The 116,189-nt window shown below is 38.3% G+C and overlaps 1 long non-coding RNA gene across 1 annotated transcript; it reads right to left on the bottom strand.

Moving 5' to 3' along the window:
* Positions 1-54,086: 54,086 nt before the first annotated feature.
* LOC125079573 (uncharacterized) lies at positions 54,087-114,643 on the bottom strand. Its single transcript, XR_007121145.1, has 3 exons — positions 114,543-114,643; positions 62,393-62,519; positions 54,087-54,128 (listed from the first exon to the last, which is right to left on the bottom strand). It is a non-coding gene; the product is annotated as an uncharacterized LOC125079573 (long non-coding RNA).
* Between the last annotated feature and the right edge of the window lie 1,546 nt (positions 114,644-116,189).

The raw sequence follows: 116,189 nt of genomic DNA, 5'->3' as shown, positions 1-116,189 counted from the left end.
TTAAACTCACCAGAGAGGGTGGATGAAATGGGCAGATGTTGGTTAAAGGCTTACGAACTTCCACTTATATGATGAATAAGCTCTGGAAATGGAATATACAGCATAATGATTATAATTAACAATATTTTAATATAAACTTGTAAGTGCTGAAGAGAGTAGATCTTAAATGTTCTCACCACAAAAAAAGAAAGGATAACTGAGTGAGGTGATGGAGCAGTTAGCTAAGTGTAATGATAATCATGTCACAACAGCAAATGAGCATAATCAACACTTTAAGCTTACACAGTGTTATATGTCATTATATCTCAATAAAGCTGGAAAACGTTAACTAGAAGAATAAGAACATTACAATAAAGACTTAAAAAATCAAAAAGGAGAGGAACTTGCTTCAGATGGCGGGATTTGCTTTCAATGCTAACAACCCATAATCAGATACTTTTGTGAAATCCTTTTGTAGAATGATAGGATGCTATACAAATGTTGATTATGACATTGATCCCTATTATCTTGCAGGAGTTCTGTAAAAGCGGGCCAGGATCTGACTGTGTATGTTGCCTTACGAGGAAACAATACTGCAAGCTATCCTCAGGGGGCATAGCTATATGCCCTGTTATACAGGAACTCTCATTAATGAGGTTCTTTTCAATATCATTTTCTCTAGGCCAGATGGGTTAGTGCAAGGAGTTACTGTCTTTACCAAGACAGCAAAGCCTGTCCTTGAAAAGAATGAGGAAAGTCCTGTTGCTAGATCAGTATCCCAAAAATCATAATGAAAGAAACAAATTACATTCTTCACAGGGAAAAAAAAAAATCAAATGACAACAAATACCTTTGTTCTTGGTTTAAATAATAGGAAAATAGTACTGGCCACCCTATGCTGATTATAACCTGTTTGGCAGTTAGAGATGTTTTTGATCTGTTATCTATTACTTAATAAACACTGCCTAAGGTAGACAGCGTCCTTCAGAATACAAAACCCTTGGAGGAGAAAATTAATCAAAGTTTACCCCTTTGGCCTGCTTCAGTTCAGAGGCATGCCTTTGCCATTAAACTTTTTCTAGCTCCCCTCTCCTGCGTGCTCATATGCACGCATCCTGTAGTCCACGCACTCTTCAATGTGTTCACGATACTCTGTGCACGTGATCACTACAGCATTTTCCACATATTAATGTCATTGTATGTGTGTGTGTCTAACTCCCCTCATCAACCTCCTCAAAGACGAGGATCCTGTCTTAGTCAGTTTTTATTCCAGAGCTTAGGACAAAGATGAAAACATATCAGGAATGGGGCACCTGGGTGGCTCAGTCGGTTAAACATCTACCTCGGGCTCAGGTCATGATCCTGGGGTCCTAGGATGGAGCTGGTGTTGGGCTCCCTGCTCAGGGGGGAGCCCGCTTCTTCCTCTCCCCATTCATGCGCGCGCTCACGCGCTCTCTCTCTCTCTCTTTCTGTCTTGTCATCTCTTTTTCTCTCAAATAAATACATAAAATCTTAAAAAAAAAAAAAAACCAGAAACTTACAGAGTAAATACTAGTTAAGTATATTATCCTTGTTTCTGTGTTCCTCAAACTCCAGTTTATCAAGGGTAACTTTCTGATAATGTAAGAAAAGTTCCTGCTCAGCTTGAATGAACTGCTAGTAAGGACAGAGAGGTGAAGGGCCCTTTAAAATCTTAGCATCACCGACACCACAGATCATAAGATAAGCCGTGAGACAAGGGGGCACCTAAATTAATTTCCTGGGACTGCAGTAACAGGTTATCGCAATTTTGGTGGCTTAAAACAATAGAAATTTCTTTTCCTGCAGTTCTGGGAGCCAGAAGTCTGAAATCAGACCATTAGTTCAAAATCAAGGTGTCAACAGGGCCAAACCCCCCTCCTGAGATTCTCAGGGAGAATGTGTTCCTTGCCTTTTCCCCATCCTGGTGGCTCCTGCCACACCCTGCCTTGTGGCTGCCTCCTTCCACTCTCTACCTCCACGGTCACTTCTCCTCTGCTGTCAGTGCGTTTGTCCACTCACTCCCCACCTCTCTCTTCTAAGTGACACCTGTGATGGTATTTAGGGTCTGCCCCCACCCCCACAGGTCCCCATGTCAAGGTCCTTAACTGAAATCACATCTGTAAAACTCTTTCCCCCCCCCTTCTAAATAAAGTAACATTTACAGGTTCCCAGGATTAGAACCCGATATATTTGGGTGGTCAGTTTTCACCCTGCTACCCTACCAAAATTAACTTATTTGGTATTAATTTTATTTCTCTGGTTAACTATGCCAGACTTGGAGTAGGGTTTTTGAGGAAATTCATCTTAAGAAATAAAAGTTGAGGGATGCTTGAAGGGCTGCGGTTAAGCATCTGCCTTCAGCTCAGGTCATGATCTTAGGGCCCTGGAATCCAGTCTTGCGTCAGGTTCCTTGCTCAGCGGGGACCTTGCTTCTCTCTCTGCCTCTGCCTGCCGCTCCCCCTGCTTGTGCCATCTCTCTCTCTGACAGAAAGGAAAAAAAGAAGAAAAGGAAAGGAAAGGAAAGGAAAGGAAAGGAAAGGAAAGGAAAGGAAAGGAAAGGAAAGGAAAAAAGAAATAAAGCTTGAAAATCTTGGTTAACAAGGTATCAAAAAGTCAGACACCAAGTACCTTTGTGACTTGATTGGATTTACTATTTTTCTTTTCCCTTATCTGATTATCAGAAATGATAAGCATTAAACTCAAGATGAAAAGAGACTGTGTGTTTTTCTTACTAACAGAAAAGAGGAAAGTAAGGAAAACCATCCTAGGATGGGGTGTTACTGGCTGAGTAGACAGAGAATCCTAGAGGTGTAACTGACATTAAAGAGAAAGCAAACCACATTGTAAGCTTTATTTTCCAAAAAAAAAAAAAAAAAAAAAAAAAGGATCTTTGAGGGCATAAGAACCTCTCCAGCTTCTTCAGAATTTCTCAAAGAACTGACGTAGCTGTGCAGAGTGGACATTCCAAAATAACTGAATCAGATGACGGTCTACACTTGTTTTTGTGTAGAAATGAAAATGAGTCAACTGTCTGGAACTTGTCCCCAGACTTGTGAATTTCTCACTGGTTTCCTGAGGGGCTCTTCCTTGCCACGGGTCTCAGGGACGTGGTTTCATTGAATAAAACTGAATGATAATAAATTTTTGTTTGGAATTGCCCTACATACAACGCTTTTCCAAACTTCTGGATTTCACAGACCAACAAAATTTCAAACAGAAAAAAATAAATAAGACCAACACAGACTATCTAAATTTTGCTACATAGAAGGACTTCTAAAATGAGAAATACACAAAAATACCATACACGGCCATTTCATTAAAGAAAATTCTTTTCTACCAAAAAGAAATAATAATTGTAAGAAATTTTTAATACCTTCAGCTTCCACAGAAACTCATTATAGTTTTTCTTTCCCCCACCCCTCCTCTCTGTCCTCATTATTTTTCATTATCTGAGCCTCAAATCTCACCTATAAAATGGGTGGAGACATTCTTGTCTTCACCCTCATTTTATACCTGAGGGAATTGAGGCACAGGAACAGTAACTAACGTGCTCTAGGTCATTCTTTCAGGTTTCTGGACCCAATTCCAATGTGTGTGGAGAGTGGGAAGGAGGGGAGTTTCCCACACTAACAAACAATTCTCTGAATACCAGTGGCATGTCCTGCAATTCTACTCAATTCTGACAATATTCAGAGAGTGTCAGATTCCACAGGTTAAGGACTCAGTCCTATAAGACTGTCCCACTCTGTCCCCTGGGGTGGTCTCACTCCAGGTTGTTACCTGTACTTTGGACCAACTAGGTATAGACCAGAGGTTCCCACCACCTCCTCCTCAGGTTCAATTAATTAGCTAAAGCCGCTCACAGAACTCAGAGAAACATTTTATGCACTAGATCTAGTGGTGATCTAGTACATAAATAATTATTATAAAATGATATAACTCAGGAAAGGCAGATAGAAGGGATGCATAGGGCAAGGTGTGGGGAAAAGGTCCTGAGCTCCCATGCCCTCTCTAGACACCACACTTTCCTAGCATCCCCACATGCTCACCAATCCAGAAACTCTAAACTCTGTCCTTTTGAGTTTTTACATGCCTCATTACATATGCATGATTGATTGACCCAGTCACCATGATTGGCTACTGGTGATCCATTCAACCTCTAGCCCCTCTCCCCCTACTCCTCCTACCAGGGTAGGAGGGAGCTGGGAGGAGAGTTCCAATGTTCCAATCACATGGTTCCTCAGGCAACCAGCCCTCACCCTTGGGTACTTTCCAAAAGTCACCTCGTTAATTTAAAAAAAGACACCTTTATCTCTCTCATCCATCTCTTAGAAAATTCCAAGGGTTTTAGAGGTTCTGTGCCAGAAATGAGAACAAAGACCAAATATATATTTCTTAGCATAAATCACAATAGCACAATCATCAAGGCAGAAAGTAGTAGGTTCACAGCAAGCCAGTACCCCTGTTCCTTCCTCCACACTATGTTGGCACATCTGAACTAGGGCTTCCAAGAGATCTGTGCTAATACTTCACACTTCAAATGAAGCCACAGTTGCCAACGCCCCAGTCATCTGAGTGTATAGGGATTTACCAGTGGGCTTTTGTACTCCCAAGAAACAGTACACTTTCTCAAAAGATTGCCTAGTCTATTACTTATGACATTATTTGTCCTTTTTCTTGTACAACATTTCCTAAATACAGCCATTAACGGAATAATTCCTGGATGTTTGAGTTATTTTATTGTTCTTAAAGCTTTAAATAGAAGTGTCCCAGGGGGCCAAAAGATATCCTTAACACCTGCTTCCATATTCTGGTTACATCCTCAAACAGCTTTGAAATATTGAGGAAATAAGATTGGACTTCTTTCCTAGTTTCACGTCACTTTCTGAATGTACCGTAAAAATCTTAAGTCGTAACTATTCAAATCTATGTTAAATGATATGCGTGTCAGAGTCATAAAAATATCCGACTGGGAAAGGGCTTTGGAGAGCATCATCACTTCCATTTATCAAGAGGAAGCTGAAACCCTTCTTTCAGCCCCTTAAGTTCACCAACACCCCTCAATACCACTGAGCCTTTGCACAACCGGAAAGCCTGTATTTATATATTCATAATGAACTTACATTATTCATAGTCTGTCATTAAATGTAAACTACCCAAAAGTAAGCACATGCCTGTTTTTGCTCATTCTTATTTCCCAGAGCCAAGTATAGGACTTAGAACATGAGTAAGTGCTCAGTAATTATTTTGAGTTAAAGAAAGGAATGCCAGGAGGAGAATGGGTTTCCCAATTTCTCTTACAATAATATTTACACACAGATTGTTTCCTTTTCTACACTGACATGGTATTCTATACTTCTTCAGTTATTTCTCCTCCCCAAATATATCCTGTTTTCTATCTTCATCCATGTGTGCATGTTATTCTTGCTTTCAGAATTCTTGCACACCCTACCTCATGGTACCCAGTCTCCAAACTCACGACAAGTGTTCTTCTGCCTTAGGGCCCAAATGCCAAATGGATTCTTCCCAGCTGGATCACAAACCTCTACGATGTGAGTCTGTGACCACCATGTATAGACCTTTCCCCGAGCAGTTTGCAAGCTGCATATGTTGATCCATTTTCTTGGTTGTTCCTTCAACGAGACTGTGAGCACTTTGAACAGAAAAGTTTTCTTCATTACCTAAAGCCTCACACATAGTAATTGCTCAAAAATACTGAATGAGTGAATGAATGAATGAATGAAAGCCTAGCCTGCAATAACAGTTAAGGTTATTTTCAAAATGAAAACTCCAGCACTCACCAATCTTATTCTAATTTCCCAGAGTGTAGCTAAGGTTTAAGCCAGAAAAAAGTCCAGGAACATAAAAGAAAAGGAAAGAAATTGACTTCTCCTTGTCTACCACCTCCTCAACATTTTTTCATGGAATTTAACCATCAGGCAAACTTTTTTTTTTCCTATTCTCCCAAAATTTGGTACTCACAAAAGTATTGTTTTTATTGTCATTCTCACATACTAACTCACTTATACCAACACAGCAACTTAAATGTGTGTATGTACATATGTGATTATCTATAGCCTAGTTGATCTTGAAAAAATATTTTATAGGATCAAATGTTTTGGAAAAAAAAAAAAAAAAAGAACGATCCTACAACTTTGAGCTTCAGTTTCATATTCCACAATTGAAACTTTTGGTGAAGGTGAAAGTTTTGCTTTCTTACTTAGTCTTTCCCTTTTCTTCAAGTTCCATCAATTCTTTACTTGGAGCTCCTTTTGAATCTGATTCCTACCAAAGGAATAATCACTGTGCCTCCTCCGATCTTCCAAATTCCTTAGTTCAAATTTGCATATGCTCAACCTTTCTACTGTGATGTAATTATTGGCTACACAATTGTTTCCCTATCAGTGGGATTTCACTGGAGTGGCAGAGTCTGTGAATCTTCCACCGTTACCGTCTTCTTCATGTTAGTAACAAATCACTCTGATTTATTGACTATTATATACCCTGTCCTCTCTTGCAGTCAGGAGTAGGCATTGACTACGTTTCTATAAATGCCATGTGAGCAGAAGGGAGGTGTACATCCCTATCACAAAGGAAATTGCTTGCACTCCACTTTCTTTTTTATCCTTTTACACAGGCTGGAAATATGCTTGGAATGTGAAGTTAAAGACAATGAATGGTAATGAAGAAATAGTAGAGAGGACCATGCTGGGGATAAAGAGAGGTGCTCCTAGTTATGCTGCTTGGAAATATATGCTAACTTAGAAACAGACCACATTGCTACCAAGCCTGTAGCTTTGGAGAATCAGATAGAAAACAATGCCATATTTTTGATGTATGTTGGCTGCTACTTGAAATTTTTAGCAAAGTGTTATAAGAGACATGAGATAAAGTTAGACAAAAATGACCCATTTGCATATAGAGATGGAAGAGAATGTAGCACTAGTAGAATCTGTCTGTGAATGCAATTTAATGGATTAAAGTGCCATTAACTTGAGGCCCTGGAGGATTGGAAAAGTCAAGTGCTTTTGGTCCCCAAAGAACATGATATAACATTCGTCAGCGTCAGCCCAGGAGCAAAGACCAGTTTATGATTACCAGCTCCCCAGACAACTTCCCAAGACTTCGGTTTCGGATGGCATTAAGGTAGCTGGTATTACATTAAGGGGGAGAGAGATGAGGAGTGCAGAGAAAAGAATAAATTAAAGACGAGTGAATACAGGTTTCACAGAAATTTGTCCAAAAGAGGTCTTTAAATGAGATGGAACTGACTAGAAGCAAATAGACAAGAATCCCACTAAGGTTTTGAGGGAATTTGTTACCAAAGAAATCACAAGTCTAGCATACCAGAGGTTATAATTGTTAAATCTCTAACACAATACTCAGTTCCCTGAAGCTGCCCAGAGTAGAACATGCTCTTTCTTGCTCCTTCTGATATGGATAGTAGACAGGGGAAAACCTCCCAAACACACATAACAAAAGCCCCAGCGAAAAATGAATAAGGAAGATACTTCAGAGCAGAGGGGACCAAGAAGAAACTTACTGCATCAGGAGGAAGTTTTCACAGTTCCTGCCGGGAAGAACTTAACATTCACCATGGTCTGAAAACCATTCTTTACATTTCTCAAAGTGTATTTTCTCTTTCTTTCTTTTTTGAATTAAAAAAAAATTTTGTGGTAAAATATATATAATATAAAATTTACCATTTTAACAATTTTTAAGTACTCAGTTCAGTGGCAATCAGTCCATTCACATTAGTGTGCAAACATCACCAACCATCCACCTCCAGAACTTTCTCACCTTCCCAAACCAAAATTCTCTACTGATTAAACATCCCCCCTCCACCATCCTCCTTTTTTCCTTTCTTTATGAATTTGACTATTCTAGTTATTTCATGTAAGTGGAATCATATGATCTTAGTCCTTTTTGCATGTCTGACTTATTTCACTCAGCACTACGTCTTCAATGTTCATCCATGTTATTGTATAATGTCAGAATTTTGTTTTCTTTCTTTAATTCTTCAATTTTTTTTTTTTTTTTTGAGAGAGAGAGAGAGAAAGAGAGTGCAGGTGCATGAGCAGGGGGGAGGGGTCAGAGGAAGGAGAGAAGCAGACTCCCTGCTCAGCAGGGAACCTGATGTGGGGCTCCATCCCAGGATCATAAGCTTAGCTGAAGGCAGATGCTTAACCGAATGAGCCACCCCAGTGTCCCCAGAATTTTGTTTCTTTTTATGGCTGAATAATATTCCATTTATTTATCCTTGACTGAAGCCTTCCATAGGCAATTTGTCCTTTTCAAGATACCACAACTGGCGTAATGCCCTTTTCCTACTCTACCACTGTGTATTGGAATTGGAAAAAACTTACAACCTGTATTTAGTTGATGGGTTACCAGATTAGAAGAGCCACTTTCAGGTCTCATAGAGACGACTGTTCTACCCTGGTCCTGGATTTTCAGCTGCATTGGATATGATTACTAGATGGGGTTTTAGACAGCTCCCTTCTCCAAGGTGAATGTATTTATGAGGAAAGATGAGGATGCATGGATACTTAGGTGGCTAGAAGGGAAAACTGTGCCAGAGACTGCTAAGTGTTGCATAGAATATTCATTCTGCCCTAGTCCACTGATAATAGAACCTCCACAGATTATCCAAGCATAGAACTTCCTAGCAAGAAACTGCATTTCCCAAACTATCTTTAAGGTAAGACAGAGGTGACTAAATTCTGGACAATTAGATGTTAATAGAGGTAATGTGTTAAACCTTCTAGTCATATCCATTGTGCAGGAAATTGCTTACATATCACTTCCTCTCTCTTTTCCTTTTATAGAACCAGGACAAAGATGGGCCAAGGAACTGTTTTTCACCATGAGGACCACAGCCTACGGGATAGTTAAGCAACACACTAGGAGAAATTGTGTCCCTGAATGATTCCTTGAAGCAAAATTCCTGCTAGCTAATATTGAACAAATTCCCACATTGGAGAGAGAAAAACTTACCATCTTGATGAATTCACTGATGCTTTGATGTTTTTAATCTTACGGTAGCTTAGTCTATACCCTATGTATTATAATTAGATTATAAAAATTATAGATTGATTATGGAGAAATATTTCTGATATTCAGAAGCATATTAACATTCTAAATGTTTTCACTACATCTTAAATTATTGATAAGTAAGGGACTGTATCTTAATCTTCATATTCCTAGCATTTATCCTATTGTCTGACATGGTTATCAATGAATATTTCTTTCATTAATTAATCAAATAATAGTGACACTAGCAAAGTAAGAATGGCTATGTGATTCAAATAGCCTTTTAAATGAACATTAATCTGCTTCTTTTATCTATTAATTGTACTGGTTTCCCTAATGTCTAGCCTAGTGCCTTCTCATCAAGGTTTGATTGAATTATTATTCATCTTATCTATCCTATCTGAATGAAACATGCCCTTGATCCCCATTTATTTGTCCTAGAAAATTCCAATCATTTATTTTAGCAGTAAATTTAGAACAACAGAAGATAAAGTGCTTGTTAAGTGTGGAGATGTGCTTGTTAATAGAAGATTTAAAACTTCCTTTTCATATTTTTATAGTCCCACAGGCAAATTTTCAGTGGCAAATTCCAAACTACAGTAATCCAAAATATTATGAGGTCACACAGAAATAAGTCCTCAGATAACCTCTTCCACATGAACTTAATTTAAATAAGAAAAGCATCCAGTTCTAATTATGATAATTATCTAAGTGGCAATACTCATTACCATAGTCTCTAACAGAATAAATAAAGAATATGTGTGGAGAGCACAGGATTAATATAACTGGGCCACACTATTCAACACAATGGAAGGAGAAACTACTACTCATTTTCCTGTTGAGTATCAAATTTCATTTCCTCCTTCAAGCTCATCAGTACTGAATATAGTATTGTTTACCTCACGAGCAAAAAGTCAGACTATGAAACTGAAAATTGCTATGTTAGGGAGGCATTTTGATATATCGGACAGAACAATGAATTTGGATTTGGATTAGAAGTTCTAAGTGCCACTGAATCCTGGCTCTGCCATTAAATTTTTTTTTTCTACTATGGACAAGTAATCTAACCTTTCTAAGCTTCAAATTCTCAACTTATGAGATTAGTAGAATGAGCTAGATGATGACTAAGGTATTTTCTGGTTGTAGAGTTTTATGATTCTATAAATTTCTCAATCCATGCCATAACATTAAAAACTCATCTAACATATATTAGCTGAGCAATGCACTTTGTGTTAGACACCATGTTAGATCAAAGTTGAAGATAAATGATCAAACTAGGCATGATCTCTGTCCCTCTGGAGTTTCAGTCAACTTAAAAGACAGAGAAAAATAATAACACGAAATAATTAATTGCCATTTATGAGAAGTGCCACCAAGAATGGTAGACAATGATATAAGATATAAAATAAACAAAGCTAATCTAGTTTAGAGTGCTAGGGCATCTCTTCTAATTAAGAAATGTTTAAGGCAAAACCTGAAGCAGAGGGGACGTCCAGAGAGGGGAAATAGCATGAGCAAATTCCCTGTAGTGGAAGAGAGTTCTTGGACCAATTAAGTTGCTGAAACCAATCTAGTGTTCCTGGAGACCACAGAGTGAGGGAGAAAGTGGTACAAAATGAGACAGAATAGGTAGACAAAGCCAGTTCTTTTGGTCTTAAACACAAACATTTTGGACTCTGTACAAGATATATGGGAAAAGATAGGAGGGTTTTAAGTAGGGATGCAATGTGATTTTGCCTTTAAAACATCACTCTCCCTGAGAAATACTGTAGGTAGCTGTGAGGAAACCAGATCAGAGGCTGGTTAGAATGATAGATGAATGATGATAGGGACTTTATCAGGCAGGGTTATTACAGTTAAAATGGAAGTAAGTGGATAGATTTTTGATAGATCTACAAAAAAGATAGATCTACAAAAATTATGATTACTTTGGATCTTAGTGTTGAAAAAGTATGAGTTTTCAAAGGTCATTCCATACTCTCAGACTTCAGCCGATGTAGATAACATACACCAAGCCATATCACTTCCCCTTTGGAGAAGGGGGAATAAAGATTTCAACTTGAAATAATGAGTTGTGTTGCCCATCAAACACCCAAGGAAAATGTTGAGTAGCATTTGGATACATGGGTCTAAGTCTTCATAGAGATGTTTGGGATATATAATGTTATATATATTATTTTATATATATATATATATATATATTATATATATTATTAGGAAAGGAGCTATTATGCATATGGTATTTTAAATTATGAAAGTGGATTGAATTGTCAAGGTGGAAAGTGTAAAAAGAAAAGAAAGCAGAAAAGGAGAGAAGAGGGGGGAAAAGAAATGGGAAAATGCCCCAGACAGAGTGCTGAGAATATTCAACATCTAATGCTCACATCCAAGAGGAAGAAAAATCAAGAAAACTGATAAGTGATCAGAGAAGCAGCAGAGGTTGGTGCGGGTGCAGGTGGAAAGAACACTTAGTGTTAAGAAGTCAAGATAAGATGGTACTTTTAGAAATAGAACATGATCGACTGACTATATGGAAAGCTGCTGAAAAGTCAAATAATGTGAGGACTTAAAGTAGCTCTAATGTAATTGACACAGGAGTCATTGGAGAACTAAGCAGAAGTGGTTTTCATTGACCAAAGGCGTGTGGACTAAGACATTAATAGGAGATAAGAAATGGAGTCTGGTACTTTTCTAGTTGTTTGGATATAAGTGGATGAGGAAAAAATGGACAGTAGCTGAAAGAAAGGAGAAAATCCAGGATTGTTGTGTGTTTTGTTTTTTTTTTTAAATGACGGAAGAATGTATTTAAATGTTGATGTAAGGACAATAAAGAAGTAGATGATGAAGGATGAGTGGGGGTTAAGGGAGAGGGAAGGAGGAGAGCATGGAGAGGGAGGAGGGAGAGAAGAAGGAAATGGAGGAGGTGGAGAGGAGGAGAAGAAAGAGAAAATAATGATAATGATGATGATAATGATGATAGGACTAATTGGTAAGAAATGTTCTCAAGAAAGTAGAAAAGAATAAGCCCATAACACAAGCAGACTTTAGCTGGAGGAGGGACAAATCCTTTAACATTTAACAGAAAGGAAGAAGAAAAAATATAATAAAGATATAGGAAAATTTATAAATTTGGAAACAAGAAGCTGAAGTGATCTCCCTCTGATGGCTTCCATTTTTTTTTCCCCTGCAAAATAGACGTTTTATCTGCTGAAATTGCTAGAAGTGAAGCAAGAGATCAGAAATTTGAAGGGAATGGAGAAGGCTTAAAATAGTAGTTTTAGAAAGCAGGAAAGATAGCTAACTAGAGAAACACAGGAATACTGCCAGCTCCTGTTGAGACAGTTAAAACAGGCAGTCATGAATCATAGAACAACTTCTCTGCTTCATTGTGCCATTGTATTTAAGTGAATTTAATGAGCAAAGAGCCAGAACCCCAGAGAGAAGGCTGTATGCACTCAACTGTGAATACTTGGCTGGACAAAAGGGCTAGGAAATAGAGTTTCGAAATGCTTGCAGCCACAGACTACAGAACATATGGTAGATGGACAAGAAGTGAAGAGGAGGCTGATGGGTAAAGAGAAAAGAGATGGGACAATTAACTGGATGCCATATAATTCTGAGTGGCAGAAGAAATTTAATGTAAATAATTTGGAAGCCTTATCTCCAAACAAAGGAGGTTGTGGTCGGGGGATTACAAAATTAGAGCTTTTTTAAGTGAAGTAATTCTGAGTACTGTAAATGCCCAGTATGTGGCCAAAGCAAGGGTTGGTGGCAGTGAAGGTGATAAGAATGTTTCTGGTTGTGAGAAGAATCTTCTGTCTCTACCCTTGCCTTGGTCTCTCCTATCTTTAAATAAAAGTTAAACAAAATTTAAAGAACTTATTTTGAAGTGATGCCAAATCATTATGCCCAATATGACCATTTGCCTAGGGTCAGCCCTGACTGAGGTGGAGGGGACAGTAAACTACCTGCTAGGAGTACTGACAGTTGCTCACAGAATACTTTCTGAAGGAGGTGATGCCTGAGCCAAGTCTTACATGTTAAGTACTAGTAAGCAAAATAAAAGAGAGGTACAAGCAAAAGTTTCAATTAAAAAAAAAAAAAAGAAAGAAAAAGAAAAAGCACCGAAGAAATATTTATATTTTTAATTTTTTTAAAATTTTATTTATTTATTTTAGAGAGAGAAAGCACGAGAGGAAGGAAGAGACAGAGGGAAAGGGAGAAGCAGGATCTCTGCTGAGCAGGGAACCTGATGTGAGACTTGATCTCAAGATCCCAGGATCACTATCTGAGCTGAAGACAGATGCCTGACTGACTGAGCCACATAGGCGCTCCATGTTTAAATCAATTTATTCATAAATTGTTTGTTTCATTCGAGGAAACCTCTGCACTATCCACTTTGAAAACACAAAGATATTTCAGAAAAGTTCTCAAATGAGTAATATTGAATATAAATCCTCACTGCTATATCTGAACTGATATTTGTTAGATTGCAAGGTTAAGGATAGGAACCAAGGCTCTCTTGAATATTTTATTGACTTGATACCTACAATAATAATTTGGTATATAGTAGGTATTCATTACATAATTGTTGAATAAATGAATGAATAAATTCAATGACTAGTTTAAGTCCCAGTATAAATTATATTTCAGTATAAATTATATTTCAGAGTACTTGTGAATAAATTATGACATTTTGAACTAATAGAGAAATATATGAATTTATTCCTTCAAGTAATGGTCATACAGTCTTTGAGCAGCTCCAATTCCAGAAAATTTGCTGCATTTTAAAGATACTTGGTTTTTGGACAGTTCCACATGTTAGAAAGATCTTCCTGATACCATGTCAAAATTTCCTGACTTTAATTACCACCTAAATTCTCCTGTCTCACCTCTGAATTCTAATTCCTCTAATTCCTCCTTGACAAGGCACAGTTCAAACATGTCAAGGTAGCATATCACTTATCATCTTTCCTTCTGCCCTCACCTAGCTTCTACACCAGGCTTCTTTTCCCCAGGCTAGGTACAGGAATTTCTTTTTTCTTTACCCATCACTCTTTGTTAGCTGTTACTCACAGATTAACTACTACTTTAGTCTCAGAAAAGCCTAACACAGAAAGATTAGTTCTCCTCATTATAAACTCCTGTATCACCTTAATTTTTTTTCCTCATGGCACTTTTTGATTTTATGTCTTACCTGCTAAACACAAAGTACATTAAGAGAATTTGGCCCATGAGAGGGAAAGACAATCAAAATCACTATAAAGAGATTAAATTTAATGAGACAGATAATTATTAAATGAGTAAACAATATAAAATTAGAAACAGCATAAATCTTAAAAAAAAAAAAAAAAAAGCACTGCATAGAGAATAATATGGGAACAATGGAAAAGCCAAGGTCAGGAAGGGCCTTTCTTGTATTTAAGGTGAAACTCAGAGGAGTAGAATTTAGTTAGGTGAAAATTTGGGTACAGAATATTCCAGAAAGAACATCAGCGTGGAAAAGGTCTCTGAAGCTTAGCATGCTAATACACATAGAGTAGACTTAGTGAGAAGATAACTGGGTGGGGGGCAGGGTGGAATTCACTGAATAGAGTGAGTGTGCTATATTGTTTGATGGAAGTGTAATGTTAGGAAAACACAGAGATCTTGAAATTTTACTGGTGCAACAAAATTTGACTGATTTCATGTCTACAAAATAGGAATACTATTTATAATCAATATAAAAATATTAAAATACAATTAATTGGATTTTTGCTTCCAGCCAAAATGGTGAAACAGGGAGCAGTTAGTCTTTCTTCTGAATCAACTAAAAAACCAGACAAAATATATGAAACAATGGCTTTCAAGACATTGGACATGAGATGATGAAGCATAATGAACTCTAGAAATAGGAAGCAAAATCAGTTGAGTCCTACATTGCCATTGGTTATTCTTTTCCAAGAGTTTCTAGGTTGAGGTGTGGGGAATGGAGACACAGGTAGAGCCCAGTGGCCTCCCTGAATTGACAGGATGGAGCTGAGTGACTGGGAGACCAAGGAATTTCACATAGAAGAGAAAATACACAAAAAGAGAATTACAGAGATCTTCAGAGGACTCCCTTCAGTAGTTATCAATATGTGTATGTGAAAAAACTACATGAAAATGGATAAAGAGGGGCACCTGGGTGGCTCAGTGGGTTAAAGCCTCTGTCTTCGGTTCAGGTCATGATCCCAGGGTCCTGGGATCGAGCCCCACATCGGGCTCTCTGCTCAGCGGGGAGCTTGCTTCCTCCTCTCTCTCTGCCTGCCTCTCTGCCTACTTTGATTTCTGTCTGTCAAATAAATAAATAAAATCTTTAAAAAAAAAAAAAAAAGAAAAAAGAAAATGCTATCCAAAAGTTAAGAGGGAATAACACAATGTGGGCAAACAGGGCCAGGAATAGTGCCTCTTTTCACCATTCAGCCTGGAAAATATGCAATTCACAGGATATTAAGACATGTACTCAGGAGGATCTTATGTCTATTGTGGAGAAAAATTAGCCTTAAAGTCAATGCTGTCTTGGTCCACAAAATGAAACTTAAAATCAATATGCAAAGGAATCACTCTATTTATGTAACTTAACAGTGACCCAGAAGAAATTGTCAAGAATATTTAAGGAATACAGAACTATCTGACACCAAATAAGGTTAAATACAATGTCTAATATCAAACATAAAATACCCAGGCTTGCAAGTCGATGTCATGTAAATGCATCTTTCATAAATAAAGATGAAATAAATATGCCATATGAAAATATAAATCTATGCAAAAAAATCAACAATCACTGCAAATATGAACTATGATGGGTAAGTATATAAGATTTTTTCATATTATTTATATCTTAAAAGATAAATAGACAATTAGAACAAAAATATCAAAAATGCAATGTGGAATTTATAATATATGTAGAAGTGAAATATATGACAAAGTAGCTGAAGGTTGGAGATGGGGAGAGAAAGAACTATCCATTGTAGGATTCTTATACAATATGTTAGTGGTATAAAATCTCTTGAATGGAGATTATGAAAAGTGGGAGATACATATTGTAAACCCTAGGTAACCACTAAAATAACAAAACAAGGAATTATACTTAACAGATGAACAAAGGAGATAAAAATAAGCCATTAAAAATGCTCCATGTATCCAAAAAATGCACAAAAGGGTTAAAAATTGGACAAAGAAGGGATGGGACAGATACAAAACAAAATTAATCACATCAAATTAAGATGATCTAACTATACCAATTAATAATCTGAAATTATCTGACTGCATAAAATAATCCTTCCCCAAAAAGCAAGAACTAACCATACAAACTACTTAAAAACAAACATGCTTTATTTATTTATTTATTTAGTTAGTTAGTTAGTTATATCTCGAGATTTATTTATTTATTTTTAGAGGGAGAGAGCATGAGCACGAGTATGGGGAGGAACAGAGGGTGAGGGAGGGGAAAGAATCTCAAGCAGACTCTGCTCTGAGTGTGGGGCTCACCATGGGCTTGATCTCACAACCCTGAGATAATGACCTTGAGGTCCTGACCTGAGCCAAAACCGAGAGTCAGACTCTAAACTGACTGAGCCACCCAGGCACCCCTTTTTATGTACTTTAAAACTTCATTATGAGGAGTAAAATGTATAGGATTTTTCTGTCCTCTTGATGAAGTAACCTCTTTATCATTATTAAATGACCTCTTTTATCCATGTAACACAAAGTCTGTGCATAGTTAAAAATAAATACATTGACCACCATAAAAAATTAGGGCAGAAAAAATATAATCTCAATAATAAGTGTCAATCAGTAGTGATAATCTCAATATCAAATGCAGAAAAAACATTTAACAAAATCATACTTATGTACCTGATAAAAACTGAAGAAAACTAGGAATTAAAAGTAACTTCCTCAACTGGATAAAGAACATACTACAGAAATCTTACAACAGACCTCATACTTGATGGTAAAAGCCTGCTTTCATCCCAAGATCAGGAATAAGAAATTGGCATCCTCTCTCAACATTGCAACTCAATATTACAGTGATTCAAGAGACTCTAGCCAGTACAATAAGGAGGAAAATAAATTGGCCAGATTGGAAAGGAAGAAACAAAATAATCTTAATTCACAGAGGACACGTTCACCTGAGAAAATCCAATGGAATCTATAGGGAAAAAACTTCCACAATTAATAAAGAAGTAAGGCAAAGTTGCAGGAGGAAAGATCAAGGAATAAATCAATTGTATTATTTTGCATTAGCAACAGACAATATCAGAAATTGAAATCAGAATCTACAATGACATCAATAAAGTAAAAAATAAAATACTTAGTGATAAATCTGTCTAAATGCACTCATTAAAAACTACAAAACATATATGAGGAAAAGTATAACTCTGATTAAAGAAATGTAATAGCTAAATAAATGGAGAGATATTGTGAGTTCACAGGTGGGAAGACTCAATATTGTCAAAAAGCCAGTTCTTCCCAAACTGGTCTATAGACTCAATACAATCCCAGTCAAAATCCCAGTAAGTTATTTTGTGGATGTCTCCAAACTGCTTCTAAAGTTTATTTGGAGAGACAAAAGATCCAAAATAGCTGACATGGTATTAAAGGACAAGAACCAAGTTGGAGGACTAATCCTATCTGGCTTCAAGGCTTACAATAAAGCTACAGTAATTAGAACAGTGTAGTATCAGTGAAAGAATAGACATCTAGATCAATGAAACAAAATGGAGAACCCAGAAACAGACCCATGTATTATAGTCAAATCTTTGACAAAGGAGCAAAGACAACAAAATAGAATGAAGATAGTCTTTTCAACAAACAGTGCTGGAACAACTGTACTCCACATGCAAACAAGTGAATCTAAACACAGACCTTATACCCTTCACAAAAATTAATTCAAAATGGATCACAAGACTTAAAAGCAAAACACAAACTATAAAAATCTTAGAAGAAAACCTAGATGATCTTATGTATTATAAATACAACACCAAAGGCATAATTGATGAAAGAAATACTGACGAAGTTCATTAAAATTTAAAACTGCTGATCTGCAAAAAACAGTAACAAGAGAATGAGAAGACAAATCTTTCACAGGGAGAAAATAGTTGTAGAAGACACTTCTGATAAAGGATCATTACCCAAAATATGCAAAGAACTCTTAGAACACATCAAGAAAACAAACAACTTAAACAAAACATGCCCAAAACCTTTAACTGTCACCTCACCAAAGAAGATACATAGATGATAAAGAAGCATATGAACAAAAACTCCACATCATATGTCATTAAGAAAAAGCAAATTAAAATGAGATATCATTACATACCTATTAGAATGGCCAAATGCAGAACACTGACAACACCAAATGTTGGTGAAGATGTGGAGCAACAGAAACTCTCATTCATTGCTAGTGAGAATGCAAAATGGTGCAGCTACTTTGGAAGACAGGTGAGTTCTTATAAAATTAAACATAATCTTACCATACAATCCATCAATTAAGAAGGAAGGAAGGAAGGGAGGAAGGAAGGAAGGATGAGGAAGGGAAATTTCCATCTATATTTTCCACCATTTTGCAAATATTAATTCAAAATATATTAGAGACCTAAATTAAAATCTACAGTTACAACTCCTGGAAGTAAATATAGGAAAAAAGACTGTATAACCTTGGCTAGGCAAAAATTTTTAAAATATGACACTAATGGGGTGCCTGGGTGGCTCAGTGGGTTAAGCCGCTGCCTTCGGCTCAGGTCATGATCTCAGGGTCCTGGGATCGAGCCCCGCATCGGGCTCTCTGCTCAGCAGGGAGCCTGCTTCCTCCTCTCTCTCTGCCTGCCTCTCTGCCTGCTTGTGCTCTCTCTCTGTCAAATAAATAAATAAAAAATCTTTAAAAAAAAATGACACTAAAAGCATGATCTATAAAAGGAAAAAGTGATAAATTAGAGTCCATCAAGATAAAAATAAATCTGGTCTTCAAAAGACACTGTTAAGAGAATGAAATAAGCCACAGACTTGGAGAAAATTTATCTGAAGAGGACTTGTATCTGAAATATATAAAAGATGTTCAAAACTTAATGATAAGGAACAAAATATTTCAATGAAAAATACAGAGATGCTTAACCAAAGAATTTATATGGTTAGCAAATAAGCATAGGAAAACATATTAAACACTATTAGTCATTAAGAAAAAGTAAATTAGGGGGGAGGAGTCAAGATGGCGGAGAAGTAGCAGGCTGAGACTACTTCAGGTAGCGGGAGATCAGCTAGATAGCTTATCTAAAGATTACAAACACCTACAAATCCAATGGGAGATCGAAGAGAAGAAGAACAGCAACTCTAAAAATAGAAAATCAACCACTTTCTGCAAGGTAGGACTGGCAGAGAAGTGAATCCAAAGTGATGGGAAGATAGACCACGGGGGGAGGGGCCGGCTCCCGGCGAGCGGCGGAGCAATGGAGCACAAAATCGGGACTTTTAAAAGTCTGTTCCGCTGAGGGACATCGCTCCAGAGGCTTAACCAGGGTGAAGCCCAGGCAGGGTCAGCGTGGCCTCAGGTCCCGCAGGGTCACAGAAGGATCGGGGGTGGCTGAGTGTTGCAGAGCTCACAGGTATTAGAACTGGGAAGTCGGCTACAGAGACAGAGCCGAGGAGTGAGCTCTAAGCTCAGGGTTACCTTGAACCGGTCACAGGCTCGGTCAGCTCGGAGCGCGGCCAGAGGCCAGGGTGGCGGGAGTCATTGGGCGCTGTTCTCTGGGGGCGCACTGAGGAGTGGGGCCCCGGGCTCTCGGCTCCTCCGGGCCGGAGACCGGGAGGCCGCCATCTTCAATCCTGTCCTCCGGAACTCTACAGAAAGTGCTCAGGGAACAAAAGCTCCCAAAAGCAAACCCGAGCGGATTACTCAGCCCAGCCCTGGGTAAGGGCGGTGTAATTCCGCCTGAGGCAAAGACGCTTGAGAATCACTACAACAGGCCCCTCCCCCAGAAGATCAGCAAGAAACCCAGCCAGGACCAAGTTTATCTACCAAGGAGTGTAGTTTCAATACCAAGGAGAGCGGCAGAATTCCAGAGGAGGAGAAAGCAAAGCACGGAACTCATGGCTTTCTCCCAATGATTCTTTAGCCTTGCAGTTAATTTAATTTTTTTTTCTTTTCTTTTTCAATTTTTTTTCTTCTTCTGCTAAATTTTTTTAACTTTTACCCTTTTTCTTTTTTAACATTTTTTAACCAGTTTATCTAATATATATATATATATATATTTTTTCCTTTTTATACTTTTTCTTTGTTGGTTTTCTTTTTTTAATTTTTTTTTCTTTCTTTCTGAACCTCTTTTTATCCCCTTTCTCCCCCGCCACGACTTAGGATCTCTTCTGATTTGGCTAAAGCATATTTTCCTGGGGTTGTTGCCACCCTTTTAGTATTTTACTTGCTCCTTCATATACTCTTATCTGGACAAAATGACAAGGCAGAAAAATTCACCACAGAAAAAAGAACAAGAGGCAGTACCAAAGGCTAGAGACCTAATCAATACAGACATTGGTAATATGTCAGATCCAGAGTTCAGAATGACGATTCTCAAGGTTCTAGCTGGGCTCGAAAAAGGCATGGAAGATATTAGAGAAACCCTCTCGGGAGATATAAAAGCCCTTTCTGGAGAAATAAAAGAACTAAAATCTAACCAAGTTGAAATAAAAAAAGCTATTAATGAGGTGCAAACAAAAATGGAGGCACTGACTGCTGGATAAATGAGGCAGAAGAAAGAATTAGCGATATAGAAGACCAAATGACAGAGAATAAAGAAGCTGAGCAAAAGAGGGACAAACAGCTACTGGATCACGAGGGGAGAATTCGAGAGATAAGTGACACCATAAGATGAAACAACATTAGAATAATTGGGATTCCAGAAGAAGAGGAAACAGAGAGGGGAGCAGAAGGTATATTGGAGAGAATTTCCCCAATATGGCAAAGGGAGCAAGCATCAAAATCCAGGAGGTTCAGAGAACCCCCCTCAAGATCAATAAGAATAGGTCCACACCCGTCACCTAATAGTAAAATTGACAAGTCTTAGTGACAAAGAGAAGATCCTGAAAGCAGCCTGGGAAAAGAAGTCTGTAACGTACCATGGTAAAAATATTAGATTGGCAGCAGACTTATCCACAGAGACCTGGCAGGCCAGAAAGAGCTGGCATGATATATTCAGAGTACTAAATGAGAAAAACATGCAGCCAAGAATACTATATCCAGCTAGGCTATCATTGAAAATAGAAGGAGAGATTAAAAGCTTCCAGGACAAACAAAAACTGAAAGAATTTGCAAACACCAAACCAGCTCTACAGGAAATATTGAAAGGGGTCCTCTAAGCAAAGAGAGACCCTAAAAGAAGTAGATCAGAAAGAAACAGAGACAATATACAATAACAGTCACCATACAGGCAATACAATGGCACTAAATTCATATCTCTCAATACTTACCCTGAATGTTAATGGGCTAAATGCCCCAATCAAAAGACACAGGCTATCAGAATGGATAAAAAAACAAAACCCATCTATATGTTGCCTACAAGAAACTCATCTTAAACCTGAAGACACCTCCAGATTTAAAGTGAGGGGGTGGAAAAGAATTTACCATGCTAATGGACATCAGAAGAAAGCAGGAGTGGCAATCCTTATATCAGATCAATTAGATTTTAAGCCAAAGACTACAATAAGAGATGAGGAAGGACACTATATCATACTCAAAGGAACTATCCAACAAGAAGATCTAACAATTTTAAATATCTATGCCCCTAACGTGGGAGCAGCCAACTATATAAACCAATTAATAACAAAATCAAAGAAACATATCGACAATAATACAATAATAGTAGGGGACTTTAACACTCCCCTCACTGAAATGGACAGATCATCCAAGCAAAAGATCAACAAGGAAATCAAGGCCTTAAATGACACACTAGACCAGATGGACATCACAGATATATTCAGAACTTTTAATCCCAAAGCAACAGAATACACATTCTTCTCTAGTGCACATGGAACATTCTCCAGAATAGATCACATTCTTGGTCCTAAATCAGGTCTCAACCGTTATCAAAAGATTGGAATCATTCCCTGCATATTTTCAGACCACAATGCTCTGAAGCAAGAACTCAATCACATGAGGAAATTTGGAAAGAACCCAAATACATGGAGACTAAACAGCATCCTTCTAAAGAATGAATGGGTCAACCAGGAAATTAAAGAAGAATTGAAAAAATTCATGGAAACGAATGATAATGAAAACACAACAGTTGAAAATCTGTGGGACACAACAAAGGCAGTCCTGAGAGGAAAATATATAGCGGTACAAGCCTTTCCCAAGAAACAAGAAAGGTCTCAGGTACACAACCTAACCCTACACCTAAAGGATCTGGAGAAAGAACAAGAAAGAAACCCTAAACCCAGCAGGAGAAGAGAAATCATAAAGATCAGAGCAGAAATCAATGAAATAGAAACCAAAAAAACAATAGAACAAATCAACGAAACTAGGAGCTGGTTCTTTGAAAGAATTAATAAGATTGATAAACCCCTGGCCAGACTTATCAAAAAGAAAAGAGAGAGGACCCAAATAAATAAAATCATGAATGAAAGAGGAGAGATCACAACGAACACCAAAGAAATACAGAGAATTATAAGAACATACTATGAGCAACTCTACACCAACAAATTTGACAATCTGGAAGAAATGGATGCATTCCTAGAGACATATAAACTACCACAACTGAACCAGGAAGAAATAGAAAGCCTCAACAGACCCATAAGCAGTAAGGAGATTGAAACAGTCATCAAAAATCTCCAAACATACAAAAGCCTAGGGCCAGATGGCTTCCCGGGGGATTTCTACCAAACATTTAAAGAAGAACGAATTCCTATTCTCCTGAAACTGTTCCAAAAAATAGAAATGGAAGGAAAACTTCCAAACTCACTTTATGAGGCCAGCATCACCTTGATCCCAAAACCAGACAAGGATCTCATCAAAAAAGAGAACTACAGACCAATATCCTTGATGAACACAGATGCAAAAATACTCGCCAAAATACTAGCCAATGGGATTCAACAGTATATTAAAAGGATTATTCACCACGACCAAGTGGGATTTATTCCAGGGCTGCAAGGCTGGCTCAACATCCGCAAATCATCCAATGTGATACAACACATTAATAAAAGAAAGAACAAGAACCATATGATACTCTCCATAGATGCTGAAAAAGCATTTGACAAAGTACAGCATCCCTTCCTGATCAAAACTCTTCAAAGTGTAGGGATAGACGGCACATACCTCAATATTATCAAAGCCATCTATGAAAAACCCACCGCAAATACCATTATCAATGGAGAAAAACTGAAAGCTTTTCCGCTAAGGTCAGGAACACGGCAGGGATGTCCGTTATCACCACTGCTATTCAACATAGTACTAGAAGTCCTAGCCTCAGCAATCAGACAACAAAAGGAAATTAAAGGCATCCAGATCGGCAAAGAAGAAGTCAAACTATCACTCTTCGCAGATGATATGTTATACTATATGTGGAAAACCCAAAAGACTCCACTCCAAAACTGCTAGAACTTGTACAAGAATTCAGTAAAGTGTCAGGATATAAAATCAATGCACAGAAATCAGTTGCATTTCTCTACACCAACAACAAGACAGAAGAAAGAGAAATTAAGGAGTCAATCCCATTTACAATTGCACCCAAACTATAAGATACCTAGGAATAAACCTAACCAAAGAGACTAAGAATCTATACTCAGAAAACTATAAAGTACTCATGAAAGAAATTGAGGAAGACACAAAGAAATGGAAAAATGATCCATGCTCCTGGATTGGAAGAATAAATATTGTGAAAATGTCTATGCTACCTAAAGCAGTCTACACCTTTAATGCGATTCCTATCAAAGTATCATCCATTTTTTTCAAAGAAATGGAACAAATAATCCTAAAATTTATATGGAACCAGAAAAGACCTCGAATAGCCAAAGCAATATTGAAAAAGAAAGCCAAAGTTGGTGGCATCACAATTCCGGACTTCAAGCTCTATTACAAAGCTGTCATCATCAAGACAGCATGGTACTGGCACAAAAACAGACACATAGATCAATGGAACAGAATAGAGAGCCCAGAAATAGACCCTCAAGTCTATGGTCAACTCATCTTCAACAAAGCAGGAAAGAATGTCCAATGGAAAAAAGACAGCCTCTTCAATAAATGGTGTTGGGAAAATTGGACAGCCACATGCAGAAAAATGAAACTGGATCATTTCCTTACACCACACACGAAAATAGACTCAAAATGGATGAAGGATCTCAATGTGAGAAAGGAATCCATCAAAATCCTTGAGGAGAACACAGGCAGCAACCTCTTCGACCTCAGCCGCAGCAACATCTTCCTAGGAACATCGCCAAAGGCAAGGGAAGCAAGGGCAAAAATGAACTTTTGGGATTTTATCAAGATCAAAAGCTTTTGCACAGCAAAGGAAACAGTTAACAAAACCAAAAGACAACTGACAGAATGGGAGAAGATATTTGCAAATGACATATCAGATAAAGGGGTAGTGTCCAAAATCTATAAAGAACTTAGCAAACTCAACACCCAAAGAACAAATAATCCAATCAAGAAATGGGCAGAGGACATGAACAGACATTTCTGCAAAGAAGACATCCAGATGGCCAACAGACACATGAAAAAGTGCTCCACATCACTCGGCATCAGGGAAATACAAATCAAAACCACAATGAGATATCACCTCACACCAGTCAGAATGGCTAAAATTAACAAGTCAGGAAATGACAGATGCTGGCGAGGATGCGGAGAAAGGGGAACCCTCCTACACTGTTGGTGGGAATGCAAGCTGGTGCAACCACTCTGGAAAACAGCATGGAGGTTCCTCAAAATGTTGAAAATAGAACTACCCTATGACCCAGCAATTGCACTGCTGGGTATTTACCCTAAAGATACAAACGTAGTGATCCGAAGGGGCACGTGCACCCCAATGTTTATAGCAGCAATGTCTACAATAGCCAAACTATGGAAAGAACCTAGATGTCCATCAACAGACGAATGGATAAAGAAGATGTGGTATATATACACAATGGAATACTATGCAGCCATCAAAAGAAATGAAATCTTGCCATTTGCGATGACGTGGATGGAACCAGAGGGTATCATGCTTAGTGAAATAAGTCAATCGGAGAAAGACAACTATCATATGATCTCCCTGATATGAGGGAGAGGAGATGCAACATGGGGGGTTAAGGGGGTAGGAGAAGAGTAAGTGAAACAAGATGGAATTGGGAGGGAGACAAACCATAAGTGACTCTTAATCTCACAGAACAAACTGAGGGTTGATGGGGGGTGGGGGTTTGGGAGGGGGGTGGGATTATGGACATTGGTAACGGTATGTGCTATGGTGAGTTCTGTGAAGTGTGTAAACCTGGCGATTCACAGACCTGTACCCCTGGGGATAAAAATATATGTTTATAAAAAATAAAATTTAAAAATAAAATTTAAAAAAAAAGAAAAAAAAAGAATATATACACCCAGGAAGATCAAATAAACATTTTTTTTTTTAAATGGCAGAATGCAGTAAATATTGGTTTACTAATTAACCTTCTTAAAACCGTCAGGATCCTTTAGACATAACAATCTTAATACCACCCAGTGATAGGGGCCACCGATCCAAACCATTATTTAGAACAAATTGAGGCTCCGGAAGTGACTTACCCAATGTCCCACACTTAGTAGGTCTGTGTGGATGTGATGTGTCCTATAAATGAATGCTAACCCTTTAAAAAGTGCTGCTCTCTGTCTGCCCTGTGGGCAGACCGCCCAGATCACAAATGTACTCATTGTTGAGAGCTTACCAGTACACCTGATGGTAACAGTAATCATCATCATCTCTGACCCATTTTTAGTTTAGTCTAAGATGTCTCATGTTGAGAAAACAGAGGCAGTTATATTTTGGAAAAAAACAAAACAAAACAAAACAAAAACAAAAAACAAACCCAATCTTACCATGTTTGTAATATGCTCAGGACTGTGCCAGGTTCTAATCATTGAAATAAGACACAGTCATTTGACAAATGACATAGATTCCCATACTCTCAGAATTGACCAGAGATTGCCCATGTGAGACATTTCTTTGGAAAGAATGATGAGGGTGAAGTCACAGAGATAGTTCCTGAAACTAACATCAACAGTCTACCAGATACTATACCAGGCCTATTAAAGATGTTGTATTATATAATACCCCCAATATTCTCTAAGACAGCAATTAGAAACCCCATTTTACGGACTGAAAAACTGAAGCTATGCCTGGTTAAGCCACTTACCAAATTCACAAAGCAACAAAGTAACAGAGTTACTATTTAAACCCAGGGTTGAAGGATGGCATAGGATTTCCACTGTTCTACACAACCTCCCAGACAGAAAGATTCAGCAAAGGGGAAATACTAAGTGTTTTCACCTTATTCGGGAAGTATAATTCAGATCCAAATTCAGGTCATGTCACTGAGGACTTTCTGAAAATATGTCTTATACTGCTTTTACTTTTTGAAAATCATGAGTGCCATGTTTCTGTTCCTCAAGAAAAGAAATAGAATCAGAAACAATAAGTAGAATAGATTTATAAGAAATAAATCACTCTGGAAAAAAAAAAAAAGAAATAAATCACTCTGAGCAAATCTAATTACTTTCTTTCTTCCAACAGAATTACATAGCCAAAAGATAATGGAAGTACAAAAGACACAATATATCTTGATTACTAATATAACAGATAGTGTCTCTTAGACATTAACTCGCACAATTAATTGAAAATCGTCTCAATCTGGAATAAAAATTGACTTCATAGAAACAAAAGGGCAATCTCATAGACTGTCAGGGACCATTCTGCACTGCCTGCCTTGCCCTGCCCCAGTGGCCATTCGTCATGGTACTTGTAGGGGCAGCAATTGTCTGGAATGACAAAGCAGACAAATGCTTCTGTCTACTGCTGGCTCTGCCTAGCTAGGAGACCCAACTTGCATTAGATGAAAATAAAAATGGGGAGCCATGGAGAAGTATGCACCATGCAAATGAATAGCAACTGTAAAACAAATGCATAATGATTCAGGAAATGAAGTGCGCAAACCACCAGAAGGAGCCATCAGAACCTCCAGAATGTTGTAGTTGAATTTAAACTGAGGAAACAATGTATCAGTCAGAGTCAGCCTTGAAAACGTACAGAGAGGAGCCACCGGGACAGGAAGTGAACCATGACGGATTTAGCAAGTTCAGTCACCTGCCTAAGGGCACATCTGTCATTGAGGGTTTGGAGGGAGAGCTAAAGCACTAATGTGTCTGTATCTCTTAATTTTAACCACCTGAACTTCAAGGTCACTCCATGTAAAGATGGACACCATCAACTCACACTTCTCTACATCCTTGAAGCCGGGCACTTGAGGTTTCACAAGTCAATGAGATGACCTGGAGGGTGGTTAGTAGTAGAAAGAGGCACAACCTCCTGTAATGAAGATAGGTGGAGCCCACAGAGCGGTAAATAAAGAGACAGACCCCAGCTTTCCTCCTAGGAAGTGGATTCTTTTGAAGAAGTTAGATCTTGGTTTAGTGAGAAGGCATGGAAGGGGCACTGTGCTACGCACCTGTTGGGCCTTTGGCCAGGACAGAGATGGCCAGGTTTGCCAAAGTGATCACACCCTCAGACTTAGCCCAGGAGGTATCCTCATTCAGATTTTACACAGAGTGACAATTTGGGCCTCTTGTTAGGATGAAAACAAATTCCTTATGACTCATGCAGAGCAAAATCTATGTTTGCTATTTAGAGATTAAAAACTGTCCCAGGCCATATTCTTGTTGCCTAAAATGAAGATAGGCAAACTCACTCTAGGCCAAAAGAGGAAGCCCTCAAAATGTTTTTCCATATTCTGGAGATCACATTTTGCCTCACTGAGTGTGATAGAGTGAGACTACTACAGCTCCAGATCCATGCTTTTCCAAAATTATGCCAATGGGAAAGTGCCCCAAAGTGACAATATTTCTTACGCAGGAACACGAAAGATTATTTTAGCAATTACTAGCAAGCCATGTACTTTTGTACTAATCAGGTGTCATTTTATACTTGACTGTAATGTTGATGCATTAGAGCAGACAGCAGTGGTTTAAGAAAAATTCAGACAAAATGAAATAGACAAGAACTTTTCTATAAACCTAAAATGTTTGATAACTTTTTCTGAACAGGCATCATTTTTCCATCTTAGCAGTAAGGTGCATCTAGCTTACATGTTCCTTATGCATATTACTTGAGAAATCCTGGCTTGGATCCAGGAAATGCTGAATTTGTGAAAATTCGACTCCAGGATTTTGTCCATGCCCAAAACATATCTAAAAGTGATCACCTCCCTTTGGGTTTGTAGCCCACTCTCTTTAATATCTAAGATGAAGTCTCTCCTAATTTTAACACAATCCTGCTACTGCTACTTCAGCGGTTCCAGATAAACATTTTTAGACTATTTGACATTTTTTTCTAGAAATAATTATTTGTGTTATGTTAGTTTGCAGCAAGGCTGATATTTTCTTTCGGGGTTCCTATAGCTTTTTAATGCACAATATTGGGGAAGATTTTCCTGGTATAAATTTCACAAGTTAAGACGAGTCCTTTTTGGGCTATCTAGTTACAAACAGATACTCTGATGACAAAGATAGGATCCTGTTTACAAACACCTGTGTATCAGAAGACAGCCTAAGTGTTCTTTCAAATAATGCTGAATTTGGCCAACTTCTGAAACTGGAGTAGAACCTTCTGAAAAATTGATTCTTTGGAGTGCAGTTCAGGATTTAGAGCCACTTAGACTATTTTCCGGGTTACATGTTCTCCAAGGCTTGCACTTATCTGGGCAAAGTAAAGATTTCTAAAGAGAACTCATCAGATTTTTCATTCTGTCCATTATACTCCAGACTTTTTTTCAAACAGAGCCTACTCCTCCTAAGGTCATCACAATTTACTGAACTTACGAACATGTTAAAGGAACACCTTCTAACCAGGATTACTGTCTTCTCTGTCTGGAGATTGTAAATATAATTAGTAGGTGTTTGTACAGCTAAGCTTGATCCTGAGTTCAATAGAGCATTTTTTTTTTTCAATAGAGCACTTTTTAAGAAATGTTTTACTTGATATAAGAGTTCCTTAAATATGTCATTGTTCCCTCTTGTTTAAACTGATATGTTCATCTTCATCTCAGGTTAAACACCCTGTGATCAGTTAATTCTTCCCTAACTTGCCATTTGCTTCCAAATTGTCCTGGATTGGGGCATCTGGGTGGCTCAGTGGGTTAAAGCCTTTGTTTTCAGCTCAGGTCATGATCTCAGGGTCCTAGGATTGAGCCCCGAATCGGGCTCTCTGCTCAGTGGGGAGCCTGCTTCCCCTCCCCACCTCTCTGTGTGACTCTCTGCCTACTTGTGATCTCTGTCTGTCAAATAAATAAATAAAATCTTTAAAAAAAGATTGTCCTGGATTCCTTCCCATTCATCAGACTTGCAGTTACTGGTTTGTATATAAGCCCCATACACTACCACTCTGGATAATAAGCAAATGTCAGTGTACGATTCTGTCCTTTAATGCAGGACCAGTGTCTAGCAGAGTGCTTGGAACATACTCGGCATTGAAAATATGTTGAATAAGTGAATTATTTAATTGAAATCTTTGGAGGAACATTTGTGAAACTCTTTAAAACTCTTTGTTCTAATATTACTACACTCATAGAAAGAATTCCAACAGAATTGTGTCTTGACTCACTGGGTCCCATGAAAACCTTGACTTTAAATCTCACTGAAAAGCAAACATAAAACAAAAATTCAAAACAATGAGAAGCTCTCTAGCCAGTGACACTTTGTAATGACATGCCACAGACATGAAGAGATCTGTTTATAATACAATTTTTCAAGCATGAGCCAAGTAATTTTTGCAATGCAGTCAGTTTAATAAAAAAAAAAAGTTAGCCTGCAAAGAAATGTGGATATATATTTTTTTAGACATCAAAAAATCTCTGTTTAGGGAAACTATCCTCCTGCTGATCTGTAAACTTATTTATGTATAGGTTTAAGCACAAATGAGAAGAATTTAAATAAATTCTAAATAATAACAAATAAATTCTGCTCTAAATATATTTAGACCTTCCCAACCTGGACAAATTATTAATTAGAGAAAACAGAGGAAACCAGCAGATGAATTTGTTAAGTAATTGCCAACTGTCCTTAAAGAATCTTGGAGAATGAAAAATATGCCAAAAGATTAGAGAAGGGGAAAAGTATGGTCTTCACATGCATAAAGAGTATATTCTGTGAATTATCAATCTGTGCATTTAGTAGAGATGCAAGATAAAATTCTAGGGGATATTATTAAATAATAGTTTTAAGTACTTGGAAAATAAAGGAGAATGGGCAAAAAAAATCGTGTTCAGGTTTTGGATTATTACATATAAATGTGCCAATAGATTTAAGAATATGAAGTATAAATTTTGTCCAAATAAGGGCTATCTTTGGAGAAAATGATGCTCAAATTGCTTTATAAGAGAATTTTTTAACCTTTGGGGCATGGATTAGCTTCACAAAGTTCAAAGTTCATAAACTTCCTGAAATTGTGAGCAAATATTTCAACTATGTCTAAGTACCTTTTATTAGGAAGAGAGCTCATAGCTTCCTTATCTCAGCTTCTAACTCGGAAAAGTTAAGAACTGCTTCAGTAATGTCTAAGAATCCTAATGGCAAGTAATACTACTTAGGTGATATTGATTATTCACAGGTCACGTGGATCTCAGAAACTATAATGTTCAGAGTGTTATTTCAAGAGAACCTAAAAACCTTACAGTATTCCCTGCAATGAGTTCAAATGACTGACTCCAAAACATAGGATGGCATTTTAGTGATATATAAGGTATATGTGGTACCACATATTTATCATCGATAAAGATACCAGACAGGGCATGTCTCATTATCCAAAAAGCTGAAGGCTTTATAAATCCCCCAACATAAAGATTCATATTAGTGGTATTCAAACTTGGCTGTAAAGTTTCAGTATGACTGATTTCATTAAGAAATTCATTGGTCAGGGCACCTGGGTAGCTCAGATGGTTAAGCCTTCGGCTCAAGGTCCTGGGGTCCTGGGGTCTTGGGATTGAGTCCCAAATTGGGCTCTCTGGGGGGGTGGGGAGCAGGGCTACTTCTCCCTCTGCCTCTGTCTCTCTCTGTCTGTCTCTCATAAATAAATAAATAAAATCTTAAAAAAGAAATTCATTAATCAGGGTGCCTGCGTAGCCAGTAGGCTGAATGCCTGACTCTTGATTTTGGCTCAGGTCACTATCTCAGGGTCAGGAGATTGAGCTTCCCATTAGGCTCTTTGCTCAGCAGGGAGTCTGCTTCTCTCTCTCTCTCCCTCTTCCTTTGCCCCTCCCCCACATGTACTCTCTCTCTCTCTCTCTCTCTCCCCTAAAATAAATAAATAAATCTAAAAAAAAAAAAAAAAGGAAATTCATTACTGACCGCATATAGGGAATATACAATGTCTTCTTGGGAAGAATATCACTGCCAGGGCTTCTGGGTGGCTAAATTGGTTAAGCATGTGCCTTTGGCTCAGGTTATGATCCCAGGGTCCTGTGATTGAGCCCCACGTCTGGCTCCCTCCTCAGCAGGAAGTCTGCTTCTCACTCTCTCTCTGCCTCTCCCCCACCTCCTTCTTGTGTTCTCTCTCTCAAATGAATAAAATTTTTTAAAAGATTTTATTTATTTATTTGAGAGAGAGAGAGAGAGAGAATGAGAGAGAAAGAGAGCATGAGAGGGAAGAGGTCAGAGGGAGAAGTAGACTCCCTGCCAAGCCGGGAGCCCGATGTGGGACTCGATCCCAGGACTCCAGGATCATGACCTGAGCTGAAGGTAGTTGCTTAACCAACTGAGCCACCGAGGCGCCCCATCAAATTAATAAAATTTTTTAAAAAAGAGTATCACTGTGAAATTATGCTGAAGGCTTCAATACCTCAATTACATATTCTCTGAAGAATACTGGGTTTATGATGGCAGGTAGGAAAATTCCATATTTTCAGTCATTAAAGAAATTCATTATAAGTCAGAACCTCTGATTTTTTTACTGAGATATAGTTGACATGTAACATTATATTAGCTTCAGATGTACAAGGTAAAGATTCAATATTTGTGTATATGGCATTGCAGTAAATCTAGTTAACATCCATCGCTGTACATAAAATGTCTGATTAAAGATTTAATTTTTGCAATTACTTCGACATTAGTTAAAAATAAATTGTCCTTTTTACTAGAGGGGAGGTGGATGGGAGGATGGATTAAACTGGTGATGGGGGACGCCTGGGTGGCTCGGTGGGTTAAAGCCTCTGCCTTCAGCTCAGGTCATGATCCTAGGATTCTGGGATCGAGCCCCACATCAGGTTCTCTGCTCAGCAGGGAGCCTGCTTCCTCCTCTTTCTCTCTGCCTGCCTCTCTGCCTACTTGCGATCTCTGTCTGTCGAATAAATAAATAAAATCTTTAAAAAAAAATAACTAAACAGGTGATGAGCACTAAGGAGTGCAGTTGTTGTGATGAACCCTGGATATTGTATGGAAGTGTTAATCACTACTATATTGCACATCTGAATCTAATAATACATTGTATGTTAACTAGCCGTAATTTAAATAAATTCAAACAAACTTAAAAACAAAACAAAACAAAAAACAAAGAAGCATACTAAATAAATAAATAAATAACATTGTCCCGAAATAAAAATTGACATTCTTAGGGTGAAAAATACAAATTATAAGTCCCTCCTATTCGACATAAATAAGGCACTGTTGAAATTCGAATTTATTTAATCATCAAAACAAATCTATGATGGATATACTGTTACTCTCATTTTACAAGGAGAGAACAAGTCTAGTGTGAGTAACTAATCCACCCAAGAACACTGAATAAACCATGATAGAAATCCATATCCCTGTCAACTCTTCAACTTTTTTCCTGCTACTGATGACTTCTTAAACACTAAATTTATTGGGATATAATTTATGTTCAATAAACTGCATCCATTCTAATAATATGATTTAGTGAGTTCTGATAAATGTATACACCCCTCCAACAATCACCACAATTAGGATTCCAAGGTAATAGTTGTAGGATATTTATAGCACCTTCGTAAGTTTCCTCCCATCTCTTTGTAGTCAATCCTCTGTCTATTCTAGGAAATCATTAAATTTTTCTTTGCCCTTTTCAAATTTTACATCTTTATTGAATATGATTCACACACTATAAAATTCAGCTGTTACAGGTGTTCAGTTCAATGTCTTTAGCATGTTCAGAGTTGTGCCACTAATACCACATTCTAACTTTAGGACATTTGCATCACTTCAAAAAGAAACCCCTTATGCATTAGCAGTTACTGCCCATCTCCACTCTTTCCCCCTGGCATTCCCATCCCCAGCCCTCAATAAACACTAGTTTACTTTTTGCCCAGTCAGCACATTTCAGCTAAGCGGAATTGTATGATATATGTTTTTTTTGGGGGGGGGATAGTCTTCTTTCACTCAGCCTAATAAAAACTCATCCCCCCAATACTCCACTTCTAATTGTCAAATATTCCACTGCGCAGAGGTACCACATCTTATTGACCCATTCATTATTTGTCGGACATCGGAGTTGTTTCCACTTTTTTACTTTTATGGATAATAATGCTGCTGTAAACATTCATGCATACATTTTTGTGTAGACATGTTCTAGTTTCTCTTCACCTATACACCTGGAGTGGGACCTCCAGTTTCCTGTCCCCCACATAAGGAGTTTGGAAGCCATCACTTCCATCCACACAACAAGGAAAAAGCTGAACAAAATGAAAACCAACAATTCTTCTTGGCTGCATCACAGAACTGAGGTCACAGGGCAGAACACAGCCTCCACAGTTGGAGAGACAGGCAGGCAGATACAGAGAATCACAATTTAGTGAAGCAGAAACCCAAGCCTCACTGTGGGCAAGTTTGAAAGTTTAAAACTTCTGGAGGTCCTAGTCTTAAAGGAAGTGCCCTGAACTTTGTAAATTTTACCTCCAGAATCCTGCCAGCTTCTCATGGTGAAGACCATGGAAAACCACTCTCCTACTTCCAGCAGGGGGAGGGGCAAAGCAGCCTTTTTTAAATACCCCAGAGAATTCTGTTCTTAAGGAGACCTGTTCTCAAAAGAAATCATTTTACCAGAGCCTAACCAACTGGGATTTTACCAGAGCCAAAACAGCCTAGGATGGATAGGGAAGGGAAATACCCAACAGCCACCAGCTCCACACTTCTACTCAAGGAAGGAAAATAACCAGCTCTAGTCCTTTATAGTCTTCTAGTAGTAACTACGCATAACAGGGACTGAGAAGCACTTGTGAAAGTCACAGCCTGGGGCACAAGCTCTCTGAAAGACCAGATCACAGGCTGTGGAATGCTTACCCTCCCCCTACACCTTATCACAATATCAATAGGGTTGCAGTGTAACTACAACGGAGGGACAGAGCTGAAAGAAGTTCAGGCCTCAGCTTGTATTTAGGAAGTCGCTAGGGAAACCCCAAGATAATAAGGGGACAATAAGCTGGACATTTTGGCTTCAGACATATACAGCCAGAGCAAACAGTAAACAGCCTAATCCTTCGCTAGGACTAGACATGCGTAAACACTCATAGGAAAGGTTATTTCGCCCCATTCCTTTTACCCAGCATATCATGTCACATCAACAGACAAAAAACTCAGAGTGAAAAGACAGAGCAAGCATCAGAAGTACACTCAGATAAGGCACAGAGGGCTATTGGAATGACCAGATTGGAAATTTAAAACAACTGTGGTAGATTACTGAGCACGCTAATGAATAAAGTAGACAGCACGCAAGAACAGAAGGGCAGTGTAAGGAGAGAAATGAATAAATATCTGAGGATCAAGAGGAAATGCTGGAAATAAAAAACACTGTAGTAAAAAACAAGAATGCCTTTGGTGAACTGATTAATACACTGGACACGGTCAAAGGGAGAATCCATGAACTTGAAGAAATGTTGAAAGAGACTTCCAAAACTGAAATTCCAAGAGAAAAAGAAAGAAAGAAGGAAAGAAACAGAACACCATATTCACAATTTGTGGGACAATAACAAATGTATTAACGTTCATGTAAGGGGACTACCAGAAGGAGAAAAAAGTAAAGAACAGAAAAAAATATTTGGAACATTCATGGCTGTGAATTTCCCAAAACTTATGGCAGATATCTATAGTGGATTTGTTGGGTCATATATTTACCACATGTTTAACATTTGAGTAACTGTTAAAGTATTTTCCAAAGTGCACCACTTTGCATTTCCACCAGCAAGGTATGAAGGCTACAATTTCTCTATATCCTTGTCAACATATTGTTGTCTTTTGACTATTATAGTCATCTGTTGACTACTATAGTCATCCAGTTGAATGTGAAGTCATACCTCATTTGCTTTTCTCTAATGCATAATAATGGAGAGTGTCTCTGCATGGGACTCTTGGTCATTTGTGTATCTTCCTTGGAAAATATCTATTTTCTTTGCTCATTTTTAGCTGGGTTAGTTTTCTTCTTATTGAGTTATAAAATGTCTTTATATTTTCTGGATATCAGTCCTTTATCAGCCGTGATATCAGATGTATGACTTAGTAATATTTTCTGCAGACCTGACTTTTGATGTTCTTGATGAGATTATTTTTAGCACATTTACAAAAATTTACTGTAGTCCAATTTATGTGCATACATAGGTTTATGTATATATGTTCTTATCATTTTTGCCACTTGACAAATTTTGACACCAAACTTGTGTTTGGTATCATGCCCATGAAACCATTGTTTAATTCAAGATCAAGGAGATTTACTCCTGTTTCCTTAAGAGTTCTACAACCTTAACTATTAGAATTATGTCTGTGATCCATTCAAGTTAAATTTTTTATATGGTGTAAGCAAGAGGACCAACTTTATTCTTTTGCATGTGAATATTCAGCTGTCTTTACACCATTTGTTGAAAAGAATATTCTCTTCTTATTAATTTTTCTTGACATTCTTGTTGAAAATCATTTGCCCATAAATTTGTTTCTGGACTATCTGTTCTAGTCCATTTATCTATGCGTCTATCCTTATGACAGTCCACACCATCTTGATTTGAATTCAGGAAATGTTAGTACTCCAGTTTTGTTGTTTTACAAAATTTTCTGGTCTACTCTATGTCCCTTAAATTGTTATGTGAATTTTCTAATCAGCTTGTCATTTTTGGAAAAAAAATAAATAAACCCAACCAAAAAAACAAAAACAGCTGGGATTTGGTAGAGATCACATACAATTTGTAAATGAATTGGGGAGTACTGTCATCTTGATAATATTGTCTTTTGATGCATGAACATGGGATGTCTTTCCATTTATTTAGATTTCCTTTAATTTCTTTCAACAAAGTTTCATAATTTCCAGTACGTATAAGTGTTACACTTCCTTGTAAATCTTATCTGTATTTTATTTTTATGATGCTACTTTTATGATGCTACTTTTCCTGAACTCTAATAATTTTTTCGTGTGATCCTTAGGATTTTCTATATACCTCATCATGTATCTACAAAAAGTGATAATTTTCTTCTTCCTTTAGCATTTGTATGCATTTATTTCATTTTCTTGGTTACTTTACTTGACTAGAAACTCTAAAGCATAATAGCATAATGTTTATTAAAAATGGGAGGACAGGGGTGCCTGGGTGGCTCAGTTGGTTGAACGTCTGACTCTTGACTTTGGCTCCAGTTTTGATCTCAGGATCCTGAGATCGAGCACCACTTTGGGCTCTGCACTGAGCATGGGGTCTGGTAAGGATTTTTTTTCTCTCTCTCCCTCTGCCTTTCCCCTGCCCTCACTCTCTCTCTTAAAAAAAAAAAAGAAAAAAAGAAAGAAAAAAAAGTGGCAGGTTGGACAACTTTGTCATGGTTCTGATTTTAGGAAGAGAACATTCTATCTTTCATGTAATGTTAGTTGTAAGTTTGTTGTAGATGCCCTTAATTGGGTTAAGATAGTTCCCTTTATTCCAAAACTGTTGATGGATTGTTTTGATTTGTTTTGTGCTATGTTTATCATGATGAAATACTAGATTTTATCAAATGCTCTTTGTGTCTATTGTGGTGTATCATGTGCTTTTGATTTTTATCCTATTAATATGATGTATCACATTGACTGATTTTTGTATGATAAACCAAATTTTCATTTCTTAGATAAATCTATGTTTGTTTGTTTGTTTTAGAATTTCATATACATTTAATCACTTAGTATATATCACTTAATATATATAATATGTATCATATATACTTATGTATATATCATATACATTTAATCATTTTTTTTGTTCCTGTTCTTCAGACCAGCATAATATTTTTGAGATTCATCAATGCTCTTCCATGTATCAGTAGGTCATTTCTTTTTATTGTTAGTAGTATTCTGTGGTATGGATAGAACATGACATTTTTTCATCCATTACCTATTAATGGACATTTTGTTTGCTTTTAAATTTTGGCTAGAATGAATAAAAATGCTATAAATATTTGTGTACAAGTCTCTGTGTAAATATTCATCTTCATTTGCCTTGGGTAAATATCTAGGAGCACAATTTCTGGGTCATATCGTATATAGAAGTTTAACTCAAGAAGAAACTGATACATTTTATTCCAGTGTAGTTATGCCATTTTAAATCTTCAACAGCAGTGTATGAAGTTCAGTTGTTCTACAACTTTGCCAACACTTTTTATTGTCAGTCTTTTGTTTTTTAGTAGTCCTAATGGACATACATGTTCAATACCTTTCCATGTGCTTATTATCTACGTCACTCACATAACTTCTTTTTTTTTTTAAGATTTTATTTATTTATTTGACAGAGAGAGATCACAAGTAGACGGAGAGGCAGGCAGAGAGAGAGAGAGAGAGAGGGAAGCAGGCTCCCCGCTGAGCAGAGAGCCCGATGCGGGACTCGATCCCAGGACCCTGAGATCATGACCTGAGCCGAAGGCAGCGGCTTAACCCACTGAGCCACCCAGGTGCCCCCATAACATCTTTTCTAAAGTGTTCAAGTTGTGTTTCCTCTTTTATTTGTTTTTTTTGGATTCAAATTATTTTTGGATATATTTGGATCCAAAAATAATTTGGATTCAAATTATTTTTCACAAATTATTTTTCACATAAAAATAAATATATATTTTTCATTTTGCTCCTTCTGCAGATTCATTTTCTTAATGGTGTCTTTTTAAATGGTGTCTTTGTAACCAAATGCTTTAATTTTTATAAAGTTCAATTAATTATGGTTTATGATCTTCATAATTCTGATTAAGACACTTTTCCCTAGGGGTTTCTGGGTGGCTCAGTTGGTTGAGCATCTGACTCTTGACTTTGGCTCAAGAGCTGTGATCTCAGGGTCCTGGGATAGAGCATAGGGCTCCTGCTCAGTGGGGAGTCTGCTTCTCCCTCTCCCTAGGCCTGCCTCTCCCCTGGCTGTGCTTGCCTGTTCTCTCTCCCTCTTTCTCTCTCTCTGTCAAATAAATAAATAAAATCTTTTTAAAAAGAAAAGAAAAGAAAGAAAATTTTCCCGATTCTAGGCCTTTAAATTTTTTTCTATGTCTTTCTTTGGAAATTTTATAATTTTAGCATTTACATGTAGGTCTATTGTTTATGCCAAATTAATTTTGTGTGTGGCAGGAGATGATGGTAGATATTCATTTTTTTACATATGGAATCTATTGTTCTAGAATCACCTGCTTAAAAGACATTATTTGTTGAAAATCAATTGACCATGTGTACATGGGGCATTTCCTAGACTTACTATTCTATTGCAGAAAAATTAGCTGAAAATATCCCAGATATCTCGAAAGACATCATTTACCCCCATTATATCTTCTGTTTTCTCTATTTCACTGTTGAGCTCACATAGTAAACTTATGGTTTGATCTCAAGAATTTACATTAGCTTTTTTGTTTGTTTTGTTTTCATTCTTCTCATGATACCTTCTTTCTGTTTACTGTGTATTTACCTCATATATAACATCTTTGATGTTCTTTATTAATTTCTTGAGATCTGAGTTGCCATATGTTGTCATTTCTCTTCAGCATGAAAAAAATATCAGGACCTTTAATAGTACATTTCCACTTACTCCCTCATTCTGGTACTGTGTTGTTTTATGTATTTCATCTATATACATTATAAACTTCAGAATACACTGTTATAGTTTTAGCTTTAAATAACCATAGTCTTTTAAAGAATTTAAGAAAGGAAAAAAATCAGCAAAATTGAATATAGATCATTAGGAATTGCAGATGTAAGACACTCAGCAAACTAAACAGGGCGAACACAGAGAAAATGCTCTCTTAGCTATACTATAGTCAAACCATAGTTTCCTTGCTTCTAAATTCCTCTCTAATTTTCAGGTGCTCTGCCAACCTTAGGCTTTCCCTCTAATACCTCAAACAAAACAAAACACCAGCTTTCTGATCTACACAGAGTTGAGAATCCACTCAGCTTAAAAAGCAGCAAACACAGGTCTTACCTTATCTTTAGCCAAATCTTTAAAGTGTATATTATTCTCGGATCTCTGGCTACATTCTTTTTTTTTTTTTTTTTTTTTAAGATTTTATTTATTTATTTGACAGAGAGAGATCACAAGCAGGCAGAGAGGCAGGCAGAGAGAGAGGAGGAAGCAGGCTCCCTGCTGAGCAGAGAGCCCGATGCGGGGCTCGATCCCAGGACCCTGAGATCATGACCTGAGCCGAAGGCAGCGTCTTAACCCACTGAGCCACCCAGGCGCCCCTCTGGCTACATTCTTGCCAGCCCCGCCTAGGACCTCCCTCATAGGTGAGGTCTAGCTATCAACCTGGTATTTGGGCAATTTATAGTCAAAATTTGGAGGTTTACTCCTGAAATTCTCTCACTATCTGGTTATCTCCACCTGTTATTCTAGTTATAACCGCTATTGTTTGCTACCTTGAGCTAGTAAGCCTGCAATTTTCTGCTGCCCTTGTCTGCACCCATAGTAGGTGTTAGAGAGTGCCTCCTGCCAGAAAATTGCACCTCTTGCCCTTTTGGCTAGAGTTTTTTTAAGAAGTAAACTCAACAGGCTTCTGTTTTTGTAATGTCTTCTGGAAATTTATTTATTTATTTGATTTTTTTTTTAAGATTTTATTTATTTATTTGACAGACAGAGATCACAAGTAGGCAGAGAGGCAGGCAGAGAGGGAGAGAGGAGGAAGCAGGCTCCCTGCTGAGCAGAGGGCCCGATGCGGGACTCGATCCCAGGACTCTGAGATCATGACCTGAGGTGAAGGCAGAGGCTTTAAACCACTGAGTCACGTAGGTGCCCTATTTATTTTTTTTTTTTAAGATTTTTATTTATTTATTTGACAGAGAGAGAGCAAGAGAGAACACAAGCATGGCAGTGGGAGAGAGAAGGAAGCAGGCTTCCCACTGAGCCAGAGATGTGGGACTCGATTCCAGGACCCTGGGATTATGACCTGAGCTGAAAGCAGTCACTTAACAACTGAGCCACCCAGGCATCCCTCTCCTGGGAATTTGAACAATCATCTTTAATATTTGGTCCAGTTTGTAAACTCTATATATGTTTATGTAAGTTCCTAAGTGTAACTCCAGGTATTCATCAAGCTTTCATGTTATCTGGTTGAACATTATCAGTATACTGATATCTGGTTAAACATTACTTGCCCAAGTAATCTTTCCATGGTTTTTTTTGTGTGTGTGTGTGTGTGTTTCAAATGCACCTGTGCCCTTCCTTAATGCTTATCATTTTCAATATCACTTCAACATATATTGTTTTCCTGAGGATATAAGCACCAAAAAAGAAGCATTATGTTTGTTTTGTGCAACACTGTATGTATGTCCAGGACCCAGCATGGTGCTTAGAATGCAATGTCTGCTTAATGCATGTTGACTGAGTGAATAAAATAAAATCTCTGGTGAACTATGTGTAAAACCCAAAGCTCAAATGATCTTTAATCTCAATAAAGCAATTCCAACAAACATCAATGGTATAAAAATTTCTGACTTTAAATTACATTGGAAAGTAAACACACAAACAAAATCCCAAAAGAATAAAGATTAAATGAACTGGCTAAATAGAGTCAGAATTTTTTTTTAAACTTTGAAAAGAAAAATAAACACAGAAGTTGAGACATACTTAGGAATTTGCAATTAGGAATAAGTAAGGAATGGAAATAAGAAGATAAAACTAAACTTTTTGGGAAGAGACAAACATTTAATGAGAATGAAACTAAAATGAAATGGTTATTTAGAGATTCTATCTTATCTTAAAATAAAATTCTGTCTTATTTGTCTACAGCACCAACCTTGGTGTTCCTTACAAGAGTATGTCAAAGGCATTTTTGTGTGGGTTAACTCTATCCCTCTGACACTCTGGTAAGAGACATAAGTCCACAGAAGCCCTCACCCCCAGCCCCCTCCCACGCCCCCCCCACCAACACTCTTTATTGAGAGAAAAAAAAATCTGAAATCACTGCTCTGTACTTTTGCCAAATTAGATAATCCAATACTAAATGAAAAGCTGTATGGTATAATAGAAGGAACAATGGAAAAGGAAATGAGAAGATCTGTCCTTAATGAACTGTGTGACATGGAGTATTTCACTCAACTGTAAGGCATCAGTGCTCTCATTAGCTAACTAAGCAAGGAGACTCAACAAGGTGGCATCTAAGACATATTCTACTTTTTGTAATTTCCTAACTTGTTATTCAAATAATTTTCCACATCAAGATCCACCTGTCATCATGACCTAAAACTTTACCGAAAAGATAAGTATTGGAATTAATTTTACAAATTATCAGATGGTAAATAGTGTCTTGCGGTTCTTATGCAGGATTACACTGCATTGCATTTATTCATTAATACAACAAATATTTACTAAATCTTTATTATGTTCCTTTCTACTCTATTAGGCTATGGATATAAAATGGTCATCAACAAATTTCAAGTCCTCAATTAAGTCATAAAGAAATAAAGGAGACAGGTCAACGAAAAAATGTGCCATGATTTGATTAAATGCAAAGTATTCTGAGAGCACAAAAGAAAATTACCTCACCTGTTTTGTTTTGTTTTTTAAAGATTTATTTATTTATTTGTTTGACAGACAGACATCACAAGCAGGCAGAGAGGCAGGCAGAGAGAGAGGGGGAAGCAGGCTCTCTGCTGAGCAGAGAGCCTGAACGGGGCTGGATCACAACCCAAGCTGAAGGCAGAGGCTTTAACCCACTGAGCCACCCAGGCGCCCCTTCACCTGGTTTTTAGAAAGTTAGGGAAAGTGTTTCAAGGTAGATGATACATATGAAATTGTGCTATGTATTATAGAGAAATTTACAGATGTCACCAAACAACCCCTAGTTTCAAAGTGATGTGGTTTTGAACAGAAGACAAAACGTAGGTAAATTAGTATTGAATGAAAGGTAACAAGGGACATAAAAAGTTACCTATACAAATTTTCATCATTTAAAAAAGAAGTGGAAACTTCCTCCAACTAAAGAAATCAAGGACATCTTCAAGGAAACTGTGACATATCAGCTGGTATTAAAAAGACAAGGGAAAGCATTCCAGAAAGAAGAGATTAATTAAGTCCAAATTTCCAGAGCTAAGGAGTAGCCAACAATGTCACTTACCAAATCCTAGGGAAGTAGGGAATAGAACTATCAAGGCTTATTTGGGGGGTAGGGGTTGTTGAGCGTGTCCTTTAAATAACAGATGCATTCATATTTGGAGACTAATGATATCACCAAGGCTTGCTCACTCTCTCCCTTGACTCTAATGATCTCTGATCTATGAATGATGACCTGATGCTTTTTTTTTTATAGGCATCCCTGAGCTAACATCTTTAAACCTTAGCAATGCAGATACAAAATCATTTCTCTTTGTCTTTTAACATTCATATGTAAAATGTACTAAAGGACTCTTTTAACATTTCTTTGTTCATTACTTACAGGAATCACTAGGAAGTATAAAATGGGTTACAATGTTGGGCCAGTCCTGTCTGTAACCTTGTGGTCAGAGGATAGACAGTGCTCTGTGACTGATGGTCCCTTTAGGACTGGGAAGGACTGAGGAAAAGTAGCTCTCTAATGGGACAGGCATTCTGGGTAGACAAAAAGTTCCTGCCCTGAGGAGCTGAGAAAAAAAAGTATAAAAAGCCTTATTTTCCTCCTTGCTATATGTGAAAGTACATACTGTCATGTCAGTGCTTGATAAATATTTACTGGTTTTAAAAGAAACATACTAATGGCTCCCCTAAATGTCCAGCATTCAATAACATTTCAGTACGCAACCCCACCAAAACAAAATATTTAGGAATATTCCAAAATATATAATCCCTCACCCCATCAGTAAATACAAACACACATTCCAGAAGGAAAAGAATAGTTTAAATTCCATAAATAAAAGGGGAGATGATGTTGAAAATTATTAGAGCTTTTGAATGAGAACCATTCAAAATACCGAAGAACTCGATTCAAGGATTTTTAAAACGCTTTTCACAAAGTAAAACTAAACTCTTAAAATTCTTGAATCCAGCAATGGTATCTACTAAGGTAAATACAATCAATCCGCGGTAGTTTATCACAGGATATTTGTCAGCAAACGCTGTTATCCCGAAAAGAGAAAGAAAACAAAGTCCTTCAAGAAACTAAACAAGGTATCCCCAGAGCTCCTGCTCCTGGGTAACGGGAAGCCCTCACTGAGTTTCACATCCTTGTATCAGTGTCCTTTACAACAAGCTTAACTGGGTCACACTGTATGGATTCCTTCGAATAATAGATTAGGTCCATTAGATGAGAAAGCAGAGAACTCCCAGGTGGCGATGCATAATGATAACCCAGAGGAAGGACAAAAGAAAACCTAACAATGAGTGAAGAGACATAGGAGAATTGAAAAAAGCAAAGTAGTCTGAGGGTGGGGGATGGCACCCAAACAGAGGGTTAAGAGATGCTCTCTAAGTCACAACATTTGTCTGTGTAGAAGAGGCAGACCCAGGCTCAGTTATTTAACTGTAAATTCTTTAACATTTTCCATTGGCTTCCCTCCACAGAGCTCAGAATCAAGGAGCTTCTCCTCAGATATTCCACTCCTACTTATTCAACTGAGGGAAATGAAACATCTGTCCACACCAAAGACTGGCACGTGAGTATTATAGCAGCTTTATTCACAATAGCCCCAAATTAGAAACAACCTCAGTATCCATCAAGGAGTGAAGGGATAACCAAAATATGACACATCGATTCTAGAGGAACCTACTCATCAATTCAAAGGAATAAACCACCAGTAGATCCAAAAACTTGGATAAATCTCAAAATCATTGTACTGGACAAAAGAAATTTGACAAAAATGAATATACACATGGTGATATTAACATAAAAATTCAGATGCAAGTTAAAAATGCAAGTTGATCCAGGGTGATAAAAACCAGACCAGTAGTTGTCTAGGAACCAAGATGGTGGGAAGGTGAACTGCAAAGGGCCCAATGAAGCTCTCAGAGGTGATGCAAATATCCTGTGTTTGATGTCAGTGGTGGTTTAGACATGTATACCATCTGCCAAAAGTTTATCTAATTGTATACTTTAAATAGATGCTGGTTGTTCGTTGTCAATTCTCCCTCAATAAAATCACTAAAAAACAAGGTTTTTGAAAATTTTTCTGAAAAGTTTAAAAACTTTTAAAGCAGGGTCCTGTTTGATGCCTAGTTACTAGACATGTTAAGTACCTGGGGCTTTTTTGTTTTGTTTTGTTTTCCTGAACAGTATTTGAGAGGATTTTTTTTTTCTTTTTAGATTTTATTTATTTGACAGAGAGAGAGAGATCACAAGTAGGCGGAGAGGCAGGCAGAGAGAGAGAGAGAGAGAGGAGGAAGCAGGCTCCCCACTGAGCAGAGAGCTCGATACGGGGCTCGATCCCAGGACCCTGAGACCACAACCTGAGCCGAAGGCAGAGGCTTTAACCCACTGAGCCACCCAGGTGCCCATTGAGAGGATTATTTTAATTCAAGACTTTGTAAAGACCCAAAAGAGTGATAATTTTTAAATTTTTAAATTTTAAATTTTTAAGAGTGATAATTTTTAAAAACCTAAAGGGGAAAAAACAGATAAGTATCGATCACTTATTAAGTACAAACAGTTTGCTTATGCTGCATCATTTATTTCAATGTAATAAGTAGAATTTAATCCATATTGTAAGTGAAAAAAACGCAAGGCTCAGAAAGTTCATTGAATTTCCTCTGGCTTTCACATCGTTTCAGACCAGTGCTTCATACTCCTACGTAAGATTTGCTTACTTAACATAGTGAGGGAGACATTACATTCAGTAACATGTACCCATTTGAAGTGCACATTCCCGTAAGAGTTAATCCGTGTATCTAGTCATGCAATCACTATCACAAGCAACAAAATATTTTCATCACACCAACCATTTCTTCTGTGCATTCCCAGTTAATTGTTGCAGTTCTTGGTCCTAATCAATCAATTACCCGCTTTCTCTCATGATAATTTGCAATTTCTTATTTGCAAACTTTTATATTTCCATATCAAATATAAGCTTTTTTATTCAAAAACAATACGAGTAGGATCATATTCTTCTGCGCCTGACTTCTATAATTCAGTGTAATAGTTTCATGATTATTACATATTACTATGTGTATAAGCAACTTGTCCTTTTAAATTACTGAATAGTAATCCATCATAGAGATATACTGTATTTTTAATCTAGTCACCTGTTGGTTGATATTTAGATTAGTTTTAATTCCCACTTTAGGACTATTACAAAAAAAGCTTTTATGAACATTTGAGTATAAATCCCTATATGTACATGTTTTTTTATTCCCTTGGTTAAATGCCTAGCTCTGCAAGAGATACATACATAAACATATGGATGTATGTTTAACTTTATAAGAAATTGCCAAGAGGTTTTCCAAAGTGGTTGTATTATTTTACATTTGCACCAGCAATAGAGAAGAGCTTCAGTTGTTCTATATCCTGCAAATATTTGGTTTATTGACATTCAAACAACAACAAAACGTAGCCATTCTAATGAATATCTCATTTTGGTCCTAGTTTGCATTTCCCTGGAGTTGAGTACTCATACGCTTATTGGCGATTTGTTTAGCTTCTTTTAGCCCATTTTTGTACTGGCTTGTTTTTCTTCTTATTGTTTTGTGAGAGTTCCTCATGTATTGTAGGTAAAAGCCTTCTGCCAGATACACATTTTGTAAATAACTTCTCACAACATATACTTGCCTTTTCATTTTCTTCATGTTTTTTGGAGAGCAAAAGTTTTAAGTTTTGCTAAAGTTTGATTTATCAATTCTAAGGAATTATAATTTTTGTGTGTAAAATAAGAAATACTTGCCTACTCTTAGTTTTCAAGGATTTCTCATATATTTTCTTCTTTAGATTTTGTAGTTTAGATTTTACATTCATGTCTATCATCCATTTCAGTTTCATCTTTTCTGCATGGTATATTCATTTTTTACCCACATGTTCAGTTATTCTAGCACCATTATTTATTTATTTTTAGAGATGTATTTATTGATTGATTTGAGAGAGAGTGAACGAAGAGAGCGCTAGTAGAGGGAGGGGCAGTGGGAGAGGGAGAAGCAGGCTCCCTGCTGATCAGGGAGGATACAGGGTTGGATCCCAGGAGGCGGGGATCATGACCAGAGCCTAGGGCAGATGTTTAACTGACTGAGCCGCCCAGGTGCACCTCTAGCACCATTTTTAAAAAATACATTCCTATTCAATTATATTGGCATCTTTGTCCAAAATTTACCCTATATACATGAGTTTATCTTGGATATTATCTATTATTTTCCATGTATCTTTCTACCAATATTATGTGTCTTGACTAAAAGAGCTTTATAATAAGTCTTTAAAACAGGTTGTATAAGTTTTTTTTTCTTTTTTAAAATTGCTTTGACTAATGTGGGTTATTAGAATTTACATATAAATTTTAGACTCTGCTTGTCAATTTCACTACAAAATAAGCTTGTTACAATTTTGATTGTGATCTAGTTGAACCAGTAGATTGATTTGGGGAAAATTCATATTTCAGTAAGTCTTCAGCCTTCCAATTAGCAAATGTGCCCTATCTTTCCATTTTCTCAGGCCTCATTAAATTTATTTCAGCAATGTTTTTTAGTTCTCATTGCAGAGGTCTTGCACACTTCAAATTTATCCTTAAGATTTTGTGTTTTTGATGCTCTTAAAAACAAATTGTATTTTTTCTTTTGTGTTCCAATTTTCCATTATTTTATAGAAATGTTAGTGATTTTGGGGGCATCTGGGTGGCTCAGTGGGTTAAAGCCTCTGCCTTCGGCTCAGGTCATGATTCCAGGGTCCTGGGATCAAGCCCCACATCGGGATCTCTGCTCAGCGGGGAGCCTGCTTCCCCCTCTCTCTCTGCCTGCCTCTCTGCCTGCTTGTGATCTCTGTCAAATAAAATCTTAAAAAAAAAAAAGAAATGCTAGTCATTTTTTATATGTTGATTCATATAAGTTCACTTACTAGTTTTAGCTGTTTTCTTTTTTTTTTCCATACACCTCAGAAGTTTCTACATAGATGATCATGCCATCTGCGAATTAAACAGTTTCGTTTCTTGTCCATTTGGTATGCCTTTTTGTTTTTGTTTTGCCTTTTTCCATTGGTTTCTATTTATATAGTGTTTGATTCAGTTTGATAATATTGTTAAGGATTCATATGCTTTAAAAAACATGCAACAGTAAGTTAGATACACACTCACTTGAGACAACTTACTACATTCTTCCTTGTGATATCAATGTGGCATCAGGTGTTTTTAGATGTGACTAAGACAACAATTTGTTGAGGACTCATTTGATTTGAGTTTAATGGTAAATACTTTTGTAGCTCACTTTCATTTATAATTACTTTATTGTATGCTCTCCTGATGCAGAGATATCCCTCTGTCCGCGGCACCAATAAACTCAACTTTGTGACATGACTGAAGTGTCTATTATGTCTATCTTATTCTAACTTTGGTAGAAATGTGCATAAGGGAGGAAAAAAGTTTTGAAGTGTATGGAGCTGAAAACTTATATGTTAAAAAATCTTTCCAAATAGAAATATTTAGTACACAATGTGTTACTACTTCCTAATTATGTGCATTGAGCATGTTCCCATGAACTTTGATCTCCTTTATAAAATGGAGATAAAAATATAATACATATGTTATATATAAATAAGTTATATATAATATATATTATATATAAACTTGAGAGATTGATATTTTTATTGATATTGATAATTTTATCTCCATACCATTGGAAAAAAAATATATGGCATTTATCTTTGCACTTTGCATTATGCTGGCAATTGTTATGAGACAGGAGGAAAATACTAAACTATAAGTAACACAATCCCCTTCTCCCTCCTTTTCTATAAAGTGTGGTTTCTGATAAAAATAACTTGTGTTTTGTGAGCTGGTAGAAGAGGATACAGACTGGGGGAGCCAAATCCCAGAAAGTAGAGACTCAGAGGAAGAGTTAAAAAAAAAAAAAAGAAGAAGAAATGTGTGCACCTGTAAGGAGCCTGACATTTGAGGGATAATGATAATGGACTAGTGGGATTCTTAGAAAGTTCTGTGTTTGATGTACCATCTAATCCCTTTCTCAATGTCCTCAAAAGACCCTCAATAAAGATTTAGTACACTCTTCTTGAAGGGTTTTGGGGTAGATCTGTTTATTTTTAGTGTGACTTTGTGATGAGGCTGGCCTTACGGCAGAAACTGAAAAGTACAAATGTATTCATTTGCAGCCATAATCAATTTCACTAAAACAGAGTGTCATCACAAGTCTGATGGAAAGAAAGCATTGGAGAAATCAGGGAAAAGTCGCCTGGATACACAGGGCTTTAATAAGTCAGATAAACAATAATATTAGAAAATGTTTAAGCAGGTAGAACCCTGGGAACAGAACGTTGACAGTCCTGAAGCCAAGGGTGATTTGTTAAAAAGCCACAAATATGATGTTTGGAGACTTTATTTCCTTTTCATTCCAAGGTGTCTCCTGAGATGTTTAGAAACTCAAGATTCTTGAAGAAGCTATCAAAAGAACAGAAGACAAAAATACTAGCCACCAATCACTTAGAAAAAGATAAACTGTAACCAGAAGGAATTTACAAACTCCAAAGTCCTGTCTCCAGACAGTTTCATGCTTAAATTTTTTTCAGTGACACATTGGAAAGCTTTCACTGGTAAACCTATCCAAGACTGGAAAATAAATCAGGGTTGTTTACCAAATTAGACAAAATGTGAAAAGATTGGATGTGATAAAGAAACCTGTGTGGTTAATAGTCATAGCACAGTGGTTCCCATTTCACTGGATTTTGAAGTTTTTATAAAACCTGTATGTTTGGGATACCTGGGTGGCTCAGTTGGTTATGCATCTGCGTTTGGCTCAGGTCATGATCCTAGGGTCCTGGGATTGAGTCCTATATCCTGCATTGGAATCCCCGCAGAGCCCTACTTCTCCCTCTGCCTGCTGCTCCCCCTGTTTGTATTCTCTCTCTCTCTCTCTCTGTGTCAAATGAATAAATAAAATCTTAAAAAAAAAACCCTATATGATTTTGGAGGATGATGCTCACTTTCATATGGATAACAAATACAAAAGAAAGGAAAATTCAAGAAGAATTAATAATGGCAAATATCAGCTTTTAGCACCCACTGTGGGTGATTCATTTTACATACTTTATTGTTAAGCATTGTAGTAATCATGAAGACTAAGAGTTATAATGCCAATATTACCTATAAAAAGAAACCTGAGTTTATTTTAAATAGAACCAAAATGATTTATGCAAGTTTATAGGCACTGATGAAACACTATTCAGATCCAGATCTGCTTGACTCCAAATCCCATGTTCTTCTCAGCTACCAGCTGTAGGGATGGTCAATGTACTGGATTCCTTTGAAAGAACCCTAATTGTCTTCCCCTTGCAAGAGATACATTCTTAGTCGGTCCATATTAGTTCTTCTAGAAGTCTGGTTTTTTAGACTATGATTCGTTTTACTACTTCCTGCTCATTACTGGTTCTCATTCTGGCGAAGGTCTATTGGTCCATGGGTAGGCACCTGATAAAAGCTGACCTATTTATAGTCTTTCTCTGGCTTTGTAAAATTAATGACAAATAAGTAGAATTAAGAGCAACATGTATGGCTTTGTAAGTTGGGGGAGCAGAGTATACCAAACTGTAGAGAAAGAGAAGAAACATGTATAGAGAAACATCAAGGTGAGAGAAAGATTTCTGCCTGGGTTCTTAATAGTTTCTATTCCCAGAACTAAATTCTCAGTTCTTCCTGTGGCCCAGCCACATTCTTCCTGTTGAGCACCATGATTTTCCCTTGTTACATTATGATTTGTTGCCCTGTTTTGCTTTAGTTAGCTCCAGCTGGTTTTCTTTACTTGCAATCCAAGAGTTCTAACACCAAATATGCCAGAGTTGATTTTCTTTTTTTTTTTTTTTAAAGATTTTTATTTATTTGTCAGAGAGAGAGGGAGAGAGAGCAAGCACAGGCAGACAGAATGGCAGGCAGAGGCAGAGGGAGAAGCAGGCTCCTGCTGAGCAAGGAGTCCGATGCGGGACTTGATCCAAGGACGCTGGAATCATGACCTGAGCCGAAGGCAGCTGCTTAACCAACTGAGCCACCCAGGTGTCCCCAGAGTTGATTTTCATCAGAAGGATAAACAGATAAAATTTCACTGGCCTCAAAGAGCAAGTTGACCGAAGGTCTATGTCTTTCTTACACAGACCTGCGTAGATCTCTAACTATAGTTCTCTCCGTGAGACCTCTGAGACCACACCCTCCTGCTGAGCACAAGATCTCTTTCTAGGCAACAGGGATTTTAAAACACCTATCCCAGTCATGCAAATGAGTTACCATTAAGACCACCCAAACTTTGGATCAAACAGACCTGAACATAAATTCCAGGTGCTAGTTTCCTGAGCGATCTTGGGGAAAAAAATCACTTAGTGTCACTAAATCATAGAGTTTTTAAAAATGGAGGTAATGTATCTCAAATTGTCGTTGTCTGGCATATAGTAGGCACTCAATAAACTCTACTTGTAGATTGCCCCAATTCTGACCTTATTTTCCTACTGGTGATAAGTAACATTGCCATCCATGTGAATTCCCTACACTGGTTTTCTATATGATCTTCCTTTATAACTTTTGTGTAACAGCACAAACTAAAGATAGAGAGGCTGCCTCCCAGGTTTAACAGTCTAACTGAAGAAAATTCACAGCCATGCAACAGGCCAGGTTGGGTATAACGATACAGGAAAAACCCTGTGCTGAGGTCACACAACATGGAAACATTTAACTCAGACTGGAAGTTCAGAAGAAATTATCTGATGCCCCAGTTTCCTGCGTCACTGTTTCCTTCTCAGGAAAGCTGTTAGATCTGCTTCCAGCCCCACTGTGATTGAGAAATAAAGTGCTGTTCTGTTAAGTGGCTAAGATTTAGGAGTTCTTTGTTATAACTAATGTGAATTATATTAATGAACCTAGTTCCCAACCACCAGAGCCCCATTTCTGAGCACAAGCCCCCAGGTTATGGATACTTGCATGTAGACTCAGGAACCACCTTCCCGCACAGATTTCTATTGTTTGCTGCAAAGCTTGTTGATTCTACACAGCTTGTCTTAACTCCTTCCTTTTGACCCATCTGTTCCTTTTAATTCCCACTGACCACACCCTCACCCCAACACAAGCCCTCATGGTGACCTCTGACGGTATCATCTGACTCACCTCACAGTATCTGTCTTGTCTCCAGCTGCCCAAGGATGCTGGGAGGACAGATAGAACAAAGTTCTTACTGCACAAAGGGCAGCTTTAATTCCACATTCCCGCATTCTCCAGGTCTCAATTTCTATCTTTAACCTTTTCCTAAATCAGCAAAAATGCTTATTTCATGACACTGCATTGCGACTCAATTGAATAGGAAGAATGGCTTTTGTTTTGAGCTAGCAAAGACCTTACTTTTTTTTTTTTGAGTAAAAATTCTAGATTTTATTTTTATTTATGTATTTATTTTATTTTTTTAGTGTTCCAAGATTCATTGTTTGTGCACCATACCCAGTGCTCCATGCAATACGTGCCCTTCTTAATACCCACCACCAGGCTCACCCAACCCCCCACCCCTCTCCCTCCAAAACCCTCGGTTTGTTTCAGTGTTCACAGTCTCTCATGGTTTGTCTCCCCCTCCGATTTCTCCGAAAGATACAGATGTAGTGAAAAGAAGGGCCATCTGTGCCCCAGTGTTCATAGCAGCAATGCCACAGTCGCCAAACTGTGGAAAGAGCCAAGATGCCCTTCAACAGACAAATGGATAAAGAAGATGTGGTCCATATATACAATGGAGTATTATGCCTCCATCAGAAAGGATGAATACCCAACTTTGGTATCAACATGGACGGGACTGGAGGAGATTATGCTGAGTGAAATAAGTCAAGCAGAGAGAGTCAATTATATAGTTTCACTTATTTGGAGCAGAAGTGAGCTGGGGGGAAAGCAAAGACCTTATTTTTTTTTATTTAGTTTCCTAATTCCTCTCAACCTGAATTGGCACAATCTCCAGTGATCCTTTCTCTACTCTCCCTATCTTCCCTCTTCACCTTCCCTCCACTACACACACACACATACACACACACACACACCCCATCTCCACACCACACACACCATAGTCGATGTAGGTTCATGACCATAATAGAGCCTTGTTGTGTCTTATATCCGCCCCCTACAGCACTTGGTTCAGGTTTCTCCATAAGCTTTTTCTAGAGCCTTCACCCTGGGTTTGGATCCAAGCCTATGAATTAGTTAACATGTCAGAAAAGGGAATCAGCTTAGAATGGCCTCAGAGTTCTTCCAGATTCTGCTCCTCTGGATATTTTTGTTTGTTTGTTTGTTTGTTTGTTTGAAGTATGCTCCACACCAACGTGTGGCTTGAACTCACGACCCTGAGATAAAGAGATGCATACTCTACCAACTAAGTCAACCAGGCATCCTGTTTGTCTGAATATTTTTACCCATTTGCTTGAGTGCCCAGGAATCCTCCTTGAAGACCCACTTGAGCTAGATGAACATTTGGGACATGGTGCTTTGGCAAGGTTGGTTGTCCTTACTAGATTTTTATTTACACTATGTTTCTGTTCTTTTTGTTTTACCATCTAGTCTCAGTATATTCTGCACATTGGGCTATTTACATATGATAATACTCATAGGAGTGGATGATAACTATCAATTCTGTCAGAGAAGCTAAGGAAGTTCTTGGATTTTAACTCCTTCCTAACTTGAATGCTTTGACTCTGGAGTCCAATTTTATAAAACTGGCAAGTGTTTTAAAACAGAGCCTCTTTGCAAAGGCTTGATCTATCTTTGCAGTCTTAGAAATTTATTTTTCTTTTGTTACATTTTTTCTTTATCAAAGTAATATAAACACACTTCAGGGAAGAGACAAATGAAAAAATATTCAATCTCAGCCCTCAACAAGAAATGTTAGCATTTTTCTACTGTTTTCCTTCTCTAGCCATTTTTTATGAATATGGACATTACGAACAGAATTATGATCATAGCATTTTTTCTTCAATTTTATTGTAACTAATTATTCTACCCCACTTGTGGTTTTTAATTATTTGACTATCTGCTCTTCAACTGCCTTTGGTTAAATGCTTGAGTCAAGAGATACATAAGAGACTTTTCCGAGTGACTTTTCTTACTCACTTCAATGGCAGCCAAGACCAAGTAATTGTCTAATAAATACCATCAGTTTATCACTAAAACTGTAAGAAGTAGTATTTCTTTCTCCCTCAAAAAGGACCTGAATAACAACAAACCACCAAATGCTATTGCACAAACATTCATCAGATGCTTAATGAAATTTATTATCATGATCACTGTTTCCTTCTTTCTTCTTTTTTATCCTCTCTCATCTTCCAGCTGTTGGTACTGTGCCAATAATATCTGAGGATACAGAGATGAATAAGATAGAACTTTAAAAAAAGTTTTAACTAAGCAGCATATTTACTTATTTTTATTTTATTATGATATTTAAAGAGAACCTAAATTAACAAATTTTAATGAAAATTGTTGAGAAACTAGATGACAACCATAAAAATTTAATCTTAGCAATACTGTATCATAATATATTACAAATGTATTTTTTTCCAAAGACACCACTGAAAAATCAATATGAAAAAGATCGTATTTATTTCAGCTATGGAGGAAGATGAAAATTTCCAAAGATAGAAAACCTAAGTGAGAAGGAACAGCCCACAGTCTCTCAGTTCAGACCTGAACTTCCTCTTCTAGAAAACTTTACCAAATCCTGCCATCAAGCTGCTCCTGGGGCTCTTTCTAGGCATCTTAAGTCTCCTCTTTGTCACTGTCACTTCGCTCACTAACATCCAAAGTTCTCAGCGGTCTTTCGCGATCTGCTCCTTCTCTACCTGGGTCATGTCATAATAATATGCAATATCTTTCTCTTGCCTCCTTTGTCCACTTCCGCTCAGATCTAAAGATTTAGGGCTATAAGTTTGCTGCAAGGTTGTAATCGATTTAGATAGTCTACTACTTCAGATACTAGCTGATACATCAAAAGCAATTCAGTAAATGTTACTGTAAACATTATTCACAGGACTTCTACTTTCTATTAGTACTGTTACTGCTATTATCACTCCTTCCATAACTGCCACTGCCCTTCCTCCTCTCATTATTCTGATTACGACCAATTATGGTTATGACTATGATTTGCTAGATCCTATGGCTAACATAGGATGAGTATTACCATCCTTATTTTTCACTCAAAGAAACGAGATTAGAGAGCTCAAGTTAATTGCCCAAGATCTAAAAGTTAGGAAGTCAGAACTCAAATCTAGACTGCCTGACTTAAAACCTTGCTTCTTCTTCCATATTGTAATCATTTCTAACTAGAAGATTGTGTTATGTGAATCTTCATTTTGAAAATAGTGACATGGTTCTTGGAGAACTTAGAGAAGTACATCTGAACTACATAAGTGGGATTATGCCCATTTCTGAAATTAACAATCAAAAAGTCAGCTGAACTGGTGTCAAATATTTGACTGAAACTCACAAAAGCAAGGCATATCCAGAGCCAACAAGAGCAGCTTGGCTTCTCCTATTCTGAATTTTTGCCATTGTTTAAAAATATAAAAACAGAATGTAACATGTTGGAAGTAAAATGTCAGCCAATGTCCTTAGTCAAAACTGGGAATTGCTTTATTTTCATAATGTTCTAAAGATGTTATGCAAACATTATGACCTACTGAATATATTATTTGATTTTTTCATATGGGGCATTAAAATGTATAATAAGATGTTTTAATTTAAAAAGCATACTCATATTTGCAGGGAAAAAATATCCCCTGAATTATTATACAATGCTTATAAACACCCTTACATATATTCTTTTTAAGAAATTGTACTAGAAACATGTATGTTTCCTTTTTTTCTCTTCCGGTTTATCACAAGCAAATTGCATTGTAAGTGTAGAGTCCCCTTGAGACCAAACTGCCCATTTTTTAGATGCAATAATGTTACCTATAGATGTCTACATACACTTTCAAAATTGAAGAAAAAAATCTGTCATGCATAATGATTCTTCCATTTTAAGATTAGTTTTTGTCCAGGAAGTTGAGTGTGTGTCCAAGCACATAGGACATAGAAGAGGCCAGTTGTTTGTATTTTTCATCCCTAGCTCTGACCCAAATCTCTATTAAGTCTCCATCCTGTGGTAGCTTCCTTGGGCCAACTACTTTACAAATATTTTAACACTCCCCCCAAGCAGAAAAACAATATGTATTTCTGGCAGAGGTTTTGAGAAGGGAGAACAAATAAAATGACAGAATTATAAACATGCTAATATCTTCATCTTATGCAATAGGAAGTTGAGAAATACTGTCTCAAATTGCTAGGAAAAGGGGCACCTGGGTGGCTCAGTCGTTAAGGTGCCTGTCTTTGGCTCAGGTCATGGTCCCAGGGTCCTGGAATCTAGCCCTACATCAGGCTCCCTGCTCAGCAGGAAGCCTGCTTCTCCCTCTCCCACTCCCCCTGCTTGTGTTCCCTCTCTTGCTGTCTCTCTGTCTGTCAAATAAATAAATAAAATCTTTTAAATAAATAAAATTGATAGGAAAAGAAAGATAAAATTTAATAATATACTAGTAAACCAAATTCAACAGTGCATTAAAAGGATCAAATACTGTGACTATTAATCAGAGTTTCTTTTTAAGATTTTATTTATTTATTAGAGAACATGGTGGTGGGGGAGAGAGAGAGAGAGCACAATCATGGGAGAGTGCAGAGGGAGAAACATGCTCCCCTCTGAGCAGAGATCCTGATATGGGGTTTGATCTCACAACCCTGGGATCATGACCCGAGCTAAAGACAGATGCTTAACTGACTGAGACACCCAGGCACCCCTTAATCAGAGTTTTCCAGAGAAAGGAGCCAATATGACAAATATCTGTATGAGAGGAGATTATAGGAATTGGCACATGTAACTATAGGGACCAAGAGGACCCACAATTTGTTATTTGCAAGCTGGAGAATCAGGGAAGTTGTTATGTAATACAGTTCAAGTCTAAAGACCTGAGAACTAGGAGAGCTGGTGATGTGAATTCTAGATCAAGTCCAAAGGCCCCAAAACTAGGAGGGCCAATGTACCATAGCAGGATAAAAATGTATGTCCTAGCTCAAACAAAGGGAGCAAATTCACTCTTTCTCCACCTTTTTGTTCCACTAAGGCCTTCAACAAATTAAATGATGTCCATACACATAGTTGAGAGAGATCTTTACTCAGTCTACCAATTTAAATGCTAATCTCTTCCAGAAATGCCTTCATAGATGCACCCAAAAATAACATTTTACCAGCTGTCGGACATCTCTGAGACAAGTTAAGTTGACACATAAAGTTGACCACAATAATGACCAAGTAGAATTTTTCCTGGGAAGCAAGAATGGTTCAACATATGTCAATCAATTGATGTGATACACCACATCAACACAATGGAAGAAAAAAATGCCCACATGATTATAAGTGCCTAAAAAGCATTTGACAAAATTTAACATCTTTTCTTTACAAAAGCTCTTAACAAGGTAGCTGTAGAAGGAAATTACCTCACCACAATACAGGCCATATATGAAAAACTCAGAGTGAACATCATATTCAACTGTGAAAGACTGAAAGCTTTCCCTCTAAGATGTGGAATAAGGCAAAGATACCCAGTTCTGGAAGCCCTAACCAGAGCAACTAGACAAGAAACAGTAATAAAAGGCAACCATATCAGTATGAAGTAAAATTACCTCTGTTTGCAGATAATTGATCATTTGTATAAAAACTCTAAAGACTTAACCAAAAAAAACAAAAAAAACCCTAGAAATAAGAAACAGGGGTGCCTGGGTAGCTCAGTCTGTTAAATGTCTGCCTTTGGCACAGGTCATGATCCCAAGGTCCTGGAATGGAGCCTTGCATTGGGCTCCCTGCTCAGCAGGGAGTCTGCTTCTCCCTCTCTTTTAGTTGCTCACTCTCTTGTTCTCTCTCTCACTCAAATAGATAAATAATATCTTTTTTTTTTTAAAAAGGAGAAACGAATTCAGTAAAGTTGCAAAATCCAAAATCAATATACAAAAATCAGTCATTTTTTTAAAGATTTTATTTTTTTCATTTGACAGAGAGAGAGCGAGCACAAGCAGGGGGAGTGGGAAAGGGAGAAGCAGGCTCCAGCTGGGCAGGGAGCCCAATGTGGGGCTCAAGCCAGGACCCTGGGATCATTACCCAAACTGCAGGCAGACGCTTAACTGACTGAGCCACCCCTTAGTCATATTTCTATGCACAAACAACAAACTATCAAAAAAGGAAATTAAGAAAATAATCTCATTCACAGTAGCAACCAAAGGAATAAATACTTAGGAATAATCCAAAGAGGTGAAAGACTTGTATATTTGTATAATTTAAAATTATAAAACACTGATGAAGGAAATTAAAGCAGACATAGGTAATTAAAAAGACACCTGTATTCATGAATTGGAAGAATTAATATATTAAAATGTTCATACTGCTCAAAGTGATCTAGAGATTAAAGATCTAATACACAGCAATGCAACTATACTTAACAATACTGCTCTTAGATGTTGCAGGAGGGTCAGTAACATATCCTCCTACTGAGAAGGTACTTTAAGACCCAAAACAAAACAAGCACTCTATACCATTTATACAGCGTTTAATTCAGGGTAACTTACTGATGGGGGGAGATCGGGAAGAGTGGGGATCCAGGCTGTGAGCAGCCATTCTGTACCCAGTTCCAAACTTAATCGCCAGGTCTTATGGAGTGAGGGACATGGTGATGAGGTCATAGGGAAGTTATCTAAAGTGGTACAGCTGTGCGCCAGAAGATCTCTACGAGTTTCCTAAAGTGGAGCCTTCTGTGTGCCACTGTAACTAAGATCAGCCTTCCCACATTCCTATCCGGGCATACATTACCCTCCACGGGGCCTGGAACTCTAAGCCCTGGGAAGGTCACTGGGCAGACATGAACAAGATGGAGGGCCAAAGATGGAGTCCATGTTGTTTGTCTCCTTCAACTGTTATCACATGCATGAAATTTGCTAAGAGGGTAAATCTTAAGTGTTCTCACCACAGAAAGAAAGAAGGGAAAAAGAAGAAAAAAACAGAAGAAAAGATAAGAACATAATAGCCATGTATGGTGATGGATATGTTAATTAGTTTGATTGTGGTGATGATTTCACGATGTAAGTGTGTATCAAAACATTAGTCCACACACCTTAAATATGTACTATTTATATTTGTCAATCTTACCTCAATAAAGTTGGGAAAAAAAACTGAAAAAAAAGGTAGAGTTTGGTACACTTCATAAATTGACATAAATATTTAAGAAATGATATGTAGTAATAGAATCATCAAAAACTGTCAAATGTAGAATGGCAAATAGTGAATCAGTTAACATCTCATTTTTCATTATGGTAAGTAAATAGATGCTATCCGCATTTAATTGATCAAGCAATAAAATTATAAATATTTTGCTGATAATAATGGAGGTGACCACTAGGAGAAATAAAAGTAGAAAGGATTCAAAGTAATCACGTCCAGAAAGTGAAGCTGGCAAGGAGAAGAGGAACCTATTCCTTTCTATTTTGTAATTCTGTCCTTCATTTTCTAAATATATAAATTTATTATTTTGAAAATAAAAAAAATCTAGTAAGGGCCATTTTCCTTATACTGAAGACTCACATAATATTAAGGATTATGTTCCTAGAATTTCAGGCCCAGGTATGGGCAATGATTTGATTGAATTGATCTCAATGCATTTCAACAAATATTTGTCATTAGCTTAGTTTACATCTTCCTGATCTCTGGTTCCATTTTATGTATTTATCTATTGCCTGGTTTTGCCACCGGGACTATAAGCTGTGAGAGCAAAGACTAACACGTTTTGGCTTTTTCCTCCTCCACTGTAGAATTAAAGCAGTTCATTAAATGCAAAATCAGACAAATGCAGAACTAAAAACAGGTGGGTCAGTCAGAGGGTCAGAACACTTCAACAAAATGACCAAAGAGAAATTATAAAGTAGAAGGAGTATTCAACGGTAGGATAGGTAACTTTGCAAAGTACCATACTCAAAAAAATCAGAGTCTAGTTGGCCTTTTGTCTGGTATTCTTGCATTGAAGAAATGCATATTATTGGACAAGAAATTTAAGAAAAGATAATGCTCTACTTACACAGTCTTTCTTAATCCTTACAACAATGTGTCTAGCTATGTAAAAACTACCCCAATTTTGCAGTAAAGGCAACAGGGCTGAGGGTGGTTCAGTAACTTGCCTTCACGCATCCAGCTAGAAAGATGTAGAACCTGAATTTGAATTCATGCCTACTTTTTTTAAAAGTCACACTCTCCAAAGATATTTGCAAACAACATATCAGATAAAGGGCTAGTACCCAAAATCTATAAAGAAACTCAACACCCAAAGAACAACGAATCCAATCAAGAAATGGGCAGAGGACATGAACAGACATTTCTGCAAAGAAGACATCCAGATGGCCAACAGACACATGAAAAAGTGCTCCATATCACTCGGCATCAGGGAAATACAAATCAAAACCACAATGAGATATCACCTCACACCAGTCAGAATGGCTAAAATTAACAAATTAGGAAATGACAGATGTTGGTGAAGATGTGGAGAAAGAGGAACCCTCCTACACTGTTGGTGGGAATGCAAGCTGGTGCAACCATTCTGGATAACAGTATGGAGGTTCCTCAAAAAGTTGAACATAGAGCTAACCTATGACCCAGCAATTGTACTACTGGGTATTTACCCCAAAGATATAAATGTAGTGATCTGAAGGGGCATCTGCACCCTAATGTTTATAGCAGCAATGACCACAATAGCCAAACTATGGAAAGAGCCCAGATGTCCATCAATGGAGAGGTGAATGGATAATGATGTGTTACATATATATAATGGAATACTACACGCCATCAAAAAAAAAAAAAAAGAAATCTCGCCATTCAGAACAAGTGGATGGAACTGGAGGGTATTAAGCTGAGTGAAGTAAGTCAATCAGAGAAAGATAATTATCATATCTCACTGACAGGAGGAATTTAAAAAACAAGGCAGAGGATCATAGAGGAAGGGAGGGAAAAGCGAAACAAGACAAAACCAGAGAGGGAGACAAACCATAAGAGACTCTTAATCTTAGGAAACAAATTGAGAGTTGCTGGAGGGAGGGGGTGGTAGAATGAGGTAACTGGATGATGGACATTGGGGAGGGTATGTATTGTAATGTGCGCTGGGTATTATATAAGACTGATGAGTCAGAGACCTGTACCCCTGAAACAAATAATACCTTATACGTTAATTTTAAAAATATATAGTTTAAAAAAAAGCCACACTCTCCTTAAATTCTGTTTTAGCTCACAGCATTTTATGATGCTCTGAAACTTGCCAAAAAAGAAAATGTCCATTCTGTGACCCCACCCAATCACTCAATTTACTGAAATATCCAGATTTGGTAACAGCATCACCTTGTCCAAATGCCTGGTGTATTCTGAGTAACAAACAAAATTTAGCAAAGTCTCAGGAACTTATATATTTAGATTAGCTAGTAGTTTGTGTTCTTGCTATTATAGTCTCTAAGTTGAATAGAAGGAAACTGAAACAACTTTCATTTTGTCCTGCTTCTGTCTGTACATGACAGTTATTGCAGAACAAATGCTCTTCCAAAGATTGTTCGGCAAAATATCATCCATAGCAGGTGCTGGACATTTAGTACTGTGTATATCCTCTTGCTTGGACCAGTTTTGTGGAAGCAAGGCTGCTCTTTTCCAGTAGAAACCTTTGAAAAATTGTGTTCAGAGTCTAAATTTGGCATTCCATCTATTAAAGCACTAAAAATGATTTTTCTCATTTTAAATTTAAGAACCTCTTCTCAGTCCTAACTCCTAAATAAAAATCATTGGCCAATATACTTTCAGAGTCATGAAAAACAACAATTTCAGCCATTTGCCAATGATAAAACCTATATATATTCATTACAGAAAATTTAAAATATACAAATGTGTAAATAATTTTCTAGTGGCTTTTATATTATATATTTTATAATATAATATAACATTAAGTGTTAATAATCTCCAATATCAGTATTAATATTTTCATAATAGGGAAATTTACAGATGACGATAAGTCACCAGATTCACATGTTAAAACTCAATTATAAATATGATTGACGCATTGCTGCTCTTGCACTAAAAACAGTCTAATCAATACTGAAATTTGGAGAACAAAAATATTGTTTTAAAAGGGCTGTTCTCATTCTCATTTCATTTCTTCCCTGCACCATTACTCTGTTGTCATAATGAAAAGTAAGAGGCTCTGATTTAACCAATGTCTCATCCCTTCTCCTGCAAAACAGAGTCCTGAAAACGATCTTTTTAAAAAAGATTTATTTTTTTATTTGAGAGAGAGAGCGAGGTGGAGGAGGGGCAAAGAGAAAGAGAATCTCAGGCAGACTCCACGCTCCTGAACATAGAGCCTGACCTTGGGCTATCCCTTAACCCTGAGATCATGACCTGAGCTGAAATCAAGAGTTGGAAGCTTAACCAACTGAGCCACTAAGGCACCCCTGAAAACAATCCTTTGACCTGAAAATCAGAGCTTTACATCACATTTCCTAGTCTGCAGCCATCCTACCTGCCTGATCCAGAGGATGAGGCTTCCTGCATGGAATGATTTCCAACAGTGCTCATGGCTCATTACCCTCATTACTTCCTTTTTTGTCCTCCAGTGGTGTGTGATATATCCACCATTTGAGTGTATCCTTTGACTTAACAATATTAGAAAAGCCCTCTGAATTTCAAACATGTTGGCGTTAAAAGTAACATTAATTTATTTGCCTGGCAGAAATGTATTCATCTAGTGTTCTAATCCACTCCACCTCTAACCCCACTGCCACTGCCTTAGTTTAGGTGTTCATAATTTCTCTTTTACGTAATTCAAATAGTAGTCATTTAGTCCCTCAATAAATATCTACTATATTCCCCAAACTGTGTTAGGTATTGATAACCAAAAGAAAAATAAGACACATTCTCAGTTCTCAAACGATGTTGATAAACCCATGAGACTGTAACAACTCATAGGAGGAATCCTAATTGGTCTCCAAGCCTCCATTTTGCCCTGTCCAATCATGTGGTTGGGACAATCTCTCTGAAAATGGAAAAAAAAAAAAAAAGAGTATCTTTTTCCTGTGTTTAAAACTCATCTTTGACTCTCTATTCAAGCTTGTAGTATGGACTTGAGCATGGACTCAAGAGAGATAAAGACTTGGCTCTATCATGTATTAGCTACAGGACCTAAGTCAAGTAACAGTCTTTTCAATTCCTTATGGTTTCTAAGCCACTTCATAATATTTAAAAAAATTTTTTTTCAGTGCCTGCCTCTTGAGGAGTTTGTGGGAGAATTAAATGAAATAATGTATATAAAGCAGATAGCAAAGTGAGACAGTAGATGTGTAACAGATGTTCAAATTATCATTTAATGAAATGGCCCTCCTCTCTCCAGCCTCATGTCCGTCTCATCCCTTCCCTAAATGGCACCTCCAATCTGGTCATCCCAATCTCCTTGTAGAATTTGTCATACTGCTCTGTCTTCTCTCTTTTGTGTATGTGCTTTCATTCTGTCCTCTGGCTTCTTTATGTGACTAAATCATACTCAGTTTTATGGATTCTCCTCCTCTGAGGGGCTTCTTTGACCTACCAGGGTGGGTTTGAACCCACATTGTGCTTCCAAAGATGTCATCATGAGAAACAAAAAAAATTAAAAGCTCAGAAAGACCTCATTAGGATAAGTCAGCAGAGCTGAGACTAGAATCCAGTTTCCAAAGTCCTAATCCAGAACTGTACTAGATCTGTTCCTGTCTCTGTAGGACACACAAAAAGAGTTCCATAGCACCACAATGGACAATAAACACCACTAATTTATTCAACTGAAGTTAAAGATTTGGATCAGCTGTACTAAGCAGGTATAGTGAGTTGTAAATTTTCTGACATGGCAAGATGCTCTTTATTTTCTAATAGATATTTTTTAGGATCTAAAACCAGGGCTTGCTCACAGGATAGTAATAATTTTTCCCACTTGGAGCTTGAGTAGGAAGAGACATATTTCAGATGACAATTAAATGGTGAGATGTGATGAACTTTAAGCATTCTAGAACCTAGCTATTCAAAGTGTAGAACCAATAGTAGAACTAACAGTATTCACATCTCTTGGGGGCTTGCTATAAGACACAATCTCAGGTTCCACTGCATTTTTATAGAATCTACAGATGATTTACATGCCTTGGAAGATTAAGAAGTACTGTCTAGGGCAGTGGTCATCAAACTGGGCCATGCATTAGAATTACCAGAGCAACTTGAAAACAAAATAAACAGACAAGTGATACTCGTGACCCATGTTCAAGGGCTCTAATTTAATTGGTTTAAGATGGGTATAGGCATGGGTCTTGTTGCAAGCTTGCCAGGTAATTCTAAATACAGACATGGTTGAATATCATGGCTGGGAGGGTACACTCACAGGAGATAGCGAAAGATGCCCAGTATTTCTCCTCACCCCTTTATGTATGGGACCAGAATCTATCAGCCTTTCTTCAAGGGAGCAATGGACAAAGGGACGTGGATACACTTCTACAGAGCAAAAAGTAACTGAACAGAGAAAAAAAACCCTTGCAAATGTAACCTCTGAATTTGATAATTTTACAACACACTTGATGAGATATAGGGAGACTAAGTATTTTTGTAGGAAAGTGTGACTGGTTCTAGAAAAAATGGAAAGAGGTGGAATTCAGTAGAGGGTGGGAGATGAGGCCAAGAACTTGGTGTGTGAGGAGGGCATACTGGGAACCCCCCCAACCCCCAGTGAGGCCTTCCCTCTAGAGCAGTAAAAGGAGTGATGTATTAGACTTCCTCTCTTTTCACCTTCCCCCAATTCTCCTGCTTTTCCCCTCCATGCAACACCTTCCAGATGCTTGGGGACAATTATTTGAATACCTTAAGAACCTTAGCCCAAATCTTGTATTTTTATGAGAAAGTGGGTGAAAGGCTATCTGCACCCAAGAAGAGACTTTCTTTCTTCTATGAGATGAACTGGAAGCTACTGCTGTGTTCGTAGTCTGCAGACCTAGCAGGACAAACCATAAAGCTTATCTCCAGACTCACCGACCCCCAACTGGGAATGCATCCAAAGTATCATGGCCTATCAGACAGAGAACAAAACAAAACAAGGTCTCATAAAGTTTTCAGGCGTCCCAAGTCTCAAGCTTGTTTTTTTAACTAGATACTTTTCAAGACCAAGAAAACTATATCTATATCCATATCTATATTACCTATACCCATATATATATAGTGTAATTATTTTCTGCCTTTGAAGGGACAAACTTAAAGGAATGGATCTGTTATCCATTGTTTATTATAGTTTCTTTAAAAAAAAAAAAAGATTGTATTTGTTTGAGAGAGAGAGCGCACAAGCAGGGGGAGTGGCAGGCAGAGGGAGAAGCAGGCTCCCCACTGACTTCATCCCAGAGCCCTGGGATCATGACCTGAGCTGAAGGTAGATGCTTAACTGACTGAGCCACAGAGAGGCCCCTCATTGTTAATAGCTTCTATATAGAAATCATCTTGTCAATTTCTTTCCAGGTATAGCTTTCTTTTATATCCTTTATTATCATTTAGCATCATAAAACAATGTTACTGTGTATGTTGTTAATAATAAATATTTGCAGACTAAATCATGTTTTATAGGCCACATTTGATTTTCTACGATTAATTATTTCCAACACAATAATTTTCTCCCAAATTTCATCCTCTTTGTTTTCTGATGTATTGCACACTATCAATCAGCTCATCCTTGAAACTCTCCTATCTTGCCTTTGTGGCAAAACTTTGTGTTCTCCTCTTATGTGGTAATATCATGTGAAATGCTTTATGTGTATTATGTAATGCCACATTTTCAAATTTCTTATTAACACAATCTGTGACAATAAATGCCTTTGCATTCCAATACCTCCATTCTATATACACACATATGTACACACACACACACATACACACACACGCACACACACACATACACACACGTGCTGGAATTTACTGCCAGAATTTAAAAAAAAATACATTCACTGTAAGTTCTTCTCCATCATTTCCTGTTATTGTTATAAAACACTTCAAACAAGAAGTGATATTTGCAGAGAATTTTGCAAGATGAGGTGTTCTCCAGGTGTTTGGTGGAAATTCCCAAGTATAAGGAGCAGGATGAACAGAGGCAATTATGCAAGTACAGTGAAGCATCATATGGAACGTCTATGAGATTCTAGAAAATGCAGTTCTATAATTGTGGATCAAGACTCTTGTTTCTTCACTTTAGTGTGTGTGAATGAGGCTGTGTGTATCTGTGTGTGGGTGTAAGAAGAGAGACAGAGTTGATATTTGTTACACCGTATTCAATAGCCATTATAATCTGCATATTACCACACTGTCCCTGCACTGACACTTCCTAGTGTATTGATTCAAGCCTTTAGATCAACAAAAAAATGTTTAAATAATGTTGTGGGAACAAAAGTAAACTCATACTATTTGATAATCTGTGGGACTCAACAGATAGTTAGTACACTGCAAACCTTTGCAGGCAGGTCTGATGGAACCTTTGGTGGAAAGTAGCTGTCTAAGATATACAGACCATTTATTTTTTTTAAGATTTTTTTCTATTTTATTTGAGAGAGAGAGAGAGTAGGAGGTGGGGGAGGGTCAGAGAGTGAAGCAGACTCCCCGCTGAGCCAGGAGCCTGACTTAGGACTTGATCCTGGAACTCCGGGATCATGACCTAACTGGAAGGCAGACATCCAACTAACTGAGCCACCCAGGCACCCCAATACATAGACCATTTAATCAAGCACAGGATAGGCAGCAAAGGCATATTATATCTCTTACTAATTATTGCCCTTGTGTATCTGGGATCCAACACCTAGGCTACCATACGGTAAACATGCAATAAACATTTATCAATTGAGTAAATAAAATGATCAAGTGGATGTATTAATATGATCATGGCCCTAATCCCAAAGCAAACTAATGGAGGTCCTGGAAAGAAGTCATGGGGAAGGCGGGGTGGTAAACTGAACAGAAACTTACATCATCAAGAGTAATGGCAACATTACAAGTCCAGAGGGAGATATTTGAAGGAAGACATAGGAGTATGGGGGGAGGCAAAATAAAGAAACTAATTAAAACTATTCAGTAGAAAAAAAACATGGTTCAGGGGAAGAGTAAGACAGACCTATAGTCAGCTCTCCATTCACACATGGTGAGCTTTGAATACAGCTCAACTTCCTTCTGAGACAGATCAATAATAAATGCAACAAACCCTAGCAAGCTTGGTTCTGAAATAAGAAATCCCTCGGCACTATTATGGCACAATGGGGCTGGGGGAGAATGGAACCCAGTAACAATGCTCTGGGCAGGAGTTCATGCAAATATGCATGGTATTTTAATGAAAATGTGAGGCTGCCAATGCCTACTTCACACGTGCAGTCACATTACCATGACAACCAGCAGCTCTCTAGGGTTTAGATATGAAGTAATGACTTGCTTATGCTTGAACATTTAACAGTTTTTCATGCCGCTAACAAAGATTAAATTGAAAAAGAACCCTGAGCCAAATCTGACAGATAGGGGAAAAATTCATTTCTGGAAACAAATGTTGAAACTAATTGCTGGCTATGTTTGCTTCCTAATTCTGAGGATAAATCCCAAGGCATGTGGCAATACAAAAGCCTAACCTATGAATTTTTTCATGGCGAATGCTAGAATTCTAAGTGAAGATGACTTTGCAGCATGAACTTGAATAATAATTACAGCCAGGGCAGTGTTGACAGCACTTCACTGACAACTACTTCTCTGGGAAAGTAGAGACTCAAGCCAGGTCAATTAATTACATCTCTAAAGGAATCTTTTCTCCTGGAAGACTCCTTGTTTTTAATTCATGCCACATCACTGGCACATCGCTGAGTAGTAAATCACACCCCTTAAACACTGATCATGTCCCCTGGTCCCTTGCCTGCCTTCTGTTGACTCTTTCAACATAAACAACAGCCAGGTACTGACATAATATAAGGAACAAGGGAAAGCAGGTTTTACTCATTTGTTTTTTACAGCTGGGACTGACCAGGTTGATTGGCACATTAACAAGGGTGGCTGTATTTCATGCTCCTTGAACTTGGGCTCCCTCAGCATCTACCCAGGACACCCCTAAAAGGAAAGAACACTTTAGGAGTAATGGCACAGGTGTGTGTGTGGGGGGAGGTCCCCTTACATGAGAGCAGGGTATAGGATTCTTAGTTGTCCAGTTCCGGTTCTGAAGCGGAGACTCTTGTAGGAGCCAAAGGGGCCCATCTCTCTGTCTTTAAGGGTAAGGACATCCTACTTAATAATGGCCTGGGAGAAATAAAAGAGGGACGAAAGAGAGGAGAGATTTTTAGACATGGGAATTGACATTTATGAGCACTTTATGAGCACTTTCTGTTTCAGAGCTTGGGTTTTAATACGTGGCATTCTTCAATCTTGACATCAACACTGGGCCAAAACGAATGGTTGTGCAGTCTGCTTCCTGTACTTGAGGACAAGTAGTCTTGTCCCTGACTAGGACTGCCACAAGGAAGAGACACCTGTACACTGACACAAAAATGCTCTTCTTTGCCAAGCCACTAGTTGGAGGAACGGCAACAGCTCAGAGCAGGTGCCCTTTACTAATTCACACAGAACTTTCTTAAACATTAGCAGTGGCTCTGGTATCCCAGGAGGTTTCTCTTGTAACCCCCTTTGGGGGATAAGGAAACCAAAGTGCAGAGATCAAGTAGATTGTGGAAGGTCACTTAAGAAATGGAAGTTTGATTTTAATACCTTAGTGCTTCTCTTTCCATTCATTTTTTAAAGGGCTTTATTTATTTATTATTTTAGAGGGGGGAAGAGAGAGAGAGCGCATGTGTAGGGGGGAGGAGCAGAGGGAGAGGGACAAGCAGACTCTGCTCTGAGCACCACGGAGCCAGATGCAGGTCTCTATTCCACAACCCTGAGATCAGGATCTGAGCTGAAACCTAAGTCAGACACGTAACTGACCGAGCCACCTGGGGACCCCTTCTCTTTCCTTCTGCCATGCTTTCGAAGTCTGGGCCTTGGTAACTAAGTCTGGGGCTGGAATGGATTTCTCCCTAACTAAAGATTTTACTGCCAACATATAGATACTCAGTGGTAGCCTGGCAGTGAGCCATAATGCCTACCTCCTCTATTGTCCCGGCCTCATTACTAGGTTCAAGTACTCCAGAGCAACTCCGCTCTGTTGACCTATCTTTTCAGAGGCAGCATTTATTGTTCTAAAGCCTACAGTCAGCCCACTGTCATCTGATGCTGTTCCCAAGATCACCCGAAGACTCGTGGAACATGCAGCAAGGAGGTTGTAATGCCACAGGCAAGTTTTCCTTCCTGTATTCAGTTTCCAGATTCTATCATTAGAATCGATTTTCTACATTCTAGGAACTTCTCACATGGTGTCTCCATACACACAATTACAAAGTATCAGTCCTGTGAGGAATGGGACCAGGAAATAAGAGAGAGAGAGAATAATTGAAGGAAAGAGTTTAAGTGACTGCTACAGAGATCCAGTTTGTGGAAAGGAAGATGAGGCCCAGAAGAATAAGACTTTACCAGTGATACCTGGTAAGTATTTAACAACTAGTTATCCATGGAGAAACAAGCCCTGATTTGTAGTGTTGATGCCTTTCTGCGATATAAATACTCCCTCTGTGACTGGTTTCCAGCTACCAAGTTGATGTCACTGAACGGTAGACACAGGAAGAGATAAGAACAATGTTATTTTGTATTTCTCCTAGGCACATATAATAGAAGTAAGTAACCTAACAGACATAGATAGATAATTGTCAAATGTAGCAAACTGGACAGTTATCAGTTTTGAGAACGCATTACCTCTGTTTTAAGTTTAATTGTGAATTTATATGTTTTAATTTTTAATAATGGCTGTTTTGGGGAATGAGCTCCTGAAAATGTAACAAGTAGCTCTCATCAGCTGGGGCAAACTGGCCCCAGCACAACACTGGAACATGAGCTAGCAGTGGGCACAAAAGTAATGAAGACAAAGGAGAAAACCCATGGGAAGTCTCTGAATTGAGAAAGAGTTGGGTGTACTAAATCCAGAAAGAGCAATCCTGTCATGCTGATGCCCCCCATTTGTTATGGGTCCAATTGTGTCCCTCCCAAAGGTATGTTGAAGTCCCAATACCCCCCAACACCCCAATCTGTGAATCTGACCCTATCTGGTAAAAGGGTCTTTGCCTACAATTAAATTATGAAAAGGTCAATTAGAGCGGGCCCTGATTCAATATGAGTGGTGTCTTTGTGAGCTAAGGGAAACGTGGTTCCCACACACGGATATGATGGCCACATGAAGACAAAGACACACCAGGAGAAAGCAGAAATTACAGTGATGCAGCTACAAGCTAGGGAACCCCAAGGGCTGACGGCCAGTATCACATGCTGGGAGGAGACAAGGAAGGATTCTCTCCTACAGTTTCAGAGGGAGCACGGCCATCCCAGGATCTTTGATTTTAACACATTAGATTTCTATCCTCCAGAACTGGGAAGCAATAAATTTCTGCTTTTTAAAGCCACCCAGTCCATGGTGCTTTGTTATAGTCACCCTAGGAAACTAATACACTGCCTGTATATCAAAGTTTATCCTAGCCTACACTCAATTCCTCCTATGACCATTTCATAAAGGATTAAAATACATTTAAATGATAGGCAAAGATATATGGGATGCCTGGGTGGCTTGGTTAAGTGACTGACCCTTGATTTCAGCCAGGTTGTGATCTCAGGATCATGAGATGGAGCCCCGTGATGGGCTCTGTGCTCTGTGTTGTCTGCTTGAGATTCTCTCCTTCTCCCTCTCCCTCTGCCCTTCCCCCCAGCTCACACCCTAAAATAATTTAAAGATGACAGGCAAATATATAATAATGATATACTGCACTTGCTCAGCATGCAAGCATAAGGTGGATGAAAGCAAAGGGACACAGGCAGGCAGAGTGCAGACCAGCAGGTAAGTAACATGGAAGCAAGGATTCTGTCCAACTATAACAAACCACTACTTTGTCAGAAAGCTATTTTTCTACCCATTAGCTAAGGGACCTTAAGCAATCTATGTAATGTTCCAGGATATCCATTTTATGGCTTTGTGTGATGACTGGAGCTGACATAGATATCAAAACACAGGTTCTTAAAAACAGAACTAAAAGAATGATACAGATAATAAAATCATAATAATTGTTAATGTTATTTATGTTATATTCATTAAGTTGATTCATTTCTCTAGGCTTCAATTTCTTCCAATGGAACATTTTCCTCTATACTTTGTAGAACTATTCTTTGGAGACATACAGCAGCGAACAAAACAAAGTCCCTATCCGTGTGGAGCTTACATTCTAGCAGGAGAGGCTTAAAGGAATGAGCAAAGTAGATGTTTGAGGGAAGAACATTCCAGGCAGAGGGGAGAAGTACAAACGCTCTGAACTGAGGGCACACACTGCATCACTGTAATCTCTGCTTTCTCCTGGTGTGTCTTGTTTTGTTAGAGAAACAGCACCATGGTGAGTGTGGTTTGAGGTAAGAGTTACTTCCAAAAATCTCCAGGCATTAGGACACCTTTATCCAAGGATTAAAAGCACCTATATTCACATGATGCTTAATGTTAGACCAATTATAAATATTTTTCTTTATAAAGTCTGTTGAAAATAGTAGTAATGCAGATGTGAATCCATGTGAGACAAATAGATGAAAAATAAGAAAACAGATTTGTGGCTTGAGGGAAGTGAGAAAGAGTCAGTAGAACTCAAGGATAAACTTTCTTCTGCCTAAATTTCACAGACGCTCTCATGTAGGAAGTAAAATGCAAAATTCCATTGGCTGAGGCAGAGAACTGGGAAACTTGTCTCTGGGAACAGATCCTGGAACAATGAAAAGCTTTTGGAGGCAGTCTACCTCCTCCCCAGTGTTCTCTTTTTCTACCCACTCAAGCGTTGATGAATATCAACCAATAAATCCTAGTGAAATGCTTATATTCATTCATCTACCCTTCCCCCCTTCCCTCTTCTTTTTTCATGATCACTAGTCAAGTTCAGGAGCTTTTGATTTTACTGACCCCACACCTAAATCATTAAAATAGCCTCACAATAACTTCCCTCTCTCCAACCTCTCCCTGATTCCACACTGTCTACATTGTCCTAGGAATTCATCATTTGTAGAAAAGAGAAATGTAACATGATAGCATACAGGATATTTAGTCTCTTGACAGGAGCTGTGATGAAGGACTGTGTTCTTCTAGGGAAGCAGGAAGCTTCTGGAGCTCCTAGCTTCATAGGTGTCAAGGGACAATGGCAGTGGCATTTTGGTCAAAGAAAAACCTCAGTAAGATTAGGTGTTGTTTCCTTCTCTTCCACAAACATGCTCTATATTTGCTTGCATGGGCCATTTCTCAATGAATTCCCTTACCTAGGAAAAAGTAGCTAAGAAAAAAGATTGATGCAAGGAATCTTCATTTTGTTTTACTCCTTTGGGGCTAATAAAGATATCTCAAGACAGCAAGTAGAATTGAACAGTCTGCTGGCTTTGGTAGATTATTTCTTAATATTTAGTTAAGACTTTTTGGAAGTTCCTGATTATTTCAGCTGCTGTAAGCTAAGGGAAAGGATTTTTATCTGGGCTAAAAACTTGAAGACAGAAAAGCCAGTGTGGTGGTAGCAGGAGTTACTAAAGTAAGACAATTCCAAGTGGATGATTCTCAGGGAAACTGAGCCAAAGCTGATTCTGTATCTCGCTCTGAACTGCAGAGATTCTGGATTGCTTTCCATTACAGCTAACCAATCTCCTTATCTATAACCTGGGCTTCCTGTAATTCATCCCATCCATCAATGCCAACATGAATAACCTGCCCATATTTCTCTCCTCTGTTTAAAAATCCACTCAGGGTGCCTGGGTGGTTCAGTCAGTAAAGCGTCTGTTTTCAGCTCAAGCCATGATTCCCAGGGTCCTGGGATTGAGGCCCACGTTGGGCTCCCTGCTCATTGGGGAGCCTGCTTCTCTTTCTCCCTCTGCCTCTCCTCTGACTTGTACTCTCTTGCTCACTGTCACTCACTCCCTCTCTCAAATAAATACACTAAATCTTTTTTAAAAATCCACTGCTTTGGTGTGCCTCAGTGGCTCAGTTGGTTAGGCATCTGTTTGGGTCAGGTCGTGGTTTCAGGGTCCTGGGATCAGGCCTCTAGTCGGGGTTTGTACTTAACAAGTCATCTGCTTGTCCCTCTCCCTCTTCTTTTGCCCTTCCCCCCTGCTCACGCTCACTTTCTCTCTGATAAGTAAGTAAATAAATAAATAAAATCTTAAAAAAAATTAAAATTCACTCATTTATTCCAATTACTTCCAGTCTAAAATATTTAATATGGCTAATAAGATTCATCAAAACTTGGTCTCAGTTTTTTTTATCCTGTTTTTTACCCTCATGAGGTCTAAAAGCTAACCACATGGTTGGCTCCTTGTCATCTGTCAAGGCCCAAAGTGCAAAGGTAAATTCATTTATGAAGCCCTTCTGGGTATCCTGTGTAGAATGTACCACTCCTTAATGTATAATCTTATGGCATTAGTACTATTATGAAATTCCTCACTTATGTTTTATTTATTTGTGATTCTGCCTCTACCACTATCATAGTCTTCTCAGAAGAGTTCCCATGTTTTTGTTTTTCAATACTCCATTGTCAGCTAGGATGGTTCCTGGAATAGTATTGAACCTTAATATAGAATTTTTAAACAAGTTAGTGAATAAAAAAATTAGTCCAGAGTAATCTAAGTAAGACCTCAAATAAGTGTTGGTCTCAAATCAATCAAGTACAGGTTGGAATGCACTAGTGAGTTCTAGTCAAAGAAAAGAATGAAAGAAATGAATGAATACATCACTGGCAGTAACTTTGAGAAGAATCTACAGAAGGAAAGTCTTAGTAGTTGAGAAGAACCATTAAAATGAAGTGAAGTGAAAGAGCCAGAGTCTGAAGAATAATTATAATAGGGAGATAAATAGACCTCTGCTTTGTAGTAAAAATCATTGTGAGGAAACAAAGAAGATAATTTTGAATTTAGTGTACCTGTGTGTTACATTTCTGTTCTATCAGAGACATGAGATAAGCTCAGTAGATGTTAGCACGTGCTTGAACATTGGAGCTAAATCTCCAGAGCCATAAAGATAACTCCAAAGAAAAATTAACTCCTGGAAAAACAATGACCTTACTGGTGGCAAAAGTGTTGCATTGAGTTGATTATTCATTCTTTGTTCTGATTTAGAAGAACTGGCAACAGACTGTTCTTCTGGCTACCAGGTAATTAGATCTGTCTTTACCTATAACATACTTATGAATGCAGGAGGTTGTGCATGTTTAATCAAAATCGCAACATGGTAGTTCTGAAGTTTATACACTTTAGTTCACCTTCAGGTAGCCATAGATACTGTCATAGGGAGACTTGCTAAGCTAGAAGCTGGTGTGTTTGCTTTGACAGAAGTTGTCAATGTTCCCGTGCTGGGCTTCTCAGCAATATCCTCTAATAATCAACATGGATTTACACATCAGCACCACGTCTTCCGGTCCATTGCTTTTCATGAAGAAAAAAAAAAAGGTACAGGAAGTTCTATATTCAGCTCATTTTTGAGCAAACCCAGTTGAAAAATACACATTTATTTTAATGGAAAGAATGCTAGCCTAGTACTCAAAACCTAGGTGCCAATCTTAGATTGGTTACTGTTGTTCTGGGAATATTACAGGTTTCTCTGCTATTCAAAAGGAAAACATTCTTGTGAAAACTTTTGTAAGTCAAAAAGAATTATCATTAAATTACATGGTACAGCCAGACAATGGAATATTATTTGGTGCTAAAAAAGAAAGGAGCTATCAAGTCATGAAAAGACATAGAGGAAACTTAAATATATATTACTAAATAAAAGCAGCAAATCTGCAAAGGTTATATACTGTATGATTCCAACTATAGCTCAGGGACAGCAAGACAGAAAAGATGCATAAAGTCAGGTGTGGGGACAGAAATGGAGTTTCTGTGTCTTCTCCAGGTGTATCACTCTCCCCACATCTCCATATGTCCACCAACCCAAAACCTCTCCTTCCGGTTTTTATGGAAGCTTCATTACATAGGCATGATTGGTTGGACGACTGGCCATTGATGATTGATTCAACCTCCAGGCCTGCTCACCAGACTGAAAGTTTCCATCCTCTAATCATACAATTTGTTCTCATGGCAAGTGGCTCCCATCCTTGGGTTCAGTACAATGGTCACCTTGTTAAAATAACAAAGGAAAGTTTTGCCCCTCTCCTTGCTTAGGAAGTTCCATGGGCTTTAGGAACCCAGTGCCAGAAATAAGGATGAAGTTCAAATTTTTTTAAAATTATAAAGCACAATATCATAGTCCATCACTTGATCTTTGAACACAATCTCTTATAGTAAAACAATCATGAAGGTTAGAAGATGATGTCACACTACTAGAATTCCATCCAGTCATTAATAACTATCCAGTCCATCATCATATCACATGAAAATATCTCCTAGGACAGTTCGCTCAAGTTTGGAGATTTCCATCTGATCTCTCTGGGTTCTATCCATAACTATTATCTTTTATTCTATTGTACCCAAACTTTTCCACATTTGGAAGGGACATTAGTTCAGCCACTATGCAGGTCTAGATTGTGGGTAACAATAGTAATCTAGCAAGTTCATGTCTATGTCTATTCAGGTTACACATGTGGAGAACTAGAGGGCTATCTTTATCACCACGTGGTCTAGCTGCTTGCACTGTTAGCCCCAATTTTGTCACTTGGAGTGAAGGCACATTCTGCCCCATCAAACCCTGAGGAATTCAGACTTAAAGATTAAAACATAGTTATGGTTTCTTGTTTAGTAATTATCCTGCTTCCAGCCCTTGTAGGCACAACCCTAGAGCTGTGATCTCTCTGCCAAGAAGGAAACAAACAAAAAAAGTTGAGGTGATGTGAGGAAGAAAGCATACCAGCAACTTCCATGCCCCCACTTCCCCAGATCCACTGGAAAAACAGAGAAATCTATCCAGTGGGGCCGTAATGTACACACTGAGTGTCCACTCGTGACACACTGGTGGAGTTGTGTGAGCCTTCATGTTTTTATTTTTAGAAAACCTTTTTAGACAACCAATGTATCAGTTGCCCATTCCAATTTTCCATCAGACTAGTACTCTGAGAATGATGTTTCTCAGCCCAGTGTTGGAAACAATGGGCTATAAAGAGTGTTTCTTGTCTGAAGAAATGACAGTGGGCTCCCTGCCCCCAGGGCTACCAGCATCAATCTCACCAGCCGTGATTAGGCCCTTCCTTCCAAGTAACCCACCCCATGGCCATCTGCAGTCTCTGTCCCCTGTTGGCAGACAGAACAGGCATTCATGCCTCGGACGTTGGCTGCTGCAGCATCCCCTGCATCATGGAGCCAGGTGACCTCTCAAGGGGGTGCACGGGAGATTCGTTTGTGAATCCCAATCACCTTCCAAACCCAGAAGGGATTTCTTTTAATGGGGCTGGACATGTTCCGTTTTAATGCACCCCTCAAGTTTCCATATGCTGTGCCCTGCACAGGTATCCTTTTGATAGGGCTGGTTTCCGTTGCCTTCCTGCCTAACTGTATGCGCAAACCATTGGCTACTGCCCATAAGTCAGTAAAAAGCCAAACACAGGGGCATTTCCCACTGTTCAATACTTCCATCACTGCTAGGAAAACAGCATGCAGGTCAGTCCACATCAGTTCAAAGTTGGTTTGTGTGTACTTTCCCCAAATGCAGCAGCCCTCACACAGTTCTAGAGTCAATCCTAGGGGAAAAGAGGATTCTTGTCACATCTCCTTCTTGTACTCCCCACACAGCATGATCCTGTAGCTTCAGGGGATAATGTCATATAGCAAGGTAGTAAATGCTCCTCAAAAGGCAATCCTCTAGTCCAAAGGACCAGTAGTCATCACTGGGAGGTACTGAGAGTCTCTTGCCATAAACCCCAGTCTATGTCCCACATAGGGCTAGAGAATTTGTCCCTCTGGCACTCCAGCCTCTGTTCCACATGGTGTGGGCTCAGGCAGTCTTACTGGTTCTCATTTAGCATGCCCAATTAATATTGCTTGAAAGGCAGATTTATATGCCTTCTCTTTTCTATTAGTAGGAAGGGGAAACATTCTCCATCAGACACGATGTCCATTCCCATAATACAAGCAGGTAAAAGCGATGCAATCACTTCACATAAAGCCTGTTTAAACATACTTTAACTGGGACCAAAGGGTGCCAGAGCAACTGGTCCAGGAGTCCCAAGCAGATTGGGTTTGGCCACTGACAAAAATCCAAAGAGAGAAACAAGAGGTGGTGAAACTAGAAAAGAATTTATTTTAGTGACATCAACACTGGGAAGACAGTGGACTTACATCTCAAAGACTGTCTCCCAAGTGCTGAAACTATGTTTAGGTTTATATAAGAAAAATGTGGGCCAAAGGGTGGTGGGTATGTGCAGCTGGATAGTAAAGATCAAGTAGATTATTGTTCTGGGCTCCATTGCCAGGGTCTTGCCGGCATCAGGGCAATCTTACTGTTTGAGGGTAGTTTCACTTCCTATCCTGGGAAGCTTTGTCTCCAGATCTTTCACCTACGTGGAAAGATAAACTAGAGAGAAGAACTTAGTCAGTTAGAAAGCAGAGACTGGGGTCAAAATGGGAGGTAGTTAAGGTGACTAGGTCTTCTTTCAAATCCCCACTATCAATTCACCATTCCATTTCCATGGAAAGGAAAAGGGGTGATGGTCATTTCTTCTGTAACTACATCCTGCTGTCTGGGAACAACATAGGAATTTTGGAATGGAAGATTTTGACAGGGTGGGAAAATTATGGGGTTTGCATTCCAGCTGAAGATAACAGCAAGGGCATCTCTAAGCTATTGCAAATAGTGTGCACTACCATTTGATAAATCTAAAAAGCCAAACAACAACAGAAAAGAAAAAGGACAGGAAGTCTAACAATGCTTAGCAGGGCATATTTCCATTTAGCAGGTATTGGATTTAGCTAACTGCTTGAAAAATCCCAAAGCTAAGGCATCTATAGCAATGATGTGTTTAAATATTTCACAGCTTCAGACACATTTTTTGAGTAATTTGGAATAAAAATACAACCTTGAGCTGCAGTCTAGATATCAAGGGCCACTGGTTTTGGAGGGCTGCTTTTCATATTTATGTGGTTTTATCATTTGGGAGAGTGACTGCATGCCAGGTTTGGTTAAAGGTGGCTGCTGCATGTTTGGCCCAAGGCCTCTACCCATAGTTCTATAACAATAGAGGTAGCTTCTGAGTAAATACAGCTAAGGGGCTAAGAGATAGAACAAACAGAAAATTCGCTTTACCCAGGGTCTAGCTTTTGTGATATCCCAATTATGAGAAATTACTGGCAAGTTGGAAATGACTCGTGCCTGGAGATATGGGCATCCCCAAGTATATCATCTAACCCAATTTAAGGAAGGTAGGGTTACCCATTACTTCCACAAGTCCATAGCTAACTCCATGGAGAGGGGTATGCTCCAGCTTTTAAGGAGCAATTTTGTCATCTTATTCACATAGAATTGGTCAGAGTGATAGCTGAGTTATACAATGTCAGGAAGTCCATTCCATTAACTGGGAGGATTCCTGAATACTAACTACTTAACTTTTTAATACAGCGGGGGGCAATTCATTCACTTGGACTCACTCGGAAGTTAGCCACCAAATTCCATTGTGTATTGCATATCCTATATCTGGGGTGGGGTTTGTTCTTTCACCAAGGCAAACACATATTGATGACCTGCAGTTCCCCATCAGGAGAGCAAAGTATACTCTAAGAAAAGTTCACTCCATCTTGTATTTCCTCAGGGAGGTCCCACATGACCCCGGTGAAAAATTTGAGAGAACTAGTCCAATGGACCCCATCAGACTTACTGAGAGGGAGTGGTAAGAAAACCCAAGAGGCAAGTGCCTCCCATTGTCCAGCTGTTCAAATAATCATATGTTCATGGGGTTCTTTTATTATCCCCACAGAGTGATAGGCATGAAGACTGTCTATACATGAGCTATTTTGATAATTTCTTCGAAGTTAACCTTGAGTTGTCTAACTTAGGCAAACAACACATATTCAAGGACATTTACCAGAACTGGAATCCACAAAAGTGTATTATTAAAACATAACTTTTCTCTCTAAAATTACCCTCATTTCCATCAAAGATAACCAAATTAGGATTAATCTCTTAATCTCTTAAAACAAGTCTAGTTTTAACAAAGTTGGCCTAATTACTTACACAAGCTCAGCAAGAATAGTGATTGACCATATAGGTCTTTTAAAATCTGCTTTGCTGGAACTTTTTATAAGACATTTCAGACATGACTTTTAATAGCTTCTCAAGGCCAGAAGCCAAGTCAAATACTTGCCATCGGTTTTGCCTGTAACACTTGTTGATTTGAGTGATTTCCTTGTCTTGATGTGCCCCAAATATTCTGAGGTTCCCATACATGCCAGAAGTGACATTTCTTTTCTTTCTTTCTTTTTTTTATTCTGTTTAAGATTTATTTATTTATTTATTTATTTTAGAGAGAAGGAGAGAGTGAACGAGAATGTGTGACCGGGGGGAGGCGGAGAGGGAGAGAATCTCAATCAGACTCCAAGCTGAGCATGGAGCATGACATGGTTCTTGATTTCACAACACTGAGATCATGACCTGAGCCGAAATCAAGAGTCAGCTGATTAAGTTACTGAGCCACCCAGATGCCCCAGAAGTGACATTTCTTTACTCACCTGGTACAGCGGCTGGGAACTCTGTTAGGAAAGTACCAAGCCAACATTTCCAGGGGGTTCTATTGGCTCCATAAATTCAACCTGAGTTTCATAAGGCTGGTCATACCTGAGTTTATGTATGTCTTTCTCAAAATGTGATCCTTTAATCAAAACCTTGATAAATGACCATTTTCAATGGTGATCTTTTACAAGAAGAACAGATTCTTATTGAACTTATGCAAATAATTATAATAGCCATGAGACATAGAATATTCACAGAGAGTTCCTGAGTTCTGGTGGGTTCAAGTAGAAAGAAAAGATAAAAGTTTCAATTCGTTCACAAAGGAATATTTTCTCCTATTTCTGTTATTCATAGATACCTTAAGAAAAAAATTCCCTTAAATCTGGAAGCCCTGACAGTGCATAATATTCTTTTCCAAAGAATTCCCTCTCACAAACTTGCTGCAACTTTCTTTCCATATACAGATATTGTTCTAAACTTTCTCTCTAAATAACTCACTTCATTTTAAGACAAAATTATTTCCTTTTCCCTCAACAAAAATGTATTCTCATTCCTTATACCTTACTTATCAAACAACTAATTTCTTTGCCTACATAGAATTGCTTTCATCATTTTCAGCAGTCTTTAACAAAAAAACAACTTTTATTTATTCATTTGAGGGAGAGGGAGAGACAGAGAGAGAGCAAGCAGGGGAAGGGGCAGAGGGAGAAAGACGAACAGATTCGTAGCGGAGTGCAGAGCCTGACGTGGGGCTGGCTCGACACAGGCTTGATTCCAGGACCCAGAGATCATGACCTGAACTGAAGTCAGCCATTTAACCAACTGACCCACCAAGATACCCCATTTTCCAGCAGTCTTAATTACACTTATCAGAATTTTAACTTTTAGAAACCTTAGTCTCTAGCAAAAACTAATTAGTAACCAATTGTTAATTGTCTGTTACACCAGAATTCTTTAGATTGACAAATTTATGAATATACTTCATAATTTCTAGAAATATGATTTTTCATAGTACAACTTTCAATAAAGTATAAAACACGTTTACTAATAGACTTAAGTATCTTCAGTTTCTCTCCAGTAAGAAAAAAGTGGGTAAGCCTATGTTTAGTAAGTAATATTTCATTATTTTATCTTATTTGAAAAAGACTTAGATATCTGGGGTCCCTGCGTGGCTCAGTAGGTTAAGTGGCTGTCTTTGACTCAGGTCATGATCCCAGGGTCCTGGTATGGAGCCCCACATCACTCTCCCTGCTTAGTGGGGAGTCTCTTTCTCCCTCCCCCACTTCCCCTGTTGTGTTCCCTCTCTCACTGTCTCTCTCTGTCCAATAAATAAATAAAGTCTTTTAGAAAAAGAAAAACACTGGGGCGCCTGGGTGGCTCAGTGGGTTAAGCCGCTGCCTTCAGCTCAGGTCATGATCGCAGGGTCCTGGGATCGAGTCCCACATTGGGCTCTCTGCTCAGTGGGGAGCCTGCTTCCCTCTCTCTCTCTCTCTCTGCCTGCCTCTCTGTCTACTTGTGATCTCTCTCTGTGAAATAAATAAATAAAATCTTAAAAAAAAAAGAAAAGAAAAAGAAAAACACTTAGATATCCAATGAATTCAACCCAATTTATCATTTAACTTAGCAAAACTAAAAATTTTAGGTTACCAAAGATTTTAGAAGCTATTAACTTTTTTTATTTAACCTACTTGATCTTTTTGTTTTTTGTTTAAGAGACGAAGACAGGGACAGAAGGAGAGAGAGAGAATCTTAAGCAGGCTCCACTCCTGACTCAGAGCCTGATGCGGAGCCCAACTCAGGGGTCCATCTCCTGATCCTCTGATCATGACCTGAGCTGAAATCAAGAGTCAGATGCTTAACCAACTTGCTCTTGATAATTATCCATGAAAACTTTATTAACCATCATTTTAAGTCATCTTTTTGCTGACAAACTGCAACAGATACAACATGAACTTAACTAATATATTCAGGCAGAATAAATTATCTGTATTCTGTCAGATGTTGATAACTCCAAGACATGTCTATTTTAATTAAACCAATAACCTTGAATTAGCTTTAATACCTAGTATGTTGCACCTGTGTCCAGTAAAAACAAGGTCACTTTTTTCTCCAATTTCAGTTTTACTTGGGGCTCCTGTGGGGAAATCTGAAGCAGGTGGTTTAAGTCCCTTTCATGTTGATTTGGGAGATGTTTCAGTTTGAACCTCATAAGGAGGTGGCCCTACAGTTTGGGGTGCCTTTGGCTCCTCGATTGTGAGGGCAGGAGGAGCTGATGGTGTTGGAGGCACCGAGGATGGTATGGGAGCCCTCCATGAGCTTCAGCAATGTAGTACAGGAAGAGAAGGGGAAGGTAAAGGTGCGAGGGGTGCCACAGGCAAGGCGAGGTAAATTCAAAGTTTGGACAAACATTCATTAATCTCCACCTCCTGTCTCTCCTTCCTGAAAAACAGGCTTTTCCTCTGGTTGACTTTCAGCCCTCTGTACTGTTCATTCAAAATGCGTACTTAATGAACTTTCTTTGGGACCAGAAGCATTCCCCCATCTTCATAGACAAAGTTCAGAAAGAACACAGAAGAAACGAAACTAACTAAATGAAGCCCAGAACGACTCTGTTAGCATTTGTTTCTCCCTAAAAGTTGGGGGCTTCCCCCACTGAACCAATAGTTTCCCAGGCAACCTGAGAGAGCCAAACCAAACCCCTTGTTTGGGGGTAACTGAATGGGAGGAAGAAATGTAAGAGAGCCATTCAGTGGCCCCTTTCTTTTGAGCTGAACATAGACAAAGGCCAGGTGATATTGCCATAAAAAATCATCTTCTCTGTCATCAATTTATAACTAAAAATAGACCAATCAGGCAACATTCTCCCTGGGGGGGCTTTAGCGGGAATATATTGTTAGCACCCCCATCTTATACACACACACACTCACACACACCCTCACAAATTCCAGCAGAAATCTCTGAATACATATCCTCTTTCCTGTTTTACATATGTCCATTATTTTTTCCAATGGTATCTTACAAATTACAAATTGCAACAAACTCTGCCATAAATCATGCAAACAAGCAGCTCAAGCCTGAACAAATGGGTTATGAAAACACGAAACACATGGTTCATAGGATCCAAGTGGCAAGAAGCCAAAGAAGGATGGGGTCCAGTGTGCCCTGTGACAGGAACATACCAGCATCCAAATTTCTAGGGCCTGCTTATTCTTCAGTTGGTTTCTCTGCTTCACCAAATACAGTTCAGGGAGTGGTTGCTGGTCCAGGGTGAATAAAAGGAGTCTCCCTGAAACAAAACAAGTTTAGGGAACAGCAAAGGATTGTTCTCCCTCTCCCTGCCCAGGGTCGATTAGCCACAAATACCTAGGTCTAATCTGTCGTAGCCACTAACTTGGGAAATGAAGGGGTGAAGCGCCAACGCCCTACGGGGGATAGCTGCTCCATCCTGGGAAGTCCCAAGGGGGGTTAGACAAATCAGAAACACAGCTCCTGGCTGGCTTGCCAAAAATTGTAACTGGGGCCTAAAGGTGTAAGAACACCTATCTCCGGGCTCCCAAACAGACAAGATTTAGCCACTTGCCACTGACTAAGTCCAAAGGCAGAGAGATGGATGATGATGAAACAAGAAAGGAATTTGGGTCAGGGACGCCAGCACAGGAGAAACAGTGGACCCATGTTGCACGGGCTATCTTCAAAGCACTGAAAATACTTGTAGGCTTATACAAGGAAGATGTGGGACATAGGTCAGTGGGGATGAGGAGGTGGTCAGTAAAGATTAGGCCTGTCATTGTCTTCAGGTCAATCAAGTGGGGTCTTGCTGGCGTTGGGACAGTCGTCATTACTTGAGGGGATAATATTGGTTGCCATCGTAGGCTGCTTTGCCTGCTGAGTCTTTTGCCTGTGTTATAAGTAAGATAAGCAGGGAAGAAGAACTTAATCAGAAAATACCTGTAGAGGCTGCTTTTAGACAACAGGCTTGGGCAGTAGAAGGTAGAGCAAGGCAAAAGGGCCCACAATGACCCTGGCTAAATACAGACAGTCCCATCTAGTGACCCACCTCAAGATATCCATGGGCCCTAACGGACCAGTGGGCTACTTACCACCAAGCACAGTTACCAAAAGAGGCAGAATTCCCTGTCCCCATACCTCCTCCTCTTCCCCCTTTAAATAGAGCCCCCACCTGGGGCCTCTTTGCAGTCTCTGCTTTGTTGTCCTGCCCACTGCAGGACGCTTGGAGGTCCCCATCCAGTCGAAGAGACACCACAGTACAGACTGAGATCAGAACTGGAGGTCATTAAGATGACTCACGTACAGGGCGCCTGGGTGGCTCAGTGGGTTAAGCCGCTGCCTTCGGCTTAGGTCATGATCTCGGAGTCCTGGGATCGAGTCCTGCATTGGGCTCTCTGCTCAGCAGGGAGCCTGCTTCCTCCTGTCTCTCTGCCTGCCTCTCTGCCTGCTTGTGATCTCTCTCTGTCAAATAAATAAATAAAACCTTTAAAAAAAAATGACTCACGTACAAACTTTTACCTCAACTCCAGCAATGCTTATATCCCTACCTCTCGCCTCTATTAGATCTTCATCGATAGTTGTATAAAACAAGGTAGGGGAAATATTCCCTGGGACATCATCTTCATTCCCATAAAATATGCAGGTAGAGGAGACACAACTTCTCTTCATAAAGCCTGCTAGAACATTCTTATTTTCATAATCTTATCAACCCTTGCCCTTTTAAGTTCTCTCTGTAAAAAAACAAAAACAAACAAACAAAAAAAAAACAGCAGAGGCTTGAAATGACATCACTTGAGCCAAGTTGCCAAACTGGGACTTCATACCAAATCTAACGGCAGTTTCAGCATCCCCAAGAAAAATGTCTTAACTGGTCATTTGGGAATTCTCTAGTCTGTACTAATGAAGTAATTTGCCACAGGGACCTTCTCCATCTCCCAAAGGGGGATGAGGTAATCTGCATAAGAATCCCTGCAATCCCGCTAAGGGAAAGTGACCTTCCCAGAATAATCCTCTTCTTTAGCTCGAAACAGCTTGCCCCATCCTCTTTCCCATAAAAATCTTCCACTTTGTACAACTCCTCTGAGCTCCCCTCTACTCGCTGGTTGGGCTACCTGACTCACAAGTCATTTAATAAAGTCAATTCAATCTTCAAATTTGTCCAGTTGAATTTTGTTTTTCAGCATCTCAGTTTGGTTCTAACTCCAATCAGAACTTCCGTTGGCTTGCAAGCTGGCTCCCATACAAGGAGGTCAATGAGAGATGGAAGAAAGAGACAGCACACTCCAGATTGGTGGATGGCACCTGCTCACAGGGCTTATTTGGGTGGCTGCAAGATAAGTGGACCTCCGTACCTGCTGGCCAGAATCTTGCAAGTTTATATTGAGGCATTCACAGGGTTGAGTCACAGGGACTGTCCAGATGGTCTCAATGACACATTGCTCTCTCCAGGCTGTGTCCTAGAAAACAGCTCCAGCTGTGGGAACAGTGGGTGGAACATAGACTGCCAGGACTGTGATGGGGGCGAGGAGTCTCCATCACCTGGTGCCAGCTCGTGCGTCAGTCCGTGGTCACATCCTCTTGATGATCTCCTCGAGCAGCCTCACCAGTGAGTGTTGGTCCTGCAGTGTATGGGGCTTCGTAGCAAAGGTTCTTTCCCCTGAAGATTTTACTCACTCTTGTGCAAAAGTCTCTGGGTCTCCAGCAAGGGTTGAGCCAAGGGACCCTGCCCCTTAATCAAAGGTCTTTACCTTGATTAGTCAGCCTAATTCTTGCCCCCAACGGATTGCTGGTCATGTTTCTCATTGTGATCTCTGCCTCTGGGCTTTTCAACTTTCTCCAAATTTGGGTAAATAGAGAAGACTTGTTTGGATCTCTTTAAAGATGGGGGACTCATGGGGGGGGGTCCCTGTGGCCCCCCAAAGCTTTGATACTGCTATATTACTATCTTTGTTTTAACCCCATCAATGTCTATTTTATTCATCTTTTTTCTTAATAACCACCTAAAGATTTGCACTGTGGGGACAAATTTCATGACTTACCCCTTTCTGTTTCCTCTTCATTTCATTCCTATCAAAATTTACCTTTTCAGCTTATATCTTAACAACTGTTTAAAAATTTCCACATTCTTGGGAAGATTTTCTTAACTCTCCACTCCACTTCTCCCCATTCTTTTATTCTTTAATCTAGAGTTTTTATTAGCATCTGTAAGACTCGAGAGGGGAAGCTGAGACATCAAATTTGATAAGGCTTCCACAACCGTGTTTTGGTTTTGCAGTTACAAAGGTGGTCAGGTGAAAGGGGTCCTTTTAACCACAGCACTCACCATGCTGAGTTACTGGCCATAGTCAGTGGGGGAAGATCATGGTAAGTATAATGCCAGGACCTTGTGGTTTGCAGACAAAACATATTAGCTACTTCGGTGGGGTGCTCCACCTGGCATTCATACGGGGAGAGAGAGAGTCACCCTTCCCAGGGTAAACTGACCATAAGTGGCTTTTATGAAGTTCACAGGCTGGCTTTTCCCTCAAAAATAACCTCCTGTGTGGGGAGATCACATACAGCGCCATCTGGGACTGTTCCTCCTGAGCTCTAGGTCCTGCATTAACCCAAACATGCTCCTCCACTCTGCAACATTCAAAACCAACAAAACAAAACAAAACAAACAACAATAACAACAAAAAAGAAAAAAAAGTTCCCAAATTTGTTACTCTCAAAATCCATTTCAGGAAGTTGCTGATACTGATCCACAAAATGAAACAACCCCATCACACCACACAATATGCTTTCAATAGTTTTGTTCTTTTGCCCTTCTGCCATGTTCACTACCTTCTTGGTGATCAGAGATCTTAAAGGTATTTTCTATTGTCCCTGCATCATCTTTCCCTTGGGGATAGTTTTGAGGTTAGTGGCCTCAACTCAGACTCACTGAAATCTAAGTTGGGACCCGCATCAAGGTCCAACCAGCATCTCTTTCAGTTCAGCTCTTACAGGTAACCCTAACCAAGGGATAGAAAATTTTGCCTTTTTCGTATTACTTTGCATTTCCATATGCATCAAGTGAACCAACTCCCCAGGAGTTTTACCCATGCCTAAATTTCACGGATGACTTTGCCTGGATTCAGCACAGCTGCTGCCTTGTGTGACCATGTGGCCACCCAGGAAGCCAACATTCCCCCCAAATTTTTGTCCTTTCTCTTCCCAAACCACAAGTTTCTGTGAGCCAAGGCTGTTCTAGCCAATCCCACTTCAATGACACCAACTCAGAGATTCTGGTCATTGATTCCACCACTGTGGGGTGGGGGGGTGGGGGTTCCCACACTAATGAGAAATTCTTGGACACCTGCTGGTGTCCAAGAATTCACTCAATTCTGACGCCAGAGATAGCATCAGACTCCACAGGCTCAGGATTTAGGACTGTAAGACTTCCCTCCCCATATCCCATTTCAGATGGCAGTCTCACCCCCTGATTGTTACCTGTACTTCTGTCCAACTGACTATAGATCAGAGGTTCCCACCACCCCTTCCTTGCATTCATTTAATTTGCTAAAGTAAGCATCCCACAGGACTCAGAGAAACATCTTACTTAACAGATCACCAATTTATTATAAAAGATGTAACTCAGGAAGGGCCAGATGGAAGAGATGCATAGGACAAGGTAAGGGGAAAAGGCCTAGAAGCTTGCAACCCCTCTCCAGGTGACCACTTTCCCCATGTCCCCACAGTTCAACAACCTGGAAGCTCTTCAAACTCTGTCCTTTTAGGGTTTTCTGCAGGCTTTATTACTAAGGCATGATTGATTAACTCATTGGTCACTGCCAATTGATTCAACCTCTGGAGAAGCAGGGGGCTTGTGGGGTGAGACTGAAAGTTCTAACCCTCTAATTATAAGGTTTGTTCTCCTGTCAACCAATCCCTATCCTGAGGTAGGGCCCAGAAGTCACCTCCTTAATGTAACAGAAGACATCTTTGTCACTGTCTTCACTTAGGACATTCTTAAGTGTTCAAGAGCTCTGTGCCAGGAATGAGGATACAAACCAAATATGTGTTCTTACAAATCACAATATCACATCCACCCAGAGCCCCTTCCTATTACAGGAATATTATCTTAAGGAATAAGGGGACTCTGGCAGATCTAGTCATGAGGACAGCCAGAAACAAGCTCTGTTGTGGGTAATGAGGATATTTTCAATCCCATTTTTCTTGGCCATTTTTAAGCTAAAAGCAGTATAATTTAGGAATCAGTTTATCAGTTTGCATGCACACACACACACACACACACACACACACACATAAACACATGCTGGATTTTCAGTGGGATTTATCCAGTGAACATATAGATTAATTTGAAGAGAACTGATGTCTTACATACAGAATCACCCTCTATATGAATATACCTGCAATTTCTTCTTTATAAACTCATATAAACGATCTTTCAATAATGGTTTATAGTTTTTTTACATTAAGATTTTTAATTTTATATTAAGACTCTTTTCAAGTCTCTAATTGTAATTGCTGGTTTATAGAAAGAAAGCCAATTTTAGTGTATTGCCTTGTACCAACATCTGTAATATTCCTAATAATTAATCCATAGGTTCTTTGGGTATTCTACACAGGTACTCATATCATCCACAACTAATGAGGGTTTTATTCTTTCATTTTCAATACTTATAAGATTTTTTCTTTGTCTTACTGCTTTGACTAGATGTGTAGTGCAATTTGGAAGAGAAATAAATAATAGGCAGAATTTACATAGAGGAGCGGCAAGATGGCAGAGGAGTAAGGAGACCTAAATATCCTCAGGTCCCAGGAATTCAGCTAGATAGTTAACAAACCATTCTGAACACCTACAAATTCAACAGGCAGTCAAAGAGAAGAATAGCAGCAATTCTAGGAACAGAAAAGTGACCACTTTCTGGAAGATAGGACATGGGGAGAAGTGAATCTGAAGTGACCGGAAGAGAGACTGCAGGAGGAGGGGCTGGCTCCTGGCAAGTGGTGGAGCAGCAGAGCACAAAATTGGAACTTTTAGAAGTCTGCTCCATGGAGATATGTTGCTCCAGAGGCTAAACGGGGGTGGAGCTCTTGTAGGGACAGTGTGATCTCGGGACCTGTGGAATCACAAAAAGATCAGGGGTGTTTGAGTGTGGCAGAGCTCCCAGGTATCACAGTGGGGAAGCCAGCTGTAGAGATGGAAGAGAAGAGGGGCTCTCAGCTCGGGGTTACTTTAAACTGTGATCCAAGTAACAGCTGGACCACTACTCTTTGAGCAGGGACCCTACAAGTGGCAGATATGAGGAGATTCACCATCCTCCTCTGGGAGGAGTGGCACGTGGCAGGAATCTTCTGGGTTTGGAGACTCCAAAGAGAGCCATGCACCAGAGATAGAAATGCTCATTCACAGGCTGGGTGAGCTTGGAGTCTGGCCGGAGATAAGGGAGACAGGAGGGATTGACTGCTTTTCTTCGAGGGTGCACTAAGAAGTGGGGCCCGAGCTCTCGGGTCCTAAGGGGCTAGAGATTGGGAGGCCATCTTCATTCTCCTCCTCCAAAACTGAAACCATTCAGGGAACAAAATCACCCTAGAGCAAACCCTAGCAGATTTCTTAGCCAGGTCCCTGGCAAGGGCAGTGCAATTCCACCTCAGGCAAAGGCATCTGAGAATCACTGCAACAGGCCCTCCCAGAAGATCAGCAAGAATATCCAGCCAAGACCAGGCTCAACAATCAATAAGAACTGTAAAACTCCAGAGCTAGAGGCACACAGCACATAGAATTCATGGCTTCCCCTCCCCCATGATTCTTTAGTCTTTTAAAGTTGATTTTTTAAAAAGATTTTATTTATTTATTTGACAGAGAGAGATCACAAGTAGACAGAGAGGCAGGCAGAGAGATAGAAAGAGAGAGAAAGGGAAGCAGGCTCCCTGCTGAGCAGAGAGCCCGATGCGGGACTCGATCCCAGGACCCTGAGATCATGACCTGAGCCGAAGGCAGCGGCTTAACCCACTGAGCCACCCAGGTGCCCCTTAAAGTTGATTTTTTAAAAAAATTTTTTATTCTATTTTTAAGATTTTTCCTCTTTCCTATTTTAATGTTTTTAATTATTTTATCTGATCAATACCTTTTTAAAAATCCATTTTAATTTTCATTGTTATAGTCATATTCTATCCCTTCATTGTATTTAACCTTATGTTTTGTATACATATAAGTTTTTATTTCCTTAAAATTTTGGGATATGATTTCTTCTAACAGATCAAAATATACTCTAAATCCAGCATATGGCTTTGTTCTACTCTCCAGGCTGATCACATTCTCTCTTTTTTTTTTTTTTCTTTTTTCAACCAACTGATTATCTTATCAATTCCTTTTTTAGAATCTTTTAAAATTTTCACCTTTATAGTCATATGCCATCCCTTCATCATGTTTACCCTTATTTTTGTATATATATAAGTTTCTCTTTGTTTAAAATTTTGGGAGGCCGTTTCTTCTAACAAACCAAAATACACCCAAAATCAAGTGTGTGGCTCTGTTCTATTCACCAGTCTAATCATTAAAGTGTTATACATAATTGTTCAAAATGTTTTCCTTCTTTCTTCTCCCCCCACTTTCGGATCTCTTCTGATTTGGTTAGTGTACATTTCTCTGGAGTCATTGCTACCCTTTTAGTATATTGTTCTCTCATTCATCTATTCTTCTCTGAATAAAATTACAAGGCAGAAAAACACCTCAAACAAACAAACAAACAAACAAATGAGCAAACAAAAGGCAGTACTGATGGCTAGGGACCTAATCAATATGGACATTAGTAAGATGTCAGAACTAGAATTTAGAATGATAATTATCAAGATGCTAGCTAGGCTTGAAAAAAGCATAGAAGATACTAGAGAATCCCTTTCTGGAGAAATAAAAACCCTTTCTGGAGAAATAAAAGAACTGATATCTAACCAAGTTGAAATAAAAAAAGCTAACAAAAAAAAATCAAAAAAGCTACTAATGAAGTGCAATAAAAAATGGAGGCTCTTACTGCAGGCTAAATGAGGCAGAAGAGAGAATTAGTGATATAGAAGACCAAATGATGGAGAATAAAGAAGCTGAGAAAAAGAGAGATAAACAACTACTGGATCAAGAGGGGAGAATTCGAGAGATAAGTGATACCATAAGATGAAACAATATTGGAATAATTGGGATCCCAGAAGAAGAGGAAAGAGAGAGGGGGGGCAGAAGGTATATTGGAGCAAATTATAGCAGAGAATTTCCCTAATTTGGGGAAGGGAACAAGTATCAAAATCCAGGAGGTGAGATACCTTGGTGGCTCAGTGGGTTAAGCCTCTGCCTTTGGCTCAGGTAATGATTTAGGGGTCCTGGGTTTGAGCCCCACATCAGGCTCTCTGCTCAGCGGGGAGTCTGATCACCCCCACCCCTGCCTGCCTCTTTGCCTACTTGCGATCTCTCTCTGTCAAATAAATAAAATCTTAAAATAAATCCAGGAGGCACAGAGAATTCCCCCTCAAAATCAACAAAAGTAGATCAACACCCTGTCATCTAATAGTAAAACTTACAAGTCTCAGTGACAAAGAGAAATCCTGAAAGCAGCTTGGCACAAGAGACATGTAACATCCAACAGTAGAAATATTAGATTGGCAGCAGACCTACCCACAGAGACCTGGGAGGCCAGAAAGGACTGGCATGATATATTCAGAACACTAAATGAGAAAAATATGTACCCAAGAATACTATATCCACCTAGGGTGTCATTGAAAATAGAAGGAGAGATAAAAAGCTTCCAGGACAAACAAAAACAAAACAAAACAAAAAAAGAATTTGCTAATGGCAAACCATCCCTACAGGAAATGCTGAAAGGGGTCCTCTAAGCGAAGAGACAGACTAAAAGTAATAGACCAGAACGGAACATAAACAATATACAGTAACAGTCACCTTATAGGCATTACAATGGCACTAAATTCATATCTTTCAATAGTCACCCTGAATGTAAGTGGGCTAAATGCTCCAATCAAAAGACACAGGGTATCAGAATGGTTAAAAAAAACAAGACAATATGGTGTTGCAAGAAATTTATTTTAGACCCAAAGACACCTCCAGATTTAAAGGAAGGGGGTGGAAAACAATTTGCCATGCTAACGGCCATCAAAAGAAAGCTGAGGTGGCAATCCTTATATCAGACGAATTAGATTTTAGGCCAAAGATTGTAATAAGAGATGACGAAGGACACTATCATACTCAAAGGGTCTGTCCAACAAGAAGACCTAACAATTTTAAATATCTATGCCCCTGACATGGGAGCAGCAAATTATATAAACCAATTAATAACAAAATCAAAGAAACACATTGACAATAAGACAATAATAGTAGGGGACTTTAACACCCCCCTTGCTGAAATGGACGGATGATCTAAGCAAAAGATCAACAAGCAAATGAAGGCTTTAAATGATACACTGGACCAGATGGACATCTCAGATATATTCAGAACATTCCATCCCAAAGCAACAGAATACGCATTCTTCTCTAGTCCACATGGAACCATCTCCAGAATAGATCAGATCCTGGGTCCAAATCAGTCTCAACTTGTACTGAAAGATTAGGATCATTCCCTGAATTTTTTCAGATCATAATGCTTTGAAACTAGAACTCAACCACAAGAGGAAAGTTGGAAAGAACTCAAATGGAGACTGAAGGGTATCCTACTAAAGAATAAATGAGTCAATGGGGAAATTAAAGAATTTTAAAAATTCATGGAAACAAATGAAAATGAAAACACAACTGTTCAAAATCTTTGGGAAATAGAAAAGGCTGTCCTGAGAGGAAAGTATATAGCAATACAAGCCTTTCTCAAGAAAAAAGAAAGTTCTCAAATACACAACCTAACTCTACGCCTAAAGGAGCTGGAGAAAGAACAGCAGAGAAAGCCTAAAACCAGCAGGAGAAGAGAATTAATAAAGATCAGAGCAAAAAATCAATGAAATAGAAACCAAAAGAACACTAGAACAGATCAATGAAACTAAGAGCTGGTTCTTTGAGAGAATTAATAAGACTGACAGACCCCTGGCCAGACTTATCAGAAAGAAAAGAGAAAGGACCCAAATTAATAAGATCACGAATGAAAGAGGAGAGATCACACCAACACCAAAGAAATAAAAATAATTCTAGGAACACATTCTGAGCAACTATACACCAGCAAATCTGACAATCTGGAAGAAATGGATGCATTTCTAGAGATATATAAACTACCAAAACAGAACCAGGAAGAAATAGGAAGCCTGAACAGACTCATAACCAGTAAGGAAATTGAAGCAGGCATCAAAAATCTCCCCAACAAACAAGAACCTAGGGCCAGATGTCTTCCCAGGGGAATGCTATCAATCATTTAAAGAAGAATTAATACCTATTCTCCTGAAACTGTTTCAAAAACTAGAAATGGAGGGAAAACTTCCAAACACATTTTATGAAGCCAGGATTACCTTGATCCCAAAACCAAAGACCCCATCAAAAAGGAGAATTACAAACCAATATCCCTCATGAACATGGATCCAAAAATTCTCACCAAAATACTAGCCAATAGGATCCAGCAGTACATTAAAAGGATTATTCACCATAACCACATGGGATTTATTCCTGGGCTGCACGATTGGTTCAACAAATACAAATCAATCAATGTGATACAGTACATTAATAAAAGAAAAAACAAGAACCATGGGATATTCTCAGTAGGTGCTGAAAAAGCATTTGACAAAGTACAGCATCCTTTCTTGATCAAAACTCTTCACAGCATGGGGATAGAGGGTACATACCTCAATATCATCAAAGCCATCTATGAAAAACCCACAGCAAATATCATTCTCAAATGGGGAAAAACTGAGCGCTTTTCCCCTCAGGTTAGGAATGCGGCAGGGCTGTCCACTATCACCACTGCTATTTAACATAGTGCTAGAATTCCTAGCCTCCGCAATCAGACAACAAAAAGAAATAAAAGACATCTGGATTGGCAAAGAAGAAGTCAAACTCTCATTCTTTGCAGATGATATGATGTTTTTTGTGGAAAACCTGAAAGACTCCAATCCAAAACTGCTAGAACTCACACAGGAATTCAGTAAAGTGTCAGGATATAAAATCAATGCACAGAAATCATTTGCATTTCTATACACCAACAGCAAGATAGAAGAAAGAGAGATTAAGGAGTCAATCCCATTTACAATTGCACCCAAATCCATAAGATACCTAGGAATAAACCTAACCAAAGAGGCAAAAATCTATGCTCAGATAACTACAGAATACTCATGAAAGAAATTGAGGAATACACAAAGAAATGGAAAAACTTTCCATGCTCATGGATTGGAAGAACAAATATTGTGAAAATGTCTATGCTACATAGAGCAATCTACACATTTAGTGAAATCCCTATTAAAATCCCATCAATTTTTTTCAAAGAAATGGAACAAATAATCCTTAAAGAAAAGACCCTGAATAGCCAGAAGAATGTTGAAAAAGCAAGCCAAAGTTGGTGGCATCACAATTCCAGACTTCAAGCTCTATTACAAAGCTGTCACCATCAAGACAGTATGGTACTGGCACAAAACACATAGACACATAGATCAATGGAACAGAATAGAGGGTCCAGAAATGGACCCTCAACTCTATGGTCAACTAATCTTTGACAAAGCAGGAAAGAATGTCCAATGGAAAAAAGACAGTCTCTTCAACAAATGGTGTTGGGAAAATTGGACATCTACATGCAGAAGAATGGAACTGGACCATTTCCTTACACCACACCCAAAAATAGACTCCAAATGGATGAAAGACCTCGATGCGAGACACGAATCCATCCAAATCCTTGAGGAGAATACAGGCAGCAACCTCTTCGACCTCAGCCTCAGCAACTTCTTCCTAGAAACATCACCAAAGGCAAGGGAGGCAAAACCAAAATGAACTATTGGGACTTAAGATGAAAAGCTTTTGCAGACAAAGGAAAAAGTCAACAAAACCATAAGACAACTGACAGAATGGGAGAAGATATTTGCAAATGACATATCAGAAAAAGGGCTAGTATCCAAAATCTATAAAGAATTTACCAAACTCAACACCCAAAGAGCAAATAATCCAATCAAGAAAGGGGCAAAGGTCATGAACAGACATTTCTGCAAAGAAGACATCCAGATGGCCAACAGACACAGGAAAAAGTGCTCCACATCACTTGGCATCAGGGAAATTCAAATCAAAACCACAATGAGATACCACCTCATACCAGTCAGAATGGCTAAAATTAACCAGTCAGGAAACAACAGGTGCTAGTGAGGATGTAGAGAAAGGGGAACCCTCCTACAGTGTTGGTGGGAGTACAAGCTGGTGCAGTCACTCTGGAAAACAGCATGGAGTTTCCTCAAAAAGTTGAAAATAGAGCTACCCTACAACCCAGTAATTCCACTACTGGGTATTTATCCTAAAGATACAAATGTAGTGATCCCAAAAGGGGCAGGTTCACCCAAATATTTATAGCAACAATGTCCACAATAGCCAAACTATGCAAAGAGCCTAGATGTCCATCAACAGATGAATGGATAAAGATGATTTGGGGAATATATATATAAATACAATGGAATACCATGCGGCCATCAAAAAAAAATAATGAAATCTTGCCATTTGCAATGATGTGGATGGAACTAGATAGAGGGTATTATGCTGAGTGAAATAAGTCAATCAGAGAAAGATAATTATCATATGATCTTTCTGATATGAGGAATTTGACAGGCAGTGTGGGGAGGCCGTAGGGGGAAGGGAGGGAAAAATGTAACAAGATGGGACGAGAGAGGGAGACAAACCATAAGAGACTCAATCTCAGGAAACAAACTGAGGGTTGGTGGAAGTGGAGGAAGGGCTAGGGTGGCTAGATGATGGACATTGGGGAGGGTATGTGCTATGGTAAGTCTGTGAATTGTGTAAGACCCATGAATCAGAGGCCTATACTCCTGAAACAAATAATACATTGTATGTTAATAAAAATAATAACAAGAAGAATTTGACATGTTTCTTATCTCAATGAAAAATATTTCAACATTTCATAACAATATTTGCTCTAAGCTTTTTGCCAAAAATATCTATTAGAATCAGAAAGTTTTTATCTACTCCTGGTTAGCTAAGAGTACTTTATCATAAATGATTGCTGAATTTTATTAATGGCTTTCACTGAGTGTGATTTTCCTGCTTTATTATGATAAGGAAGTAAGTTACCTTAATTGTTTTCTATTGTTCAGCCTCCATTCCTAGGATAAACTCAGTAGGGTTATGATATATTGTGCTTTTGTATATTTCTGGACTCATTTATTAATAATTTAAGATAGTTGCTTTTCTGTGTATGAATGAAAATCACCCATTACTTTCCTTCCACCTAATCTTCTAGTTTGGTTTTGGCATTAAGTTTATGCTAGTCTCATAAAATAAATTGGAAGGTATTCCCAACTTTTTTTAAAGATTTTATTTATTTATTTGACAGAGAGAGAGATCACAAGTAGGCAGAGAGGCAGGCAGGGGGTGGCGGGAAGCAGGCTCCCTGCTGAGCAGACAGCCAATGTGGGGCTTGATCCCAGGACCCTCAGATCATAACCTGAACCCAAGGCAGAGGCTTAACCCACTGAGCCACCCAGTTGCCCCAACTTTTTTATTCTTTAGAAAATTTTATATAAGGTTTCTCTTATTTCTTACTTGACTATTTGGTAGAATTCATCAGTGAAGTCATCTGAATTTGTTACTTTCTATGTGGGAAGATATACACATAAAAAATATACGTCTAACATGTAACGAGCTTGGAAATCACCACTCCATCCTGAGAAGTAAAAATCTGAAAAGACTGAAAAATCAATTCTTCTTGTATCTGTCAAACTTAAAGTAGCCAGTTATGTTACCAGCAAAATGGATTTACTCAGCAAAAGCAGAGGAATTGCAGTTAGGTACAGACAAGCCATAGCAAAAGCCATAGACAAATCCAGGGAACAAAGGCGAAAGAGGGGAGTTGAGAAGGGCTGTTATAAACAAGAAGTCCATTGGAGTCAAGTGGTATTGGAAGTGTCATGGCTTTTCAGTGGCTGAGTTACTGGCTGGGCTGTCACCAAGCAGGGAGAAAATCATCATTCCTCCTACTGCAATAGTAGAACATAGAACATAGAACATAGAACATAGACCTCTTCCTTTTGGGTCTGCAAAGAGCTGCAATGAGCAGTAGTGCATGAGAATTCCCCCTTCTGGCTTCCCAAAATCAATTTAGATGATGTTTCCTTTTTCCAGTTTCATAGATCCATAAGGGAGGGTAGGACATAGGGCAAATCACTCCAACATGAATTTGATGGAGACATAAACATTCAGACCCTAGAGAGCTCTTTTTTTGTAAAATGATTATTTCAGTATTTTGCCTATTTTTCTGTTTGATGACCATATTTTTCTGGTAGGAGTTCCTTATATATTCTTGATATAAGTAATAGGGTATTCGCCCACTTTATGGGCTACTTTTTCACTCCCTTGATCTATATTTTTTAAAGATTTTATTTATTTATTTATTTATTTATTTATTTATTTATTTAGGGGAGAGAGAGAGAAAGCATAAGTGGGAGGAGGGGCAGAGAGAGGGCGAGAAGTAGATTCCCCACTGAGCAGAGACCCCAACACAGGGCTGCCTCCCAGGAGCCTGGGATCATGACCTGGGCTGAAGACAGATGCTTAAATGACTGAGCCTCCCAGGTGCCCTTCCTTGATATATTTTTGATAAAAAGAAGTTCTTAGTTTTAATATAGTCCAATTTATTTTTTTTCTTTTGTGATTAATAGTTCAAAAAGATCTGCCTACTCCAAAGTCAATAATATGTTCTATGTTTTCCTTAAAATATAGATGATTTATCTTCACATTTAGAGTGTTGATCTACCTCATAATAATTTTTGCATATGGTGTGAGATAGGCCCAACATAAATATATTTTATCCAAATAGCTATGCAATTAATCCAGCACCATTTATTTTAAAGGCTCTCTTTTCCCACTACAATGCAGTGTTACTTTTTTTCAAAAATTAGGTGATGTTGTATTTATGCACTGTCTCTTCTGTTCCATTTTCAGTTTGTCCTTGCACTGAAATTTGGGAAGGTTATTTAATTATAGATTGGATTGCTTTAATATATATAAAACCATGAGGATTTTCTCTGTTTTTCTTCTTGTGTCAATTTAGAGTGCATTATCTTTTAAAAGATTGTGTCCATTTCATCTACATTTTTAAATGTATTGGCATGAAGTTGTTCAAAAATCTTCCGTTATTTTTTAAGTCTGCAGAATAATATTAATATCTCTATCTCATTCTTGATTTTGATTACTTGTGTTTTTTTTTCTTTTTTCCTTGATCAGTCTTAGAGTTTATCAGCTTAATTAGTCTTTGTAAAGGACTTGCCTTCAGTTTCATTTTCTCAATTATCTATTTTTCTTTCATGTCATTAACTTCTGCTCTTCATTATTATCTACCATCTCTTTTTAAATTTCTGTTTTAAAGATTTATTTATAAATTTGGGAGAGAGAGGTTGTGGGCATGAGCAGGAAGGGCAGAGGAAGAGGGGAGAGAATCTCAGGCAGACTCCACACTGAGTGCCAAGTCCATCAGGGGCCCCATCTCAGGAGGATGAGACAACCACTTGAACAGAGACCAAGAGTGAGATGCTGGACCAACTACACCATCTGAGCGCCCCTTTTTAGTTCCTTTTTTTCAACTTGCTGGGGAGGAATGATTAGCTTATCAATTTGTCAAATTTTCTATTTCTAAAATACATACTCAAGCTATAAAATTATCTATAGACTCTGCTTTAGATCTATGCCACAAGTACAATGCGTATTAATTTCAAAACAGTACAATTCAAAATATTTTCTTGTTTCTATTATGGTTCATTTTTAATCTCATGAGCTATTTAAGAGTACCGTGATTAATTTCTGTATGTATGGGAATTTTTAAAGGTTTTTGCTTTTTGGTTTGGGGATTTTTTGGAGGGGGCAGGTTGCTTCTTTTGGTTTGTTTTAACTATGGATCTCTAGCTTAAATCAGTTGTGACCAGAAAACATATTCTGTATGGTTTCAATCTTTTGAATTTGATGAATATGTTTTAGGGTTAGTTGTTGTTCAGTACTCCTTGGGAAAAAAAATAATGTGTCTTCTACAGAATTGGATTCTGTAAGTGTCATTTTATTGTTATGTTCTATGTGTGTCAATTAAGTCAAGCATTTTCATATCTTTCCCCCATTTTCCCCAATCAATATTTGTATATTTTTTACATGTCTTTTTTTAAACAATGTAAAATTGAAGTGTTTTTGTTTTTTTTATTTTTGTCTAGACAGATCATGTCTCTTAGAGTGCTTAGTCTATTTACGTGCAATATTTTTTGTATTTGGGTTTAAATCTACAATCTTTCCCTGAATTTTCTATTTGTTCTACTCAGTCTTATATCTTTTTTTTTCTCTTTTCTTGCCTCTTTTGGATTATTTTCTATTCACCCTCTCAAATTAACTCTGTTTATACCTCTTTTACTAGGCATAGTGTTTTCCTTGATATTAGAACATGCACTTGAGTTAATTGTCTCTTTCCAGAAAATGCAGCCAGACACCTTACAATACCTCCCCTTCTATTTGTGTGTGTTTTTAAAATGGATTTTAATTATTTACCTGTTTTAAGCCCCATGAGACAATATACTATTATTTTATACAGTCAATATTCATTTGCATTTACTTACATATTTTACCACTTCTGTTACTTTAACCCAGTTTCAGAAACTTACAACTTCTTGGCTACCCAAACACACTAAGATGTTTTACCTCTGATGTGTCCTTGTACCTAGAGTCATCCCCTCTGGTTCCAACCCCATTCATAGATTTACCAGGGTCACCCTATTTGGTAACACTGGCTTCCAATTTAGTTCTCCCTCTACCCAAAAATCTTCCCAAAGATTCAGTCTTGTCAGATACCTATTCTGGACTGACGAATATCCAAAGAGCAGAAGCAATTCCGAAAACCAGGCTCTTCTCTCTGGATTTCTGGGGGTTTTTTTGCCCCCCCCAGATATTGGTACTGTCATTGTTTATTCTTTTCTTAGCTAACAACTTTAAGAAAATGTCATTTATTTCCAACTTTTTTGTTATGTTATGAAGATACTACGTTTCAAAATATTTTGTTTATGGGACACCTGAGTGACTCAGTTAAGCATCCAATTGTTGATTTTGACTCAGGTCATGATCTTGGGGTCATGGGACCAAACCTCACATCAGGCTTCATGCTGAACTGGGAGTCTGCTTCTCTCTCTCTCTCTCTCCTTCTCCCAACTCCCTTCACCCACTAGTGTGAGCTCTCTCTCAAAAATAAGTAGATAAATATTTTTAAAAAATATGTTTAGTTTAGTATTACCAAAAGTCAGTAATTACCTTTTGTAAGACTTTTTCTCTCATTAGACTCATTCCCTAAGAATTATTTTGTCTTTGCACTGGTAAGTACCTGCTTGCTCTTAATCAGCAAGAAATCAATGGTTTTGAATAAATCATTCAAATAGCTCTAAAGAAAATACCATGATATATAAATAGCACTATCTCAAAGATACATATGCTTAGAGATAAGTCTTGATGAAGAAAACATAGTGTTTCTATGGCAGTGTTTTAAAAATTCAAGTGATTATCTGGTATACCAATGAGTAGTCACTGAAGATATTACTAGTAAGAGCCAAATTTTACATTTCTGATGAAATAGTTCCTGTTAAGGAATTGAGGTACACTGAACTAAGTGTTAAATTTTATGCTGACATTCCAAACTAGGCAGAAGCAAATAATTATTTTTTCTTTTTGTGATGGTACTAAGAATGCTACCGGTTTTGTGTACAGCAGCCTGTAGATTTGTACTAAGATATAAAAGAAAATGAGTGAAAAATTAACAAAAAGTTAAAATGGATAAGCATATCTATTGCAAAATCGAGAGAAGTTGAGTTATGAATGACAGTTTAAATCAAATGGAAACATTTATTGGTTCTACTTACTGTATACACCATATAAGGCATTATCCATTGTCTACAGATGTTATTCAGGGCAAGTATGGTGTTACTTCCCAAGGTAGCCACTTGTAACCTCTTCTCCCACTCATTCCATTAATTCCACAATTACAGTGGCAGCTGCTTTCCCCCTTCCTTTCCCCCTTTCAACATTTATTCTTTCCTTCCTTTTTCCCCACCTCTTCCTCCTCTCCTGTCCTTCCCTTCCTTTCCCCTTTCCTTCCTCTACATCTATTTTTTTTTAATTTTTTTATTTTTTTCAGCATAACAGTATTCATTATTTTTGCACCACACCCAGTGCTCCATGCAATCCGTGCCCTCTACAATACCTACCACCTGGTGCCCCCAACCTCCCACCCCCCACCCCTTCAAAATTCTCAGATCGTTTTTCAGAGTCCATAGTCTCTCATGGTTCACCTCCCCTTCCAATTTCCCTCAACTCCCTTCTCCTCTCCATCTCCCCTTGTCCTCCACGCTATTTGTTATGCTCCACAAATAAGTGAAACCATATGATAATTGACTCTATCTGCTTGACTTATTTCACTCAGCATAATCTCTTCCAGTCCCGTCCATGTTGCTACAAAACTTGGGGATTCATCCTTTCTTTCTTTCTTTTTTTTTTTTTTTTTTTTTTTACAGCTTTATAAACATATATTTTTATCCCCAGGGGTACAGGTCTGCGAATCGCCAGGTTTACACACTTCACAACACTCACCATAGCACATACCCTCCTCGATATCCATAACCCCACCCCCTCTCCCAACCCCCTCCCCCCATCAACCCTCAGTTTGTTTTGTGAGATTAAGAGTCACTTATGGTTTGTCTCCCTCCCAATCCCATCTTGTTTCATTTACTCTTCTCCTACCCCCTCGACCCCCCCATGTTGCATCTCCTCTCCCTCATATCAGGGAGATCATATGGTAGTTGTCTTTCTCCGATTGACTTATTTCGCTAAGCATGATACCCTCTAGTTCCATCCACGTCGTCGCAAATGGCAAGATTTCATTTCTTTTGATGGCTGCATAGTATTCCATTTTGTATATATACCACCTCTTCTTTATCCATTCGTCTGTAGATGGACATCTAGGTTCTTTCCATAGTTTGGCTATTGTAGACATTGCTGCTATAAACATTCGGGTGCATGTGCCCCTTCGGATCACTATGTTTGTATCTTTAGGGTAAATACCCAGCAGTGCAATTGCAGGGTCATAGGGTAGTTCTATTTTCAACATTTTGAGGAACCTCCATGCTGTTTTCCAGAGTGGTTGCACCAGCTTGCATTCCCACCAACAGTGTAGGAGGGTTCCCCTTTCTCCGCATCCTCGCCAGCATCTGTCATTTCCTGACTTGTTAATTTTAGCCATTCTGACTGGTGTGAGGTGATATCTCATGGTGGTTTTGATTTGTATTTCCCTGATGCCGAGTGATATGGAGCACTTTTTCATGTGTCTGTTGGCCATCTGGATGTCTTCTTTGCAGAAATGTCTGTTCATGTCCTCTGCCCATTTCTTGATTGGATTATTTGTTCTTTGGGTGTTGAGTTTGCTAAGTTCTTTATAGATTTTGGACACTAGCCCTTTATCTGATATGTCATTTGCAAATATCTTCTCCCATTCTGTCAGTTGTCTTTTGGTTTTGTTCACTGTTTCCTTTGCTGTGCAAAAGCTTTTGATCTTGATAAAATCCCAATAGTTCATTTTTGCCCTTGCTTCCCTTGCCTTTGGTGATGTTCCTAGGAAGATGTTGCTGCGGCTGACGTCGAAGAGCTTGCTGCCTGTGTTCTCCTCGAGGATTTTGATGGATTCCTTTCTCACATTGAGATCCTTCATCCATTTTGAGTCTATTTTCGTGTGTGGTGTAAGGAAATGATCCAATTTCATTTTTCTGCATGTGGCTATCCAATTTTCCCAACACCATTTATTGAAGATGTCTTTGTTCCATTGGACATTCTTTCCTGCTTTGTCGAAGATGAGTTGACCATAGACTTGAGGGTCCATTTCTGGGCTCTCTATTCTGTTCCATTGATCTATGTGTCTGTTTTTGTGCCAGTACCATGCTGTCTTGATGATGACAGCATTGTAATAGAGCTTGAAGTCCGGAATTGTGATGCCACCAACTTTGGCTTTCTTTTTCAATATTCCTTTGGCTATTCGAGGTCTTTTCTGGTTCCATATAAATTTTAGGATTATTTGTTCCATTTCTTTGAAAAAAATGGATGGTACTTTGATAGGAATTGCATTAAATGTGTAGATTGCTTTAGGTAGCATAGACATTTTCACAATATTTATTCTTCCAATCCAGGAGCATGGAACATTTTTCCATTTCTTTGTGTCTTCCTCAATTTCTTTCATGAGTACTTTATAGTTTTCTGAGTATAGATTCTTAGTCTCTTTGGTTAGGTTTATTCCTAGGTATCTTATAGTTTTGGGTGCAATTGTAAATGGGATGGACTCCTTAATTTCTCTTTCTTCTGTCTTGTTGTTGGTGTAGAGAAGTGCAACTGATTTCTGTGCATTGATTTTATATCCTGACACTTTACTGAATTCCTGCACAAGTTCTAGCAGTTTTGGAGTGGAGTCTTTTGGGTTTTCCACATAGAGTATCATATCATCTGCGAAGAGTGATAGTTTGACTTCTTCTTTGCCGATTTGGATGCCTTTAATTTCCTTTTGTTGTCTGATTGCTGAGGCTAGGACTTCTAGTACTATGTTGAATAGCAGTGGTGATAACGGACATCCCTGCCGTGTTCCTGACCTTAGCGGAAAAGCTTTCAGTTTTTCTCCATTGAGAATGATATTTGTGGTGGGTTTGTCATAGATGGCTTTGATAATATTGAGGTATGTGCCGTCTATCCCTACACTTTGAAGAGTTTTGATCAGGAAGGGATGCTGTACTTTGTCAAATGCTTTTTCAGCATCTATGGAGAGTATCATATGGTTCTTGTTCTTTCTTTTAAAAATGTGTTGTATCACATTGATTGATTTGCAGATGTTGAACCAGCCTTGCAGCCCTGGAATAAATCCCACTTGGTCGTGGTGAATAATCCTTTTAACGTACTGTTGAATCCTATTGGCTAGTATTTTGGCGAGAATTTTGGCATCTGTGTTCATCAAGGATATTGGTCTGTAGTTCTCTTTTTTGTTGGGATCCTTGTCTGGTTTTGGGATCAAGGTGATGCTGGCCTCATAAAATGAGTTTGGAAGTTTTCCTTCTATTGCTATTTTTTGGAACAGTTTCAGGAGAATAGGAATTAGTTCTTCTTTAAATGTTTGGTAGAATTGCCCCGGGAAGCCGTCTGGCCCTGGGCTTTTGTTTGTTTGGAGATTTTTGATGACTGTTTCAATCTCCTTACTGGTTATGGGTCTGTTCAGGCTTTCTATTTCTTCCTGGTTCAGTTGTGGTAGTTTATATGTCTCTAGGAATGCATCCATTTCTTCCAGATTGTCAAATTTGTTGGCGTAGAGTTGCTCATAGTATGTTCTTATAATTGTCTGTATTTCTTTGGTGTTCGTTGTGATCTCTCCTCTTTCATTCATGATTTTATTTATTTGGGTCCTCTCTCTTTTCTTTTTGATAAGTCTGGCCAGGGGTTTATCAATCTTATTAATTCTTTCAAAGAACCAGCTCCTAGTTTCGTTGATTTGTTCTATTTTTTTTTTGTTTCTATTTCATTGATTTCTGCTCTGATCTTTATGATTTCTCTTCTCCTGCTGGGTTTAGGGTTTCTTTCTTGTTCTTTCTCCAGCTCCTTGAGGTGTAGGGTTAGGTTGTGTACCTGAGACCTTTCTTGTTTCTTGAGAAAGGCTTGTACCGCTATATATTTTCCTCTCAGGACTGCCTTTGTTGTGTCCCACAGATTCTGAACTGTTGTGTTTTCATTATCATTTGTTTCCATAAATTTTTTCGATTCTTCTTTGATTTCCTGGTTGACCCATTCATTCTTTAGAAGGATGCTGTTTAGTCTCCATGTATTTGGGTTCTTTCCAAATTTCCTCTTGTTATTGAGTTCTAGCTTTAGAGCATTGTGGTCTGAAAATATGCAGGGAATGATCCCAATATTTTGATACCGGTTGAGACTTGATTTAGGACCAAGAATGTGATCTATTCTGGAGAATGTTCCATGTGCACTAGAGAAGAATGTGTATTCTGTTGCTTTGGGATGAAATGTTCTGAATATATCTGTGATGTCCATCTGGTCCAGTGTGTCATTTAAGGCCTTGATTTCCTTGTTGATCTTTTGCTTGGATGATCTGTCCATTTCAGTGAGGGGAGTGTTAAAATCCCCTACTATTATTGTATTCTTGTCGATGTGTTTCTTTGATTTTGTTATTAATTGGTTTATATAGTTGGCTGCTCCCACGTTAGGGGCATAGATATTTAAAATTGTTAGATCTTCTTGTTGGACAGTTCCTTTGAGTATGATATAGTGTCCTTCCTCATCTCTTATTATAATCTTTGGCTTAAAATCTAATTGATCTGATATAAGGATTGCCACTCCTGCTTTCTTCTGATGTCCATTAGCATGGTAAATTCTTTTCCACCCCCTCACTTTAAACCTGGAGGTGTCTTCGGGTGTAAGATGAGTTTCTTGTAGGCAACATATAGATGGTTTTTGTTTTTTTATCCATTCTGATACCCTGTGTCTTTTGATTGGGGCATTTAGCCCATTAACATTCAGGGTAAGTATTGAGAGATATGAATTTAGTGCCATTGTATTGCCTGTAAGGTGACTGTTATTGTATATTGTCTCTGTTTCTTTCTGATCTACTACTTTGAGGGTCTCTCTTTGCTTAGAGGACCCCTTTCAATATTTCCTGTAGAGCTGGTTTGGTATTTGCAAATTCTTTCAGTTTTTGTTTGTCCTGGAAGCTTTTAATCTCTCCGTCTATTTTCAATGATAGCCTAGCTGGATATAGTATTCTTGGCTGCATGTTTTTCTCATTTAGTACTCTGAATATATCATGCCAGCTCTTTCTGGCCTGCCAGGTCTCTGTGGATAAGTCTGCTGCCAATCTAATATTTTTACCATTGTACGTTACAGACTTCTTTTCCCGGGCTGCTTTCAGGATCTTTTCTTTGTCACTAAGACTTTTCAATTTTACTATTAGGTGACGGGGTGTAGACCTATTCTTATTGATTTTGAGGGGGGTTCTCTGAACCTCCTGGATTTTGATGCTTGTTCCCTTTGCCATATTGGGGAAATTCTCTCCAATAATTCTCTCCAATATACCTTCTGCTCCCCTCTCTGTTTCCTCTTCTTCTGGAATCCCAATTATTCTAATGTTGTTTCGTCTTATGGTGTCACTTATCTCTCGAATTCTCCCCTCGTGGTCCAGTAGCTGTTTGTCCCTCTTTTGCTCAGCTTCTTTATTCTCTGTCATTTGGTCTTCTATATCGCTAATTCTTTCTTCTGCCTCATTTATCCTAGCAGTGAGAGCCTCCATTTTTGATTGCACCTCATTAATAGCTTTTTTGATTTCAACTTGGTTAGATTTTAGTTCTTTTATTTCTCCAGAAAGGGCTTTTATATCTCCCGAGAGGGTTGCTTTAATATCTTCCATGCCTTTTTCAAGCCCGGCTAGAACCTTGAGAATCATCATTCTGAACTCTATATCTGACATATTACCAATGTCTGTATTGATTAGGTCCCTAGCCTTTGGTATTGCCTCTTGTTCTTTTTTTTGTTGTGAATTTTTCCGCCTTGTCATTTTGTCCAGATAAGAGTTTATGAAGGAGCAAGTAAAATACTAAAAGGGTGGCAACAACCCCAGGAAAATATGCTTTAGCCAAATCAGAAGAGATCCCGCATTGTGAGGGGGGAGAAAGGGGATAAAAAGGGGTTCAGAAAGAAAGAAAAAAAAAAACTATTAAAAAAAAGAAAGCCGATAAAGAAAAAATATAAAAAGAGGAAAAAATATATATATATTAGATAAACTATTTAAAAAACGTTAAAAAAAGAAAACGGTAAAAGTTAAAAAAAATTTAGCAGAAGAAGAGAAAAAGAAAAAAAAATTGAAAAAGAAAAAAAAATTAAATTAACTGCAAGGCTAAAAAATCATGGGGAGAAAGCCATGAGTTCCGTGCTTTGCTTTCTTCTCCTCTGGAATTCCGCCGTTCTCCTTGGTAGGTGAACTTGGTCCTGGCTGGGTTTCCTGTAGATCTTCTGGGGGAGGGGCCCGTTGTACTGATTCTCAAGCGTCTTTGCCCCAGGCGGAGTTGCACCGCCCTTACCCGGGGCCGCGCTGAGTCATCCGCTCGGGTTCGCTTTCGGGAGCTTTTGTTCCCTGAGCGCTTTCCGTAGAGTCCGGAGGACGGGAATAAAGATGGCGGCCTCCCGGTCTCCGGCCCGGAGGAGCCGAGAGCCCGGGGCCCCACTCCTCAGTGCGCCCTCAGAGAACAGCGCCAAATGACTCCCGTCACCCTGGCCTCTGGCCGCGCTCCGAGCTGACCGAGCCTGCGACCGGTTCAAGGCAACCCTGAGCTGAAAGTCACTCCTCGGCTCTGTCTCTGCAGCCGGCTTCCCCGTTCTAATACTGGTAAGCTCTGCGACACTGAGACACCCCCAATCCTTCTGCGACCCTGCGGGACCTGAGGCCATGCTTACCCCGCCTGGGCTTCACCCCAGTTAAGCCTCTGGAGCGATGTCCCTCAGCGGAACAGACTTTTAAAAGTCCTGATTTTGCTCTGTTGCTCTGCCGCTCGCCGGGAGCCGGCCCCTCCCCCCGCGGTCTATCTTCCCGTCGCTTTGGATTCACTTCTCCGCCAGTCCTACCTTGCAGAAAGTGGTTGATTTTCTGTTTCTGGAATTGCTGTTCTTCTTCTCTTCAATCTCCTGTTGGATTTGTAGGTGTTTGCAATCTTTAGATAAGCTATTTAGCTGATCTCCCGCTACCCGAAGTAGTCTCAGCCTGCTACTTCTCCGCCATCTTGACTCCTCCCCCCGCTACATCTATTTTTATTGTTCCTTTAATACCTGTCAGAAAATAACTAGATCCTTATTCCACTCTGGCTTTTACCACTTGGGCAAGTCTCATTGTCACAGTTAAGTAATTTATAAAATTAAAGTGATTTGAATAAAATATATAATAATAATAACAAAAATAATAATAATAATATAATATGTGTTGTAGTTCTAACAGTTGGTAAGTCTATGACTTCTGTCTGTTTCTATACTACTCTATCTCTCTCTCCACAATTGTTGGTCTAGTTATGGGCACATGACCCAACATGAGTTTGGGCTTAGAACCAAACTTAGAGCAGCTAGTAACTTTCTCTAGGGGCCAAATTTTAAGGAGTAAAGCTTAGTAACTACTTGTAGTTAACCTTACTGCCAAAGGGAGAAAGTTTGAAGAGAAAGAGAAATTTAAGTCATTTAAATTTAAATAATATAAAAATGATTCTGTAGTTTTTTACCAATTTATTCTTATTTATCTCATTCTCAATGATGTTATATAGGACATACTTAGATTTAGAAGATTAAGTCACAGGATATGCAGACAAATTGGTCTTTTAAAAATCTATTGTATGAGCCAACTTTCTTAAGCCACTTACATATCTTGCTGAAAAATAGAATTCTGGAAAGGACTCAGATGAAGGATTTAAATAAAGGGATCTGAGCAAGAGTTACTATTTGAGGATCATTTATTATCATGAACTTTACAAATATTACTTGCCATTCATAAAATAACCCATAAAGATAAGAATTATTGTCTCAGTTTTACACAGGGGGAATTGAGATTCAGAATGATTAAATCAATTGCTAAATTTATACAGCTAATAAATCACTGAGCTGGGATCAGCTTGTTCTGTTATGACTGGAGAACCCCAACTTTTTCTATTCTGCAGCACAGAACAGCCTCTTGGCATGTCCATGTATGCCTCTACTTCTGCAATTAGTTTATAATCTTCCAGAAACATAGAAATAAAATAATTCGTAAATAAGCATATGTATGAATTAAATTAATGTTAAATAAATACCTTTAAAAATCCAGGAAAATTTACTTTCCCAAGGATTATACAATACTCTGAGGAGTATGTATGATTTTATAATCTATAAATTGTACATTTCTGATGGGGACTAAGTTTAAAATTACATGTTAATTCACTTCTGTCAGTTCTGTGGGAGTTTGCTTGGTGAGGTTTGTATGTCTTAATTACCCAATACCATAAGGTTTCTTGGGGCTTTGGGAGATGAGTTTTCATGCCCCCATTGATTTTCAGAGTTGAATCTCCTGAGTCTGCTCTTTTTGAAAAATATGTTAGGAATTTTCACATGTGCCTTATATTCTAAACTGTTACTTACGTCATTGTCAATAAATCAGTTACCATTTACGGCTCTTTAATGAGTGAATACTCTCAACAGCCTTGAAATACACTATGGTCACGTTATGTATAGTAAACTAACATACAAGAAGGTTATCTTGCATGACCATATAGCTTAGAAATGCTATAATCAGCTAACATGTTCAAAGCTGTCTGATTATGAGGTAAAGATGCCATAGTTCCAAACCATTTCAGTCAATGTTGGATCCACAGATTTAGTGAGGTCAACAGAGAAATTTTTCAAAAATATATGTCAATATATTACACCAAATCCAGTAATTTTTCCCGAGAGTATGATCTCAAAATTGTATATATTAAATATTTTTAAATTATTTTCAATAACATATAATATATTATTTGCCCCAGGGGTACAGGTCTGTGAATCATCAGGCTTACACATTTCAGGCTTACACAACACTCATCATAGCACATACGCTCCCCAATGTGCATAGCCCAACCACCCTATATATATTACATATTAATGTAAATTATGTATTTCAAAACTTCCCATAAGACCAATACAGTGAAAACACATTCACACAAAAACTGCACACAAATGTTTTTAGCACTTTCATTCATAATTCCTAAAACTTGGAAGCAACCAAGACGTTTTTCAATAGATGAATAAACAAAAATGCATACAGTGGGATATTATTCAACAATAAAAAGAAATGAGCTGATAAGCCATTAAAAAACATAAAAGAACCTAAATACAAATTGCTAAATGAAAAAAGCAAATCTGAAAAGGCTACATACTCTCAAGATTCCAACTACATGACATTCTGGAACAGGAAAAACTATGGAAACAGGGTAAAAAGGTCAGTGGTTGCCAGAGGTTCAAGGGTAGGAGAAGAAGAAGGAAGGAATTAGTAGATGGAACACAGAAGATTTTCAGGGCAGTGAAATGTTTCTGAATGATTCTGTAGCTGTGGATACATCTCATTACACATTTCTCAAACCTTTATGGAATGTATCATAAATAGTGAAACCAAATGTAAACTATGGACTTCAACTAACAGTAGCATACTAATATTAGCTAATTCACTCTAACAAATATGCCACCTTAGTGCCAGATGTTAAAATAGGGGAAACTAGAGAGAGTAAAGAACTCTGTACTTTCCACTCAATTCTTCTATAAAACTAAAACTGCTAAAAAAAGTCTATCAATTTTTAAAAAGGTAGTAGCTGCTTATATTGTGGTAAATATAAGTATATACCCACAGAACAAATGAGAAAAAAAAAAAAAGACTGCTTGGAAGATATGCAAATGGATTCTGGTATTTGAAATAAAATTTCCACAGACCATAAGAATCATAAAAAAATATTTAGATTGCAGTGAAAATGATGATGATTATTAAGTGTTAAAGATAAAGGTCTCCATTATGGGGTTTCATGTAAGAGTTTGAGTAAAATTTTCCATGTAATATGAGAGGGAGAAATGTGTTATTTCTTAATTATTATTTTGACTGAAATATGTAGTTTAAATATTGAAGTATAACTAATCTAATAAATCAAGCAGAACATCTAGTTATTAGACTACCTCAGATACATTTGATGATGTACATTTATATCTTGAGCAAAATTATTTCATTTGTAAAATTCTTTCTGGGAATTTGGAGGTTTACTCAATTTGGAAGACTACATTATATTCAGAAATTTATGGTATTTTTTGATTGCTTACCTTTCACTGGGCTGTGGATTAGGCTCTGTGAGGCATATAAAAATAATCAAGATACCAAGATATGCTTTCTGCTCTGAATCTCTAAATATAGTCCAATGATAAGAGTTGGATGGAAATAATTCAAGTAATATCTAGTCAGTGCTCAATGTTTTCAAGCAGTAAGTGTGAAACATGGAATATATTATGCTAGTCTAAATGAAGGATGAATTGCGTCTGTCTGAGAATTCAGGAAAGTCTCCACGGAGAAGACAATATTTCTGATGGGCTTAAATGGATTCAAAAGATGGAGAGGAAAAAAAGGTAGAAAATCAGATGGAAAGAATTTCCACATAGCTGCAGTTACACAGAAAGATCGTGTCTAGGGGGTCCCTGGGTGGCTCAGTGGGTTAAAGCTTTTGCCTTTGGCTCAGGTCATGATCCCAGGGTCCTGGGATCGAGCCCCACATTGGGCTCTCTGCTCAGCGGGGAGCCTGCTTCCCTTCCTCCTCTCTCTGCCTGCTTCTCTGCCTACTTGTGATCTCTGTCTGTCAAATAAATAAATAAAATCTTAAAAAAAAAAGAAAGATCATGTCTAAGGATTGACAATTGATTCAATGTGGTTAGATCACAAGAATCTGAACACAAAGTGAAAAGGAGGATCTTTATGGAGATGGAAGACAAGGATTAACTATGTAGTGCACTGACAAAGCAAGATGAATGAATATTAGTCCTTCATTCAGTTAGAAATTAATGGGGGAGATATTGAAGATATTGAGAAATTTTGAGCAAAGAGTTATATTTTAGAAAAATGAATATAATTTATCTGTTTTGTGATCATGGAGTTCATCTTACTGCATTGTACTTTTTCATGTCTATTTACCTTCTAGGCCATGGGATCCTCGAGGGCAAATGTCATGTCTTGCTCATCTTGTTATTTTTAGTACTTAATACATAACTGGTACACAGTGTAAACTCTATAAATGCTTACCAATGAACAACTGAAGTACTTAGGCAGTTTAAAGATAACTTTAAGAACCCTTGAAGTATTGGTTTTAAAATACTCAAATCCTGGGGGTGGGTATTAAGGAGGCACATATTGTATGGAGCACTGGGTGTGGTGCATAAACAATGAATCTTGGAACACTGAAAAAATAAAATTAAATTAAAAAAATAAAGTACTGGGGCACCTGGGTGGCTCAGTGGGTTATCCTCAGGAGCTTGTGCTCCTATATAGGAAGATTTTGTTCTACGTCTGGTCCCAGACTGCTATAAATAGCTGAGCCATACAGAAACAGCTCCCAAAATATGACTAAAGATAACATTAAAATAATCTATATTTTTAAATTTAAAAATACACAGGCAAAATAACATGACTTCTCTTTTATTTTATCAAGATAGGTGTTCAATATGATTTATCTTTTTAAATTACAAGTCAGTTGGATTGAAAACGTTCAGCAAATGGGTACTTGGTGCTAATGACTTTTTAAAATGTGATAAGAGATCTTAAAGAAATCAGGGGTATTTCTAATATAACATGTTCTGATGTCTGAGAAAAGTTATCCTCAGCACTGCATAAACTCAGGTGAAACTTAACATTGTTTATTTTTAACATTCCCAATGGTTATTAACTAGCAGAATGTCAGTGTTAGAAGAGACTTTAGAGGTCAACTGTAATTTCCATTTTGAATGGGACAAGTGCAGAAACCTCACAACCTTTAAAAAATAAAGCTCATTAGCTAGCAAAGTCCTTCACCTTAAGGTACTATGCAATGTATTTGAAAACTCTTACTACTTCTATTCAATTATCATATGATCTCACTGATATGCAGAATTTAAGAAACAAGGCAGAGGATCATAGGAGAGGAGAGGAAAAAATAAAATAAGATGAAACCAGAAAGGGAGACAAACCATAAGGAAACAAACAGAGTTGCTAGGGTTTGGGGATGGGATAACTGGGTGATGGACCTTGGGGAAGGTATGTATGTGTTGTGGTGAGGACAGGGTGTTATGTAAGACTGATGAATCACATACCTGAACCCCTGAAACAAATAATACACTATATGTTAATTAATTGAATATAAATTATAAAAATTTAAAAAGAAAAGAAAAACATAATAAAAAAAAATTCCTGTTGCAGCAAATAGAAAGTTTTTCTTGGCATCATTTTCTGGTAGCCTTGTTCTGACCAAAGCTGTATCCTAAAAGGAACATCTAGTATATCCCTAAGAAATAATATGGCAATAAATTTTCTAGAATAAGTTGTCTTCTCTGTAGTGCAGACTTTCTCTTGAGCCATTCTGACAGCATCATCCATACCACCACTATTCTTGTCCCCATCTCTGCTGTGATATTACCCCAGTAATTGCTAGGTCCCCCTACTGTCTATCCCCCAACATAAGTGAGTTTGCTGAGGGTTGCATCTTTGTTCTCCCAGAATTTACTACGATAATTAGTACACATCATTGTCTCAATAAAAACTTTTTTAAAAATTTGAATAAAAGAAGAAAAGATGAATAAGCAACAATTGTATCAACATACACTGAATGTGCATCTGAACTTGAGAAACATTTCCAAATCAATGATGACTTTGAAAACTAACCTGACTTTCATATTCTTTCTTTCCTTCTGGTATTTTTGTGGTAGAAGTAATGTAAGCCAAGCACTGCCTCCCTTCATGGGTAGTGAATTCCTACTTATTCTTCTTAGGACAAAAATGTAACAGTTTTTTGAAAGCTTTTTTTTTTTTTCACTCCCCCAGACAGCATTTTATTCTTATTCCTGTTATGACTTATCACATTATATTGTCACTTCCTCCTTCAGCATTATCTAAAACCTACATGAAAATTAAATATAAACCTTTTTGGATCATTCCAAGGTTATTCACTCTGCTTTTATAACTTTGCGTTCAATTTTTCTGCCTTTGATACATTTTTTAAGGATTTTATTTATTTATTTATTAGAGAGAGAGAGAGAGTCTCCAGCAGACTCCCCATGAGCGTGGAGCCCCACGTGGAGCTCAGAATCCTGAGATCATGACTTGGGCCAAAACCAAGAGTCAGATGCTTAACCAACTGAGCCACCCAGGTGCCTCTCTGCCTTTGACACTTTGTCTATGCTCATAGATATATTTGATGTCTATATTTTTATTTCTTATCATCAGTTTCACATCGGAGGTAACCTTTTAAATGACTTATGTTACTTTCACTCTGCCAGTATGAACACATAATATGACAATGTAATAACAGAAGTCTGAAGCTTGTAGTAAATAGATATACTTACAAGTGCATAGCACGGATAATGAATTTACTGCTGAGTTTTGATAATTTAATTCCTATAAGGTCCTGTGGCTTGAATGTCTGTTAACAATGGACAGTCTTAAGCTGACCAAAGTAAAAACTTACAAGTTTTTATATTTTATATTTTAGATAGTACATTCTTGTTTCATTTGATCTCAGTGTTGTTTGAATTAATTGTACTAGTTTGAACTAATGTGTGGCTCAACAAATTCATCCACTGAAATGTCCAAAACAAGATTCTCTACCTAAAAAATACATGACCAAAAACAGATACATAGATACATACATACATAGATACATAGATAAAGACATAGGTAGATACATAGATGTTGTATGTACATACAACATAGTACATAGATATATAATTCTATTTACCTATAGAATACTGTACTGTGATGAAACGGGAGCTTATTCATACCCAATGAGGTGGTGGTGGTGGTTGTTGTTTAATGTTGGTTTGTGGTCTAGTAATCCATGGGACAGACAAGGCCTTATGATGTAAGGATTAAGTTCTTTTTGGTAGAATTACCTCTATCCATCTTCTCATGTCCCCAGGCTGTGATCTCAACCAGACCTTCACCACTACTGACCAATGGAATTTTATTGCCATGTTTCTGGCATGTTTGGCCTGAGGTTTCAGCCTACACTGTCTTCTGATAGAAACTGACACCAAGATTCCTTTTTGGAAACTTGAGACTATAAGATTCCATTAGGCCTCTTGAGCCATGCTTGGAAATCCTTGATAATTTTCCCAAAAATAAGTCTCTCAGTTAGACTACCTTCTGGTGGGCCTTCCTTCCCATATTGCCCAGTGCTCATTCTCCCTGACACCCCCTCCATTTCTCCTGCTTCCCTACTTCCCTCTCAAAATGTTCTTCATGTCTTCTGAAACTCACTTTCTGCAGTAAGCATTTTCCACTCCATCTTCTCGACTATATATCCAATAGTTCTTCAGTTCTTTGAATAAATTAAATCTGAGCATAGATTAGAAGATACTGCTTTGCCTGAATCTTTCTAGAGCAGAAAACAGCAAAATTCCTCTGTAAAGGGCCACGTAGTAAATATTTTAGATTTGGGGAGCCATGCAATTTCTGTTGTAATTACTCAATTCTGCCATTGTAACAAAAACAGCCATAGACAATACAAATGTGAATGAGTGTAGCTGTGTTTCATTGAAGCAGAGAGTGGGCCAGATTTGGGGGGTGTAGTATGCCAGTCCCCTGCTCTAGTGTAGAAGGTGATCATTCTGTCATGCCCCTTGCTTCACAAAAGCAAACAATTGAGTCAAGAATATTCTAACTTTCCAGTGTGTTTCTCTCTCCTCCTGTGTCAATTATCATTTACCCCAGTCTCATCACTATCCTCTACCAATTTCTTGGTCACTCCTCAACCTATTTTGAAAAATCTGGCAATTCATACTATTCCTCCTCACCCAAGGCCTATCTGATGTCTGGAATTTCCTTGGCAACCTTTTAATATCTAAATTTCCAAAGGCAACACTTCAATATTGCAACATTTAATTCTTTGTTTATCTCAACTCTGATTATCTTAACTTACAATCCATTTCCTCTACCCTTATTTATGACCATGTCTTGGTAAGTTCATTTGGAGCTTACCGTGCACCAGGCCTTGTTTTTGGCCCAGGGGTATACAAAGATTAATAAGAAATGGATATTTTCCCCAGCTATCTGAAGTTTAGTGGTGGAACTCTGCAGGCAATCAAATACATACATTGCAACATATTGTAATAATAAAGGAATACCTGAAGGGATGATATGTAGCAAATGGGAGAAAATAATTAACTTTCTTAAGAGGAATCCTTGCAGATGAAGCAACACTTCCGCTGGATCTTGAAGCACAGTTTGAAACTGACTAGGTGGAAAAAGGATTTAGAGAACATTCCAGAAAGGAGAACCACCACATATGAGGGTGTGGAGACACAGCTCAGCTTGTGTGACCACCATTCCTAGAGAACAAAGGTGAAAGGGCTGGGAGTGCTAGGAGATGAAGCTATTGACAAGGTAGGGGCAGATCTTCAAGAATCCTGTATGATTTCTATGCAGTTTAGAAGACAGACACCTGGAACACAAGTTGGGGAGAGAAATGACCTAGCAAAGGGGACCATAAAAGTGAAGATCAGATGAGGGGAACAACCAGATCACAGAGGTGTCCTCCA

This window comes from Lutra lutra, chromosome 10 (assembly GCF_902655055.1).
Source record: "Lutra lutra chromosome 10, mLutLut1.2, whole genome shotgun sequence".
Lineage (NCBI taxonomy): Eukaryota > Metazoa > Chordata > Mammalia > Carnivora > Mustelidae > Lutra > Lutra lutra.
The sequence above is the reverse complement of the archived record's forward strand: the minus strand, read 5'-3'. Positions and strand labels throughout refer to the sequence as shown.